This window comes from Arachis hypogaea, chromosome 15 (genome assembly GCF_003086295.3).
Source record: "Arachis hypogaea cultivar Tifrunner chromosome 15, arahy.Tifrunner.gnm2.J5K5, whole genome shotgun sequence".
In the NCBI taxonomy this organism is placed as follows: Eukaryota; Viridiplantae; Streptophyta; class Magnoliopsida; order Fabales; family Fabaceae; genus Arachis; species Arachis hypogaea.
Window position 1 is genome coordinate 156,446,772 of NC_092050.1, and position 133,394 is coordinate 156,580,165.

At 32.4% G+C, this 133,394-nt stretch overlaps 17 protein-coding genes across 17 annotated transcripts; 11 read left to right on the top strand and 6 right to left on the bottom strand.

Moving 5' to 3' along the window:
- The first annotated feature begins 3,225 nt into the window (after window positions 1–3,225).
- LOC112751666 (ATP-dependent Clp protease ATP-binding subunit CLPT1, chloroplastic) lies at window positions 3,226–5,741 on the top strand. Its single transcript, XM_025800879.2, has 6 exons — window positions 3,226–3,671; window positions 3,763–3,798; window positions 4,059–4,168; window positions 4,785–4,964; window positions 5,193–5,320; window positions 5,401–5,741. Exons 1-6 carry the CDS (start codon window positions 3,457–3,459, stop codon window positions 5,440–5,442), a joined length of 711 nt encoding a protein of 236 aa, XP_025656664.1. The 5' UTR covers window positions 3,226–3,456; the 3' UTR covers window positions 5,443–5,741.
- Window positions 5,742–7,790: 2,049 nt separating this feature from the next.
- Window positions 7,791–21,322, top strand: LOC112751667 (cleavage and polyadenylation specificity factor subunit 1). The gene is made up of 26 exons (XM_025800881.2): window positions 7,791–8,418; window positions 9,181–9,327; window positions 10,155–10,308; window positions 10,759–10,894; window positions 11,525–11,670; window positions 12,183–12,278; window positions 12,415–12,467; window positions 12,569–12,700; window positions 13,157–13,208; window positions 13,307–13,429; window positions 13,655–13,789; window positions 13,930–14,058; window positions 14,421–14,498; window positions 14,747–14,887; window positions 15,516–15,610; window positions 15,918–16,114; window positions 16,340–17,124; window positions 17,671–17,751; window positions 17,855–17,920; window positions 18,019–18,096; window positions 18,414–18,641; window positions 18,743–18,874; window positions 18,981–19,157; window positions 19,427–19,612; window positions 20,029–20,405; window positions 20,548–21,322. Exons 1-26 carry the CDS (start codon window positions 8,081–8,083, stop codon window positions 20,660–20,662), a joined length of 4,377 nt encoding a protein of 1,458 aa, XP_025656666.1. The 5' UTR covers window positions 7,791–8,080; the 3' UTR covers window positions 20,663–21,322.
- A 13,854-nt stretch (window positions 21,323–35,176) lies between these two features.
- Window positions 35,177–37,093, top strand: LOC112751668 (protein PSK SIMULATOR 1-like). The gene has a single exon (XM_025800882.3). The coding sequence runs from the start codon at window positions 35,561–35,563 to the stop codon at window positions 37,007–37,009; it is 1,449 nt and encodes a 482-aa protein (XP_025656667.1). The 5' UTR covers window positions 35,177–35,560; the 3' UTR covers window positions 37,010–37,093.
- A 2,045-nt stretch (window positions 37,094–39,138) lies between these two features.
- Window positions 39,139–42,386, bottom strand: LOC112751669 (1-aminocyclopropane-1-carboxylate synthase 6). Its single transcript, XM_025800883.3, has 3 exons — window positions 41,762–42,386; window positions 41,507–41,626; window positions 39,139–41,209 (listed from the first exon to the last, which is right to left on the bottom strand). The coding sequence occupies exons 1-3, from the start codon at window positions 42,197–42,199 to the stop codon at window positions 40,187–40,189; spliced, it is 1,581 nt and encodes a 526-aa protein (XP_025656668.1). The 5' UTR covers window positions 42,200–42,386; the 3' UTR covers window positions 39,139–40,186.
- A 637-nt stretch (window positions 42,387–43,023) lies between these two features.
- LOC112751670 (uncharacterized) lies at window positions 43,024–45,271 on the bottom strand. Its single transcript, XM_025800884.3, has 5 exons — window positions 44,794–45,271; window positions 44,512–44,713; window positions 44,322–44,390; window positions 44,109–44,235; window positions 43,024–43,956 (listed from the first exon to the last, which is right to left on the bottom strand). Exons 1-5 carry the CDS (start codon window positions 45,044–45,046, stop codon window positions 43,453–43,455), a joined length of 1,155 nt encoding a protein of 384 aa, XP_025656669.1. The 5' UTR covers window positions 45,047–45,271; the 3' UTR covers window positions 43,024–43,452.
- A 6,950-nt stretch (window positions 45,272–52,221) lies between these two features.
- On the top strand, window positions 52,222–56,481 carry LOC112751671 (uncharacterized). The gene is made up of 16 exons (XM_025800885.3): window positions 52,222–52,954; window positions 53,094–53,165; window positions 53,425–53,554; window positions 53,691–53,769; window positions 54,151–54,198; window positions 54,296–54,390; window positions 54,491–54,560; window positions 54,667–54,729; window positions 55,021–55,073; window positions 55,207–55,282; window positions 55,381–55,437; window positions 55,542–55,595; window positions 55,688–55,735; window positions 55,838–55,882; window positions 55,983–56,060; window positions 56,175–56,481. The coding sequence occupies exons 1-16, from the start codon at window positions 52,765–52,767 to the stop codon at window positions 56,187–56,189; spliced, it is 1,173 nt and encodes a 390-aa protein (XP_025656670.1). The 5' UTR covers window positions 52,222–52,764; the 3' UTR covers window positions 56,190–56,481.
- Window positions 56,482–57,560: 1,079 nt separating this feature from the next.
- LOC112751672 (K(+) efflux antiporter 5) lies at window positions 57,561–63,746 on the bottom strand. The gene is made up of 20 exons (XM_025800887.3): window positions 63,271–63,746; window positions 62,686–62,729; window positions 62,086–62,153; window positions 61,895–61,979; window positions 61,698–61,759; window positions 61,343–61,418; window positions 61,126–61,200; window positions 60,942–61,013; window positions 60,667–60,750; window positions 60,499–60,567; window positions 60,286–60,363; window positions 60,088–60,176; window positions 59,452–59,548; window positions 59,311–59,364; window positions 59,041–59,136; window positions 58,770–58,958; window positions 58,589–58,666; window positions 58,450–58,494; window positions 58,275–58,370; window positions 57,561–58,149 (listed from the first exon to the last, which is right to left on the bottom strand). The coding sequence occupies exons 1-20, from the start codon at window positions 63,500–63,502 to the stop codon at window positions 58,111–58,113; spliced, it is 1,728 nt and encodes a 575-aa protein (XP_025656672.1). The 5' UTR covers window positions 63,503–63,746; the 3' UTR covers window positions 57,561–58,110.
- A 2,584-nt stretch (window positions 63,747–66,330) lies between these two features.
- Window positions 66,331–67,968, bottom strand: LOC112751673 (uncharacterized). The gene is made up of 2 exons (XM_025800889.3): window positions 67,776–67,968; window positions 66,331–67,390 (listed from the first exon to the last, which is right to left on the bottom strand). The coding sequence occupies exons 1-2, from the start codon at window positions 67,888–67,890 to the stop codon at window positions 66,570–66,572; spliced, it is 936 nt and encodes a 311-aa protein (XP_025656674.1). The 5' UTR covers window positions 67,891–67,968; the 3' UTR covers window positions 66,331–66,569.
- Window positions 67,969–70,325: 2,357 nt separating this feature from the next.
- On the top strand, window positions 70,326–72,781 carry LOC112751674 (embryo-specific protein ATS3B). The gene is made up of 3 exons (XM_025800890.3): window positions 70,326–70,639; window positions 70,811–70,924; window positions 71,992–72,781. The coding sequence occupies exons 1-3, from the start codon at window positions 70,502–70,504 to the stop codon at window positions 72,586–72,588; spliced, it is 849 nt and encodes a 282-aa protein (XP_025656675.1). The 5' UTR covers window positions 70,326–70,501; the 3' UTR covers window positions 72,589–72,781.
- A 2,719-nt stretch (window positions 72,782–75,500) lies between these two features.
- LOC140179452 (uncharacterized) lies at window positions 75,501–78,091 on the top strand. Its single transcript, XM_072218349.1, has 4 exons — window positions 75,501–76,064; window positions 76,152–76,386; window positions 77,108–77,553; window positions 77,627–78,091. Exons 1-4 carry the CDS (start codon window positions 75,501–75,503, stop codon window positions 78,089–78,091), a joined length of 1,710 nt encoding a protein of 569 aa, XP_072074450.1.
- Window positions 78,092–81,591: 3,500 nt separating this feature from the next.
- On the top strand, window positions 81,592–84,123 carry LOC112751675 (embryo-specific protein ATS3B). The gene is made up of 3 exons (XM_025800891.3): window positions 81,592–81,942; window positions 82,102–82,215; window positions 83,478–84,123. Exons 1-3 carry the CDS (start codon window positions 81,802–81,804, stop codon window positions 83,850–83,852), a joined length of 630 nt encoding a protein of 209 aa, XP_025656676.1. The 5' UTR covers window positions 81,592–81,801; the 3' UTR covers window positions 83,853–84,123.
- Window positions 84,124–90,011: 5,888 nt separating this feature from the next.
- LOC112751676 (DEAD-box ATP-dependent RNA helicase 7) lies at window positions 90,012–94,871 on the top strand. The gene is made up of 14 exons (XM_025800892.3): window positions 90,012–90,793; window positions 91,204–91,338; window positions 91,439–91,579; window positions 91,709–91,820; window positions 91,975–92,045; window positions 92,127–92,281; window positions 92,371–92,482; window positions 92,673–92,774; window positions 92,868–92,928; window positions 93,016–93,184; window positions 93,255–93,351; window positions 93,479–93,573; window positions 93,787–93,920; window positions 94,217–94,871. Exons 1-14 carry the CDS (start codon window positions 90,287–90,289, stop codon window positions 94,441–94,443), a joined length of 2,118 nt encoding a protein of 705 aa, XP_025656677.1. The 5' UTR covers window positions 90,012–90,286; the 3' UTR covers window positions 94,444–94,871.
- A 1,214-nt stretch (window positions 94,872–96,085) lies between these two features.
- On the bottom strand, window positions 96,086–100,096 carry LOC112751677 (isoflavone-7-O-methyltransferase 9). Its single transcript, XM_025800893.3, has 2 exons — window positions 99,234–100,096; window positions 96,086–96,506 (listed from the first exon to the last, which is right to left on the bottom strand). The coding sequence occupies exons 1-2, from the start codon at window positions 100,047–100,049 to the stop codon at window positions 96,204–96,206; spliced, it is 1,119 nt and encodes a 372-aa protein (XP_025656678.1). The 5' UTR covers window positions 100,050–100,096; the 3' UTR covers window positions 96,086–96,203.
- An 8,927-nt stretch (window positions 100,097–109,023) lies between these two features.
- LOC112751678 (pentatricopeptide repeat-containing protein At5g66520-like) lies at window positions 109,024–110,827 on the top strand. Its single transcript, XM_029292690.2, has 2 exons — window positions 109,024–109,256; window positions 109,355–110,827. Exons 1-2 carry the CDS (start codon window positions 109,239–109,241, stop codon window positions 110,576–110,578), a joined length of 1,242 nt encoding a protein of 413 aa, XP_029148523.1. The 5' UTR covers window positions 109,024–109,238; the 3' UTR covers window positions 110,579–110,827.
- A 1,027-nt stretch (window positions 110,828–111,854) lies between these two features.
- LOC112751679 (cytochrome P450 704C1) lies at window positions 111,855–114,438 on the top strand. The gene is made up of 6 exons (XM_025800895.3): window positions 111,855–112,253; window positions 112,629–112,844; window positions 112,931–113,221; window positions 113,313–113,633; window positions 113,747–113,950; window positions 114,037–114,438. Exons 1-6 carry the CDS (start codon window positions 111,942–111,944, stop codon window positions 114,214–114,216), a joined length of 1,524 nt encoding a protein of 507 aa, XP_025656680.1. The 5' UTR covers window positions 111,855–111,941; the 3' UTR covers window positions 114,217–114,438.
- Window positions 114,439–118,995: 4,557 nt separating this feature from the next.
- Window positions 118,996–121,923, top strand: LOC112751680 (cytochrome P450 704C1). Its single transcript, XM_025800897.3, has 6 exons — window positions 118,996–119,473; window positions 119,911–120,126; window positions 120,234–120,521; window positions 120,618–120,935; window positions 121,291–121,494; window positions 121,602–121,923. The coding sequence occupies exons 1-6, from the start codon at window positions 119,183–119,185 to the stop codon at window positions 121,797–121,799; spliced, it is 1,515 nt and encodes a 504-aa protein (XP_025656682.1). The 5' UTR covers window positions 118,996–119,182; the 3' UTR covers window positions 121,800–121,923.
- Window positions 121,924–126,437: 4,514 nt separating this feature from the next.
- Window positions 126,438–129,009, bottom strand: LOC112749394 (cytochrome P450 704C1-like). Its single transcript, XM_025797648.3, has 6 exons — window positions 128,690–129,009; window positions 128,036–128,251; window positions 127,644–127,931; window positions 127,230–127,547; window positions 126,925–127,128; window positions 126,438–126,791 (listed from the first exon to the last, which is right to left on the bottom strand). Exons 1-6 carry the CDS (start codon window positions 128,978–128,980, stop codon window positions 126,594–126,596), a joined length of 1,515 nt encoding a protein of 504 aa, XP_025653433.2. The 5' UTR covers window positions 128,981–129,009; the 3' UTR covers window positions 126,438–126,593.
- Window positions 129,010–133,394: the final 4,385 nt, after the last annotated feature.

Sequence of the window (133,394 nt, forward strand, 5' to 3'; positions counted from 1 at the left end):
CAGATTTGTTTTCATCACTGCTAAGGTAAAGATTTTAATTATATGACAACTATTGTTGATATAAATTTTTATTTTTATTAATTTTTATGATATTTTTATTATTTTTTGTTTATATAAATTATTTTTTTATCCTTTATTGTACTATATTTATGTTGTGTATAAAATTTTTTATTTTTTATTTGATTTTATTTATATGAATTTTATTTACTTTTTATTATAATTTTTTTGTTCATATAATATATGTTGTTGGTTGTGATTATTATATACTATGTTTGTATGAATTTTTTTTGTTTTTGTTTTTTATTTTTATTGTACTTCTTACTATACTTAATTTTTGTTTTTATTATACACTAATTATAAATAACAAAAGAGTCATAAATAATAAAAATTTATAGTCCAAAATGATACTAAATTAAAGAGTACTAACGACACTAAAATAAATTATAAAATATTTTTTTTGTTTAATATTATAAAATGTATAGTACTCCCTTTTATATTTTTATTTCTTATTTTTTTTAGTTCATATGAATTTTTTTTATTATTTACCGTTCTTTATGTTTAATATGTAAGGTGTCTTTTTTATTTTTATTTGACTTTGTTCTTTTTTATTTTTTACTTATTTTTATCATTGACTTTTTTTTTATATTATTTTTTTAGTGTTCTAATATCTCAGGTATGTTATTAATTTTTTTTATGGTATTCTTATTATTTCTTGTTCATATAAATTCTATTTTTTTTTCTCTTTTATGCATTGTATTTATATCTTATACGAAATTTATTTTATTTTTTTTATTTGATATAGTTTATATAAATTTTTTTCTCTTTTAAAATATATTTTGTCAATTTTTATATGTTACTTTAATTTAATAAGTAAATATTAACTTTATTATAAAATGAATTAATAAGATTTATTTAAATATCTAAAGTAAAATAATAGAATAATATTTAAAATTATTTTAATTGATGTCTCTTTTAGTAATTTTTTATCTAAAAGTGATTTTAAGTAGTATAATCCAAACAACATTTATTTTACTATAATCCATTTTGACACAAAGATTGCCAAACATAAATCACAAACTTACTTTTCATCAAAATCAAGTTTCCAAAATCAATTCTATGCAAACTCCCGTTTGCAAACTATAATCCAAACACACACATTGTAGGCTTGCAACTTCTCTTGAGGCTTTTTTTTTTTTTATTTTAAATTTATCATTCTTAAGTCACAAAAAAAAATTATTAGCAAATATATGGAATTATATATTATTCAAATAATAAGGTTTAAAATTTTAAAAATTTAAATTATATTTATTTAAATTTTAAATATTTTGGAGTAAAATATGTTATTATTAATAAAAATTTGAGAATATTATTTAAATAAATATATATAAATATACATATTAAAAATTTAAGAATAAAGTATTGTTTTTGTCCCCAACGTTTGGGGTAAGTCCTATTTGTGTTCCTAACGTTTAAATCGTCATATTTCTATCCTTAACGTTTATAAAAGTGATTCAATGTTATCCTACTATCAAGAAGAGATTTTTAAAACTCAAACTAAAGCGCTCATGATGTGTAATTGATGGTAGGATAACATTAAATCACTTTTACAAACGTTAAGGATACAAATAGTACGATTTAAACGTTAGGGACACAAATAGGATTTATCCCAAACGTTGGGGACAAAAACGATACTTTACTCAAAATTTAAAATATTATTTGAATATATGTACTAAAATTTTGAATGAGTTACTTAAATTAAAAAAATAGAATTTAAAATAGAATATAATTCTATTTAATTCAAATTATATTACATTAAATTAAAATAGTTTGAAAAGTAAATTTAAATTAGCACTGTACAAATCAATCATTTGCATAAAATTAAATTAGATTGAAAAGTATAAATTAAATTAATATTATCTAAATCGTTTAAAATTATATCATTTTTACAATTTGAATAAATTTAAAATGTACTACAAAATATAGTCTTATTTCGTTGACAATACAAATGATAGATGTAAATATATTCCACTCACTCTAGGTTGATATATATAGTGAAACTAGTGTATAAACCATTGGACCCCTACCACGATTTTTTTTTCAAATGCTTCATCAACGTAAATCGGTTGCATTTTCGTATTCAAACTGCGGCTTGGTTTGGTAAAATTTTTTGAAGAGGTGCTTGTGCTTTTTAAAAGCTCAAGCTCTTCATTTTGTGTTTGGTAAATAAAAAAAAATCATGTGTTTGTGTTTGCAGCTTTTAAAAGATCGAGGTACTTTTGAAAGCACCTAAGATAAAACATTTTAAAGTTGGTTTGTGCTTTTCAAAATTTAAAAATCTAATATAACTTCATATATGTTAACTAATTTTTAAATTTAATGCTTGCATTTAAGTCTATTATAGTATTTTTAAATTTTAAAAGTTATTTCACCAAATGCAATTGTTGTTGCTTGTGATTATTAAAAGTAATTTTTAATTTGATTTACCAAACATAAATATTACAACTTTTAAAAAACTATCTTTTAAAAAGCTATCTTTTAAAAGTTAGCTTTTATAAGCTACTTTTAAAAAATAAAAGCTTTACCAAACTAAGCCTGCAAAAGTTGCATTTCTATAATTTTGAAAGCCAAATATTTTATTTTCATAAATTATCCACAGCTATTATACTGAAAAACTAATTTAAGAATTGAAAATTTCAAAGAATTACTTTCACCATATTGATTATTTTATTTTCAACTAAATTTTAACTTGTATATGAATAAATAATTTTTTAACAATTTTATTATTAGATTATTAAATTATAAACATATTATTATAAAATAAATTAATCTTCTTTTAAAACAACAAAAGAATCAATTGACCTCACAAAAATAATTATTAAAAACTTTTAAACAATAAAACTTTTTAAAAAATAGAGCATATCATATAAATTTTTTAAAAATTAATTTGAGTGTTTAATAGTAAAAGATTTATCCTAAAATGTAAAGTAAAAAAGTTAAAGCCAACAAACTATAATTTAAATACAAGTTAAATTAGGTTTACTTAATCTTTTAAATTTTTTAAATTTTGAATTTAAAAAATTGAAAATTAATTAATTATTAATATAAATTAATGTGATTTTGTTTAATTTTTGGTTGATAACCTTTTATTCCATATATTTTTTTTTAAATAATATAATAAATAATAATCTTTTTATTTGTATATAAAAATTTTGAATTCGAGTCTTTATTTAATTTAAAAAAAAAAAGGTCCAAGGATATTAAGAAGTGTTAGAAGTGAAGAGTGAAGAGGGAAGCCAACTTGGCGAACTTGCAATCTCAAAACTGTCTTCCCCAACCTGATTTCAGATTTCTAAACATGATATGAAATCCAAAGCCTCCTCCTTTTTCTTATTCTTAATTCATCTTCCAACCCCTTTTCGCTAATTCACATAATCTCTCTCTCTCTCTCTCTCTCCAATGGCTTCCATTCCCACCCTTTCCTCTTCTTGTATACCTTCAATCTCTCCTAATAATGTTTCAAACCCCACCACCAACAACAATAATCTACACTTCACATCTCTCTTCGGAACCAGAATCACCATTCATCGCCTCTCTCCAATCCCTCCATTCCCCTCGGTGAGTTGCAGCACCCGTGCCACCACTGCAACGGTGTCCTTTAGTCTTCCCACCACGTAATTCTTCTCAAACTCAATTTGGGTTTCTTTAATTTTCCTCAAATTCGCTTAAAGTTGATCACTTTTTCCCCCTTTTTTTTGTGTGCAGGAAACCCAAGGCGGATACAATTGACAAAATCCCACAGTGAGTTCATTGTTATTGTCTTTTATCACCAGTTTTAATTCAATGGATTTGAGTTTCCTTGCAATTTAGCTTAATCGTTTGGTTTTCTGTTATTTCTGTTATCATCATCAATTTGTTGTTGCCAGCTGCATAATTTAGCTAGTTTCTTCAGCTGAAGTAGTTTGTTAGTGTGTCACTACTTAGGAGCTTATACACATTATTGTATATACTTTCAGATTGTTTTTCTGAGGGCCTGTTTTGTTTGGTTTGGATTGATTTAGGTGGTCTGCGAGGTCTATAAAGTCTTTTGCTATGGCAGAATTGGAAGCCAGGAAGCTGAAGTATCCCAACACAGGAACCGAAGCGCTTCTCATGGGGATTTTGGTAGAAGGTTTGTTGTAATTGGATGCCTTTTGAAATTTCAGTAATATATAGCGATACCATGCTTGATTTGTGTTTTGCCATGAAGGCTGTGATTCATCCACTGGACTTGTGCAGTATCCATTGATTGAATGCATAATTGTGTCTTATAAATTTCAGTTGTAGCTTGCTTAATGCTACTGGCAGTGAACTTATCCGATTGCATTACCGTTTGCTTCATATGTTTCCTTTTTAGGAATTACTTGTATCGAAGTTATGTCTTAAGGTATTGGTTATTTTGTGCAAGAACCAAGTGCGAGGATGTTAGAATGATGTAGAGTTTTGTTGCAGTGTTTGAAACAAGAGCAATATGATATTCTTTGAATAAATAGAAATGCAATGGTAAAGTTTCATGGTTGTAGATCGTGGGAAGGTCAGGTCAGAAATTGGATTGGATACTAAATGAAATTTGATTTCCAACTTCAGTCTTAAACAGCAATCCTGAAGTGTGTGCTGTCTTAGCTCTGATCAGAAAGCAATGCCCTTCCATCTTGATTTCAAGTTGAATGAATCCATTTTCTAAATTTATAGCTGTGTGCCTTTCTTCTACTCATAAGCGCTACATAATTTTTTTTGTATTCTTTTAGGAACAAGTAAAGCTGCAAAATTCTTGAGAGCCAATGGAGTTTCTCTTTTCAAAGTACGGGAAGAAACAGTAGAGCTACTTGGGAAATCTGACCTGTATTTCTTTAGCCCTGAGCATCCTCCATTGACCGAACCAGCTCAGAAAGCCCTTGACTGGGCTGTGGATGAGAAATTGAAGTCAGGTATTATGGTTTCTGCCTATCAGTTCCATGCCAAAATTTGTTCAATAAATGAGTTAGACTTTGCACGAAATTTAAATGAAATATATTTTGGAAAGAAACTTTGAGTTGTCTTGTGCCCCATCTGAAAACGATTTTAAATGGTGATCTTGATCTTGCTTCCCTCATTATACCTTATTTACTTTTTGATGATCTCTTTTGTCACTGCTAAAGTTATGACATAAAATGTAGGTGATGGAGGCGAAATAACCGTGACTCATTTACTTCTTGGAGTTTGGGCCCAAGAAGGATCAGCAGGTCGCCAGATCTTGTCCACTTTAGGTTTCAATGATGAAAAAGCCAAAGAACTTGCCAAAGAAGTAAGCCTCAAGTTCTGTTGTTTTGGCTCCGCGGGATCCTCAGTATCGAATTAAACTAGATGGTTTTTCGTTTCTTGCAGATTAATGAAGATGTCGATTTGAGCTTTAAGAAGCAAGCTTGAGAAATTCCTTGAAAGTAGATTGATACCTTTTGATCCCTGGCATTGCAAGTTCCTTGAGAAAATTGACTGTACTCTCCCTTGTTACAAGTTCCTGCATTGATGTACTTGACATGTATGTCAAATACTGTTGTACACTAATTGGAGATGATGCTTTTTCTCATTCTTTTTTGTTTCAAGTTTTGAGGAGGTCAAAATTTTAAGTAGCTTTTTATGGCTTAATCTTAGTCTCACTGCTTTACGTTTCCTTGTAAGTTGTAACAACTTTTTGAATTTTAGTTCTATTTATACCTTTTTCCTTACATTGAAGCCATTCGTTCTCTCTTCTTATTATTATCATAAAATTATAATGTAATGGAACGTCAGACATTATTTTGATGGAGATAATAATAAATTAAAAAATTGTTGGCTGATGAGGTTTTTTAATTCAAGTTTACTTGACAAGGCAGAGAAATGGTAGAAGAATTGCTGAAAGTATGTTATGAAGTTAAAATCATGTTGGTTGTAATGTGGATGTGTTATTTTGGACTAAACCATCTGGATTATAATTTGCAACTTTTTCATCATTTTGTTTACAGTTCCAAGATTATATGATTTTGGCAAGAGTAATAGCCTAATAGGAGATAGTGGTTATGGAATTTCAACAGAAAACCAAAGTTGATGCTAAGACAAAATGACATGGGACTATGAGAGTATTCTATCCATTTCTCTCTTTCCACTCAAAGCTTTGAATGAGATTATCCTTAAAGATGCACGGATGAGTTCACATGACTGGTTAGTGGTAATGGTTTTAACTTAATTAAATGGTGAATGTTAGAGAATCAATATTTTTAATGGAAAAAAAATTGGAAGTTGGTTAATGTTAGCTCAAACACAGTAAAAACAAATGAAAATATGTTGGTCAGCTGATATTTTTGATGTTTTAATCTTTTTTATCCTAAGTAAGTAGTTCCTTTTTCAAATTGTATTGGCAATTCTCAAGTTGAATAATCCATTGCCTTAATCATCCACTTAAAGGCAAATAATTGGTTATAGGATGTTTTCCATTTCTAAGGTAGATTCAAACTTTCAACCTCCTTAAGATATCAAATAATAAAGAGTAAAATATCGTTTTTGTCCCAACGTTTGGAGTTATATCCTTAACGTTTATAAAAGTGATTCAATATTATCCTACTATCAATTATACTAACAAATCAGATTATATTTTTCAATTATTCTCACTTGGATGTGTTCAATTTTAATATTATACCCACTATTTGTGTTTAGATTCAATTATGTCCCTAGAAAAGTGAATTATGTAAGTGTTGTAAGAATTAGTTTCAACATTTGATGAGCTATTTTTCGGAGTAGATGATCAATTCTACACAGACATTTGTATTCTAACTTCAAGAAGAGATTTTTAAAACTCAAACTAAAGCGCTCATGATGTGTAATTGATGACAGGATAACATTGAATCACTTTTACAAACGTTAGGGATACAAATAGAACGATTTAAACGTTAGGGATACAAATAGGATTTACCCCAAACGTTGGAGACAAAAACGATACTTTACTCAACAATAAATTATCTATTGATAAGACAAATTTAATTCGATTAAACAATTTATCATTTTAAGTTGTGAGTTAAAACTTAACTTAAATAATTGAATTAAAGAGATTTCTATTAAAACCTCTTTAGAATTGGAGCCAAAGCTTTTATAGAAAAAAATGCAAAATTTAGTTTTCAATGTATTTATTAAGTATTTTCAAATTATTGTTTCACGTATATAAAAGAGTGGCTAAAATTTTTTATATATGAATATTTTTAGTGTGAAATACGAGAATATTTGATTATTTTAATATTTTACATTGCTATTTTGTAAAAAAAAAATTATTTTAATTATGAAAAGATAAAGGGCTTGTTTGGGTGTCATTTTCGTAAAAGATCTTTTATAAAACTAAAAATGATTTTATGTTTAGATATCTCATGTAAAAAGATTTTTTTATCTATCAATTATATGTTTGGATAAAATAAGATAAAAGTATTTTTTTATTCATTTATTATGTGAAAAACATCTTTTTTTTTTAAAAAAAATCTTTTAAAAAAAATATAAATTGTAACTTCTCAAAAAAATATTTTTTTTTTTATTTTTCTAGTACTTTTACTTTTACTATTAAAAATTTGTAAATACACTAAAAAATAAAAAATATTTTTTTTTATATTTAATGCCGCCCAAACAAGCACAAAACATTATTGACATTTTGTAAAATTATACAACAACATATACCACATAGTGTAGATCATCTTTAAAGAATTCACCACTCATAAGTCATAATCCAATATATAAAAAAAATTTCAAAAAAAGTATGTAAATAAAATAAAATAAAAAATGGCAAAGAAATGTGATGCCGGTGTGGTTTACACTTCACAACACAGGTTCTGAGTGACGATGGTTGTGTGTGTTGATGTGAGTCTTCATATTCATAACACTCCCGCCAAACAAAAAAACGCAGAAACCCTAATTTCTTCAGGGTTTAAGCTCATTTCTTCAATTCTTCTTCCCTGAGCTGAAAACCGAGAATTGAGAAGAACAAACTGTACTTACCAACTTACATTTGAAATTTTCACATTCCAAAGATTTAATCTTTGAGCTAAACAAAATGAGCTTCGCGGCCTACAAGATGATGCACTGCCCAACCGGCATCGATAACTGTGCCTCCGGTTTCCTCACTCACTCACGCGCCGACTACGTTCCACGCGTCCCTCCTCTTCCCGCCGACGACCTGGACCCTGACTCAGACTGGCCCAACCCCGCCACCCGCCGCGACCTCGGCCCCATTCCCAACCTTATCCTCACTTCTGCCAATGTCCTCGAAGTCTATGCCGTCAGGGTCCACGAGGAATCTGCTAAGGGTCCTCCGGCTGCAGCTGAGTCCAGCCGTGGCGGCGTTTTCGACGGCGTCACCGGGGCCTCACTCGAGCTTGTTTGCCATTACAGGTTTTTCTGCTTCTTTTAAATTTGGTTGTGCCGGGAATTTAGAATTGAAATTCAGCAAAATGTACTCTTTGTTTAGCTTGACTCGGTTGATTATATGGATTAGATGGAATTTAGAATGTGAAATTGGAAGTAAAGTTTTGATTTTTGAATCCCCCAAACACAAAGTTACTGGTACAATGTGGTTTCAGCTATGGAAGTTTAGTCACTAGTTGGTAATAGTTGTAGGTGTACACAAGTGATGCTAATATATGAGTTTGATTAGTTTCAGCTTATTTCAGCTGTTGGTTTTACTGGCCTAGCTGAGTCGAGCTGTCTTGTTGGTGCTGGGATTTAGAATTTGAAGTTCAGAACGAAGTTATGGTTTTATTTTTTCTTTTTTCTTTTACTTTTTGACTATTGAAACTAATGAGTATACTGCGGACTGAGGTATGTTAAGTAAGCAGTAGTGCTTGGATTTATAATGAGTTAATGGAAAAATTGATTTTCTCTTATTTAACATTATATGGCTACATTGTGGCTTTTTACTTAACTATATTCTTTTATTGACTTCATTATTTTTTAGCCTCTTATATGTTGAATTGATTGCTAAAATGACATGAGCCGTGAATTTAGAGTGTTATACTTGGCATTTTCCCCCCAAAGTAATCAGCATATTGTGGTTGGCTAGTCTCTATTTGATATTACCTTATTGACAAGGGGATATGCCTTTAATCTGTTGAATTTACTGATGATTTGGTGTTTGGGCTTGTACTTGTGATTCAGGTTACATGGTAATGTTGAAGCCATGGGTGTGTTGAGCATTGGAGCTGGTGATGGTTCTAGAAGGAGGGATTCAATCATCTTAACTTTTAAAGATGCAAAGATTTCAGTTCTAGAGTATGATGATTCTATTCATGGACTTCGTACAAGGTGAGTGGTTGCTTCTATCTTTTGGTCTGTTAATTATTTGTTAGTAATGTATTTTTTTTTTTGGGAAAACGGCTTTGCACTTATATAGACTGAAAACTAGAAGGATCTTTAATGGGAGGTTGGGAGATGAAAGAAATCCTTGTAACGTGCACATGTTCAGCTGAAAAGTGTAATCCTGGCAAGCTTTATTTTCTGTTGGAGAGTTAAATTGCCAGATATTGTGGAGAGCTGACTCCTAAACCCTAAAGCCCTAAGTTGTCCTTCTAAGACATTGTGGAGTCCAATTTTGAGTATTTTTATTTTTATCCAACTTTTTTTTAAAAAATTATTTCTCTATCCACTAAGCTAGTCAAAATGGAGACTTCGCACACATTTAGTTTTGCTAGGATTCCACCTTTTAGTTGCAAAAAATATTAATGTTCCTTGGTGGCAATGAGGAACAACTAAGATATCCATCCAATGTAGTTGCTTCCATTGAGAATGAAGTTGAGGCTGGTCATAATCTTTTGTACTACTCATTGGTTATATGTGTGCTTAAGTGTTTCTGATTACAGAGAACTATACTATTACTAATATCTATGATTCTTCAAGAAATTTCTGCAATTCTCTTTCTCCTTCTCTTTGTCCCCTCACTGATGTCCCTTCTTTTATTGGGGTCTATCTGTCTATGTGACAACTTAAAAATAATGTTATTTGATGGCAAAGTGTTCTTTTATAGAACTTGTATTCACTTATGATCTCAGGTACTCTTTACTATATTTTGTATGCATGTCTGTTTTACTAGCCTAAAGGATGAGGCTTAACTATAATCTTTTCTTTGTTTTTAGTTCCTTGCATTGTTTTGAGGGTCCAGAATGGCTTCATTTGAAAAGAGGAAGAGAACAGTTTGCAAATGGTCCCCTGGTAAAGGTTGATCCTCAAGGCAGGTGTGGTGGGGTTCTTGTCTATGATTTGCAAATGATAATACTAAAGGCTACTCAGGTCTATTATCCTTCATACTTTTCAATTTAAAAAATCGTTGTAGTATCAATGTATCTTGTGAATTTCCCTTACTATCTGCTCATCTTTAAAAAAAAAAAAATTTGTGTTTAGAAAAAGAAAAAAAAAAACGAGAATCCTCCAAAAGATAGCACAAAGAACATTAATTAGAAAAACAATTAAACATGTGGCCTAAGCTGGCCAATCTCTTTACATGGATGACATGGGAGTTCTCTTTACATATATATCTGTTGCTAAAGTAACACAGAATCCACCTACATTCATGTGTAATAATTTTATTGCATTATGTAATTCAACTAATATCCCAAGTCTGATAGAATGCACTTTGAATATATACCATTTATTAAGTGTATTTTCTCATGGGAAATTTTCGATGTTAAGTATAATTTGGTGGACTTTTAATTTTCTTAATTGGTGTTTTATTGCTGTCAGGCTGGTTCTGGTTTAGTTGGAGACGATGATACCTTGGGTTCTGGAGGTGCAGTTGCTGCTCGTATCGAGTCATCTTATATGATAAATCTACGGGACTTGGATATGAGGCATGTAAAAGATTTTACATTTGTTCATGGTTAGTGTAAGAGTATCATTTATTTGTGTTTTCTAGCATTTCAAAAAATCTTAGTGCTTCTTATACAGATAGATTACCATTCTCACCTAGGTTTTAGTTGTAATGTTGTTTTCAAGAAAAATATGAGTTGACTGATTAAAATTTATAGGCATAATCAGAATGTCATAGATTCTGTCCGTTGCACACTTGCATACCTAAATTGGTGTTCAATTTATACATGTATTAAATCCAAGAATGGAGAAGATAGAAGAAGAAAAAGTGTGTCGGGGATCAAATCCAAATTAATGGTGATAGATTTGGTGTACAAAAGTAAAACACATATCAAGGTGTACAAATATCATTCTCCTTTTTCTATTATTCTATATCTCTGTCTCTGTTTGGTGGGGCTTTAAGCATGTCAATGTACCTAGTAATTTTTGGTTTGCTTGAGGGGACCTTTGTACAAATAGTTTACTTAAGTGTTTATTTGATAAATTTTTTTTTGAAAAGTAGGTTATAAAGTCATTTTCTATTTGGATATGTAATTATATATGTACTTCTTTTAAGTGTTTTAAAAAGTGTTGCTAAAAAAACTGTGGAAGTGTTTCTCAAACCGTTACTCATCTGAAATTTATTTAACTTTGTGTATAGGATATATTGAACCTGTTATGGTCATCCTGCATGAATGCGAGCTTACTTGGGCTGGGCGTCTCTCGTGGAAGCACCATACATGCATGATATCTGCACTTAGTATTAGCACAACTTTGAAGCAGCATCCACTCATTTGGTCAGCTGTTGTAAGTGCAATATAGATGCCTTGATGGCGCTTCAACATTTTACCATTTTGCTAGATTGTGACTCTAGAAATATCGAAGAATTTAATAGAATTTCTGTCCCATCCTTGAATATCTTAAGTTGAAGTGTTTTGAGGTATGGCTGGTTTACTTAACCTGGCCATTTGTGACTACTACTCATTTATATATATTTAGTCTTATCTATTTTTATTCTGCTAGTCATTGGTTTTGCTTACTATTGAATGGTAGACAAATGGAATGACACAAGAGTAGTCTATAGTGTATACTGTATTCAGTATATTGAATTATGCCATCTTTTTTCTCCACAACTTACTCCTTGAGTGTGATATTTCTTTTGTAAGTTGTTAAGCACAGTGAAATCCTTCTGTTTTATATATTTTTGAATGATATTTTGCTTGGAGATTCCAGAGTCCAGCATCTGTTTGTTTCTGCTGAATTTTCCTCCTTTTTTAAAGATATAATTATTTTCTTCAAATTGTGTTTTCACATGTCAGAATCTCCCCCATGATGCCTACAAGCTTCTAGCAGTGCCCTCACCAATAGGTGGTGTTCTTGTAATTGGAGCTAACACTATTCATTATCATAGTCAGGTAAGTGTATTGCTTTAACATAATCATACAATTGCTTCTCAACTTCTGTCAATTAGAAAGATATGTTAACTGAATTTTCAATCCTCCATTTTAAACAATATTTGCAATAATATAATTATATAGGTCATTTTTGCAGTCAGCTTCATGTGCATTGGCCTTGAATAGCTATGCTGTTTCACTTGATAGCAGGTGGAGATTTTTTTCCTTTGTCTTTTAATTGCCGTTAAAAGTTTATGGCTATCTATCCATCATCATATCTTCAGCACTGAGAGGTTTTAATTCTATTTCAGTCAGGAGATGCCAAGATCAACTTTCAATGTGGAGCTTGATGCTGCCAATGCAACTTGGCTGTCAAATGATGTGGCCTTGCTGTCAACAAAAACTGGCGAACTGCTATTGCTTGTGCTTGTTTATGATGGAAGGTTTGTCATTCTTTTTCCATCTCATTCATTCATGTTCTTGATGTTGTGGGTGATATTTTCGTTTAGTTGTTTGGCAGCTGGAGAATTTATATTAGGATTATGCTCCATATAGGGAAACATAATTATTTGGGAAAGGTGAATTTTCTTGCTAGTAGTATTCCAAATAACTATTGTCAACATTTCAAACCTTTCACTTTTATCCCACCCCGAAAAAAAAATCAAATCTTTCAATGTTCTTTTTTCCCTCCTCCCCCTGATAGGCCCATGTCACAAGGTAGAGGATAATCAATTTTAAGATTTCTGGATTTGACATAATGGATAGAGAAAGAGAGAGTTAATGTTGTTATTTGCTGCAATTGCCTTAGCTTGCATTGTACTTAAAATGACTGTCTGACTGATCACAGAACACAATTATGATTGAACCATGTATACTTAAACCAACAAATTCAATTCCAGGGTCGTGCAGAGACTTGATCTTTCCAAGTCAAAAGCTTCAGTTTTGTCATCTGTAAGTTTGGAAAACCTTGCATTTCGTGCTATTGCTGTTGCAAATTTGATTCTATACTTATCGGTTAGATTGAGTTTAACTTTTTGAATATCTTTAAGGGTATAACGACAATTGGAAATTCTCTGTTTTTTCTCGCGAGTCGATTGGGAGACAGTATGCTGGTGCAATTTTCTTGTGGATCTGGTGTTTCAATGTCATCGTCTAATAATCTAAAAGAGGAGGTGCACATTTAATATCTGGAACTTCTCTGCTACTTTCTTTCGATGCTGATTGTCAATTTTTTCAAGAGATTTCTGTTTAAACTAGGAACCCCCCCCCCTCCGGCTCCGCGGGAACAAAAAAAAAAAAAATCTTCAATGCATTTTTCAAGCAAAACTCGCTGTTGTAGTTTCTGTTACTGGTGTTATTATTATCATTATCTGTAAAATTCTCCTCAACATTGGTAGGTTGGTGATATTGAAGTAGATGCTCCTTCATCAAAGAGATTGCGAAGGTCACCTTCTGATGCTTTGCAAGATTTGGTTAGTGGCGAGGAGCTTTCATTGTATGGATCTGCACCAAATAGAACAGAATCAGCACAGGTAGTGTCTCATTTTGCTTTTGTACATAGAGTAAGGTGACAACAGGATATGGAGTAGCCATTAATGTCTTTTTCATTTTTTTTCTCATTAGAATTCTTTGGTGTATTGCACTTACTGAACTAGTTATATTTTGGCTGCAGAAAACATTCTCATTTGCAGTTAGGGATTCATTGATTAACGTTGGTCCTCTAAAAGATTTCTCATATGGTTTGAGGATAAATGCTGATGCAAATGCTACAGGGATTGCCAAACAGAGTAACTATGAATTGGTCAGTCTTTTTCCATGACTGGTCACTTTGTATGATTTCATGGGTTATTACTTTACGCACTTAATCCAAGCACTAATTACTTGCTAAGATTGGGCAAAAAGGAAAGGTGTGGGAGAAGAGGGAGTGAAGGAGGCCATTGTAGCAATTGATAGTGATTATGTATATTTGGCATAGATACATGTTTAATCCCTGAAAAATAGGATACTCCCTCTTCGAAAACCTAGCATAAATGACCCATACTTTTTCATTTTTTTTATATTTTATTTGTCTCTCTACCAGAAGGGTCATTTACAGTCATCTTGTCTAATATTAGCACTGTTTACGATTCAATAATTTTGTTTTGCATATCTTTATTTACCCAGGTGTGCTGTTCTGGTCATGGAAAGAATGGTTCTATCTGTGTTCTTCGGCAATCAATTCGCCCAGAAGTGATAACTGAGGTTTGTCTATTTTTTATATTATATCAGCTGGTTGTGTTTTTATTTTTCATTTGTTTACATGAAGTACCTCAAATCTTGCTGCCTGTGCCTGTGACATAACTTCAAAATTTATCAGTAAACCCATGTGCAGCCCACCTAGTTTTTCAGTTTGCTGAATGACCGATATCTAAAGATTCTCTAATCAAAGTTTCAAAAGGAGTGAAGTGATATGAAATGAACCCGTATTTTCGCTTCTTGTATCATTTCAGGTTGAACTTCCTGGTTGCAAAGGAATTTGGACTGTTTATCATAAGAGCTCACGGTCTCATAGTGCTGATTCCTCTAAGATGGCTAATGATGACGATGAATATCATGCATACCTGATTATAAGTTTGGAGGCTCGTACTATGGTAATCTTCTTAATAAGTGTTTTATGTTTTGGTAGGATAACCTATGATTTGTAACATGATTCCTCTCTCTCTCTCGGCTATCAATTTCATAATCATGTGTACTCTGCAGGACAACTGAGGGGTTAGGGCTTAGTGTAAAAACGTGTTAGGATTGCTTTTAAAAGTTTAAGAATGGTGCATGGCTTCATGAACAAGACTCTTGAGGATGCAAACCTAGTTTGTCATTCTTTTCTTGGAAACACTATTTACTTGCTGTCATGGTTTAAACTTTAACAGCTTAAGTTTAATGGAGATATAGTTTTTGGGATGATAGTCTATGTTTTTTTTTTTTTTTATTTCAAGTTGTTTTGAACCTCTGTCAAAAAAAAAAAAAAAAAAAAAAAACCGTTGTTTTGAACCAAAATAAGCTTAATCAACACATGCATAGTAGCAAAATGGGTGTGTTCATAGCTTATTATTTTTTAAGCGACATCTTTTATTGTGGTTTATTCTCTCTCTTTCCAGTTAAACATTCTGCTTGATAGAAATCGGTGCTCTAGAACTTCATTGGATTTCTTGCAAACATGAACAAATAACAGCAATACATTTTTGGTTCCTTAAAGTGACATTTTTTTCCTGCTGTCATCAGGTACTAGAAACAGCTGATCTTCTTAGTGAGGTTACTGAAAGTGTCGAGTATTATATTCGTGGTAAAACACTTGCTGCAGGAAATTTATTTGGAAGGTGGGTCTTTTTCTGCAATTTGTTTTTGCTATAATCAATTTATTTGTTAATTATTCAAGTTTCTATAAGAAAGGAACTTATTTTGAAGATGACTAGTATCTATAATTGCTTATTACTTTCAGTTTATCAATGTTTACCATTTGTTTGAAATTTTATTAATTTTTTGTCATTGCATTCTTACATTAGCATGCCTATCAGCACTCACCAGTAGATGCAGAAACAGAATGTGTATTTCATCTTCATCTGTATATATGCTGAATGTAGACTAAAATTACAAGGATATCACTAATCCTGGATTTGTTTGTAGGCGTCGAGTTATCCAAGTTTTTGAGCATGGTGCTCGAATTCTTGACGGGTCTTTTATGACCCACGAAAAATTTTTTGGATCTTCTAACTCTGAATCTAATTCTGGATCTGAGAATGTGATGGCGGTTTCTGTTTCTATTGCTGATCCATACGCATTGATCAGAATGAGCGATGGAAGTATTCGACTTTTAATTGGAGGTAAGCCTTTGTTAGTTTTTTTTTCCTCCACCATTAGTAGTTTGGTTTCGCATATCTTCATGTTCAATTTGTTCTTAATCATATCTTTTTGTTGCTCACACACTTTTGTTACCCGTTTCATTGTTCTGTAGACTCATAGGTGTTGCTCAGAAACATTTCTTTTTTCCTTCCATTTCTTTCACCCTTAGTTTTGATGCCTTTCCTCCTATAAATTTCAATTAACAGATCCTAGTACCTGCACCATTTCTGTTACTACTCCGGCTTCACTTGAAAGCTCAAAAGGATCAGTTTCTTCTTGCACACTGTATCATGATAAAGGGCCTGAGCCATGGCTAAGGAAGACAAGTACTGATGCATGGCTTTCTACTGGTGTTGGTGAGGCTATTGATGGTGCAGATGGTGCAGCTCAGGACCATGGAGATATTTATTGTGTTGTGTGTTATGAAAATGGTAGCCTTGAAATATTTGATGTGCCCAATTTTAGTTGTGTTTTTTCTGTGGAAAACTTTATGTCTGGAAAGAGTCACCTTATTGATGCTCTGATGAAAGAGGTGCCAAAAGATTTTGAAATACTGGACAGAGGTTCCAATGGCATGAGTGGTCAAGGCAGGAAGGAAAATGTTCCGGATATGAAAGTTGTTGAGTTAGCCATGCACAGATGGTCAGGACAGCACAGCCGTCCATTTCTTTTTGGGATTTTGAGTGATGGAACAATTCTTTGTTATCATGCCTATCTTTATGAAAGTCTAGATGGTAATTCCAAACTTGAGGATTCAGTATCTGCAGGAGGACCAGCTGGTCTTAACAGTACTAATGTTTCCAGGCTTAGAAATTTGAGATTTGTTCGGGTTCCCATGGATGCATATGCCAGGGAGGAGACATTAAATGTATCCCCTTGTCAGCAAATTACCGTTTTCAAGAATATTGGTGGTTATCAAGGATTCTTTTTATCAGGGTCTAGACCGGCTTGGGTTATGATGTTGAGAGAGCGATTACGTGTTCATCCACAGGTAAGAAATTCAATTTGATTGTCGTATATGGCTGTTTTCCCATGTTCTTGCATGGCCCATGAACATTGGCATTTTAAAAGTATTACCACCTTCCTTCATTGTTGGTGGTGTGTTTAATGAACTTGCAATTAGTCCTTTGCAGAAAGCTATCTTATTCCTTTATTAAAAATTAAAATGTTATACATAAACCCAAATCTTGTGCCCAATGGACTGTGCATCCTGTATTGTCTTAGAAGTTATTTGTCACCTATACTGTAGGCGGTTCTTCTTGTTCACTGGTATTCCTGTCATATTTGAGCACCTATCCTGTTTGTGTAATAGGCTCAGGATTAGGCATTGTGTCAATTGTAAATGCCATTGTAATACAAATTGCAATATGCTGTTGATAGGGCTGCTTGCTGTGCTTGAGTCATCACCATGATGACACATGACTGTATTTTTCTGGCTTGGTTATAATGTAAAAAGAAAAAGATTAACTATTTTTGTTGTAGATATTTTTTACATAGAAGAAATTTGACAAATTACCTAACTATTCTTCTGTGTCAGCTATGTGATGGATCTATTGTTGCTTTTACGGTTCTTCACAATGTGAACTGCAACCATGGGCTCATATATGTTACATCACAGGTATAGCATAGCATTAATATTTTCATGGATAATATGACAAACTAGATTTACGATTATTGCTGATTTTTTATTCTGTTACCCTCTCTTCGTCTGTGTCTTGTAGGGTGTTTTGAAGATATGCCAGTTGCCTTCTGGATCAAACTATGACTGCTACTGGCCTGTGCAGAAAGTGAGTACCTCTCTCTCTCTCTCTCTCTCTCTCTCTCTCTCTCTCATATGTATACAATCCCTTATTTCTTGAACTTTCTAATCTGTTGTCATCCTTAGATTCCACTGAAGGCCACCCCACATCAAGTAACATACTTTGCGGAGAAGAATCTATATCCACTTATTGTCTCAGTTCCAGTAAGATAGATGTATTCTTTTCTTTATTTATTACACCTTAAATATGATTATGAGTATTCCTTGTGGTTGAAATTTTTTATGATTGATGCATTAAAAGAAAAAAAAACCACAGTATATTTATTGTTATTTCCAACATTTGTGTTAAGAATCAGACATTCAGACCATATTAACTAGTCCTGCTCAGGTTCATTTTCACTAGATTGTGTCCTGTTTAGTAAGTTGCGTTGTAGCTTGTTCAGTTCATATATTATAAAATATTAATCAATTTGCTAATTTTTTCAGAAAGTAATCAAAACTGTTTATTGATATAAAACCAGGTTCCTAAACCACTTAATCAAGTTGTTTCTCTAGTTGAACAAGATTCCAACCATCAGAGTGAGAGCCAGAATCTAAATCCTGATGAACAAAACCGTTTTTATTCTGTTGATGAATTTGAGGTTCGTATTATGGAGCCAGATAAGTCTGGTGGCCCTTGGCAAACAAAGGCAACAATTCCTATGCAAACTTCTGAAAATGCCCTTACTGTGAGAATGGTTACACTGCTGGTAATTGTATTTTCCGAGTGCTGAATATGATAATAGAATAGATCATGTTTTTAGCTGCTTGGCCTCACTAATTCCATTTTGTGATTTTTCTTTTTTCATAGAATACATCCTCCAAAGAAAATGAAACACTTTTGGCTGTTGGCACTGCTTATGTGCAAGGAGAAGACGTGGCTGCTAGAGGACGTATCCTGCTGTTCTCTTTAGGAAAAAATACCGATAATCCTCAAACTCTGGTATCTTCGGGGTTGCTTTCTCAAAATTTGGCTGAATTTTTTGTCACTTGGCTAAACCTTGAGTGATGCCTTTTTTTGGACAGTTATTAAATGTTCATGTTCACAGGTTTCAGAGGTGTACTCAAAGGAATTAAAAGGAGCTATATCTGCCTTGGCCTCTCTTCAGGGCCATCTGTTGATAGCATCTGGTCCAAAAATTATTTTGCACAAGTGGACTGGCACTGAGTTGAATGGGATTGCATTTTTTGATGCACCACCATTACATGTTGTGAGCTTAAATATAGTAAGGGAGATTTCCTTAAATCTTTTATGAAACAATAGCAACCAAGCTTGTCCCATTTTTTTGGGTTTTTGGGGGGTTAAAAGAATTTTGAAATTATCTGTTCCCTGTAATTTTCTGAGAGAAATACGCTTTGAATGCTTACCTTAAATATATTGAACAAGTGCCGGTCAAGTGAAAAGAAAAAATGAAAATGAGAATGAGATAAATGGATGTTCTTGAATTAATTTCTTCTTACCTCTTTTAGATAATATCTGTTAACATTTTCCCAGGTAAAAAACTTCATCCTCATTGGTGACATCCATAAAAGTATATACTTCCTTAGTTGGAAAGAGCAGGGTGCTCAACTTAGCTTATTAGCCAAAGATTTCGGTAATCTTGATTGCTTTGCGACGGAGTTTCTGATTGATGGGAGTACTCTGAGTCTCATGGTTTCAGATGATCAAAAGAACATCCAGGTTGGTCTCAAGGCTATATGCTTCTGTGTTTTGTTTTATTTGTTTTTATGTGCATTTATGTCTTTTTTTTTTTTTTTCATAATGTAACTTGGGAAAGGCATGAAGTTCTGGCAAGTTACATTCATGTCATAGATTTTTATTTTTTATTTCTCTGATGTTTCATCCATAAAGCCAACTCCATCTATTGGAAAAAGGCTTGATTGTTGTGTATAATTATGTCTAATGAATTTTCAGCACAATTTCTTATGCTCCATACATATTTTTCTTTCTTCTTTCTCTTAATACATTCCTTATTCCAAAAATAAGAACCATGCTGCTTCTTGCTCTGAAGGTTATGTGACATCTGTTTCATTTTTCTTGCAAATTTTGGTGGCCTTTTCATTAATGCATATAACCTTTGTGATGTTTGCGAGCAGGTCTTTTACTATGCACCGAAGATGTCCGAGAGTTGGAAAGGACAGAAGCTTCTTTCAAGAGCCGAATTTCATGTCGGTGCCCATGTGACTAAGTTCTTGAGGTTGCAGATGCTATCCACTTCTGATCGAAGTGGTTCTGGCTCCGATAAAACCAATCGATTTGCCTTATTGTTTGGTACCTTGGATGGCAGTATAGGTTGCATTGCGCCTCTCGATGAACTTACATTTCGAAGACTTCAATCATTACAGAGAAAGCTTGTTGATGCTGTACCCCATCTTGCTGGCCTGAATCCGAGAGCTTTCAGGCAGTTCCAATCAAATGGAAAGGCCCATCGGCCTGGCCCCGACAGTATAGTGGACTGTGAGCTTCTATGCCAGTAAGTTCCATCTTCATCCAAACATTATTGTATGCGTATGCTATTGAGAAATTGAGTCAATTAATTTCACCATTTCATCAATTAATATGCTGGTTCCTAGTTTTGAAATGTAAAATAATATACTTGGTTTTCTTCGTCGCAGTTATGAAATGCTTCCGTTGGAGGAACAACTTGAAATCGCACACCAGGTTGGAACAACTAGATCACAAATCCTCTCAAATCTAAGTGATCTGGCTCTTGGAACTAGCTTCTTGTGAACACAGCCGTCGTCTTGCGAAATTCTAGCCTGTTATCTCACTTCGGCTTTTGATCCAATCCGGTAACATTCTTGTGATCGCCTTGTCGAAATGCGTGCAAGTGTATTATCCTTCAACCTTGGATCATAAATGTATCGCGGTTCTATAGCGTGCCCAGATAGGAGCAAGTTAGGCTCTAGAAACATCTAGAAGCTCAGATCAGATCTTGGTCGTTGTTTGTCAGCATCATGAATTCATTCTAACATTCTGTAATTACAAAAATGCATTTTGAAGTGCTCAGATGAAAGAATCACAAAACTTGAAATTCCTCAACAATATGCATGCATGCATGCATGCATGGTTTCACACTGTAACTGTTACTTTAGCAACCATAAACTGGGACGCCGGTTATTGCCAATCACTGGAAAAGAAAAAAGTTGTTGAAGATAGAGTATGATAGCTGATAATTAAGGTAGCAAATGCAAATGATAAAATCTCACCTTGAACTTTCATACTTATGTTATTAATTAAATTAGTTAATGTGATTATAACATTGTATCTATTTTTGAAAGGAAAATGTTGGCATGTGATTATGTGTGTCTGGATTGTCGCTTGTCAAATTGGAGTTTGAATAAACTTGATTTTATAGAATTGATTTCAATATAAGTGAATTTGTGCCAACATGGTTGGTTGTAGGATTAAATCTTTATAGAATTGATTTCAATATAAGTGAATTTGTGCCAACATGGTTGGTTGTAGGATTAAATCAGTACCCTTAGTCCCCACTTTTGAGTAATTGATTGTATATGAACTATATTTTTATTCGCCTTTCCACTTTGATAGTTGAAAGCCCTTCCTACGATTATATTTCTTTAATAATTACTATGATAAGCTACCAACGCAAGTTGGCACAGATGAATGAGAGTCTGTGTCCCTTAACCATCATTTCCGGGTTCGATACTCACTGGAAGATGGGAATGAAGCTTACTTGTTTGGGAGGGTCGCCCACTTTGCTTTTGCAGTACCCGAGGGATTAGTCATTGGGCTTTCAGGCTGATGGATACCCTAGTGCAAAATAATAATAATAATAATAATAATTACTATGATAAGCTAAGGTTTTTTATGTGTGAACTCACTCACCAACTTATCTACCTCAAAAGTATAGATACAGTAATTAAATGTTCGTTCTGAAGTAAAAAATGCGTATATATTAGATTAGGTACTCAAATGATTCAAAAGTATATATACAAAAGCCTTTTTAATTTTCATCACATATATTGTAAGTCATCATGTAACTAATATTACCAAAGTTTTAAAATGATTTCTGAAATTAGTCTAGTGTTATTAATTAATACATCATCACTTTATTATATGTGGTCAAATTATATTTTGACATGTAGTTTTATGTTATTATGCCACGTAAGCATTTCATTAACAGAAAACGGATTAAGAATTATCTTGCATCACGTTGGCCAATTTCAAAAACTTTTTTAATGCAATTAGAATTTTAGATACGATTTTAGTGTACACCAGAAAACACTTTAGAACTTTGGTCGATGTAATACTAAGAATTTCTCCTACTTTCCAATATTCTCTCATTCGTGATCAATTATTAGGAACACAATCCATTACCAATTCAGTAAAAGTTTAATTTGGTCTTCTAAATTAGTAAATTCCAAAGGCATTTCATTTTAATCCACAAAATTTTAAAAATATCAATATTTTTGCTACACCATATAATAAATCATGAAGTACTAAAATGTTATATTTCTAATTTATATGAAAGAGAAATTATACGACATAAAAAGATGCATGAGTAGTTCATTGACTTCATTCCTCTTCTTGGTTTGTCCTGATTAATTAACAGACAATATGTCTCAGAATCATTTCTCTTTATTTAGATTCACCAAACATTTCTTTTATCGAATGTCTATGTCTCTATTCCAAAATTCATATGTTACCACCAATTACATTATTATTGTTAGATTGTCATTGTCCAAATTTGTCTATATATATATATGCTTGATTATAATGAACCTAAACCAAATAACATATGACATTACATCGATCAAGTTTTACACCTTAAGATTTTTTTTTCCGCTCAAATACATTATATCTTTTAAATACATGAATTTGTTCAAATAAATAGTTCTTTGAAATGAAGGAAAAAACAAATTTTAAGTTTCAAAAATAAAGAACATAGCTTTGCGTAGCCAAATAAAATAACCAATAATGTCGCGCGTGAGATGCGGTCCATGCACGTGGGTCTATTGAATAATTTGGTCTACACCATTTGGCCAATCATGATGAAACACGTGGATATCGAGTAAAAAAAAGTAAAAATTAGAAAAATAAAAGAGAAAATAAAATTAAAATAAAAAAAAAAGAAAAGAGAAAAAAAAAAAACATAGATTGAAAATGGGAAGAAAAGAGAATAATCAATCATGAATCTCATTTGACATGCTTCTATCTTCATCCACTCTTTTGCCAATTTATTTTCATTTTGGGACCAATTTTCTCAAAGGAATGTGTGTCTACCCAAAGTGGAACAGAACCCCTACATTTCTGATCAATGAGATGCCATATTTCATAACCATGTTTCCTTGGCTTTTCATAGTCACAATGCACTTCTTCCATTTTTAAAATCAACTTCACTTTCATTCTTTTCTTTTATTTTCATAAATTTAACTCTAGAAAGTAGAAAGATTAATAATGCATCATCAAACTTGTCTCTCAAACTTACCTTTTGTATGAAAATTTAGTAGAATTCAGTTAACTAATCAAATTTTTAATAATAAAATTCATGTATTAGTGTGTGACAAAAAAAAAAACTGTCTCATAAATTTCAAAATTAATATAAATCATATATTAGACTTTTAATATAAATTTACCCGGTTTATAGATTAAGAGTCCGTTTGGAATTTTTCTCAAAAAATTAATTAAGAGCTTTTAAAGAAGTAGAAAAATATGACTTCTCTCATTTTCAAAAGTTGTTTTATCACTTTTATAAAAAAAAAAATTTGACTTCAAAATAAAAGAGATCATGGTAATGCTTTCATTTAGAACTATTGGTCCTTCACCATTATTTCATCTTCTAGAAGTACTAGTCTTTCACCATCATTTTCACGCAATGTTTCATTTATTGGAAGTACTAACCTTTCACCACCATTTTCACACAATGTTCCATCTGAAACACATGCTGCATATGTCCCTTCTAGGTATTTTTTTTTTCATTCTACCACTCTATTTTTATTATTAAATTTGTATTTAACATTGCGTGTCGTATGAAATCTCAGTTTCAATTCTATTTTTGTTCACATGTGGTTTTATCTTTATATAGCTTGCTATTTTTTTTTAATAGTTGTTACAAGAAGTTCTTGACTCTAATAAAGGAGGAGGGAGTTCGAGTAGAAGTAAAAAAAATAAAAAACAACAAAACATACATGATACACATTTTATATTTATTTTCTATTTTTACCTACCATATAATACACAACAAAATATTAACTACGCAATAATTTATTTGGCATTGCCTAATCGATTGTAATCTGAGTGATTAGGTTATGTAAAATTAGCATTCAATATTCGAAGGTATTTATTATCATCATTATTTTAATATTCATTTTCTTGTGTAAAAAAAATTATTTTTTTGAGTTATTTATTCAAATACTACAATTTTAAAATAATTATTTCTATAACTAAAGATCCAAATATAAAATAATTTATTTATAAGCTATTATTAATAAAAATCTTTATATTTAAACTATTTTTTTAAAAGAACTCATTTAAATGGTTACCCAAACTGAACTTAACCAGGGTTCCAGTTTCTTGCATGATAAGTATAGCATGTATGTATTGCTTTGCTTGGTTATTTTGGGGCTAATCAAATTTCTAAATGGAATTAATTAATTAAGTATGAGTAGCAGTAGTGGGATCAATATGAATAATAATAAATTTAAAATTAGTCAGGATAATATAATAAATATATTACAATAAAATTAAAAGTCATAGATTCAATACTTTTTGAAATTAATAAAACAATTTTTCATAAATTATTTATAATAAAAAGTATTTTGAAAAAAATTATAGATAAACTTTTTCTGATATTCCTATTATATATTGTTTGGTTGCTCGGGGTACCGGACGGGCTGGAGGGATGCTCTAGAGAAAAAGATGGGGATCAACTTGGATTTGAGTCTGTAGGCGAGGCGCGTGATCCGACGATCTTCCGAGCTCTTTGTGAAGTATGGGGGATGCCACCTGTAAGAACATTCCAACGTCCAAGTCAGAAAGTATACAAGTAGCTATGAGAGTAAAAGTGGTATAGTGACGTACTTTGAGAGAGAGGTAGAGCCCTCCTCATATATACCCTATCAGAGGTGGGTCTCGCAAAAATAGACCCACCTTCTTTAAAATTTTCCCTCACCAGCTGTTGCATGATAAGCTGGCTCCAAAGAGGAGAGGTGTCCGAGTCGCCGCCCCGACAGGTTACGCTCGTGCGGGTCGGGTAACTCGTGAGCCGGATCGGCCACTAGTCCAGCTAGGCTGGGCCGTAACATATTTATATATATATATATACATAATTTAAAAAAAATCAAAGGAATTCATCATACTGAACATTTTTTATATCAGGTCAACTTCATCAATATATATTGTTTTATATCAATAGATAAAAGATGCAAGAGAGGCACATGGATCGGACACGATGTATACAAATAAGAGCTCACCTATAATTAGGGCTAGAAAATGATTATTATGAGATAAGTCAACTCCAACCTCTGAATTTAAAATTCTTTTTGTAACGTTGACCTAACTTCACTATAGCTAGTGTTCATATGGTCTATAACGAAATAATAATATTATGCTTAATTAAAAAGTTAAAATCTTAATTATTGATGCATACAATTAGGGCAAGTAATCACTCACTCAAAAAGATAGCATATAAATAAAATAATATTATTATTTCTAATCACTTGAAGCTCAGCTAAGTGTTTCATGATTATATCTAATTAAAATAAAATTTTATTATTTTTCCACATCTAAATTAAACATTATTCACACTAATATGATCATATTTATATGATTTTGTGTGGATGTCTCAAGCAATAGTGTCTCCATTATTATTATTACATCATCTAAATTATTATTGCTCTTTTAACTTCTGGAAGAGAGGTTGCTATGTAGATATTAGAGTAGGTCAAAGTGCCACATTTTCATCGTTATCATCATCACTTCCACTTAGAATAATAATAATTATTATATGTAGATATATATGCATGTAGCATGTAGTAGTGCTTATTCAATTCCCATTAGCAAAATAAATAAAGCTTGATGACCTCACATAGCATGCATAGCATGGTTTTGACTTTCATAAAGCTAACTTTAATTTAACTAGCCACGTCATCATGTAATAATATTTGGTGGTCCACGTGGCAAGCGTGCAAGCATGCCACACAAAAAATCTGATTAGAGAGGTCTCAGGTATGTAGTAATATTTAGTTATCTTTATTTATATTATTTTGATCATTTTCTTTTCGGTCTTAGTAGTTAGTGCTTTCCAAATTCTAAATTTATTATTATTTTGATAATTTTTATTAGGGGTGGCAATGGATAGTATAAAGTAGAGTAGGATAGGGTTTGGAGCTAACCTTAACCCTATTCGCGGGTTGAGATTTTTATATAAACTTAACCCTACTTTACCCCCTGACCCTATTCGCAGGTATTCGATCTTATCCGCGGGCTATAAAAAAAGATGTAACATTATTATATAACTTAATGATAATTTAAAATAGAACTGGTTTTTATGTAAAAAGAATATTAAATTATCAATTAATGATCTTCTTTTAATGACTAAAGATCTTTTGTATTTAGTGAGAGTTGGTCGAGTAGGATTGAGGCACAACCCGCACCCTACTCGACCCGCACGAGAACCCTACCCGTACCCTACTCTATCCGTTGCGGATCGAATTGGCAACCCTACCCAGTCAAGTAGAGTCGGATTAAATAGAGTAGAGTACATGTTGCTACCCCTAATTTTCATCAATTTATAGTAACGACTTCATCACAACCTGAGTATTTTTTCGTTACATTTTTTTATAATTCTAATAATCTTTTAACGTGTGATAATATTAAAGAGATAAAAAAATTATAAATTTATTTTATTTAATATTTATTAATTATTATTAAAATTAATAAATATTAAATAAAATAAATTTTAACTGTTTTTAATTATTTTTTATTACCAATTATTTTCGTATGATGTGCATATCAAAATCTTGGGGGATAATAATTATTTATGATGGAAAAAGAATACATATTGTTTTGTGATAATAGATTTGTACCCTCAAAAGACAAACATACTTTCCCATTTTCAAAGTTTGTATGTTTGGTGCCTCAAAATGTTAGGTTTGAGTCACCATTATGTATGTGCTTTAATTGCAAATCCAGAAAGCAAAGCATAGTGTAAACATGCACAGGCACCTCCAATATAAACATGATTAATTTCAACATCAAAGTGGATATGATATATAGCAATATAGCACTTAGTACTGTTCAACTTTTAATTACTTCTACTACTTTTAAATAATATATTTACATATTATTGTAATTAGGTAAAAATTCATGTAAAATCGACTTTACGTAAAGTTGATACCTGAGAGCCGTTAGATGAAAATTTAGTTAAATAAGTCAAATCATTTAACGGCTCTCAAATACCAACTTCACATGAAGTCGACTGTACCTGAGTTTCCACCCTAAACTTATAAGAATGAGAGTTTGAATTCACTACAAAAAATGTATTTTGACCAGACTTTATTTGTTATGTTTGAAAAATATGATTATAAATTACAATAAACATTTTAGATTTACCACTTTATTAGAAAAGATCATAATATTTATCACTTTAAATTTCGAAAACTTATAATAAATATTTTTAGAGAAATTACACATTGGAGTTTTAAAATAGTACAATTTTATAGAAGAATTAAAGTTTTGAAACTTTCATGCATTTCTTAGATTAAAAAATTATTATTTAAAAAGAAACTCCTTAACAAAATTATTTATGCAAGTGGTGTATATCTATGTATGTGTAAGTGATGTACTTATGTACGAATGAAGAATAAAACAGAAATGATTGTTAGCAGAATCGAATCTCACAAAGTTGAATATGGTTGGCCATTGAATAAAGAATTCATTGTTTTCCCCTTTAACTAAATACTCTATCTTTTTATTTTTTAACAAATTAAGTGTTATTTTTCAATTTTAAAATTTTATTAATTAAATTTTTTTACTTATTATATTATTTATTATAAAATAAAAAGAAAATTAGAAATGAAAAATTAATAGAAAAAAATCACATATAATATGAAACATATTTTTATCTTTTTTTTAGTTTTAAATTAATATTATTTTTTATAAAATTTAATAATGGTCTTAATTACTCTATATACAACTTAAAAAGGAAGACTGTTAATTTCGATAAGAGAGAGTATGTAACTGTGGTTAAGATTGTAATATAGTAACTTTGCAAGACGTGTTATATACTTATATTTATAATCTATGATGCATAGACACTGACACGGACACGGGACACGTCGACACGCGAATTTTAAAATCTTATATGACACGGGAACACGCATACATATAAAATATAAAATATTTTTTAGATAAATCGTAATGATATTTTGATATTTTATTGATATTAAAATATAAATTAAAATTTTTAATTATTTTTAATGTCTTATTTTAATTATATCAAGTATTTAAAATATTTTTTATTTTAATAAATAATAATATATACTATATCTAAATTTATTTTAAAAATATATGTTAAGAATAAGACAGAACACGCTGACACGTGATGGTATTTAGGTGTGTTTAGATGTGTCCGGAGATAAATTTTTTATTTTTTATCAAGACACAATTGGACACAACAGACACGCATGTCGGACGAATGTCGGTGAGTGTCGTATCCAAAATGTGTCTGACACGTAAATACGGCAACTCAAGGAAGTGTCCGTGCTTCATAGTTTATAATTGATTTATACTTTGGAGTAAGCAAGAAAATTTTTCTCCTATGATGTTATGTGTATATCTCAAATTAATTATTAATATAGAATATATATTAAAATATTAAATATATATTAAATATGAGTTAAATTATATAAGTATTATATATAAATAAATTATAATTAATTTGATAATTAATTTTTTTTGCATACATAATATTTTGGATAAAATTATTGTGATTTTTAACGTTTGGATTAAATTTTAATTTGGTCTTTAATGTTTTAAAGGTCTTATTTTAGTCTCAAAAAATTTTAACGAGGTTAATATTATTCCACTATTAAGTTTGACATAAACAATTAACATAATGAAGATGCAATAATGTTTAATTTTAGTATATAAGTAAAATTAGTCCTCTTATAACTACCATTATAAATAATTTTGCATAAATTTTAGAGTGTTGATAATTGATTGCTAAGATTTGAGGCTTATACAAAAAGGGGAATAAAAAAAAAATATTACAAGAAGATTTTAATTATATTTTTTAATATGTACAAAAATAAAAAGATATGACTTAATTAAAAATGTTGTTAACGTTCACGTGCGTTATTCATTCCATTAATTTATTATATATCAAATTTAAAGATGGACAATAATATTAAATTTGTTTAAAATTTTTTGGACTAAAATAAAATATTTTAAATATTAGGGACCAAATTAAAATTGATCTCAAATATTAGGAGATTAAAATAATATTTTATTAATCTAATATTTTTATATGATTTTTTTTTTCTCATTCTTAACGTGCCATGCATTAAATATAATGTAGTTATGAACTTATGATTTTGTCTTGTTGGGTTAATATGATAAAATGTATGTAATTGGTGGGTACTTGGGTAATTAAATCGGTTGAGTAGAATCTATATAATCTTCTTAGATTTGGCAAAATAAGTGATGGTACATTGTACAATTACAATAAGACAAATTTATGAAATCCATCTTCTTTGACCTTCAAAACACTGAATTACATTTCCTTATTATTTTTACTGATTGTGTAAATCAGTTTAGGAGTTTGAATTAATTAATTATCGATCCTTTTCAACCACGTGTGCTTGTTGTTGCAATAACAAGATTGAGAGAGGCTTCTTTTACCAAAATTCTCTTGAATTAGTTAACACTTCTATTGACCTAGGATTTAGCAAATTTTATTTTCTTTCATGTTCTTTCGTTGCATATCCCTATGCTTAAGGCCACGAGTCACCTACAAGAGAAGAACCCTAATATATTTACATATGCAATAATTGTGCATGCATTTCATGATGATAATAATAAGAGTTTAATTTTAATGTATTTACAGTATAAAATATACAGTTATATAATTATAGTTAATTTTTTAAATAATTATTTACGTGATTAATATATAAAAAAAATTATTTTTATTAATATAATGTTATGTGATTAAATGTATATATATAAAAATTAAATTTTAATAATAATGTACATATTTTTCGTAATTTCATGTAAAAGCCTCACATTATATGAATTTACTTTCGAAAGAAATTTATAAGTAAACATACACCATAAATAGACTTGCCACTTTGTTTATAAAAATGTTATATTATATAAAATAAATTAGTTATTAAATTAATGTTTAATTACTCTACTGGTCTCTATAGTTTCGCAAAATTTTCAATTAGATCCTTATACTTTTTTTTCTTTTAATTGAGTCCTTCTACCAAATTTTTTTCAATTGGGTCCCTACACTTTTTTTCCTTTTATTTAGGTCCCTATACTAGTTCTTTTTTTTTTAGTTGGGTCGCTATAAAATTAAGCCAATTACTACTAAGAGGGACTTAATTAAAAAAAATTGGTGTAGGGACCCAATTTAAAAAAAAGTATAGGGACCTAATTGAAATTTTCATAGAACTATAGGAACTAAGAGAGTAATTAAACTATTAAAAAAATAAAAAAAAGTGAATTTAGTTTTATATACTTTAATTATATATTATTATATTAATAAATATAATTAATTTTTAAATTTATTATTTAAAACATTATCTAAACTCATAAATCTAACTAAATAATCATATAAAATTTTTTATACTATTATCTAAAAGATTTTGTTTAAAGAAATAAAGGTTTCAATACTTTTATTTAAAAAATTTTATCCTAGGTAACCTTAACACAAGAAAATCTCAACAAAAGGTAATTTCCTTTTAAAGTTTTAAGAAGCATCCAATGGAAGGGGGGCAATGAAGGATTCATATGTTGAGTTGTCGGAAAATGAATAGCCATCCATGATCCCATCCTACATTGATATCTGTGTTTTTTTCTTTTTCTTTTTTTTTTCAAAAAAATAAAAAACAATTTTGATGACTTGATGCAATGCAAACTCCCTGATCCCTCCCTCTTTTGTTTTTTGTTTTTTGTTTTTTTTTTCAATTTTTATTTTGCATTGCTGAATATAATAAATTTAAAATCTTCTCTCTATCTTTTTTTTTTGTTTCCACTTTCTACGGTATCCCCCAACCCGACAGGTCAAAAACTAATCCGTCGCGGATCTGAACTCCATTAAAGGGTCTGCCGCTGGCCAATGGATTGTTGCATACATAAAGCGAAATTCAAACCCCCGACACTTATTTAAACGGACGAATGAGCTGACCACTCGACCAACCCAAGTTGGTTTTCTTTCTATCTTATTCTTATGGTTCAAGTAATAAGACAGCCTCTGCCTCTTCTACTATTATTGTGTCCATTTTCTCTCCCTTTTTCACACCACATGCCCCATTTTGTACACATCAGTACAAATTAAATTATAACATGCTATTCAGATATGTATTTAATTAATAATTATCAATTATCATCGACATCTCACCCCTTTTTTAAGAGAAAAAAAAATTGTGGACAGTGGAATGATTGTGCTTGCTCTACAGTCCCTCCGGTTTATCCTGAATTTACATAGAGGAAACAATTGCATTTAAAATTTAATTTCCTATATATAATCTTATTATCACGAACAAGATATCTTCTCTGTTCTCTCTTAATTAATTTTTTTTAAATTAAAAAATGATGGATACACAAAGTTAATGCATTATTTTTAGATTTAAAAATAATTAAATAATCAAATTACATGTACACTAAAATTAAGAATTTTTTATTTTAATAAATAAATTAATTATAATAATTATTAAAAAAATAATTTAAAAAATATTTACCAAAATAAATATTTCTCTCTTATCTCGTTTACATTATAAATGAGATAAGAGAGAATGTAAACGAGATAAGAGAAAAATATTTATTTTGGTAAATATTTTTTAAATTATTTATTTCAGTAATTATTATGATTAATTTATTTATTAAAATAAAAAATTCTCAAAATTAATTTCAATAAATTATTATATATTTATGTATAAATATATATTATTTCATTTCATATATTTTTATTATATTTTATATTCTAATATATATTTTATAAAAATTATGCGAGTAATTAATTTAAGGTTTAATTACTCTGTTAGTCCTTATAGTTTCGTGAAATTTTCAATTAGGTCCCTATACTTTTTTTCTTTTTAATTGGGTCCCTACACCAAATTTTTTTTTTCAATTAAGTCCCTCTTAGTAGTAATTGGCTTAATTTTATAGGGACCCAACTAAAACAAAAAGAATTGATATAGGGACCTAAATAAAAGGAAAAAAAGTGTAGGGACCCAATTAAAAAAAATTTTGGTAGAAGGACTCAATTAAAAGAAAAAAAAAAGTATAGGGATCTAATTGAAAATTTTGCGAAACTATAGGGATCAGGAGAGTAATTAACCTTTTTTATACTATAATAAACATTTTAACAAGTGTTTTAAAGACATATATTTCATGTTAATATTAGTTTGGTAAATATCTTAAGATAAATATATTGAGACAACATAATAGAAGCAAAGTTAATTATATCTATATTTGTTTTATTGGTTTTAGTTTTTTATTAGTAAGAATCAGACAAATTTTCTTTTAAGATAAATATATTTTGTCTATTTTTATATTCCCCAAATAAACTTAAGTTTTAATATATAATCTTTATATTTCTAGCCTATAAAGTTACTAGTACCACATAGATATGACCTAAATAACGTTTGTTAAAAATGTTTGGCAATCTTGTTAATTAAACTACTTTTTGAATTCTAAATATCTAATTTTGAGAATAACTCTTAATCTCTTATTAATCTTTGTTGAACAATTTTGACCTCTTAAACTAACTTATTTGAGTAATGTTACATGTGCCATCAACCGGTTTTGGCTTTAATTAATTAATTAATTAATTAAGGTGGAAACTCAGATGCAGTCGACTTTACGTGAAGTTGATAGTTGAGAGCCGTTAGATGATTTGACTGATTTGACTAATTTTTCATCTAACGACTCTCAACTATCAACTTCACGTGAAGTCGACTGCACCTGAGTTTCCAGCATTAATTAATTAATTACCCTCCGAACATAATTACCGAGATCTCCAAAACCACATTAAAAATGGAATTCAAGATATATAGAATAAAAAATTAATGTGTTTGGATCATTTTGCACCAACCTGGCCAACACATTCTTCATGCCACTAACACCATGTGACCAAGTGGATAGTGATGATTTTTCCTTTTCTTTATTTTTCCACCACCAAAATTCTGCACTGTGTCTATGTCTCTATGTAATGTGAAATGTGAAATGTGTAATATATATATATATATATATATATATATATATATATATATATATATATATATATATATATATATATACATCACTGTCCATGTTCTTAATCTTAGGGTAATTGTTTTTATGATGCCAACCCTCTCTGCATTTCACAACAACTACTACTAGTGTTTGTTTCAAGTCAAATTTGATCAAATATCCACACAAAGCACTATGAACACTTCTTTTCTGACAAATGATGTTACTTGTGTTTGCCACATAGATTTGTTTCTTTCATGTTTAAATCACATACACTGTTTTTAAACTCAGAACCGTTCCAAACCATCACAAACTCACTTTTGTAACATGTCATGTTATGTTTTACCTTCTACGCCAAATTAAGTGCTCAGGGATTAATTTAAATAATGGATTCAACAATAGGAATGTTTGAGCACTCATTTTGTTTATATAACTCACATGAGATCAATTTTTATATCTAATTTAGTAATATCAGAGTTTGTACTAACTAATTATACAAAATTAAAGAATACCAATAACACATTTTTTTAGTCTAGTAATACAAAAATTGCTGGTCAATGGAATAATTGATGAAGTCCTCTGAATTTTTTAGCCACAAAATTGAGTATTCCATGCTCAATTATAACTAGCTAAGAGAAAAAAATAATTAGGAGACCAAATTCATCGTCTTAATTTTTTTTTTGAATTTTTTATCTTTTTAATGTTTTTTAAAAAATAACATATATATATAAATTTGTATGTATTTAAATATTAAAAAAATAATTAAAAATAAATTAAGATTCTCAATTATTATTCTACTAAAAAATAGTCTCAAGTTTTCTTCTCCATTTTCTTTTTAATAATTTGGTATGCTTGCATGCATGTGAGTGAGTGAGAGGGAGATGACATTCTTAAATTAATTAAGGTAGTTAATCACATGACAAACAAATCCATGAGAATATAAAAAAAGTTTTGCTATCTTGTATTTTAAGCACACATTTTAAGATTATAAATTTAAAAATTATAAAAAATACAAAAAAAAATTAAATTTTTAATATATTTGTTTGTTTTTATTAAAAAAAATAAGATTTTTCACTACTAGTAATCTTATATATGATATGTGTAAAAGATACATGTTAACTAAATCAGCAAAAAAAAAAAAAAAAAAAAAAAAAGAGCCAACAATAAGTAGTCCTTTTTATAGTTAAAAAATATAATGACGATTCACATAAAAATAATTTTATGGGTAAAATATATTTTTTATACCCGAAGTTTCACAAAAGTTTTAAAAATATTCCTAAATTTTATTTTGTTTTAATTTTGTTTCAAAAAATTTCGATTTGCATCAAATATACCCTCAGAGGCTAAATTTTCAAAAGATTTAATACCAATATAACAATAATGCATGAAAATTATACTTAATTTGTTTGTGTTGAGGGATTGTTCTTATAAAATTGTTGTTGAATCGATCTTAAATATTTTGAAAAATTAGCTATATTTGATGCAAATCGAAAACTTCTGGGTCAAAATTAAAACAAAATAAAACTTAGGGATATTTTTAAAACTTTTATCAAACTTTAAGGACAAAAAATATACTTTACCCTAATTTTATATAAAGATAATAACTAAAAATTATTAAATAATTTAATATATTTAATTAAATTATTTAAAATAACATACATTAATATTTTAAACATCATAACTATCATTTTACTTGCAAATATCTTTCACATGATTAATTAGCTAACAAGAAAAATGTGTTCATATAAATACACATCCAAGACCAAAACACAATAGAAAAAGGTCCCTTTTTACCAACTAAGAAATCAATAATACAAAAAGGAGCAAAATACATGAACCAAGTGCATTGAAATCTAAATCCACCAGAGCTTAAAAGCAAAGAGAGGGGTTTTCAATCTTCATGATTAGTGAAGCTTCTTCTTCTTCTTAACTAAAAATGACACCATAACCAACACTATAATCAAAGTGCATGCATGTGGGATTGTGGGGCCCAATTAAGTCTAACCCTCCAAACTTTAAATACTCTCAATCTCACTCACCTCTTCACCCATCAAACCCTTTCTCTATCAGAATTAAAACACTTCAACTATTTTAACCTTTTTCTTAGTTCATGCATTTTCACAAACACATGGTGCTCGCACCTTAGCTTGCAACTAAACAACGATCTACTCTTCATCCTTCGAACCAAAACCGAAACTTTCTTTCACCATGGCCTTCGATTCGTGGCTCGGTAGGGTAAAAACCGCGCTTTCCAACGGGAAGAATCCCAAGTCAAAACGCGTTGCCGTTTTGTCATTCGAGGTCGCCGGCGTCATGTCGAGGCTCCTTCACCTCTATCAGTCGCTATCCGACGCCGCCGTCGTTCGCCTTCGAAACGATGCCGTTTCTCTTGAGGGTGCATTGAAGCTCGTTTCCAACGACGAGTCGTTCCTCCTCAGACTCGCCCGAGCCGAACTCGCTGAGTCAGTTCGAGTCGCGGCCGGCTCGGTGTCCCGACTCAGCTGCATGTGCAGCGATCCTTTTCTCCGATCGTTCCACCGAGTCTTCACCGAGTTTGCTAACTCGGGCTACGACCCGCACGCGTGGACACTCACCAATCCGAAGGAAATCGAAGCCAAACACAAGAAATTGGAGCGTTACGTGTCACTCACGTCAACGCTTCACAGAGAAATGGAAGAGCTTTCGGTTCTAGAAAGTGCGTTGAGAAAAGCACTTAGCCATAGTAGTAACAACAATAATGGTGAAGCTGAACCTTGTTCAGTTAACAATAAGGATCATCAGAAACTCTGTGATCTTCAGCAAAAGATTTTCTGGCAGAAGCAAGAGGTTAAGGAGTTAAAGGAGAAATCTTTGTGGAATAAAGGTTTCGATGGCGTTGTTTTGTTGCTTGTTAGGTTTGTTTTCACTGTGTTAGCAAGGATTAAGGTTGTGTTTGGAATTGGGCATTGTGTTCCTTATTTGTCTCGTAGTTTATCAGCTTCAGCCACTGTTTTTCCCTCCGATCAAAATCCCAATAGTGAAAATTATGCTATTCATGTTTCTAGGCCGTTCAAAAGTTTGAAGCTTGATGGGAATGGTGATTTGGGGTGTGGTGGTTTTTTTGAGTCTAATTGTAAGTTATTGAAGCCAATGAATGGTACTTTAGGTGCTTCAGCTTTGGCATTTCATTATGCCAATTTGATCATAGTTATGGAGAAGATGATAAAGTCACCACAATTGGTTGGTGTTGAAGCAAGGGATGATTTGTATGCAATGTTGCCAAGTAGCATAAGATCATCACTGAGGTCAAGATTGAAAGGTGTTGGATTCTCTGCTTGTGATCCTGTTCTTGCTGGAGAATGGAGAGAAGCATTGGGGAGGATTCTTGGTTGGATTTCACCATTGGCACATAACATGATTAGGTGGCAGAGTGAGAGGAGCTTTGAGCAGATGAACATGATGGTTCCAAAGACCAATAGTAATGTGTTGTTGTTGCAGACTTTGTTCTTTGCAGACAAAGAGAAGACAGAAGCTGCCATAACTGAGCTGCTTGTTGGTTTGAACTATATTTGGAGGTTTGAGAGAGAAATGACTGCTAAGGCTTTCTTTGAAGGATGCAACAACAGTTTCAATGGCTTGTTAAATGTTAACCATTCAGAAACCCAGTTAAGGACTTGACTAAGTAGATCATCATGGGTTTCTAAACTTTTGTATGACAGTCATGAGTAATGCAAGTTATAGACAAAAATTTTAAGCTGACTATATTTAACATAATTCTCCTCTTTTATCTGAGATTGGGGTTCGGATATGCGAAACTTTGTAACAAAGTTTAACAGCTGAGTTATCTGTTATTAATGCTAAGTAGCTAGAAAATAATTAAAATTCTCTTTCTGAAATACTGAATAATAATAGCACCGCTTGTCTACCTATCCAAAAGTAAGTTTTATGTTATATCATTATCAGAAGATATTAGGAGTCCATAGGATTTTTTTTTCCTTTGCTTTATCTCCTTCAGTTTTTCCCTTCTTAAGTTCTTATTTCTCCCGTTCTAATTTGTTTCTACCAATTTTGTGTTGGTCAGGAACATAGATGTTATGTCTGTGACATGAATTTTTTAGTAAAATTTCCTTAATCATGTGGAAATATTCCTACAAAAGTTCCCTTATAATTTTATCATCATCTACTGTTGATATGCATAGTTTAATCCTGTTGGTTTCTGTCGCTGCATCAATAGTTTCAGATTCAGTTTTCTACAGTTCATGTGATGAGTAATAAATTACTAATTATATTATGACCAACCCTACCATATTGATAGGCACTAATTTCACCATTCAGATTGGAGTGGACCCTACTAATTTCTACATCTCACATTCCCACTACCCTAATAAGTTCATATAGGAAACTTCTTTAGTTCTTTTATTTCAGCTAATCAGTAATTTGCAAATTGATAGATTAAAGTCAGATAATTGGGGTAAACATCCTCATTTGCATAAATGTTTAATTTGATTAAGTTATTCAAAACTCAAAAGCATTACTTTCAGCAAGGACAAAATTCAAAAACTCTTCTCTTCCAACTTGTTGGTTTCTTTCCTTTGTTATTTTTCTGTTATATTAGGTATTGATGGTCTTTTTTCTTCTTTTGATGGATCTTCCTTTTACTAACAGACACAACAGCTCACAGTTCTGCGAATAATAAGTGGTCCTATGTTCAATTTTCCAGTAAATGCCACCACCTTTTCCAATTTGTGTAACTGTAGCACCCTACACAACATCATTGGCCAAGCAACTTCTTTTTTTTATTAATTTCTACTATATAGCAGGTTGTGAAGGAATAGATAAAATTATATTATTACCTCTAACCCCTTTTATTCTATTTCTTTTCTTTCATTTATATTCTTACTCTATTTCTGTTTGTTCAGACTTGAGTAGTTCATCAAAATAAAGATGGGAAAAAAAGAGGAAAAGAATGCAAGATGTATTGAGATCTTTGATTTTATTTTAGTGCTACTCACATGAAGATAATAGTTAAGTTGACACGTATTATGTTAAACAATTTAATCAAATATATCAAATTATAATTTAATCAAATATATCAAATCATTCGACAATTTTCAGCTATTATTTTCACATGAAAACATCTTTTACATGAGTAGTCATATTTTGTTTTAGTTAGAAACACAGGATTTACTATCAGCAATAGGGATTAATCTCTTCATTGAGAGAGCATTTTAAAACGATAAACTACTAGTTATAAAGTATTGATAGGGATTGAATCTCCAATTACATTATTAAAGTAAGAAATTAGCTACCATGACACAGAACTCATGCATATATATATATATATCTTGAGATCTATGAGTAGTAGTTCTCAATGCACTTGACCGTTGTTGCCGCCATGTGGTGATGGAAACTTGATTCAAGTGGCCCAAAAGGGCAATTGGCACTCCCCATAGTTCTTCTACAGCATTATAGAGTCCAAGTTGAAAATGCCCTTTTTATCTCCATGGAACAAATGCCATTCTATAGTTTAGCAAAATCAACAATAATTTTAAATTTTTTTACTTTGACCTTAACTTTCTATCTGGTATCCAGCCATGTGCTGGTAACATGGATGGAGAGCATTCAAAATTTTGATATCACTTTATGAAGACATAAAGTTTATAGACCTAGACTATTTTAGGATTGGCTTTGAAATTTAATTTTTTTTGCATTGACTGTATAAAAACATTTATATTGATAAAGCAATAAGAATATTATCTTCAAACCCTTTGACCCAAATATATTTAAAAGATAAAAACAAAATAAAATCTCTTCAAATACAGGAATATCTCATTAAGCAAAATTATTCAATATCATTCCACACAGAAAACATGTGATAGTCTAAAATAAACCCTGCATTTATAACTTTATATAACAGTGGTCAAGAACAATTCGTGCTTCTTTCATAGAATGTCCCTTTCCTTTGTACATGTCCAAGTCTGGCTTCCATAACTAGAACAACTGAACAAGTGGTGCTTCTTGAATCGATTCTATTAGATATTTAGATTTGAACATCATGATAATATGTCAATGTCATTGTCAATTTGTCATTGTTAATTTGTCATTCAAGTAGCCCACCAAAACCTACAATAAATGAGAAAAACCGGTTCCCCAATGATAAATTAACTCCCCAATTTTTCTTTTTCTTTCAATTATTTCTATCATATAAAGTTTGATTAAGGATAAGTTAAAGAAAAGAAAGAGATGAATGAATGAATGAATAAATTAATTGATTAATCTTGTACTACCCCAAACCAAAAAGGCAGTGTCCTTTAGACCTCCCCCTTGGATGTACTAAACCAAAAAACTAATTTTATCCTAGGGAATATTGAAGAACCACAAGATTATAAAATCTGCAACTGAATTGTTTCAAATTGCATTTTTCTTGATTGCATAAAAGTGAATATCATACCAACTTTTATTATTTTTAGCCTCAATTTTGTGCAGAAAATCACAAGAAAGCAAACTTTGTTGGATCCTGCACCTTTGCATGAGTGGAACTGGCCTAGCAGGTTGGTTGAGGCAAAATCTATGGAGTACATTCCAAGGTCAAAACTGGACTGCATCTGCACTCCAACAAATTCTCATCTTCGATCTGCCTACAGAATTTAAATCCACCTCTTTCAATTTACTCAGTTAGATCTCTCTTGCAAACTTTTTTGGGGTTACTCCGTCGAGGTTGCGCATTCTAATCAAAATCCTGGATTCCAGAAGATAGCTGAACTTGACAACCAGGGGTGTATATGTACCTTTTACAAAATTCCCAAAAGCAGCAACCTCTGGCAAAACCAAATTTGTCAGGAAAATAAGTGAACTTCAACTAGAGGATTTACAAACTTCAACAACTCTCCTAATCCTTTCAATAACTAGAGGAATCTCTTCCAAAGACATAGTAGTAAAACAAATGCGAAACCATCCGGGTTCTATGCAATGGCAGGCTGATCCGGGGGTAATATTGATCTTAGCAATACTCATAAACTTCTCCCATAGTTCAAGTTCACCTTTCTCACTGTAAGGTTTGATTAATCCACTCATATCAGCCCAACAGAACATACCACCGCTGCTCTTGGCACACTTAATTCCTAGTTTACTTAAAGCATCCACAAATTCATGGTGTACTTGGCGCATTCTGTTCCGGTTGGTTTCAAAGTAATCCTGAATAAATTTTTTATCCGAAAGCATTGATGTAACTAGCCTCTGAGTTGGAGCAGATATAGAAGAAAATCTACATAACTTCCTAGCAGTAGCCAAGACATTCTTGTTGAATGAATATATAACCCCAACTCTAAAGCCAGCTAGTGCAAGGTCCTTGGACAGACCATATATTATATGAATTCGTCTCTTGTCTATATATTCTGAATCCGACTCAAGAATTTCAGCTATGCTGACAAATTTCTCACTTCCATACGTGGAGCCTGCAAATACTTCATCAACAATGAGATGAATATTTTTATCTTCGGCAAAGTCTATGAGATTGTAAAGCATGTCCTGTGTCAGCATATTGCCAACAGGATTCGAAGGGTTGGAAACAAGAATTCCGCGAACCTTGACTCCTCGTTTTCTTGCTTGACTATATGCCTGTTCAAGAGCTGTCATACTTAGATTAAAATTGTCAGCGCTGCGACAGTGAACAGGTATTAGATCTACCCCGGGACGCCATCTAACATCTCTGTCAAAACCTGGATAGTACGGTGTAGGGACAAGGAATGCATTCCCATGGTCTGCCAAGCAGAAGGATAGTATCTCAATTGCAGGAGTTGCACCAGCTGTTAACACCATATTAGATGTGTCAAAATGCACCGATCCTCCCATTACTTGATGCATAAAATCGGACAAGGCCTACAGAACCAAGGCAAACAATGTCTATAAGAACAATATGCCCTTAACTGAAATGACTGAACACCAAGCACAATACCATAACTGGAACCGAAAGTGACAAACACAGAACAGCATGCCCCAAAGGGTATTAATTTCCAAAACTGTCAATTACTCTGTGTTTTACAATGTTAATTACATGCAATGACTTACAGAATAGATACAATTTTCAGAAGACATGCAAATATCACCATCCTCATTCAAAATTCCCTAAAACATAAATTGCATAATCCAATCCTAAAAGAAGGAAAAAATTCTTACCAGTTTGAGTTCGTCAACTCCATCAAATGCCTGATACGTTGCAATCCCATTAATACTCAAACCATCGTCACCACCACTGCCCCACTTCCGCATCCAATCCCCAATCAAATCCAAACTCAACTGAAACCAAAAAAAAAAAAATCAGCAACAAAACGACAATTATTAATTTTTCTTTTACTATTTAAAAAAAAAGAAAGAAAGAAAAACGAACATCGTAGAATCCGAAAAATAATAATTAGAGAGAGAGTGACGAACCGTGTTATCGGACAAACCAAGCTGGATGATTCCATCGGGGTTGGTGAGCTTGTGATAGGGATCACGTGAGGCTCTGTTGAGGCCAACGTAGTAAGCTGAATCGTCGTCGGAGATGGTAGTGGCGAGCCTGGAGAGGCGCACGCCGGTGAGGGATCCCCTGGACGAGAGGTTGGAGCGCGACGGCGTCCGCGGCAGCTCCGGAAACGAGGAAGAAGGCGAAGGAGGGTTGGAGGAGGGGTGTTTGTCGTTGGAACGACGTCGTTTCTTGAGGTACAGCTGGAAGAAGTAGAACAGCGCACACGGGATTAACGACCCTAGCAAGATTCCACCGCGACCTTGAACCACGCCTTGCAGCGGAACGATTAGCTTCATCCCTGTCGAAGATGAAGAAGGCGAAGAGGTTTTGGATTTGGATTCGGGTTCTCGGGTTCGGGTCATGGGAAGACCCGAGTGAATTGAATGAATGTATGAAATGAAAGGAAGGAAGATTAGATGAGAGCTCAGAAGAAGAGAAGAGAAGAGAATATCCACTCAACTGTGCCCAACCTTGCTACTCTTTTTTGTCTTTTGCTTTGTTTTCATAAAAAACAACACAGTTTACTTAATTAATTCACTTAAATATGTAAATTAGGCAAAATTTGAAGGAAAAAAATTATATATATAGATTAAAATTAATTATTATATATTTGTATATATATATTTTTATTTAATTTATTTTAATATATATTTTATATTAATAATTAATTTTCACGATTAATTTTCTGAATTTGTCATTATATATATATGGAATCTAAGCAATGACCATGTACCAAATTAGATGACGTCATATATGAGAGAATTTGATTAATATAAGTCAGTTTTTATACTGTAGATTTTTCCAGCATTTTCTATTTTGGGGGCTTATTAGTATATTGTTATCTCGTTGGCTTCAACCGGATCCAGTCCTCGGAAACATGAACACACGTGATGATTTAATGTTTTCGTTTCTTTTATTTTGGATTGTTGACTTCTTTAGATTCGGTTTTAAGGGAAAAACTAGAGAGTAAAGACATAAAGAGCGTCTGTTTAAGTCTCGAGTGGTTGGTGATATTTCATAGCTTTTTAGTTTTCTTGTTATATAATTATATTAGAGTTGTTCCACAAATACTAATATCACTTTATAGTAGTAAGAATATCATTTTTCCTTTTGTTCTTAACATTACAGAGCATAGCTGCATAGTAGTTCAAATTATAATTATTTTTTGTTAAAAGTGAAAGTAATAAAGTATATTAACAATGATTTTTCATAAACAATCTCAGCCATCTCAATCTAAGTGACAGTTCAGTATGATCATAAATGAATGAGAACATAACATATTGGCGATTTTCACATGTGCTTTCATCCAAGCCAGCACAACCCCACCAGTGTTGAAAAACCAGACCATGCCCCACAGAGCTTTTCATCAGCCAAATGGAAATTCAGATTTGTTTCAAGGTATTTGTTATGATTGTAAGTGATAATTTTTTATAAAGAAAAAATAAAAAAACAAAATTTAAAAAAAAAAAATCTAAATGCATACATTGAAAACTTTTCTTTTCACAGAAAATATTTACCTTTAGCTCACTTGCAAAATTTCATGTGATTGATGTTGACAATGGTATCTTATTTTCTCACCAATTCTCCAATGGAAGTGAACTAAGACTGCTAATTATTATGCAAGTTCACCTTCCTCTAATTCAGGAAATAGTCCACAGCTACCAATTAAATCTATATAGTTTGCTGTATTCTTGGCAAATTTATCCAAACCAAGCAGGTCATCAGGATTCATTTGAGCCATAAGAGCATCATAGAAATCCATCAAGTCTTGATCACTGTCAAATGCTATGTCTTTAGAGAGTTTTGCTTCCTTGTTTTCCGGAAGTGAATGTTTAGTCAAAGTTTCTTCTTCAAGTATAGGCTTATCTGATGATTCATTTGATGCTTTTTCATATGCAGTGTTGTTGTTCTGATATTCTACCACCTCCTCCCTAAAAGGCACATCTTCTTGACTTTGATTACTTTCATTGTTGTGATTGACATTCTTATTAACTTCAAAATTGGATACTTGATATGGTGAGAAAACATAAACAATAGGATATTCCAAAATAATTATATCTGCTAACTGTTGTCCTATTGGTGCTTTCATATCCAACTCCTTCAAGGGTGACTTAGGACCCTGTAATAAATGAACTAGTTGTAAGGTTGAATCAAATTCATTGGATTCTAATATAATACTTTAAATATAACTTAGAGATAAGGTCTCGGTAGCATGCTTTAAGTATAAGGCAAAATCAAAGTGACACTAACAATCTTAGTAAAGAAATCAACCTTTGGCCGGATAAAAAGCTTGAGAGAATCCAGCTGTTGCTCACAAAATTGCCTTAGCTGATGGTTCCATGGACCAGGTTTGAGGTGTTTCTCTAAAATGGAGCAGAAGCTTGCATTTTCATTGACTCTAGAAAACATAACATAAAAATGCTATCAAGAAACAAAGTTGTGTATTTTCAGAGCATTCATTATTACAATGAAAAAATGTCTTACTCGTGGTCATGTAGAATAATATTGGTTGAGTGAAAACGCCATTCAATTGTCCAAGATATATACTTCTTCCTGATAGCATTGTACATATTTATTAGTAACTTGCTTAGAAACAAAATAATGTATATGTATCAGACACTAGGTATGTAGAAATAAACCCTTGCATGATTTGATGAGTATAAAATGAATATACCTTTTGTCATATTGAGATTGGTTATTCTGTCTTCTTGACATTCCATTGGGGAGAAAAAGAAGTTTTGTTCTTCTGCTCCAAGCAGCACTTTGTAGGCTTCTAAGGTGATGAGGCAACCTAAACTTTTTATGCAAACCCAATTGAGCTCTCATTCTATGAGCAGATTCAACCACCCTCTTCACCTCCTCCAGCATATTATAATCTATATAACAAATATAAATATAATTCATTAAACTAAAGAACTATGGTATAGGATTCAATAAATGGTGAAGGAAGCAGTACCAGATAATAGGATATTGTCATCAAAGTGAGAAAGAGGAACAAAGTGAGTGATGTTCCTCTTGCCATTACAACCAGTGCGAGCTTTGTGAAGTTTAACACAAGGAAGACTGCATGAGTGAAAGGAGCATCCAGGGCACTTGTATTTTGATGGCTTAGATTTGCATTCTTCACATGACAATGCACTTAGTTTTTTTGGTAAATCATTTTCAACTTCTTCTTGTTCTTCTTCCTTCGTTGGCAAAGAATCAAACATGTCGTGTGCATGCAACAATTAAATGCGTTGTGGGTGCAGCTGCCACAGGGAAAAGAAAAAATTGGTTCTAGAAATTATAGCAAATTTTTGGTGTATGAGACTAACGAGATAAAGTATTTAAGTTTTCTTGTGCATGCAATAATAAATTGCGTTTAGGGTTCCGCAGTCACAATAGAAAAGATTGAAAAATTGCTTGTAGAACAGTAGAAGTTATAGGAATTTTGGTGTATGAGAGGACAATAACGAAATTTGTTTTTGTCAGAGCACAATAACGATTGGAATTGTAGTAGAAACTAGAAAGCATAGCCCAGGCCCAACTATAGTTTGGATCGGTTTAATTGGACGTTTTACTCTTATCCAAACAAATTGGAATATTATGACCACACACAAATTGGAATATTAATTTTTATTTTTTATTAAAAAATAATAAATTTAATTTTAATGCGCTATTAGTATAAAACAATTTCACAGGCATATCCAATTACGTAATGTCATATTAGCAAAAATAATTATTTTTTACAATGACTACATGAATAACCATTTAAAATAGTACATGTGATTAAATAATTGTGTAAAATATTTTATATTATTAGTATATATACCAAAATTAAACTAAAAAATAATTTCTCATTCCATTTCGATAATAGGTATCTCTTTCATGTTTTAGGTTTATTGAAAAATGACAAATTCTTTGAGCAAAGGGGGAGGGAGGATTGGAGATTGGGTTTCGGTTTTAGCAAAGAGCATACCTTTACGCGGGCAAATAGCCAAATAGGCAAATACATATAAAAATATACTTAGTATTTTTTTTTTTTGTGACTAAAAATATATTTAGTATAGTTGTTAGTCATGTTTGATCCAAATTAATATAAAATTATTGGCTCTCTAGCTCTATTGTAATAATAATACAATTTAAAAAAAAAATATTATTATTTATATTCATAAAAAATGTAAATACTGATAAATATACCCATTAAAAAAAACTCATCTTGTAATTATGGAAAGTAATTTCCGTATGCCAAAAGTGTTCTGATGTTGATTATGTACTTAGTTCATTAATATCCGAACCTACATAGTAATAAAATTCCTCAAAACCTATTTATGTGTATTCTATTTTTTTTTTTTATTAAGGAATGGAACAAAGAACTTTTTTTCCCCCGTGCCCTAACAGAGCTTAGTTATCGTCGTTACTACCATCCCAAATCAGAGAAGACGATCGAAGCACCTCCTTTCTGTGACAAATAGTTCTCCCATTTAATCAAATAGATTATACATAGTAGGGCATCGTTGAAAGCATCTCACCATCACTACCCGTAACCTACAATCGTTGCTCCACGAAGAACAGAAGTATGCCACTTCCAATTTTTTCAAGTTAGACTAATTCTGCTCCTTTCTCGGATGTTCTGATTAGTTTTTATGGGCTTGAGAAATGTTAGAAAATTGGGTTAGGATTAGAATTTTCGTTGCTATGTTGTTATCTGTAATGACATGGAATGATAGCTTAGATTATATTGTCTTGCTTGTAGGGATGGCCACCATTCGTATAATTCTGTCTATTAATTATAGAAGAAGGTTTGAGAGAGACCCATGTGGGAAGCTTGTGTATATTGGTGGAAAAGTAATAGAGATTGAGAGGGTTAATATGGATATCTTCAATAGATTTTTCATAAGTGATTTGCTAAAGGACAATGGATATATGTCCATCACTGATTTTTATTAGTTAGAACCTACTAAGGAGCTTGATAATGGGATAAAATTATCAAGGGATGATATGGATACAGTTAAAATATATCAGGCAGCTGTGAAGAATGATAACAAAATTGAGTTATATACAGAGCATCCTATAAATGATCCTGTTATGGTTGAAGAGAATATTACTCCAACAAAGATGAAATTGAAGAATTATGCCAAAAAGATTCCAACTCCAAAGAAGACTCCAAGAAAAAAACTTATAGTTGTTGAGGATGATGATGCTAAATAGTGGATTATGTACAAGCTTATTGTTTACAGCCTGGTCACCATAAGAAAAGTTGTAAGAAGAGAACAGAAGCAATGGCTGAAGGGAGTGGTGTGCCGTGCGCCTCAAGAGCATGCTGCTGTGGGGGATGAAGATGCCGACCAATTGGTCAAAATATATTGGGAGAAAATCTTAGAAATTGCAGATGTTGAAGCAGCAACTACTATTGGTAAGGGAAGTGGTTCAACAACCCCATAGGATGTAGTTGTAACTGTCATTTCATTTGCTGCATATTTTATTTGTCATTTACCATTGAATTTGGTCTCATACCTAATTTTTTGCTTCTTGTTTCAACTCTAATAACCTCAAGCAAATTTTCAATCAAACCCTCCACCAAATTCTCAACCACAACCTTTATCGAACCCTGCACTAAACAAAAAGCCTGTTAAAAAAAATGTTAAGAGACTTCCTCTAAATATTTCGTCATCTACCAGACCTCTATCTATAAACCCTTTCACAAATAACTCAGAAACTGCATCTATGGTTATACCCCAAATAATGCAAGGTGCTAGTGTTGGGATCAACACACGTTTTATGCCGTTTATGTCTATACCTGGTGTAACATCAACTGTTAGAGGTAGAGGGCCAATTGTCAAAGATAGAGGCAGTTGGTAATTTCTAAAAAAATATCTGCAGCTAAGTTATCCTCCTCCAGTAGATCAGTAATACTGTATCAAACGAGAGCAGTAACTCAACTCCAATACCATAGATGTTTAGTTGATGGAAACTATGTTGTCAACACATTAGTTCAATCTTGTTTTGGAATGCATTAAACTTTTGTTTTTGTTTTGTTGGTATTTTTATGTAATCAAAAGAGATAGTAAATTCTTTTTATTTTATTTTGGTGTTATGGTGTATTTGCTATGAAGCACGGACACTTTGCTGAGTTGTCGTGTTTGCGTGTTGGACACATTTCGGACACGACACTCACTGATACTCGTTCGACACGCGTGTCTAATGTGTCCAACCGTGTCTTAATAAAAAATAAATAATTCTTTTCCGGACACGCCTGAACACACCTAAATACCATTATGTATCAGCGTGTCCAGTCTTATTCTTAACATATATTCTTAAAATAAATTTAAATATAGTATATATTATCATTTATTAAAACAAAAAAATATTTTAAATACTTGATTCAAACTTCTTGTCATATTAAGAATAGGAAATAATAATAAACAACAAGGATCTCCAAACACACCAATACTATATTGGTGAATTATATGTTAAATATGTAAGTTTACAGATTTTTTCTTTAATAGAATGAAAGAGAGATTAATAAAGGTAGAACCCACATTTTGAATAATAATAAAATAATAAAAAATAACTATAAAAAGAATTATATTCTCTCTCTATACCACTCCAATCTGTACAGTAGAGTGTCTCTACTATATTTTGATCCCTAAATACAAGTTACAAGCTAAACAAAATACATTTTCCAAGTCATGGTTGCTGCTTGTCCTCATTTCACCCTTAAGTTTTTCCATCTTCCTTTGCCATCATAGAGAAGGCTTCATGATTCTTCCCTCCAACTACAATGATTGTCAACCCATCTTCATGTCTCGCAAAAGAATGCTCTATATTCCTTTTAACTAACGATTTTGCTAGACCCTCCGAACTTTATTCGATCTCATCTACCCACACAAAGTATTTAAAGTCTCTTATTTAAAAAATTAAAATACTCACTCAACTGTCAATTAAAATTAAAAAAAATATATAACTTTCACAAAAAAAAAATTGCATAGCCATTACCTTTCAGAGAGTAGGACATCAGATGAACTATCTATTTGGATTTGTTATGTGTCAGATTCTATCAACGCAACCTTTGAACCATAGAAGCATCTTCCGTCAAGTTTCTTTTCCTTTTTATTCTTCGAATTCGAAGCATTATTGCAACTTGCATTACTTGTAGTAGAGTTAAATATGTGCAAAGACATCTCTAGGAATTAAAGTATTTTTCTTTGTCAGTGTTCGTATTCGAGGAACAAAGAAACATGAAATGGTTTTAATCTCTGAAATGGTCACTTGTCTTCGTTACCATACACGTAGATAGGTTTGGAGGAGTTTTGTTACCATATAGATTTGGATACTAACAGACTCAGTGCGTAACTAATGTCAGGATATTTCTGACATACGGAGGTCATCTTCTATGATTATAAGATGAGTTTTTTTTTTCTATAGATATATTTGTTAATGTTTATATCTTTCAAGAATACAAATAATAATTTATTCAAATAATAAAATAAAATTTAAAAAATAATTTTCCTTAAAAATAATAAAAAATTGCTGGTTTAAGTTAAATCTAACAAGAAATATTCCAATTCAAAAAAAATATTAATCTATTGAATTGGAGAGTTTTATACTTCTATATATCTTTCTTAAATATCGCATTAAGATTTGTTTTTGACATACTTGTTTTACTATTATATTACAACTTAAATTCAAATTGTAGGTAGTTTTTTTTTTTACAACTATCATGAATTATCATTTATCAATGAATTATACTCTAATTATTATATAATATAATTCAAAAACCTATAAAAGAAAAACCACACACTCATACACAAGAATGGCTTAATTATTGGATATAGAAAATTTTAGAAATTGATTTTATATATGCATCACATTGAATTTATACCCCAAGGTGAAACTTGTAACATCAACTTCTTTAAACGAATAAGATATATATAGTTGGATCTAGGTTGTTTTCAATAAGATTTGAGATGGAGTCAAATGACCCATCATTTTTGAAATCTCAGGAGCGTATGTGCTTTGATTTTTATATAGGTTTGGAGCAAAAGACAAAGTTGTCCTTATTTTCATGTGCATGAAGCTGTGACAGGCGAGGACAAATCCGGAAAAGCGAGCACATAAACCTAGGAAGCCATAGACATGGTTCCGCAGTGTATGGAACAAAACCTAATTTTCCACGTAGAGACGAAAATGTTTGGTTACAAGTTTTGCATGCAAACCCCTTAGGAAATGACCTTATTTGTCTTCTACCCTTGTTTTTTTCCTTCCTTTCTTTGTTTTTTGCTTTATGAGTATAACTATGAATTTAAATTTCAAACATATGCAAAAAGAAGGAATAATGTGGGGATACTCATAAATGAACGTGACAAATGCTACTTCCATTTTTTTCTATATGGGTCCCGCGACGGAGACAATGACTTATTTGTACAATGTGTACAATGAGTTATATAATTTTCGGATTCACCAAGAATCGAATTCTTGACCTTTTCAATCTAGCTCTAATATCATGTCATGATATCACTCATCTCAAAAGTTTTAACTGATAAAAAAAGATAACACTAATGGCTATATCTCTAATACTCCCTAAATCTCTATTGTACACATTGTACAAATATTCCATTAACTCCTCATACTTTTTATTTTTATATAGACCAAAACCAAAGCCACGAGTACTAAGGACCAATAAATTTTATAATTTGTAGTTATTAATTAATTATTATTAATATTTTTAATAATATAAAATTATTTTTTTATTAGTGCTGGTCAAATTTTAATAAAAGTGTTGAACCTAGATTTTTTCAAACCAAAATGGTAGATGGAGAAAATGATGGGACATATATCCATGCAAATAAAAACTTTGCAACATCTATACACATTATTTATCACGCCCACATATTTCCTTTGTTGATGGTGCTTTAATTTTCTCTTTAACTACTTATCCAAACAAATTATATATTAAAGGTATGATACATTTTCAGATCTTTACTATTTTCAATTTTCTTACTATGCAACGAGATATAAAATCTATTAACCTAAATATGCTATAATAATAATAATTAGTAAATAAATGAAAAACAAGGACATGTATATCAAGCACACATGATCATCGATCATATTCCATACGCATCCAATTAATAAATAATATAAAAAAAATTTAAATATTCTAATAATTTTATCTATTAATTTTAATACTATATATATTTTATAATTAAAATTATTAAAACGTCGATGTTTAAGAAATATTTGAAATTATTTGAATAATATATATGAACAACATGTTATATATACATGCATGTAGGCAGTGAATAGTAGCAATCCTTTCAGAATAAAGTCAATGAGATTGAGCATATCTATGTAGAAGAGTTTCAACTTCTAAAGGTATTAATCAATCACAAATCTGCAGGTTAGGTAGATGACAACTGAATATATTACAGTTAAATATTACATTATTAATCAGGTTCAGTAACTTTTGTCTACAGAAATAAGCCAGCAAGAAATTAAAATAAAAAAATGCAACATATGTTAAATAAAACACAATCTATCAATTTTCCTCTTGTAAAATTATTCTTACTCCACTTAAATTATGATATTTAACGATTCTTAATATGGTACATTTAGCTTTTAAAATAATTGCAAAATAAAAATAAATAAAATGTATAAACTCGTTTATCAAATTTAATACTACATTAAATAATATGATATATTTAATAAACTAATAAGAGTAAATAATTAAATATAATAAGTTCAATTTATCTAAAACTATAACGTGTCTAATTATTATTTTATTTTTAAAATTTATGCTTTATTAATTACAACTTGGTTCTGATAATTATCAACTAATATTGTCTAATCCAATTAAAGTCATAGTAGTGAATTATTAGGTGTTAATATAACAAAAATTAATTTTGATACGCTCACACATTACATTCGTTTTTAGATAATTATTTATATAATACTTTTAAAAATTATTTTTTTATATAATAATACATAATTATATATATATATATATATATTAGTCAAGATGATAGTTATTTAGTATTTTCATCTGTAATAGTATTTAATAAGATTTTAATATATAAAAAAATACTTAATTAAGATGAAAATTAAACATCATTTTTCTTAAATAAAAAATTAATTAATTTTATATAAAATTAATAATTAATAATTATTAAATAATAATATAATTAAATACATTAAATTATTTAATAATTCTCAACTATCAACTTTACATAGTTTTTAATTTTTTTAAGTCTAGTAGATGAAGGGATTAGTGGTAAAATAATGATTGAGTAACGGAACATATTAATATACGATGCAATGAAAAATTCAAAAAATGGTAAGCATGTGTTTCTAAATTGGGCGCCAAACAAACTCTTTTTAACTGATTCTCTGTCTCTCTCGCAACGAAATCTTCGCCATTCTCTCCGACATTAACACTTCATTCATCCATTTCCTCTTTCATTTCCACTCATTCCAAATAAAAGAACACACAGAACCAAATATATATACTAATTAATTAATTTTTAATTAATTAATTTAATTCACTAAGATCAAGCTTATTATAAATTAACGTCCCACCCTCATCCTCTTCGTTTTTCGGGGAAAACGGATTAACGAACAGAGTTATTTTCCCTCAAACGAGAAAAAGAGAGAGAAGCGGGGACGGGATTCGACTCTGTAACTTCAACGCGGATTCTTTCTGGTTCGTGTCGAATCCCCAATTCAACCGCATTCTCTCTCTCTCTCCCTCCCATTCAATTCAATTCAATTCAATTTTATTCATTCATTCATTCGTTATTGTTATTATTATTTTATTTTTGTTTGCTTCATTGCTTTTTACCCCTTATTCGTTGAGGTTCTTCGTCTTCTTCAATTACGGTGAGAAAACGGAGATTCCATTGCGGAAAACACGGAAATTGTAGCTACTAGCCTCTGAAACAGAGAGAGAATGATGGAAGAAGAGTTTGAGGAGTTCGAGGAGATCGAGGTCGAATACGCGTGCCTAGAAGAGGATGAAATCGATCCCGTTTACGAGTTTGATGCTCCTCAATTCTGCGATTTCTTACGTCGCGAGACGCTTTTTGATGATGCTGAAGCAGAGCAGTGGTTCGAAACCGCTCAGAGCCATGAACCTTCACGTAAGGATTTCATCGAATATGATCCTTTTTTTGTGAATCGTGATGTTTTTGTTTCGTAGATTTTTTCTATTTTCATTGCAAATTGTATGTTGCAGAAAGAAAATTTTGAATATAATAGAAAATTTTCCTTGTTTTGTAGCATTTTTGCTGAAGTTTAAATGGAGAAACCCCTGTGCAGAAGTTTCAAAAGCTCCGGCCAAAAATGGCAAAGGTACAGTTCTTTTCCCCTCTTTTGTTTTTTTGCAATTTCACAATTTACCGGATTTTCATGCAATCCATAAACGTGGTTGAAATTGGCACACTGAATCTGGAAAATTATTATCTTTTATTGCATATAGATTGGTAATTGATAATTTCTGATTCTTGATCAACATCAAGAATATCTTAATTGTTCTCTTTTTCTTTTCCCATAAGTGTTTAGCATTTGATTTTGCGATTGCAATTGTAACTGAATACATGCTTGTTTTCAGCAACAAGGCCTACCAGCAGCAATTCAAGTGGATCATCGAAATCGAAAGTTTCATCTTTCATGAAGCCAACAGCAAGTAATTTGGCCAAACAGAAGAATGTTACTGAAGTTACATGCAATCAATCTTGCAGGTCCATCAGTTATATCTTACTATATGATTATTACTATGTCTATTTTTGTTTCCTTTCCTGCTTTGTAAGATTGTGGTTAACTTGTTTTCCTTTTTTCACCTTTAATTCTTAGTCTTTTTTCCCTTAAACTAAGCAGGATTAAGAGTCAGGATTCTTCTCCTAATGATAGCCTATTATCCAAGAGACAGAAGCTTGAAGCCGGTTACATAAAAAAGGTATGCTAAGTTTATCTGAATATTTGGTGCCTAATTATTTATATATCCTTCCAATTTCAAATAACTTGATGTTTAAAAATTATATGTACCATGTCTCCTAACAAAATCAGAACATTAATGTTGCCTTTAGTTTCTGATTTGCATTTCTCTCAAATATGGTTTTCAATGATCATCAATTTAAAAAAAATAAATCAAAAAATCAAAAAATTAGATTTCCTTGTTTCTTAAAATGCTAGAACAATAGCATGCAAATAATTTCAGTGGACTATTTTCGGCTGAACTGCTAGATTGAGCAAGTTTCTGTCATAAAAAAATATAGAAAATAAAAAAGTCCACATTATTGTTGTTGATGTTAGACTTAATTATTTATTATTGCAACAGGCTGCTCATCTGAAACATCAAGCACTTTTTGCCCATAAGAAAACCGAGGTAACCAGTTTTTCATCATGTATAATATTCGGTTGTGCAATACTTAACAGTTCAGTATACAAGATCAATTTATGTGTGATTTTGAACTGTGGTGCAGAAAGATCCTTCTGGAGTGAGTGCAGCTTCTAGACCGAAAGCAACTATTCCTAAAGAACCAGTTCTGGAAACAGCCGTGAGGGCACAAAGACACAAGTATACCAACTACTACTACTACTACTACTACACTCAGATTATAGTATCCAATGGTTTCGAAATACATACTGAATTGTTGGGTGATGTGGCTTTTTAATAGGCCTATAACTGATGCTGAATCCCGTGAAAATACAAAATCGTCACTTAAAGCACGTCCCTTGAATAAAAAGGTAGGTACCTTCAGTTTATACTTCTAGAATAAATCACAAGTGCTTAATCATAGTCAATTTGAGTATATAGCTGTTTTGTCAATTATAATTTTTTTGGACATGCCAGATTTTGCAGGCTCCAGCACAATCCGTACAAAATAAGAAAACACAGAGAGCAAAAGAAGCTAATGTAATATTTTCTTTTGAAAAATGCTGTTGTATGCTTTCCAATTCATTATTTTTAATTAAATGCAATGAAGGAACTCATCATTGTTCCAAATTTTACTTTCTTCCCGAAACATCACAGAAGGTAATACAACAAACTGCCAGCAATGCTAGTCCCCTAGAAATATGCTTTAGTAATTGTAGCCTTTGAACTATCTGCTTCTGCTTCTACTTCACTAAAGTAGGATGAATTACTTAGTATGTTCAAGCAACTCTTTTTGCCCAACAAATAAGGTTAATTGCTTCTCTATTGTAGGGTGAGGGAGTTTTGAATAGCAGTTCTAACACCAATACAAGGGAACACCGAAGGTATAAACATTTAGAATTGCATGGTAGAATATTAGTATTACAATTACAGAAACGATATGCGGTTAATTCATGCATTATCTTTGCATATAAGTGAGCAATTATAATCTGTTATCTGGTTATATTACTCTTCTAGGACAAACTCTAGCGATGGCTCAAGGCAGGAGAAATATGGAATGACTAACAAACCCCGAGGAAAGCCTGATGATGCGGTTTGTAAAACTGATTTTAGAATAGGTTCAATTTTTCATGTTTTATTTGTTAGTAAAGTAAAGTGATTGATTATAACTGGGTGTGGTGCTTTTATTAGCAACGATCGAACAAAGGTGAAAGAGGTGTCTTCCGAAGTATCAAAGTATATCCACTGGTAATGTACTAATCTTATGCTTATATTTGAGATGTGAATGAATCATTCTGTCTATGTTTCTTATTTGAATTCCTACCCCCTCTTTCTTTCTTTTGTCTTTATAGGAACCAAATGACAAGAGACTTAATTATGAACCACCCACAGATTTACTTAGCAAGGTACTTACAAACTGTATTCCATTTCTCCAATGTTAATATGATCCATACTTTCATTGATATATATTTAGCTAATATTTGAGCCTGATTTGCAGCTGTCCCTGGTTTCTGAAGTGAAAAAACCTGCAAAACTGCCATCTAAGGTGCAGCCAATTTCCTAGGTTCAGCTATCTCAGCACTCATATAACAACTTAAGATTCTTTTGAGTGGGTAAAGGCATGGTGATTCCTATTGTTATATTGCAGGGCTTGAAGGAGAATACACCTGGATCCTTGCACCAAGAATACGAGGTATGCAATTAGTTACCTGGTCAATTCTATACCTAGTCTTGATTTTAATAACAGTTTTGTTTATATGCAAGTCTCTTATTGTATCTTGACATTTAACTAGTACAAGAAACCGGCCAAAGAAGCAACCTGTGGAAAGCAGTATCGATGCGTCCTCATAACGCAGCAGGCCTATATGGTGGTAAGTAGAACCAGATTAAATCTAAACTTACTATGCATTAGTTTGTTTTGTAGTTGCATCCTTTGGTAAACTAGATACTATGTGAATTTCACAATAATCTTGTCTTTGACACAGGAACTCGGACATTAGATGAAAATGTGCTGTTGGTTCTCCTGATTGATGCTTAAATTCTCTTGAAACATTTGCTAAAGTTACAAAAATATATATCCCCTCTATGATGGAAACTTCAATTGTAAGTAATATTGGAAGAACAATTCCAATGGGGCCCTTATTTGCTAACCAGTAGTAATTAACAAAGGATAGTATTACTACTGGATGAGATTGTTTAGAGAGGGATAGACTTCCATGATGTATTGCAGCCTAATACATGCAATGCATTGTAATACAATGAGATCATATTGAAATTTTTGTAACTTGTCCATTTCTATTTTAACAGTTAAATTTATGTATAAAGAAACCTGAAAAGCCAAAACAAAAAACAAGACACATAAAAGGGTAATGTGGTACATTTTGGCACATACAATACTCAAGTCTCTAACCATCTAAATTAAAATGTCAAGTGTAATAGTGGAAAAGTCTAAAATAATGTGAAATAGATGGTGGATATTACTTGTTAATAGTCAACAGGGTTGGGCATATAACAATATAGACACAAAAATGGTGGTGTATGTGGCATGTGAGAGTATGGAGACAATTAAAATGACAACATTTTGTCTACAATTTTGTAATACATGGCCTACAAATTGGATGCCGTATGGTTGAAGATAACACCCCCAAAAAAAAACAAACTAGGGCGATTGATACGTTCACATCAATGATACTTTTTACAGTTATAACAGTTGATAATATGTGTCAATTTGATAAGCAGTTGATACTTTTGCTCCTTCTAATACCAAACAAACAGTCGATAATATGTGTCAATTTGTATTTCTCACCGAATAAAAAAGATTAGTTAACGTTTGGGTGCGGAGTGTAAAGCGAACATAGACAGAATGTCTTGATTTTATGTTTACTTTGCACTATTATAAGCAGTGTGTTTGTAATACTAATATCTAATATGAGCACAAATGAACAATATAACAGAAAATGGTTAGCATCACAACTTACATGAGTTATGTAAAACTGTAATTGTCAAAGTATAGGAACCACAAATTCAGAATGGAAGTTAATTATGTTGCAGTTAGTTAAACGGCATGCAAGGAATTGGTACACAAGTACAAATTAAGTACAATAATTTTCATATTATTTGTTGTTTATTAGAGCCTTAATTGAGTGACATTTCATAGAAATTCTTGACTTCTTTTTCCAACGTGCTGCAGCATTCCATTTTTACACTTAAAAAAAAAGCACTGGAAAAGTAAAAATCTTATGTCATCAAAGGTATTAGAACACCAATTTCGACACCTGTATAAAAATAGGATTGTTATTAATCAATTGTATATTTAGATTGTTTTTCAATTAACAAAAAAAGAAAAATACATGTTGATTGTTAATAAAATATTAGTATCAAAATAATGTCTATAATAAAGGGTGTATGCATAGTTGGATTGTTTTACAAGACCCTAATGACCAAAACTCTAGCTGAACTACAGCACCAATAATTTGAAATAATGGTCAGTAACTATTAACCAAGATCTTCATTCGGGTCCTTACATGTTACAGAACAACCTTCAAACAGAAAAAAGTTACAGGCTGAATTCTTTTCTAAACAATTTGTTGAATCATTTCAGCTGCAGCAATTCATGGCAGCAAATATAGGCTAACCAGGGTATGATGTAAGCAGATCAGTGTAAGCAACAAACAAGACTGGCCTGTGATTACCTATATACATCTTCCTCAAAGAATACAAAATTCATATTCCTATGTACATCAAATCTTCTTCCACTGTGTTTTAGTGGAAGTGAATATAATGGTTTGTCTGTGAAGCTTATCATATTATGGAGCTCTTGAGGGGTAACACATTGAAATCCTGATTTCATTAGTCACCAAAGAATAGATGCTTGCCTCCAATACATTATTTAAGGTCAATGAAAAACAGATGAGCCACTAGTCACAACATTCTGTCTGTTTCGCTCATTGAAGCTTTTGCCTGTTAAGGGTTGAAAACAGATTATATTCGTTAGCAACACCAAGGTGTAAATATGTGTGTGTGTGTGTGTGTGTGTGTGTGTGTGTGTGTGTGTGTGTGTGAAGAGAGAGAGAGAGAGAGAGAACCTCAATCGGTGTGGTATTTTCGGAGGGGAACCAGCGCATGAGAACACCGAGATTCATGACAAGAGGTATCAACTTAAAAAGTAGTGGGGTGGTAACCTGAAAGGCATTTTAACAATAAGTATAAACTTGTAAAAGGAAGATTAGTATGGAGCTTCTAGGTGCAAATGAAATTTACCAGACTGAAAGCCGTCGTTCCCAGAAGAAGAAGATACATTTTCCCCTGAAATATTGTAGTCAGTGGTCAGAGAGAGAGAGAGAGAGAGGGACGACATTAATGAGAGGGGAAAAAAGCATAGGAGAGAGAGCGCAGACACCTCAACAAGATTGAGATTTGAAGCACGACTGAGGAGAACAAAAGCAAATTCTCCAATCTGAGCAAGCGAAATACCAACCTGCGTTGTCATTAAGACGGCTATTCAGCGTTCAGCACATCATGGTATTTAAGTAATTATAGTTAACCAATAGAGCATATGGAAGTTGACAATGTTAACTTACAAGAAATGACGTTCTAATGCTATATCCAAATGCCTTTGTAACTATTGCAACAACGGCTGTCTTAACGACTATAACCAGAATAACAGATGCCAGCAAGATATCAACATGGTTCCAAAGAAATTGAACATGTATAAGCATTCCGATACTCGAGAGAAAAAGAGCTGCAAATAGGTTTCGAATTGGTTCCACCTATATATAATATGAAAGCATAATCAGACAACTACAATGAACTTCACAATTCAGAAAAAGTAAATAAACACGAGAATGATACCTGATCCAAAGTATGTTGAGCAAAATCTGTTGTAGAAACCATAACACCAGCCATAAATGAACCCAGCTCAAGACTAAGGCCAAGCTTATCACTGCACTGGAAAGATATTAAATAAAGTTAACAAAATGCACAGCATCATAACTAATTGTTTAATCCACCAAACTGCATATAACACAGATTTAGACAAGGCCATTAGGCTTTGAATTGTTTTGGAAAAGCAATATGGAATGGCACATAAATAAAGGAAAACTTAGTATACGGTTTTCTTACCCATGCAGAGAGTAAGCAGAAAGCGACAGCAGCTAGCTGATAAAGTTCATTTGTCTGGAAAGGAAAGGAAGCTCATGAAAATTGCTAACAGAGGCAAGAAAGTGGAAGTAAAACTGTGAAACAAATATGAATTACCCTTACCTGAGATGAGAGCTGCATCATCAGTTTAAGAAAGCGAGGAACAAATGACCAAGACACGACAAAAGTAGCAGTAAGATACAAGGACAGCATTAGCATCCTGAAGTTATAAACAACAAACAATTAGATATATTCAATAATATAAATGATCATATCCAGTTATCCACCCCCCAAAAAAACAAACAAAAAACCCCTAAAAAGAGGGCCTGAAAACCATTATGAACCCTATATCTCACTAAAACTTGTGACGTAGAATTTTGCAAGATACATCAACATTTCAGTGTTTCCTCAAAAGTTCACAAGTAAAATTTTCTGCTCTATACAGTCTTCCCACAAATTACAGTTGTTACACTGGTGTCATTTATCCACTTTAGAAGATAGTGTTAAATATATCTTAGAGTTGGCATATTAAAGTTTATTTGGACGAGAACTTGTATGGCAAAAATTGTGCCCTTAAGTTTAGGCCTTCAAGAACTCTCGAAAGTGGAAACTAGTATAGAAATATAGCAGCATTATTAGAGTCAGTTAGCTTGCATTAACTGATTAACAGAACAAATAGTTCTTGATCATTAATCAGAAAGGCATTTTATGAAATGATACAAAGGAACCAGAGAAAGGATTGCATACGGAGAGACTTACAGTTTTCCCATTGAAATAAATCCTTGTAGAAGACCACTGCTGCCACCCAAAACTGGAAGCAGGGCAAATAGTAAACCCACAGTGCAATCCTGGATATACACGTGTTGAATAAGGACCAATAAACGGACAAGTCAATCCTTAGACATTACTTTATGAAAATCTAACAAGTTACCATTTAACAGTCAACAAGAAAGATACCTGAAAAATAAGAGTCCCAATGGTAACTTGAACATGAAGAGCATTATTAGTATTCCGATCCACCAAAAACTTTATGACCTGGTTAAAAGTGAAAGTAAATGCGTCATGTCAGAATTCACAAAGCACCAGGTTTTTTTTTTGTAAAAAGAAAGGTGGGGTGGGGGGGGGGGTATATACAGTGTTTTTTTGTTTGGAGAAACAGGGAAAACATACCACTGCTGTTGATGACATGGAGAGAAATGAGCCAACGAAAACACCTTCAGACAATTTGGCTCCAAATATCTGCAAATCAAGTGGAAAATGATGTTCAGAACCCATCTCTACTCAACCATAAATCCTTAATTCTATTGAAGACCATAACATATACCCTCAGCACCATACCTTGGAAAGAATGCCACAAAGAACCATGAAAATAGCAATTTGAAGAAGACCTCCTAAAACAGCAACAGGTCCAACAGCTTTTAACTGCATGGATACAAATTTCAGAACAGCTGCTCTTTAGAAAATGAAAATTTATCAATATTTTGCAACCCCTAATTGATAGCCTTTGGCAAGGATAACAATATTTCCATTTTAATCTTAAAATCACGAGTTGAGTTGAGATAACCTAGGGTCAAAATATGTGAAATACTATCAATAAGACATGAATAGCAAACCTTTGCCAAGGAAAACTCCAGACCCAATGCAAAGAGAAGAAATACAACCCCAAATTGTGCAACAGTTTCAACCTATATAAAATGTGAGGAGAAAAGGTTTATCCAGTGCAAAACGATTGACAAAAAATTACAGGACACAACTTGCTTAAGCAAAAATGATAGTGAGTTGTTGAGAACAACATACCTGTACCATTTCACTAATGAATTTCAAACCTCCTGGTCCAATAAGGGAGCCAGCAAGAAGGTAGCCCACAATAACCTAAATACATAAAGAAAAGCAGATGAAATCCAATAATCAACATAACTTATTGCAGAAGACCACTAAAAAAAACCACTTATTGTCAATGAAATTGCATAGAAGTCACAAAATGCCACAATGAGTAATAGTAACAGTTACAAACCGGTTGTCCCAAACAGGAAAAGATAATTCCACCAATGGCTGCAGAAACTATGAGAACCACTAAATCCGATATTAGCCTGCATGAATGAACAACGATCACACATCATGATAGAAAATAAATAGGAAAACCAGATAAAAGGATTTCAAAAATTATAAAAAAAGATAGGTATGAGCACATAATATGTTCAACTTATCATCAATAAGGGTATCACAAATAAGGGAAGAAAAAGGAAATATAATTTCCTGAAATCTGCTAGCCTCTGAAATCCAATGCATATCCATTGATAATATAAATTACTAGGATTTACTGAAAGGTAACCACAGTTTAAAATAATAAAGTCATAGTAGATATCAACCTCAAATCCACTTGAAGCACAGGATATTTGGATTTCTTGTTTGACATCACAAAGACATTGTCCTGCCATGAAGTGGCATAAACATGTAAGCAGGAAACACAAAACAAAATAGTTATCAGCACAATAAAGAGCAATCATTGAGGCTTCACATGATACTATAGTGCACCTTTTATGCATCCGAAAAAAAAATTGTGCACCTTTTTGTCAATCAAGGTTGTCACGTCTTCAGAATCTTCATTCTCGAGGGAGAATACATCTTGAAGCTGAAATGGTCTTGTGGAACTGCAACAAATAATCATTAAAAGATGATAAGAGAATTACTGGGTAAATGAAGGATATAACATGTAGCTATCTATTGTAAGTTGTAACAGGGGAAAAAAGACCATACTTTCCCTCATGTGTATCATTTTTCTTTGTTTTATCATGAGTAATTTTAGCTACAGTCTCCAACACAGCCTACAAAACAAGACCAGATTGTAAAAAATGATACTTATATAAAGAAAATAACTTTGGAATAATCCTAATAGAAAGAGCAGCTCAAGCAGAAATTAAACTATGAAAATAATCCAAGAGCAAGAAGTAGTAGTTATCGGCAATAGACTAAAATATTTGAGGGCTTCATCAAGACAAAAAATAGGAGAAATCAGAAACATCAACAGTGGAGTTATGCATGCATATAATATAATAGAGGAATAGAAAATACCCTAAATAGAATGAAAGACATTATCTTAACATTTATAAATAGCATGAGCAGTCCATCACTCCTTAATCAAAGTGATGAATTTTCATACAACCGATTGAACGTTTGAGAATTTAAAAGAGAAAATAGAGATCCCCAATGCAGGTTCATTTCTGTTCTATAATATTATTTGATGTTGACAAGTATATATTTTGGCATCTTTTTATACATAAAGAAACAACATTTTTGTTTGCAGCTAAACAAAATCCACTTTAACATAACTATTAAAGACCACAGTATCAGATCTACCTGTTGATCAGCTACACTGCTATTGAAGCTGCTCTTATCATTTCCTGTCAAAGATGGAAAAGAAGTATGAGAATACCATCACTGGTGATTTCACAAACTTGGGGCAATACTATTCTGGTTCAAACTTTGCAATTTATCATGATCCATCAGATGTACACACTATTACAACGTTAATGCAACCTAAAGAGCTCAAAGATTTAGCACCCCACCAGGAATCCACTAAAACTGAGCAAAGAACAGCTAAATTCATCAACACACTCCTATCTCCACTGCACATGCTTAGCTCTTTTTCCAACTCCAATGCACTAAAAACTACCAAGGAGCTTCTCAAGCTTACCACATTTTCTTCTATGCAAAATTCCAAAGACACCCTCTTCCAACAATACACCATTTATTATTTGCAAATTCAGCTGATTCCACAAGCAACTGTTTTCAATATTTCAGAACTCCAAAACCCAACGACCAACACCAAAACACTAGCAAAGTTGCAAACTTTAACTACCCCATAAAGCTAATTTCTCGGAAGACAAACCGAAAGAAAAACTTTAAATGCAAAATCAGAGAAACAAGAAATAAGATAAAAACCTTCAGGTTGTTCATTCTCAGAGAACTCCTTCTCGAGAACGCGATCAAACATCTTGGCTATGGTTCCATCGTTGGATTCAGGGGCAGAAGAGTTGGGCATGTTCCCGTAGAACCTCTCCCTTGTTTCCTTGTCGGATCTGACTGGCGAACAAACCCTAGCACAGATCGCGAGAAGGAGAACGCAACACCACAACCCAAAAATCCCCCATTTCTTGGGGCCAAAAATCACCATCTCCTTCGTCGTTACTGCGAGCTGCGAAAGCTTCGAGCTTTGCGGTTTTCCCGGGAATTTCGATTACAAAGAAAAAAGAGTGAGAAGTGAAATAGAGAAGGAAAATGGGGAAATCAGGAAATTGAAATGAGAATGCCGAGAGAAAATGATATTGAAAGTTTCTTTCTTTGTTGTTCTTCTTCGGAGTTGAGAGAGATGGTGGTTTCTTCAAGTTAGTTGCATTCCCATTATTATTTTCTTTTTTCTTTTTTGGAATTTTGATGTATTTTAATTTGTTAGAGTTGAGAGGGACTTTTCTGTAATTTGCGACGCATTTTCGTGTGTAACTAATTAATGTTCACTAATTCTACATTGGACTATCTAATTATCATCACTGTAATAATAATAATTCCACACATAATAATGCATCAATAATTAAACTTTTCCACCCCAAATTAAAGAAAAATATATTAAATGGATAGTTAAAAATTACAAAATAAAAATAATTGGAAATGAAATTAGTTTGACAGAATAATTCAATTCCTTTGATCGGTATTCTCTTCACTCTGTCATAATTTTGATTTGATGTTTGTGTTCATGAACCTAAAATTTTGGCCTAAATTTAAATATTTAACAAAATTAACTAGAATTTTTAGTTTGTTTAATTATATAAACATCAATTGTTTAGCATTTATTGAAACACCAGTGTATTAGTATATTTGAAAATTTTTTTATATATAAAAAGTTATGGGCTAATTAACTAAAACTTTAATTAGTTTACTATTACTTTTTTTCGGAATAACTTTTCATCAATTGGTTGCTTCATAATTTTTATTAATAATATTAATAGATATAATTTTTCTATTAATGAAATAAGCAAAATCTCAAAATTTATGCCAATGAGTTATAGTTTAAATGGCATAGTCTCTCCATACTCAATTAAGATATTGTGGGTTTGACTCTCTTATCTTTGGTAAAAAAAAATAAAAAAATAAAAAATAAATCTCAAAATTTATTCATGACTCTCCAAAGATCAAAATGATGCCATGTCCAAAACGTCACTTTTTTTAATGTAGTATGTATGACCATTACGAAATATTTAATTCAACAAAGTAGTTCACGGACTTGTTCAACGTATAATAATATATGAATCCTATATGTTTTTATTTTTATTTTTTTCCACAAAAATATGTTTCAAAATTTTGAACTCGGGTCTTTATTTATCCCGAAAAGAAGGATATTTGTCAATAATAATCCTCTCCTTAGCTGTTTGGAAATTGGAATTATATACTTCTTTTTGTGTTTTTAATAGGTAAGGTATTATTTTCTCCCTTCATTAATTTAGTTTGGTAGTTTTCCTTTCTCAATTGCCAACTAACGTAGGTTTAGTAGGAAGTTGGAAAAGTATGCTTTTTGTTTGCATATATTCATATTCTACTCTATTGTGATTGTGGTGGTTGCGTCTCTTTTCTCTTTCTTTTTTCCCTCACTTTTGGACTAATTTTCAATTTTGATATCCTTTTGCTTTCAAAAGAAAGGAAGGTATAGATCTACTAGTATTTGACACCCTTTATCTTTGTAATATTCTAAGAAAATCATGTTACAACTTAATGTCACAGAACTTAGCATCACACACTAAAATTAACTAGTGTAAACTGTGCTTCCCATTATCAAGTCAACTATACTTAATTTTTCATTTATTTCATTGTTTCTAATCTTACGAAATTTGCATGTTTTGTGCATCAATAAATTAGAAGAAACTAGTACAATTGCCATTAAATAAAAGTAAAGGGAATATAAAATAGAATTTAATTTTGATGTATTTTTACACATGCATCCAATTTTGTAATGCTACATCAATAAAAATAACTACCGTTCACATTTACGTGAAACAGATATGATTACACGACTATGTAAAACATTTTACATTGTCAGTGCATCAAAATTAAAGTCTCTAAAATATATAGTCCAAAGTTTTGACAAGGCATCTCTTTCTGAGCGTTTGTTTTGAGGTACTGAGACAGAGACTGAGAGACTGAGACTTAGTATTGTGTTTGTTAGTTTAGAGATTGGTACTAAAATTTCTGTCTCTGTCTCTAAAATTTCAGTATTTCAGTACCTCCAAAAAGTAGGGACACAGGAGACTGAAATTTTTAGAGATAGAGACTGAAACTTTAATAACATTTTATACCTAAAATACTTTCATTTCAATTAATTAATTCCAATTTTACCCTTTGTGCAAATTAAATTAGAGTTTCATTCTTGTTTCAATTCCTGTCTCCCATTTTGCACCAAACAGAATACTGAGATTTATTTCAATCCTTATCTCTTATTAGTCTCTGTCTCTCAGTCTCAGTCTTTCCGTCTTTGTCTTTCTACCAAACGCTACCTTTCAGTTTCCTTTGAGGTTATCATGATTGTCAAACTTTTCACGTTGTTGCTTTCTTTCGAGCGAGGACTAAGATGTTCAAAACTAGAAATACTTCCACCCCGTATAAGATTTGTCACATCGTTTTTGTTGATAACTACATACTGCATTGAATATATTACTTGACAGACAATGATAAATATATATAACTTGATATGATCATGCTTTTTTGCATACCCATCAACATTAAAGTCCTTTTCCTTCTAACTGCAAGGCTTGATAAATAGATAATCATTGTTAAGCTTCAAATTTTCTTTGAAAAATGCCAACATCTAGTTGAGTAGTCACCTAACCATTCATAATTATTGCTTGCACCCCAAGGTTCAAAAGTAAAAATTTTGGTGGAACTTTCATGAATCAAACTTGGCATTTCAATGTTAGAAATAACATGGCTTCAACAGTATCATCAAAGAAAGTCTGGTTACCAAAAAGAGTCATGTTAACTTTTCATCAATCTGAATTATGCAAAATATGGTGTCATGTAATCACACATGTAAAAACTAAGGAATGGTAGAAACTAGAAAGACAGATCAACAAGTAACAGATCCATAACCTTCAATTGAGAATGATATAGCCCATCAACAACATAAAGAGAACAACAACAAAACATTTCCCATACTGCTACAAAAACTCTTTATTGAGCCATCAAACTAACCGAATCTAAATTCGTCGTTTCTTTGGGAGTCGACAACCATTATGAGGCTTTCTAGTGGTATCTTCAATGTGAACAACCGGATTTCTACTCTTGTCCGCTCGAGAATCCAAAAAACCCTCCAACCAGCTCATTATTGCTTGCCTTTTTCTCCTGAAATGAGTAAATCCGTTCACTTTCATAACAACAGCTTTCAACCCCAAACCCCTTGCCCTTCGCCCGACAACCTCTGAAGTTGCCTCAGCAGCATACCTAGCAAGCTTCTGCCCTGATTTCATCTCTTTCACGGAACCAACAGAGCCGCTAAGCTTTATGTTCCCTTTAGAATCTGTTACGGTAACAAACGTGTTGTTCCGCAGCATCTTTATATGAACAAAATCGGCGTCTTTCTCAAATTGATTACTGTAAACCTGAAGATGATCCTGGCCATCTTCATCTATAACCCCTCTCACAAAATCCATAGGCCTGGAACTCTTCTCAGTCTCAGTCCCACCATCATTCTCATTGCTTACATTTAGATTCTCCCTATCCCGCATAAAAAAAGGACGAGTACCCGAATCCCGGCCAAAACCCCTCCTATTCTGAGCATAACTGGCACCTCTTGAGTTTGAGTTCTCTCCATTCTGCATGAAAAAAGGAAGATTATCCGGTTGACGGTTGAAACTCCTCTCATTCCCAGCACCACTTCCACTCGTGTTCCACATCACCCTATCCCGGATGGCCTCCGGTAAAGTTTCATTCCCACCTCTCGAGTTTTCATTTAATCTATCCCGCATCGAAAAGGGACGATTAGGATCCGATTCACCAGTTGAAAATCCTCTAACATGCTCTGCAGCATTAAAATTTCGAATAAGACCCCATTACACTCATGACTAGTGACTACCCTAAAAACTAAACCTTCACTTGCAAATTTTGAAACGGTGAAACTGATCCAAGACATCCATTTTCAATTTGCAACCATTTGAGCATTCCAATTCGACAATAACAAATAACAATTGAAACTTCACCTAAAAACACAATAACCATAACGTTTTCCACAAATCCATATCAAACAACTCAGGTTATAAACTTCCAAACACACAATTCACCAACCAACCAGAACACTCACCCTAAACCACTAATCAATAAGCAAAATTTCTAACCAATAAGATCGAAATGCCCTAATCCATGGATGGGTTAAAAATTGAAAGCAAAACAGAGAACCAGGAAATTACCGATGTGGTTTTGCAACGGTCTTGAGAAGAAGGCAGAGATAACAGACCGTGAAGGTTTGGGTGCGAAGAGAGAAGATCCACGGACATGGCAAATTGAAGAGAGATAACGATACATGATCAAAGATTAGGGTTTTCAGAATTTTTTCTTAGTTTTTCTTTCTAGCTCACTCACACTCAACCACAGCTCCATCTCACTGTGTTTTGGGTCGGGTCGGGTCCCATACCCGTTTTACGTGATTCTTAGGCCCAACCATCTCATTTTGGGCTTTTTGAATAAGTATCGTGTCCAAAAAAATAAAAATAAGTATAGTGTCCAATTTAAATAGAAGTAACCTTTCGGGTGTGGGCCGGATTTGCCCGATTCACATCATGTCCAAAAAATAAATAAATAAATAATAGTAGTATATAGATTAAGAAATAATTAAAATTAATTTTTAATTTAGAACATTTTAAATGATTGAAAAAATTATTCTTATTAATTTATATAAAAAAATATTCATTAATTTTATTTTTATACTCTACTTAATTTTTTTCACAAGAAAAAAAAGTAAAGTATAAGATACAAAAAATTAAAATTTTCTAATTATTTTAGGTAAATACTTATTTGTACACCCAGAAATAAATTACGACTGCTAAGACACTTCATTTAAATATTTAACAATATTTAATGTCTAATGATTCAAGCCCATGTCAACTCTTTTTATGTTCTTGAAGTTAGTGTTCTTCATCGAATTATGTAAATGATTCCCCTTCAAAGTTCAAACAAGATGACATTTTGTAGCACCCAAAAAATTCTTCTACTCCATTCATGAGTCTTGAGGCTTTTACCAATGCCAACTGCCTCTGCCTCTTTTAAGAAATGAACCCTCAGTCCAACTTGACAACCAAGTAAATAATCTTATATTTGAGTGATGAGTTTAATTTATGTTAGAACTATATATATAGTGATGAGTTTATTTTATGAACCAAAATAATAACTTAAGTAAAATTTTAGTTGTGATGTAGTTTTTTCATAGTTCTTGTCAATTAATGGCATGTCCTTTTGTCATTTTTAGGCGTAATTATGTTAAATATATACTAAAATTAGTAATAAAAATTAATTATTAGTGTAGAATATATATAAAATATATATTTAAAATAAATTAAATTATATATTTATATAAAATATATAATAACTAATTTTAATAGTTAATTTTAGTGTATAAATACTATTTTTGTTCTTAATAAAATAAAATGCTAAAATAGTAATATAATGTCGATAATGTCGATAGTATGGTTTTCAATGAGCATTAATAGGTATTAATAAGGGGCTATAATAGTGTACATGATGGAATGAGATTTTTTCTGCTTCTTTCATATAATTAAAGTCTTAAAGTATGGCTACGTGTATGGCTTCTACCATTTATGTGTGTCCCTTCTTTTCAACAAGCGATGTATATGAAATTCGGTTCAAATGATGAAATCACGAGTTAGACATATAGTATGGCTAAAGGGTAATTATATTTCAAATATCTGATGAATAGAAAATGACCTTACATATAATATTAGTTATTTTCACGGTTGGTGTAGTTTATTTCTAGGTCCAACAATAAAAAGACATTTTTCATGCTGTAAAGATTATCATATCTAGAAACCTACTTCATTTTTTATTGCTCTACTATTTAATTAACAAATAATAACAAAACTTTCAAAAAGCAAATAAATTCATAACTTTTGTTAACCAGAGTTTGAATTTCTTTTATGACATAAAAAAACATTAATTTATTGCAAAACTATTTAAATAAAAAAAAGATATTTAACAACAGATATGGCTCGTGCAACACGCAGAAGGGAAATTAGTACTATTTATAGGCTTTAATTTTCATGTAAAGTTAAAGTGTATGTAGAAAGGGGTGAGCACAGGTAGCGGGTATTCGATTATCTGTCCAAATTCAAACTAAATAAATTAAATTGGTTTTAAAATTAACGAATAATCGGGTTTAATCCGAACTAAACCAATGACTTTTGTTAGTGATTGGTTTGGGTATCGATTTTAGGGGTGTAGAATCCGAACCAACTCGCAAACTCGATCATTTATTAATTAAATATAAAAAATAAAAAAATATATATGATTTTTCATTAGACAATAATTATTCATTATTAATATGTTTGGATTTTAATGAGTTTAGTTTTTAATATATTTGGTATTTAATATGTTTAGATTATTTCTATTGATGTTACATGTTTATTACTGGTTGAATTTTTAAGATAAAAATTTGTTTTTTTTTATGAATTTTAAAGTCATCAGGTACCCAATTACCCGAACCGAACTAATCTATTCTTAATTGGTTTGGTTTAATTTAAATATATGTACAAAAAAATGCAAATCCAAATCAAACCTAACCAATTATATTTTGATCGATTCGATTCTAATTTTATCATAAATCCGAACCGTGCTCACCCTAGTATGTAGTATCAAATAAGTAAAAAGTAAAAAACTTTAGCTTAGATGCTAAATGTACGGCTAACACAAGACTTATTCATAAATCATAATGAATAATAAGAGTAAGTAATTGACAAGCTATAGAATGATAATGTCACATTTGCCCTTTGTTCATTGGACAATGTTTCAGCTTTTGTATTTGCATTATTAAAGGAGATGCATTGAGTTTTGTGCATGCAAACCCATACCATATCCCATTTTCTTTTATAATTCCTCTCAACAACAACCCTATTCATCGGAAAAGATGAATATGAAAGAAGTTGTTGTTGTTCCTCGTCTTGTTCTGTTTCTCTTCTTTGCCTTTGGATTGGCACTTTCAGTCTCTGAGTCCAAAACTATTCCTCATGCTGCTGATGATTCTTTCAGTGTTGGCTATATTCAGGTAACTGGGTTTTCATGGAACCCAATAAAATTAAAATAAAAAGATAAAAAAATTTGGAAAAACTGAAGCTTTATTAACAGAAAAAAGGACTTCTTTTTTGTTATTTCCTATGTATTAATTATATGTTGTTTATTTGTGTGTGTGTGTGTGTTTTTTTTTTTTTTTGGATAGATGAGGAGTGCAAAGAATTGTTCTTACTTGGTAACAATAAATACAAGTTGTTCTTCACCAAAGTTTACTACAGATCAGATTAGTATTGTCTTTGGAGATGCTCATGGCAACCAGGTTTTCCCTTTTTTCCCTTCATTTTATTTTAATCTGCTAAAAGATTGGATTTTTATTAAAATATTCAGTTATATATTGCTTTAGGAGGTATAATAAGGTATGAACAATAGAAATTGAACTCAGAATCATGGGTATTCAGTGTTATATATGTTGCTCATTACATGCTAACTTTACTAATTTATTTTATTTTGGAAAAGAAAAATGTCATGTGGTTATAGCAATGTTTCCGAAGAACCCAAACTCAATTACTAAAGGAAAATATGTTTTTACCGTATTAAAAATATAATTATTTATATGAATATTTTTTATTTATTTAAACTTTTGAATTTAGATATGGTATTAAAACTTACCACAAAAATATCCAAAAATCTGTTTTTTTTTTATCGTTTATGCGATCAATATGAGAAGGTAATTATTTTTATTGATGTGGTGTTATATTATTAAATGTACATGTAAAACTACTTACACCGATAGAATATCAAAATTAAATTTTTTAATAAATAGGAACTTTGGCTAGAAGCTTGCTACACTAATAGCTAATGGAACTGTTGGAAACTTAGAGTATCTAACTTAGAGCACTATTGCTCACTTTTGGCAGAAAAGTGGTCTATTTCCTCTGTTTTGGTAGGGTAGACCAAAAGCAAGGAAAGAGATTTTATTTTATTTTTTTAAATTTCAAATATTAAACTCTTTATCAACTTCATTCACACTCATTCTTTGGCCTTTGAATTTTGGTATTTAACTCCACTTTAACTTTGAATTTTCGTTTTCCATCTTTAGATTGAGTTTGATATCAATAAACTACCTCCTAGTGGAATGTACAAATAATACAATTCAACACTAAATAGTAAATGCTTGTTGGTTTTTGAAGCCATTTCTAGTACTAGTATGAACATTGATTATTAATGAGTTAATTAAGCTTCATGAGTGATTAGGTGTAATGAACATATTCAAAGTGATAAAAAACCTCAAAACATGAAAATTTGTACATGTATGTATACATTTAATTAGTTAACAAAGCTGGAGTGATTTCAAAGTATTCCATTTTGTATGTTTCTTTGGATCAGGTATTTGCACCAAGATTGGATGGTTATCCAATATCAGAGACATTTGGACAATGTGCCTCAGACACATTCCATAGAGAGGGTCCATGCACACAAAACATATGTTTTGCATACCTAAGAAGATGTGGTTCCAATTTTAAGGGTTGGATGCCTCAAACTGTCCAAATCTATTCCCAACACTTAGAACACCATGTTACTTTCAATTTCAACACTTTCATTCCCAATGACACTTGGTATGGTTATAATTTCTGCCAAACCCCGCCTCCGCCGCCGTCTCCTCCGCCACATCCTGTTCCTCCTCATGATGATTCTCCTCCACCACCACCGTCGCCGCCACCACATCCTCCTCATCATGATGAGCCTCCTCCTCCACCTCCACCTCCACATTATCATTCTCCCCCACCACCATCACCATCACCTCCACCTCCTTCTCATCCTCCTCCACCACCACCATCACCATCACCTCCTCCCCCATCTCCTCCCCCTCCACCACCATCACTGCCTCCTCCTCCTCCACCGTCTTCTTCAAACCATTTGTCCAATCAAAATTGGATTATATACTTGGTTGTAGGACTTGTTCTTAGTATAATTTGGATGTAGCTAGTTTAAATTTAATGTGATGCACTTGGAATATGTTCTATATATGACTTTATGTCTCTTAAATTTGTAGCAACGGAACTCAATTTATAATCTAGGATGTAGGGACACTATATCTATATCTATGTGTTGTACGGATATGAAATCTTTGAGAAAAAATAAAAGAAGTAGGTACCGGTGGTAGGTCATATACAAATGCATGTGCGGCGGTTTGCATGTGTTGCAAGCAACCCTTGAAATCAATTCCTGAACCTTTTGATTTGGATTTACCCACCATTATTCAAACACATCATTCTATCAAGATACAAGAAATTTGACCATTAACTCACTAAGACTGGGTTTGGTAAAGCTTTTTTAAGAGGTGCTTGTGCACAAGCACCTCATTTTGCGTTTGGTAAATTAAAAAGCCCAAATGCTTATGCTTACGGCTTTTAAAAGTTAGGGGTGCTTTTGAAAGCACCTAGGAGGGAGCTTTTCAAAGCTAGCTTATGCTTACCAAATTTTTTTCATTTTCCCGCACATATTTTTCGCTATTATATTGCCATTAAAATCCTCGTATATTTCTAACTTCTCATCCTAACTTTCACAAATTCTAACACAATCTTCATATATTTTTTATTTTTCAACCTAATCTTCACAAATTTCAATACAAATACATCTCTATCACATATTAGGTATGAACTTCTATCTATTTATGTTATTTTTTTTGCGTTAATTTTGTATTTTTTCAGTAGATCTATTATGTTTGTTTTTCTCTGTTCTTTGAAACGGGAAAAGGTTGATCTGGTTTATGAAAACCAATCATAAAATTTTCTTTGCATGAACATTAGTCAAAGTTATAATAACAATATGTATATACATATGTAAATATAGATATATAATTATAAGAGTAGTTTATTTGAGATAAGTGTCCTATTTTTTGTGATCTGTAAAGGTGAGCCAATATATATAGGTGGACAATGAACGTACCCAATACTAACATTGGATTTAGGTAACTTAGTATTTTTAGTAATGATGTTTAGGATAAAATAAAATTTTATGATACTTATATAAAATTTTAAAGTTAAAAAATAAAAGAATTTATTTATTATATTTATGTTTATTATGAATTTTTTATTTTAACATTATTTTATTTTAAAATATTATATAAATTTTAAAAAAATTTAAAAAAAGAAATTATTTTTTGTTATAAACATGTTTATTATAATTTTTTTAACTTTTAAAAGCCTGTTTTACCAAACACAATTGTGGTGCTTGTACTTATTAAAAGTAATTTTTAATTTGATTTTACCAAACGCAAGTACTGCATCTTTTAAAAAGCTATCTTTTAAAAGACAGCTTTCATAAGCTACTTTTAAAAAAGCAAAAGCTTTACCAAACCCAGCCTACATATACGCCACATCTCTGTTTGGCGGTTATTTTAAGGTGACACTTGGTGACAATTTTCATAATTTTAAATATAGTATCACTTATTTAAAAAGAAATAAAATATTTATCAATTTATTAGTACAGTGCTGTTGGTGGTGGGTGAGAACATTGATGAGAGGAACAGTCAGAGATACCCAAAGAGGGGGGGGAGCTTAAACTAAATAAAGATAAATAAAAGGGAAATTAGTTTTAGGATTTTTAAAAAACGACTTCAAATAAAGAAATTCTATGGGAATTTATTATATTTTATTATTATTTAGTTATTAATTCAAATTTTTAGTCTAATAATTTAATAATATATTTTATTTTATACTTTTAAATATTAATAATTAATTAATAAATATAAATAATAAATTTTAATAACTTTTTAATCTTTTTCGTCAAGATAATATGAAATTCATTATATGAAAAAGCAAGGGCAAATAGGTGATGAATATTACAACTTTCTAAACACACCATGAGCTAATAATAATGGTGATTATTAAATAGAATAATATATAATATTAGTGCATCTGACAATGACCAATAATAATAATAATACAAAAACTTCTAGAGAATCTGAAAAATTGTAGCCATCCCATTCCAGTCAATGGGTCAGGCACACATGCAATATCATGAAAGCATTCATGTGTCATTTTGTAAAGCAATTTCATTCTCCTAAGTCCTAAAACATTGGCTACACGTGTATATATAGTTTAAGTTTATGCTTCCCTGATACTCTTTTCATTTACTATATATTTAAGAAGAGTACAGTATTAAGGACTAATAAATTTTGTAATTTTTAGTTATTAATTAATTATTATTATTATTTTTTAAAATATAAAATTATATTTAATGAGGTAAAATTATTTATTTATTTTTATTAATTAAATACTGGTTAAATTTTTAATAAAAATACTATATTTAATTTGTCTTCATTCTTTTCAAAAAGCGATATACATGAAATTCAATTTATAACATAGAAGAAACCAGAGTCGTAATTAGCTACAGTTATTTCATTTTCATACATGGCTACGATCTCATAAAAAAAAGATAAATAAATAAAATATATAACTCAATAATGGAGAATTATGTTACATATTTATGCAATTACTTCATGTTATTATAATTTATATTATTAAAAGTGATATTAAATAAGTTTAATTTAATTTATATTGTTTAATAATAAAAAATAACATTAGATATTTATGTATGTAATTACTTAGTTCATGTTATTATGACAATGTCGGCAGAAGAGATAAGGGGGAATGCTTGCATCAGGAGAAAAAGAGGATCATATTTTGGGAGGAGTTTTTAATCCTTTGAAAGTTTCTTTCAGGGACAAAGTTATGGGTTCCAAAATTATTAAAACTTTTTCACTTGTTGAAACTTTGTCAGGAGATAACATTGCGGTAGTTTATGAGAAGTAAGGAGATCTCTTGCCACCGAGTGTCACGTTTACTCAAAAAACTAAGAATTGTTTGGTAGAACCTTAAAAGGATGCTATAATGATTAAGGTGCTAGGTAAACATTATAGCTACACTGCATTGTCTCATAAACTCCGAACGGTATGGCGGATTAAGAGAGGTTTTGATTTATTGGACGTGGGGTTCAACTACTATCTTGTGAAGTTTGATGTGGCTGAGGAGCGAGAAAAGGTTCTCTTAGGAGGTCCATGGATGATCGAGGAAAAATATGTGGCTGTAAAGCCTTGGGATCAAGAGTTTAGATCAAGTGAAAACTGTTTTGGAGCAACTTTAGTGTGGATTAGAATTTCCGGATTACCAATTTGGTGCTACCAAGAAGATGCAATGCTCCGTGTTGTAGCTGCAGTTGGCATTCCCATCAAGGTTGATTTGGCAACAAAATTAGCTGAAAGAGGACGATATGCTCGAGCATGTGTTCAGATAGATTTAGGATTGTCAGTGACTAAGAAGATTCTTGTTGAAGGTGTTGAATATGAGGTTGAATATGAAAGTCTTCACCTTATTTGTGGCTCCTGTCTCAAGTTTGGTCATGATATGAAGGTGTGCAAGACTGACAACAATGCGGGAGGAGGAACTAATACCAAGGTGGTCGGCGATGTAGCAAAGCAGCCAGAAAGTTTAAATTAAAAAAATACAGTGCATGTGAAAAAGGCAAGTTTCAATTTTGACAAGAATCTTGGAGATGAGACTGTAAATGTTGCTATCCCGGATTTGGTGGAGAGTGATTTGCATACTGTTTATGTAGACTATGCACAACATGAGGATTTGGAAGGCTGGACTCAAGTGATCAGGAAAGAAAAGTGTAAAATGGGTCAAAAGCCTTCTCCTAGCACCCATCAGGTCCAACCAAAAGCAAAGAAGACTCCTAACAAGACTACCAATACTTGGACAAGGTCTAATCACCAACGTACAACACATGCTACTGGATCCAAAGTAAAACTAAGTAGGGGGCATCAATATTAGAAAACCGGTTAGTGTGGCTTCTTCGGGGACCCGACACAATGTTCATCATCAGCAGCAAGGTGAGACAACAAATGGCACTGTGCGAAAGCTTCCTCGCCCAAACTCTTTGTAGAATTCACTAGTAGATAAGGATGGAGCATCGACGGTGGGTGTGGCACAAGTTTCGACGGAGAAAATTGTGCTGCAACTTGAGAGTCCATTAAAGGCAGGAACGTCGAAGACAGGGACATCATGTTGAGTCTCGGGTTTGTTATTGGAGCTCCCTTTTTGCTGTTTTTTAATGGATAGTATATCATAGCCTGGAATGTGAGGGGTGCGTCTAACAAGATGGCTCGTGTGAATTGCAAATATTTGGTGAGAATATATAAACCATCTTTCTTCTTTCTCTTTGAGACTCATACAATGTTTAATAATTTGAAGAGTTTTTGGGATAAGTTGGGTTTTCATTGTGTTGGTATTGAGGAAGTAGTAGGACACAGGGAGTGGCATTTGGTTTCTATCTTCTATTACTAATGCTTCTTGTGTGGTTATTGACCAAATTGACCAATGTATCACAGTGAAAGTGAGTGTGGGTAATTTAGTTTGGCTTTATAGTGCAGTGTATGAGAGTTCTCAATTCGAAAAAAGAAGTATGCTTTGTGATCATTTGCGTTCTATTAATTCAGGCCATAATGGACCGTGGATGGCCGTTGGTGATTTTAACGAGATTGTGGCACCAGACGAAAGTACAGGTGCTTATTTTTCTTCTCACATAGCTAGTCTATTAGCTACTACTCTAGATTACTGTGAGCTCTTTGATCTTAAATTGACTGGTAAGAGATATACTTGGTATAGAGCAGTTCAGGCTGGCAGGGACTTGGCTAAAAAGTTGGATAGAGCTCTAGTTAATGAGGCGTGGATGACAATATTTTCTGAGGGTTATTCTGAAATTCTTAGCAGGCTTCATTCTGATCATTGTCCTATTTTAGTTCATTGTCATGGTGGCTCCAAAGTGAAAGGTTCTCGTCCTTTTAGGTTCCAAGCTGCGTGGGCAACACATCCTTCTTATAAACATGTTATTAGTAAGGCTTGGAATCAAGAGTTTGGAGGCGTTACTGAAAGGCTTAAGATGGTTCAACATGCTTCTTTGGACTTTAACTCAAAAATTTGTGCGAAAAAGTAAGCTGAAATATCATATTGATCAGATTCAACAGCGTTTGGAGGTTACCGATGTGTTATCTCTGAGAATTAAAGAAGCTGAACTGAGGGAAGATTATAATAGGCTTTTATTGCAAGAGAAACTTTTTTGGTACCAGAAATCTAGAGAGCAGTGGGTCAAGTATGGGGATAGAAACACTAAATTCTTTCATCTTCAGACTTTGGTGCGTAGAAACCATAATAGAATACATGGATTATATGTTAGAGATGGGTCTTGGTCTACTGATCCAGATATTCTCCAGGAAGAAGCCCTCTCTTTTTACAAGAATCTCTTTGGTACAACGGAAGAGGTTGAGGTTGATTGTTTAGGGGATGTTCCGATACCCACTCTAAGCACCGAGGCTTGTGCTAGGTTAATTGACCATGTCTCTTTTGTGAAAGTCAAGTCAGCAGTATTCAGTATGACCCTTTTAAGGCTCCTGGTCCAGATGGCTTTCAAGCTTTTTTTTTAAAGAATATTAGGAGATAGTAGGCACTGAGATTTGGAATATTATCCGGAGCGCTTTTTTGGGAGAGTACTTAAATCCTAGCATCATGAAAACCTGATTGTGCTTATTCCTAAAATTGATAACCTACCTTTATGAAGGATTTCAGGCCTATTAGCTTGTGTAATGTTGTTTATAAAATTATCACCAAAGTATTGACTAATCGACTTCGCCATTTTCTTTCAGATATTGTTAGTACTTTACAAGGAGGTTTTATTCCGGGTCGTGGTGCTCCTGATAATATTATTGTGGCCCAAGAAATTCTGAATTTTATGAAGCACACAAAATTCAAGAAAGGTACTTTCGCTTTTAAAATTGATCTTGAAAAAGCTTATGATAGGGTGGATTGGAGGTTTTTGGAGAGTACTCTCATTGCTTTTGGTTTTCCTATCATCATTGTTAATTTGATTATGAATTGTGTTCGTGCATCATCTCTTTCTATTATGTGGAATGGGAATAAATTGGATAGTTTTGCTCCTAGAAGGGGGCTTAGACAGGGTGATCCAATGTCTCCTTACTTATTTGTCCTTTGTATGGAAAGACTTGCTTGCTATATATCTCATAAGGTGGTCGAGGGTGTGTGGAAACTAGTTTCTGTCACTAGGGGTGGCCCAAAATTTTCTCATTTGATGTTTGCAGATGATCTCTTACTTTTCTATCAAGCTACAAAGAGTCAAGTCCAAATGGTCATGCATTCTCTTAACATTTTTTGCAAGGCATCTGGCATGAAAGTGAATTTTGAAAAGTCTAGAACTTTTTGTTCTAAAAATGTGACTGCTTGTAGAAGAGATATTTTTACTAGTGTTTCTTAAATACGTTTTGCTTTGGACTTAGGAAGATATCTTGGAGTTAACCTTAATCATTCTTGTACCAGTAGGGCTTCTTTTCATTCGGTGATTGAAAAGGTGAGGGGAAGATTAGCTAATTGGAAAGGAAGGCTTCTAAATAAAGCAGGAAGACTTTGCCTGATCATCAATTCTGTTGTAGCATCCATTCCTATCTATCATATGCAAGTATCTTTTTTTCCAAATTGGGTTTGCGATAAATTGTCTTCTATGATGAGACAGTTCCTTTGGAAGTGTCAAGTTGATGGTAGAGGTCTTTCTCTTGTTAATTGGAAGACTGTGATCACTCCAAAGAAATTTGGTGGCCTGGGTGTTAGAGATCCTGCGTGTACTAATATATTTTTACTTGGTAAATTGGTTTGGTAACTTTTCACTGTCAGGACAAGCCTTAAGTTGCTCTATTGAGGGCGAAGTATCTGAGGAATGAGAAAGTTTTAGATGGCCCTGTCCCTTGCAATGCTTCTCATGTTTGGAAGAGTATCTCAAAGGCTTTTGGTGCTCTTAAGGATGCCTTCTCTTGGTGCGTTGGGTCACTTGATCAATCTTTTTGGTTTGACAATTGGAGTATTGAGGGCCCAATTGCTCAAGATGTCCCTTTTGTACATATATCTGACTCTAATTTAACTATTTGAGACGTTTAGAAAGATGGTCAATGGAATCTCCATGATATTTTCTCTATCATTCCAGAAGATGTCAAACAGCGTTTGAATGCTTATAATCCGGATTTGAATGCTGGAGAGAGTTCGGGTTGGTCGTGGGGTGTGGCATCTTCTAGACTTTACTCAGTTAGGAGTGGGTACAGTTGGCTAGCCAAAAGAAAGTTTGACTGGAATGAGCATGATAATTGGTTGTGGCTATGGCGACTGCATATTCCTGAGAAGTACAAGTTCTTTATTTGGCTCAGTCTTCATAATGCTATTCCTACGGCAGAGTTTCGTTTGGGTCGTGGCTTAGCTTTATCTAGCACTTGACATCGGTGTCAGAATAGTTATGAATCCATTCTTCATTGTCTTCGGGAGTGCCCTAGTGCCAAGGAGGTCTGGAACCTTTTAGGCCTGTATTCAGATAACTTGGATTTACGTGATTGGCTATATAGAGGTGCAAGGAGTGGATATGTTTTTCTTTTCTTTTCGACCATCTGGTGGATTTGGAGAAGCAGGAATCACGACTTATTTAGTATAGATCATTCTTGGAGTACTAGTAAAGTGGTGAGTTTGATTCGTAGTTCAGTAAGGGAGTTTCACACTATTTTTGCTATGCATCAATCTTTGTCTCCTCCTTCGCTTTGTTTGCATTGGGTTCCACCTCGAGTTAATTCTGTTAAATTGAATTGTGATGCTAGTTGTTTTGCTCCTTTTGGCTATGCTGATTTTGGTTGTATCATTTGCAATCCTGATGAATGTTGGTTGAAAGGTTGCATTGGGAAAGTCGAAGTGTGCAGTGTTCTTTTTGCTGAATTGTATGCAATTTGGAGAGGTTTACTTCTTGCTTGGGAGAATGTATTTCATGAGGTTATTTGTGAAACAGATTGTTTAGAAGCTATTTTCTTGGTAAACCAAAGAATGATTGGTAAAGATATTCCGGAATGGGATTTGGCAAAGCATATACAGGAGGTTATGAATTGGAATTAGAGAGTCTCTATTCTTTTAATTCAGAAGAATGCAAATAGTGTTGCAGATTATATGGCTAAAGCAACTGCTTCTGGCGCGGATATTCACTCGAATTAGAGCCAATCATAGAATAAGCTTCAACATCTAATAGATTTAGATATGAACCTAGCCAATTAATTTAATTTTGTCTTTTTTTTCTTTCTTTTCTATTTAATCACAAAAAAAAAAAAAAACACACACACACACACAAATTAGGAGGAACGCTATTTGTGGTTAATTTTTTTGGATATTGGATAAAAATTGGTGTAATCCTTTAATATTGGAAGTTATGGTGTTTTATAAAATTCTGAGGCTATAGAATACGCAGAGTGCGAATTGCCAAATTAATTTATTTTTAATTTATAAAGACAATACACAGACTGCGTATTGTATTATTTTAATATTAAATTACAATACACAGTCTGCGTATTGTAAATACGCAGTTTGCGTATTATCAGTACAATACGTATTTTGCGTATTGTGTTTGCCCAGAACAACGCCCCCATAACACTGTAAAACTCTATTTTTTGTAACATTAACGTAAAACTCACTTCCCTCTCCCATATTAAAATAAAAAATCCGCTATTTGTATCTCCATGCGTATACACCTACCATCTCTCTATAAATTAAACATCATAGATAAGATAGGAGGCAATATAGTAACTTCATCTCTAACCGGACTAACCCTAGTTTTTAAGGCTCTCTCGTCCTACCTAACCCCTGAGACAGGAATATAGATATTAGTGCAATTTTATTTTACTCTATGATTTCGCATCATTACCGTTAATTGATGAAGATATAGTAGTACAAAATATGTCATAAATTTCGATGTCCCCCAACAGTATCATATTATTAATAATTTTTTCGTTTTTATGTTATTTACAGTCCCCCATATAAATTAATTTAAAAACAAATAATAAGACTCGTGAAACACACGGAAGTAAAGTCCAGTTAAAAATAAACATTGGAGCATAAGAGAGAGTGACAATCTATAGAAGTATATTGTCACATTTGCCCTTGGTTCATTGGACAATGTTTAATGTTACCAAGTGCTATATCCCTTTATTTGTCTTGTGGCGTGAAGCTTTATATATACCATGCTTTGGTACCAAGCTTATTCAAAACCATAGCTTCATATTTTTCTCTCTTTCTTTTTCTTTAGCTAAGGTTTAGTTTCTGAAAGATGAATATCAAAGAGGTTGTTTTTCCTCTTCTTGTGTTTTTCTTTGCCTATTCTGGATTGGCCCTTTCAGTCTCAGAGCCCAAAAATGTTCCTCTGCTTCCTCATGCTGCTGATGATTCCTTCAGTGTTGGCTATATCCAAGTAATTAACTGCTTGCTCTTATTATATATATTTTTCTTTTTTTTTTTTAAATAATTTTCTTTCTTTAGTTTGTTGAAGCTGTTTTCTTTTATTGTGCATGATATGGATTTATTTTATTTTAATATATTTATTTATTTATTTATTGTGTTTGAATAATAGATGAAGAGTGCAGAGAACTGTTCTTACTTGGTGGCCATAAGTACAAGCTGTTCTTCACCTAAGATTACAACTGATGAAATCAGTATTGTTTTTGGTGATGCACAAGGCAACCAGGTTTTTTTTTTCTTCTTTTTTTCTCCCTATGATTTATGTTAATTGGGTCAAGATTGGATTTTTATTGAAATATAATAATATTAAGTATAGGCCAAGTAATTAATATATTTTTTGTTGTTCATCACTACTTGGTACAAGCTGATCAATGAACTTTTTTTTTTCTTGTGAAATTATATTAGTTCTATATCACTTTTACAGTATCATGGACCTGAGATTCTGAAGTGCTACAAGTTCTATTTGTGTGTTTAAATAAGGGTTAACATGCTAGAAAATTTTCTACTAAACAGAGCTCTAGAAAGGTCTCTGATAAGTGATAACCATATACAGAAAGCACTAGCTATAATTCTCTCTTTTTGGTTGAAAGTAGTGGAACTTCTTTTTGGTGCATTCTAGTAAGTTGGAGTAGGTGGCTATAATATTTTAAAAAGTTTTATTAAAATCAAAATAATATTTTTTTATTATTTAGTAATTTTTAAAAAAATATTCTTAAAAAAAATATTTTAATTTTAACGACATTTTCATAGGCCCTATGTCATGTATGCTAAGCTGTTTAGTGAAAAAGGTCAAATTATTTAACGATTGTAATGTTTCATATCCACTAGTCTTTTGCTCTTTTAGGTAGCGTTTGTTTTGAGGTACTGAGACAGAAATTGAGAAACTGAGATTCAGTATCGTGTTTGTTAGTTCAGAGACTGGTACTAAAATTTCTGTCTCTGTCTCTAAAATTTTAGTATTTCAGTACCTCCAAAAAGTAGGGATACAGCTGACTAAAATTTTTAAAGATGGAGACTGAAACTTTAATAATATTTTATACCTAAAATATTTTTATTTCAATTAATTAATTCCAATTTTACCCTTTGTGCAAATTAAATTAGAGTTTCATTTTTGTTTCAAGTCCTGTCTCCCATTTTGCACCAAACAGAATACTGAGATTTATTTCAATCCGTGTCTCTTAGTCTCTGTCTCTCAATCTCAATCTTTCCGTTTCTATCTCTCCACCAGACGCTACCTTATAACTTGAGTTTGATAACTCTTCCATTTATCGAAGTCGAAATTCATGTTATATCCTCCTATTTATGTCTTCTTATTAAACACCTATCCTCTCTAGAGTTTAACTAGCAACACTGAATAAAGAAAATGTTGAGAGAGCAATCTATATGACCATGTTAGATATGATTAATTACATATATAAAATAACAAAAATACTATTCGTACACCAATATCAGTTATTAAAATCAGTCACCAATTATGATTATTATCAGGTATATGCAGAAAGACTGGGTGATAGAATTTCAAAGACATTTGAGCAGTGCTCCTCAGACACATTCCAGATAGATGGTGAATGCACTTCTGAGATATGCTTTGCATACCTTCGTAGATCTGGTTCCAAAACCAATGGTTGGAAGCCTGAGAGTGTTAAAATCTACACCTACAACACTGACCCTGTTACTTTCAATTTCAACACCTCCATCCCCAATGACAAATGGTACGGCTACAATTTCTGCCAGGTTCCGCCGCCGCCATCGCCACCTCATCCTCCTTCTCCTCCTACTCCTTCCTCTTCACACCCTCTATACACCCTCAACCGCCTCATCTATGCTGTTCTAGGACTTGTTCTTAGTCAAATTTGGATGTAACAACTTTATCATATAATGTATTAATATTCCATGGCTATTAATTATTTCCATGTGGCCATGGAGAACTTGATTAGTTAGGTAACTAAATTTGTGATCCTTTGTGGTGGGCAAAGTCGGTTATTATTATTGTGCGTGGCTTTGCATTCTTATTAGTTAGATCTTTTGCTGTTTGAAGGACTAATTATGTTTTGAGTTTAATGTTTGAATAAGTAGGGTCACTTTCTGTTTTTAAAGACACTTGATATTATATTATATATATTTCATTATTGTTTCTGTGGGTGTAATTTTCTTTACTTGAAATTTCTGATATTGTTATTTATATAATAATTTAGTTAAATATATTAAATTTTTTTATTTTTAATTATTTATTTCACATAAAAATAATTATACAAAATTTTGTGTTTAAATTTAAAATATTGAGTATTCGATTTTTTTATATTTATAGTATATGATATTTTTTAATATTTATGCTAAGTCATATGCCAGTTTATTTTATCTAGATTTGAGGACAAAATAATTAAAAATAAAATATTGTCTCCTGGGATGATGATATCCGCTTATAGTAACCACAGGATCGTCTTACGTTAACGGATGATTTATTTTAAGGGGAGTTTTCAAGTTTGAAAATATGCTAAATTGACTGGTGATGTTGATTTTTGATATTTCGTGGATTCAGAAAAAGTGCAGGCAGATGAAGTGTATGTCTTACTTGTTGACACGTTCAAAGAGTACTTTATAGATTGCGATTACGATTATCATCAATGCCCATAAACTCGGCCTTAACTTCTGGCTCTTTTTCCGTGACTAAAGAAAAAAAAAAAAAAGAATTCTAATTGGTGGTGTGCCTTCGGATTCAGAAGCATAGCTCATAAATCCGTCCGTTATAAGCATAATAAGTTAATAATTAGAATTTCGATTTAATTCCTAAATTTGACTATGTTTGGTTGGAAAGAAAGAAATAAAAAAAAAAAAATTGAAAAGAAAGAAAAAAAGAAGAAAAAAAATATTATAAAAAGATAATTTTATCTTTATATTATAAAATATATTGAAAAAAGTGAAGGGATAATATTGGAAGTTGTGAGAGAAAAAAAATTTTTTCCTCCTTTTTCTTTCTAACATTTTGGAGAGAAAAAAAATTGGTGGGTCCCACCAGTTTTTTTCCATCCCTTTTCTTTTCTCTCCAATTTCTCTTCATAACTAAACAATGAAAAATGATCATTTTCCTTCCTCTTTTCTTTCCTCCATTTTCTTTCCTTCTATTTTCTCTTCAAACAAACATAGTGAAAATCTTTTGATATTGCAATTTTAAAAGAGTTTATTGATTTTATAAAATTTGTACTAAGTTTAACGATTTTACAATTTAAATCTTGTTAAGATTTTACGTTTTATATTCTTAATTTACTTTCTTGATTTTACGTAAAATTTTGATTTTCTCTACCTTGATTACAAGGGCCATATTCTTATTTTTTAGGACAATTTATCATAATAAATAAACTGCTTTCCAATATTATCAGATTACATAATATGTAAAACGGATACCAAAATGCATTTTTTCCATAAACTATGTAAACTGTGACAGGGGTCCCGCGGTTTACAAATATACGTAATCCACTACAGGGGTGTCGCGGTTTACATTCTAGGAAAAATAAGCATAATCCGCGATAGGGGTGTCGCAGTTTATGTGTGAATGACGAGTGTGCATAAACTACGACAGGAGTCCAGCGGTTTATGCGTTAGTATAAATACGCTTTAGGGGTCTTGCGGATTACATTTGTAGTTGTTATAAGGTTTTTTAGAGAGAAAATGAGAGGTTTTCTAGAGAGAGAAAGAGAGAAAAGTGTGGGTTGGTTGAGTTGAGTTCGGGCAGGGACTATGGTGGAGGCACGCAGTCTTTACAGGTTCAACGGCATTGTGCACGTTGCTGGCAGTATAAACGAAGAGGTTAGTTTAGTTATTTTTAGTTAATGTATTTCGTATAATATTTTTCCAATAATTGTGATTTACGTATTTAAATTTAGATTTAAATTATTATTTAAAATCATAAAATTTAGTATTTAATTAATTTAAATTAAGGTCTTTAATCATTTATGCCTTTCATTGAATTTTGTGATTAAAAATAGGAACTGTATGTTATCTGTTTAAACTTTAATATTGTATTTTTTGTGTTAGATTACTTTAAATTCGTGTTGGATTTTTTATTTGTTTGGTTTCTTCTGTCACATGCTCCAGCCGACTAGGTATATTTATAGTGTTCGGAGGCAGCAGAACATGCTTATGCATGACAGGATCGTACCCTATCTAGAGAGGGCTGGTTTGTACCACCTGGCGAGGCTCAACGCGAGGTGGTTATGGTTGGACGATCCCTTAGTCAACGCTTTCATTGAGAGGTGGCGTCCTGAGACGCATGCCTTTCATATGCCTTTTGGAGAGTGCACTATCACGCTGTAGGATGTAGCATACCAGCTGGGGCTGCCCATGGATGGTTTACCTGTATCCGGGTGCCTTACAGATTTTGAGAAGCTTATGGAAGAAGACAAACCGGCGTGAGAGTGGTTTCAGGAACTGTTTGGCGAGCTTCCACCACAGAATAAGGTAAAGCAGTATACAGTCCACTTCACCTGGTTTCATGAGAGATTCAGGGTGCTACTGGATAATGCTACGTACGGAGGAGACTGTACGCATATATGCACGGGCTTAGATTATGATGCTGCTTTCTACTCAGTTTTTCGGTGACAAGAGTGTAAATCGGGTTCATATACAGTGGTTGTTCTTTGTGGCGAGACTTGATGATATAGGCAGTTATAGTTGGGGGTCGGCAGCGTTGGCTTGGCTATATCGTTGCATGTGTCTGGTGGCCAACAGAAACGTGACAAACTTGGTAGGCCCCCTGCAACTACTGCAGTCATGGATTTTCTGGCGGTTTCCTAGCCTCAGGCCGCGGGGATTCGACACCTATTCCTTCCCATTGGCTTCCAGGCATATCTGCACAGTTAGACTTGAACTGTAACTCTTTTTATTAACTAGGTCATTAGCAATTTATACATGTGTATAACATTGTATTCGTTCAGGTGGGCCACTTACTTGTTGACATCCGACTGCAAGGAGGAGAGAGTTATCCAGTGTCGCCTAGCATTGGACCGCTTAGGTGATCGAGATGTAAGTTTATTCATTTTGTTTCCATTTTTATCTAGTAATTAACTATATATTTATTAGTTAATGGACTAATAAATGTTATCTGTCAACATTTGTAGATTGTTTGGGAGCATTATGCTTCGCTCGACGTGATGGCTGTTGTTCATCCAGAGATTCTCACAGAGGAGCACAGTCGGTTATGGCGCGCATGTACTTGCTTGATATACTTCGCCGTCATTGAGTGGCACTAGGTGGATAGGGGGCTGCCACAGCTGGGTGGCATTCGGCACGAACCTGAGCCGGCCTCGAATATAGACTGGCTCCATGCCAAAGATGAGAGGGGTGGGGGACAGATGGTTCCCGAGCTACTATCAGGTATGGCATCTTAGTTGGCAGAACAGGGTTGATGTTGTTCTGAGTATCCCCGAGTGCCTGATCCCGGGCCGTCGGCAGACTTTCAGCGATGGTGGTACAGAGTGGCCCTGGCCCATAGGTTTTTGTTGCCGGATTCCTTGATTGCTGATCCTAGGGCCGAGGAGATCAGTCAGGATGTTGTTCAAAGAGGTTCTTCACAGGTGCCTTCTAGGGTTCCGATGCCGGACGTGCCTGATAACAGGCGCGTGGAGATGCGACGACGCATTGGTACCCGGGCTACAGATCGGGAGTAGCGATGGCTGGATGACATGATTCAGGATGGCACATCTGGTGGCGACAGAGTAGGACATGCCGATCACCGTGTCCGGCGTGACCGTCCTCAGCGTCGGGGTGTACATCAGGGGTCGCATTTGGTGGTCCTGGTAATAGACCCACTGAGCAGGCAGGGGCGGGGTCCCAGGAGGTTCCTCTTACACATGTTTCGAGCTCCCAGATATACCATGAGATCCATAGACAGATGTATCATGACCTGGCGGGCCCGACTTTCACGATGGATATGGACCACCAAGTTGGCAGTTCACAGTTCTATTCTGACTTTGCATATCTCATCCGGGATGACGACCCTCCGCATTCTCAGCACCAGACCCTACAGGATCAGGTGCCGGAGACCCAGCCCCAGATAGACGTTGCGCAGGGGTATCGCCCAGATATGGAGGAGATTCAGCGGTACCAGCCGCAGATGTATGACCCTCAGGGGTACCAGCCCCAGTTTCATGTAGACCTGAATGAGCCTGCTAGCAGCTCGTATCACAGTTGGTTGGGCATGGGAGGGACGCCTCCATCTGCATATGTCGTAGGCATGCCCGTCGATCCTCTAGCACAGCAGCGCCAGAGGCCAGCCAGAGTGCGACGGGCTGCTCGATGTGGTACAGGTCGCATCTCCTAGGTGCATTTGGGGATGACTCTCACGAGGAGAATGAGGACAGATAGGAGCCATAGCTGTTTATTTTATGTTTTCATTGATGATACCTATGTATGTCAAATTTGTCGTGTATTTTTGTATTATATGATGGTACTTAGTTTATTCCATGGATTTATGTGTGTTACATATGTTTTTGTTTACCATGGACTTACTTTATTTTATGTTTCTGCAAACTGCTCATTAATACATAAACTGCTAGACTCATGTCGCGGTTTATGCACACTCGCCATTCACACATAAACCGCGACACCCCTATTGCGAATTATGTTTATTTTTCTTAGAACGTAAACCGCGACACTCCTGTAGCGAATTACGTGTATTCGTAAACTGCGGGACTCCTGTCGCAGTTTACATAGTTTATGAAAAAAATACATTTTAGTATCTGTTTTACATATTGTGTATTCTGATAATATTGAAAGGCAATTTATTTATTATGGTAAATGGTCATATTTCTTACCATCACGGTTTAAAAAATGAAATGAGTCAAATCGGTGCAGTAAAAATTGACAATAATCTTTGATTCCTTCAAACTAGTGGATTCACCAAAAGATGGTTGTAACCATCTGCTAACGAAGTCAATTTTCTGGACTTTTGTCGAGATTTTTGGAATAAAGATTATCAAGACATCCCAACCCACGTTTTAAGCTTTTCTAGGAAAATAGTCACCAAAAAAAAGCTTTTCTAGGAAAATATTAGCGTCATGCAGAAAATTCAAGCCATTCACATGATTTCACGTGACTGATTGCCCTCACTCTTGAAAGTTGAAACCAAGTTAAGTTACCAAGGTGTGGTTTGTTACGGTTGTGCTTATATTTGAAAAAAATTTATACATTTTATGTTGTGTTTAGTAAATAAAAAGTATTATATAACTACATTTTTAACTTGAAAATTTTGGAATTTTTTTAAAAGAACATATGAAGATATTTTTTAAAGTTAATTTATAATTTTAAAGTTAAAAAATTTAATATAATATTATATATTAATAAATATTTATATTCATTTTTCAATTATATTTATGTCTATTAAAATTATTTTAAATGTAAAAAATAATTTCTCGAAATTAATTTTTATAACTCGTACTTATTGAATGTTATTTTTATTCTAATTTATTAAATATGACTGTTATAAATTTTGAAAAGTGAAAAAATTATGTTTTAATTTCATCCATTAAAAAATTATTTAAATATTTGAATTTGATTATTGACCAAGATAATAAAATTCGTATAATAGAAATTATGCTAGCAAAATATTTTTTTTTTATTTTTTATAGTATCTCTTAATCTCACAGACAAAGAATAATCTGCTCAATAAATTATTGCATATACAATGTGAAATTTGAATCTATGACACTTGTATGAGTCTGATTACTCGACCAACTCTTGGTTATTATACTAGCCAATATATTAGAAATTATACTAAGAAGGATGCCATAATTTTTTTTTTTTTTAATTTTTTGTCCACATGCAATAAGCTTCAAATCTTCAACCAGAATCAGAAGTGTTGGTTTTTTCCGTCTACTGGAGACTGGCTTTTTTTTTTCCTTATCTGGACTGATGTTGACCCATTTATGGGCCAAACTGAAGTTGGGTTAATGTGAGGAAACCGGGTCATGATGAAGGAAGGCAAGGCCCAAAAAAGTGAATAAAGAAATACAAAAGCGTGAGAAGAATAACTACCCAACCGTCATTAGGTCGCAGATCTAACGGGTGTGATGCGTTGAGAATAGGGTTTGAGGATCGAAGGGCAGAGAACGCGTCCACCATGAAACCCTGAATTTCCCTTAAATCCCCGCGAAGCTCGACGCAGCCTCTTCCTCTTTCTTCTCCTGCTTCTGACTGCACTCTCACTCTTCCATCCTTCCTTCGAAGCAGGAGAAAATATCTCCCTCTCTCTCTCTCCACAAATAACACACCTAACCTAACCCTCAAAACGCCACCGTTCCGCCATGCCTTCCCTTGCTCTCTCAAACGGCGCCGTTCCCTCCCCTAAGGACAACAAAAAACACAAATCCAAAAAGGAAAAGAAGGAAAACAACGTCGACGACGCTCAGGCTCAGCAGCTAAACGGCGCCGTTTCTGAAACCAAGAAGAAAAGCTCCAAGAAGAGGAAGAAGCTCTCCTCTGATGAGGATGAGGACGATCAGAAGAGTGAGACTAGCTCTGAGCTCGTTGAGCCTCAGAATGATGAAGGCTTGAAATCCAAGGAGAAGAAGAAGAGCAAGAAGGAGAAGAATAAGAAGGCCAAGTTGGACATGGATGAGGAAGAGGAGGAGGAAGAAGAGGTTCTCAAAAAGGAGGAGGATCCTAACGCCATTACCAACTTCAGAATCTCCGAGCCTCTTAGGGCAAAGCTTAAGGAGAAGGGAATTGAGTCTCTCTTCCCGATTCAGGCCATGACCTTCGACATCATCCTCGATGGCTCTGATTTGGTTGGTCGTGCTCGCACCGGTCAGGTATATTTATGCCCTTATTTCTCAGCTCACGCTCTGATCTGTTATCAATATTCTATTTTTGTTTTTAAGAGAACAAAGAGAAAAAAAATCAATTTTTTGTCCTGATTGGTAATGCTTCTTCTTAATTGCATTTGCACGTGTTTATGTTTGTTACCGAATATGTTGATTTGCCATGTTTCTGGAGTTTGAGCTTCAAGTTAGTTCTGGTATGATAGGATACATATATTAATTAACATATTAGGAATTAGTGTGGCCTAAGAAATACCATGTCTGAGTTAATTGAAGTATTTAGTTCTTTGGTGAATGGGGTTTCAATTTTGGCCTTGTAAATGATTATTATGAGAGGTGAAATAGTTCTGATGCTACGCAATTTTTTTGTGTTTTAAATCATCCTGCTCGTGCATTTTCAGGGTAAAACTCTGGCTTTTGTGTTGCCCCTACTAGAGTCTTTAATCAATGGTCCTGCCAAAGCGTTCAGAAAGACCGGTTTTGGGAGGGCTCCAAGTGTCCTTGTTCTTTTACCCACCAGGGAATTGGCAAATCAGGTATACTTAACTAGTTAACTTACAATAGCTGACTGCGGAAGTGGTTTAAGTGCTTTTATTTGCAGTTATATTTATGTTTGTTTCTTCTGTTGTGGATTAGGTGTATGCTGATTTTGAAGTTTATGGTGGGGCAATGGGATTGAGTTCTTGCTGTCTATATGGTGGGGCTCCATACCAGACTCAAGAGAGTAAGCTTAGGAGAGGTGTTGATATTGTTGTTGGCACTCCAGGTCGTGTGAAGGTATTGCCTGTATAATATTTGTTGGTTTCATATAATGGTTTTTCATTTTGCAATATGATTCATACCTATTGCCAATGGTTAATAGTAGAAGCTTCAGTCTATTTAATGGCTATTGTTGATTTTATTTAGGATCATATAGAGAGGGAAAATATTGACCTGAGCCAGCTAAAGTTCCGTGTCCTTGATGAGGCTGATGAGATGCTCAGAATGGGTTTTGTTGAAGATGTGGAACTAATTCTAGGTATTTTGTTTGATTTTTGCCTCTTTGGCCAATTTTTTTTTAATCTGTAATTTATAAATTATTTGAGGCCACTGATGTTCCATGCCAGTGTTTGATTTTTTACTCTGCAGCTTCCTTCTTTTTTCAGTATAACAATGGTCCTTGATTTTTACAGGCAAGGTACAAGATGTTAGCAAAGTTCAGACACTTCTTTTCAGTGCTACTTTGCCAGACTGGGTTAAGCATGTATGTTTGTGATCATCCTATGTTCTAATTCATTTTTTTACAATATATTTTTTTCCTTATGAAATGTTATTTTGTTGTCAGATTTCTGGAAAATTTCTGAAACCAGATAAAAAAACTGCAGATCTGGTGGGAAATGCAAAAATGAAGGCTAGCACCAATGTTAGACATATTGTTCTTCCATGTAACGGTTCTGCCAGGGCCCAGCTTATCCCAGACATTATTCGCTGTTATAGCAGGTTGTTTTTTATTTTGTCATTCATTTCTTATTTCTACATCATTTTATGAATACTTAGAAGCATTTATTTGACATATGGTTTTGTTTCAGTGGAGGCCGAACAATTATATTTACTGAGAAAAAGGAGTCTGCTTCTGAGCTTGCCGGCTTGTTGCCCGGAGCAAGAGCTCTACATGGTGATATACAGCAATCACAACGTGAGGTGAGCTGCTACATGTATTTCGATGATTTTTTGGAGATTTTCATCTTACATGTTCACCATGTTGCAAGTTGTTTTGAAATTGATTTCCTTGTGTAATGACCCCCTGCTGTTGTACATATATTTTTCAAATAACAATGCTTGGGTTCTGCTTTTGCTATTTTTCCTCCTCTTAACTCTACCATTATTGCAGGTTACACTGTCTGGTTTTAGGTCTGGGAAATTCATGACTTTGGTTGCCACAAATGTGGCAGCAAGGGGTTTAGATATTAATGATGTTCAGTTAATTATCCAGGTACTCTTGATGTCTATACATGCCAAATATATAATGCATCATCTTTTTATTGATGTTGATCTGATCTGATATGCTCGATTGTTTTGGATTTAGTGTGAGCCCCCACGTGATGTAGAAGCCTACATTCATCGATCTGGGCGCACAGGAAGAGCAGGTATTTTCAGAATTTTGTTAGGTTTTTTTATTGCTATGTTTGTGCTATTGAGCTTGTGGGTTACATTCTAGGCTCTGGGTTTTTCAGGAAATACGGGAGTTGCTGTAATGCTTTATGATCCCAGGCGATCAAATGTATCTAAAATAGAAAGGGAATCGGGTGTGAAATTTGAGCACATATCTGCCCCCCAGCCTGATGATATTGCCAAAGCTGTTGGTGGAGAAGCTGCTGAAATGATTACCCAAGTGTCTGATAGGTATGGTTTTTGTTATTCACTTCTGTTAACATTTGTTTTCTTCTAATGCTAACATATGTCATGTGCACAGTGTGATTCCTGCGTTCAAGTCTGCGGCTGAGGAGCTTTTGAACAACTCTGGTTTATCAGCTGCTGATCTACTTGCAAAAGCACTTGCCAAGGCTGTGGTCAGTCAATTAATCCTCTATATGTTTAACATGTATTTTCCTTGAAATATAGTTTTTATAAATGTATCAGATCCTTCATCTTCCATATAATTCTCTAATTCAGGTAAATATTGTGTTTTTTTTCCAGGGCTTTACAGAGATAAAGAAAAGATCAGTTTTGACTTCCATGGAGAATTACGTTACACTGCTTCTTGAGATTGGAAAACCTATGTTCACGCCGTCGTGAGTATTCTACTACAATGTTTAATTACTGTCGTCTTTCTTCAAATTAGAATCTAGAAATTTTGTATTCTAGTGGTTTGGTTACTTCAATTGATGGTATAGACTTGATTCTTCAGTTGTCAACTACTTTCAAGTATTAGTATTAACTGGATTTTGTTTTTGGCATTGGTTGTTTCCTCCTATTTGACATATGATGTTGTGGGTTGGTATCAGCTTTGTTTTCGGAATCCTAAGGAGATTCTTGCCCGAGGAGCAGGTTGAGGCTGTGCAGGGTTTGACTCTCACTGCAGATGGAAATGGTGCAGTGTTTGATGTACCAGCCAAGGATTTAGACATTTATCTTACTGGTAAATTTTATTTCTAAATGATTTATTTCAGATTTTGAGCAATTTAAAACAAAGCTCTTTCTCTCACCTATGTGCACGCGCACACACACATTGCTTCGTTTAACTTCCACTGTCATCATAGTAGTAAACTAGTAATTGCGAGTGTTTTTCTAATTGCTGTCTTTTAAGCCTGTCAACGTATAAAATTTTGTCGTAACATACTAACATTCCATAAAGTCCAAATTATGTTCCAAGTCTGACAAAAGAAGCTATAATGTTCTGTTCATATTTTAAATTCAGTTATTTTTGCTCTACAGGTCAGCAGAAAGCTGGTAATGTAAGCCTAGAGGTGTTGAAAACATTACCACGTTTGCAAGAAAGAGAGCAACCAAGAGGGGGCAGATTTGGTGGCGGTCGAGGGTTTAATGATAGAAATGGTGGGAACAGGTTTGGAAGAGGTGGTGGCAGGAATGGTAGATTCGGCCAGAACGATAGGTTTTCGAATGGGAGAGGTAATTTCAACAAAGGTGGAAAGAGATGGTAAAGGAGTCGGGGACTGAGTGTTTCCTCTGCTCTGGGTGTTACGTGGGCATAACTAATGCAAAAAGTTTTGGGGGAAAGACCAAACAGGATTCAAGTTTATGGATTCACTCTGCCCCCATAGCCCTTTATCCATATAATCTTTTTTCTTTTCTTTTTTTTTTTTTTAACTTATTGATTTGTAATTCACACATTCCTAAACCTTGCCTCCTTCCCAATTTAGTTGGCCGTCTGAACCCCAGGCTGATTTTTCCTTATTTTGTTTTTAATTTATCTCAATTTTGATAGCAAGTATAAGAAATTACTTTTGGTAGTGTACGAAAGACATTGAACCATGATATGTTGCTATTTTTGTTTTTTTTTTTACTTTTTGAGAAAAGGATTGGCCATGATATGGCAAAAAAAGAAATATATAATATTTATTTCTGTCTATATTTTCTTCCTGAAGTATTTTAATCTTTTACACCTTTTATATATGACTTCATTTTATTTGAACTCATGTCTGGTTTGTAAAGCTTAATAAGAGACCTAAACCCAAACGAGGGAAATATTCTGTAGTCTTTGAAGTCTGCATCCAATAAAAGCTTCTTCCATTCTTTCTCATCCCTCAACTTTCCATACAGAAAAGTCATCACACCCTTGTCTTGCAAGAGCTTTAACTTTGTCATTTAATGCCCATCTTCTTCTTCATTTATCACTATATCACTTGTCCTCCATCATTGCTTTTCCTCGAAATAGCTTTAGCATTTTCCGGATTTGTTTGCTGTGATCATCATCCGAATCATGCATTACAGACTACAGAAATAACAAACATGTGGAATGTCCAACACTCTGCATTTTATCTTAGGAAATTCCCCACTAATAATCTTAGCAGTGTTCCCTGTTGCAGTGTTGCTCACAGGTTTGCAATCTCATTGCGAAGCTATACAAATTCGAATCACTCTCCATAGCATCGTTGAAAATCTATGTTACACAAATAGATATACTAGTATTATTATTGGACATAATACAGTTAAGGTCGGTTGGAGTGATATTTTCTTTTAACAAAATCATATTTAATAGGAATGTAATTGCCGATGCATTCTTTCACAATTTAGAAAGGTATTGACAATTTAAGTGTCCTTAATTTTACAAAAATGATCATCTTAGTTCTTCACTTTTAAATATGTGGCTCATTTTAATTTTTGGGCACGAAGGCCTTAACCCTTAGTTTGTTATTTTTTACCAATGTTTCTCTAAGATTTGACCAAGTTCGAAGTCATCTTCTATAAATAAAATACGTAGTTTAAGATAAAATTAGTAATAAAATATTATGAATTTACATTTGAATTAATAATTTTTGTAGAATGATATTAAACTAGCGTATCAATCCATCTTTTTATAATTAAATATGTAGGATAATAAAAAATATAAAGTTAGTTAAAATGGTAAATATCTAATAGTTTAAACTAATAAAATAGACTTGTGAAAATTTATATCGTTCATAAAAATAATTTTAAAGATACAAATAATAAATGAGTTTTTGAAAATTTTAAAATATAACAAAAATAATCAAATATTACACATAGCATGGCCGTATATTTTATCTAATGATAGTCAACTATATACTTTTTTTTAAAAGGAGGAGTGCTAGGTAAACAAAAAAAAAAAAAAAAAAAAGGAGAGAATAACATTATTTGTGTTGCCATGAATAATGACTTATTATTTGCAAGCATAGTTTTTTTGACATTAGAGATTGCTTCATAAATTACATGATCTCCTTAATTAAGGATAAACCTCAATAAGCGACCTAAAGCCAAATATGGAAAACACTTTGTAGTTCTTGAAGCCTGCTTTGAAGAAGAGTTTTTTCCAATCTTTCTCGTCTCTCTCTTTTCCATCAAGAAGAGTCATTGCAGCTATATCAGAAAATAGTTTTAGTTCCATCACATCATGCTCATCTTCATTTTCATTTATTACTATGTCAATAATAATCACTTTTCCTCCGCCACTTTTTCCTGAAATTGCTTCCTTACATTTTTCTAGGACTTGTATGCAATGATCATCGCTCCAATTGCCCAGAACCCACTGCATACATTAAAACAAATTTAATATTTAAAACAATATTAGAATTAAATTTCTTGCCACTAGTTGATTAAATAAAAAAAGATGAACCAATGAAATCATACTTCACTAACTAGAAGACTTTTCATTTTTGATTTTTCAACCACAGCTCAACTACTACCGAGATTCGAATCTGGTGTGACTATCTAGAAGAAGACAACTATTTTTGTCACTAGGGCTAGTCAGTTTTGAGAACAGGATATATACACAATAACACACTGATGATAATAAGACACAAAAGATAAAAACATAAAAATTGATATTTTTGTATTTTTTTATTCATTTTTTTTTTAAAAAATATATAATTATAAAAATGAATAAAAAATAAAAATAAATTGTATCTATACTAATTCTTTTGTATTTTCTCATGTCCTATGCCTATAAATAAGTTTTGGTTGATTTTTTTTAATATAAAATTATTGTTGTATTATTTTCAGTTATAAAAAAATGATGTGTTTTAATTTAATATAAAGATAATCATAAATTAGAGAATTCGATTTATGTTTTAAAAATTTTAAAAAAATTAAAGTCCATAAATCTAAGGGTTAAATTTGTCTAAGTCCACAAATTGAAGAATCGATTTTGTGTTTTAAAATTTTAAAAAAGTTAAACTTCACAAATTGTAAGATTATAATTGTATCTCTATATAAAAAAATATACTAAATTTTATATATTATTATAAATTATAAATCTAATATCAAAAATTAAAAAATCACAAGTCTCAAGTACAATATATATACTGTTACACATGTTAGGAGAGATTAGAATCCAAAAGCTCTCAGCTCCCTCCGTACCAGACAAGGTGATAAATGGCATCTGGCTTACAGCTCATCAGCAAAAGTTATTTGTCATTTTGTCTATGTAGCAAAAGATTGTGCTGGGCCTATTGATGAGTGTTTAGCTTTTTTATTAAGTTGATTAGTTTATTTTGGCCCAGAGATGAAGTTGAAATTCTCTCTTCATATTCTCAGCCCAATATCAAACATCAATGTAAGAGCTAAGCTTTACCACGAAATTTAAACTTTTTAAACTATGATGCACGAACACTTATATTATATGAGATATATTGACACATAAATTTTAAAATTTTATAAAATATGAGTATATATATATATTATAAAATATTTTTTAAATAAATTGTATAATATTTATTATTTTATTAATTTTTTAATTATTTTTAATATTTTATTTTAATTATATAAAATATGTAAAATATTTTTTAATAAATAATAATATATATTATTTTAAAATTTATTTTAAGAATATACGTTAAAAATAAGGTTAGACACACTGATACGTAATAGTATTTAGATGTGTCTCAATGTGTTTGGAGTAAATTTTTTTTATTAAGACAGTTTAATACAATTAGCCCGTGTGTTAGAGGAATATCAATGAGGGTCGTGTCTAAAATATGGTAATTCAGCGAAATATCCGTATTTTATAGATTTTAAGAAGGCTCGTTTGATTAGATTAGATTGCGGTAGTCTCACAAAAATGTTTACCGTTCAATTGTATAAAAAACTTTTTACGATAATATTATGAAAACAAAAAAAAAATTTATTTTATTTAGCATTAATTAATTATTGTAAAAAATTATATTTTTGGTTAATTTTTTTTTGTTATTAAATATTTTCAACTTTTTAAAGTACGTGTAACGTTGATTTGAAAATAATTAAGCACATATTACTTAATTATAAAATAATAATTAACCTTGATTTTCAATATGTGACTAACTTAAGACAAAATAAATGAATTATATAACAAAATATGCAGCACGCAACAATGAAAATTAAATTATTAATTACATGTTGACTAAAAATAAACTGCTAACATATATGTAGGAATAAAATACATATAGCAATAAAAAATGCTACCTTTAAGGTAGAATAAAATAGAGAAATGATACATTTTAAAATATTTTTATAAATTAAATTTAACTAAATTAAATAATAAAACTTAAAATAATATTAGTCATAATTAATTTTTATTATGTTAGACTAACTTAATTGAATGAAAAAGTATAGGGTATCAATATACGGGAGTGAATCCTCTTTAGTGGAAAAAAAATTGAATAGTGTCTTGTGGTTAATCTTATCCTTTATTACTCTCTCTTTTTTTTTTTATTTTTGGTCCCACTTATAGAATTAAAGGTGAGAGATCACACTTTATTCTCTCAAATGTTAAAAAAACTAGAGAGGATCAATTTTCCCAATCGGAAATGTTTGGTAACAAAAGAAAATTAGTCAAAAATAGCCATAACTTGCCTTATTTAGCATTCATTAATTGTCGCAACAATTAATGAATGCTAAATAAGGCAAGTTCTGGCTGTTTTTTTTGTCTCCCTAGTATTACCTCCATCCAATATACTACCTGACAACTTATTGCCAACAATAATTAATTATTATATTTTAAACACATGTACAAGAAAATACATCTAGAAAATATGTATATAAAGACACTTCTATTAGACATAGTCATAAACAAGATATTTTTGTTAGACACATCTACAAAGACACTTCTATTAAATACAATTATAAACAAGAGTTATCAGAAGTTGGCAGAAATGTTATTGGTAACGTAGCGGGATTGTAATTGAATTTTGTTAATAAAAAGATTTGGATGTGTATTATTATTTAATAAAATAATAATTAAAGTGGCATCCATGTAATGTAAGAATTGTTTCGTACTTACCTTGAATAAAATAGCATCAGCATGAGGGATAAAATCAAACATGCTCCCTCCAAAAAATTTCAAGTTTTCAGTTTCAGGCAAACCAGCAACAACATGTGGAAGATCCAACACTGTGCATTTCAGCTTCGGAAACGCCTCACAAATGATCTTAGCAGTGTTACCAGTGGCCCCACCAACATCAACCAACGAATCCAACCCTTCAAACACCGATTTACAATCCCTCAAAGCAAACCTCACAACGTTTGAATCACTCTCCATACCATCGTTGAAAATCTTCAACTCCTTAGGATTTTCATGAATGAAATCCCAGTAGCCAACGGAAGACCCTAAAGCAGTTTCAACAGTTGTTTGTCCCTTCTCGTCGCAAGTCCATTTAGCCAAATAATTATAAAACCCAACCGTAGTTGGGTTAATAATGTACTCGGCCATGGCCGAGACGCAATGATCAGTGCCCTTTACAAGGAGCTCAGAAGTGGGAGTAAGAACATATTCTTCTTCTTTAGTTTCTTGGTTGACCACGACGGCAAATATACCGTCGTGTGTCAACAAGCGCATGATGCGCTGGACATATTGAGTTTTTGGTGGTGGAGCGTTAAGAGCCGACACGAGATCGGAGAGGGAAATGGAATGGGAATGGCGGTTATGGATGATGTTTGGTATGGAAAGGTCGATGGCCCACTTCACACACATTGGTAAGGTGTAACTTGCCATTACTCTATACAAGTGAGCTTGAGCTTTGAACAACTCATCAATACTAACACTATTGCCATTGCTGTTTCCATGGAAAACGTTCTCCTTCGTCGCCTTGGAAACCATGGGAACTGTTATGTGTGTGTTTGGGAGTTCTTTTGTTTCTTGTGCTTTTGTGTGGGAATTTTGTATACACTACTAATTATTTATAAGGGAAAGTAGGAGAAGCAATGTGTACAATAGAGATTTAGTGAGTATTAGAGATATAATTATTAGTGTTATTTTTTTCTATTAGGTGAAGCTTTTGGACGAGTGGTATTATGACATGATATTAGAGCTCTAGATCCGAAAAGTCAAGAGTTCGATTTTTAGTAAACCCCAAAAAATCATGGTTATTCTAGATAGTATAGGATGTTCATTTTGTAACTCAATAGCCCATTATACACATTGTATAAATAGTCTATTGTCTCCCTAAATGGACTCGATAATATACCTCATGGGCAACAAAAAATTTAATAACGAGTATTTTTATTAAAATTTGATTAATATTTAATTAAAAAAATAATTTTATATTATTAAAAATATTAATAATTATAAATTACAAAATCTGACTTCTAATACTCCTCTTACTAATTATTTATATCCTCGTGGATAATATTTTTTTGTCGGTGTGAATGGTATATACACTACTAATAATTGTTTACTCCCTCGTGGCTAATATATTTTCTTTGTTGCCTATGTATTTTTTTTCCACCACAGATCAAAGATTAGTATGCAATAAATTTAAATTTCATTTAAAAATTTATTATTAATTAATAAATTATTAATTATTATATATATATATATATATATATAAAATAAAATTTAAATTTATAATATTTATTTAAACAAATAAAAAAATTAATTATTTAATCAATTTAAATTAATTTTTTCATGGATAATATAATAATGTATCAATGCTTAATTAAAGTTTTTATTTATTTTGTTTACCTATTTCTTTTTATCAAATTATTGCACTAGTGACGTGAATCCTATTGTTAGCTAGGAATTCCACTAATACAATCCTAATTATTTATATCTATTATTATTGCGCATATTTGATAAAAAGAATAATGGATTAATAGATACATGGATACACTATCTGTATTATATATAAATATAATTACTCATTAGTTCACGTTATTAAGAAAGTATATTAAAAACATAAAATAAAGTAGCAGTAGACTAGTAGTTATGCATGCTTAGTTGGTACGCAGAGCGCACATGATATATGTTGTAAATAAACTTTGCAGGTATATCTCGTTTTAGAAAAAAATTAAATTTGTCTTTTTATTTTTAAAAGATATATACATCGTTAAGAAGAATATAGAAAATAGCTACTTATAAAAGTTATTCCGACGTTCAAGTCAATAAATATTTAAGAAGTATAATAATTTTATGAATATAGAATATTAAATATAAAATAGAACTTATTATGTTTGTGTTCTTGAGATATAAAATTGATATTTTTATAGGTATATAGTTGATGAATAAAGTTGATATTATTATGACTGTTGATCATTAAGTCAAAATAATAGTTATTAAGATCCTCTGTTACAAACTTAGAATAATAAAGATAAATAAAGTCGAGTTATAACTCATAATGCATAATAAATACCAAACTATAAGGTGATGGATCATAGTATGATTCAGACTAAATTTAAAAAATAAAATAAGTTATAATTCGGTTAAAATATAAGTGAATAATGATATGGTGAATCCAAGCTTAGTCGGGTTATTATTTCGACACTTATTTAAAAAATAATTAAGTAGTAAGAGTCATTCAATCAAGATAATTGTATAAAAGATATTTTTCCGCTTGAGAACAATTTTTCATGACATGCGTATAGCATTTGATTATATGTGAACTGAAAAGTTCAGAAATAAATATCCATTGATGGAATCAATTGTATGATCCGAGAATATAATGATTAATTGTCTTAAAAAATTTTCCAACCCACAACAACTTATTGATGAATTTTTCGCTCAAAGCAATTAGTTATTGAATATTTACAATTTATATTAAAACATGAATAAGATAAATTAGAAAAATAAATATGTATAAAATCGCAACATATATTAAATAATATATATTGTAAAAGTACTGGAGTTCAAAGTAAAAAAATATACCTTGAAAGTTGATAATTGTAGAAAAGAAAACGACGTATAAATGTCATACATACTAAATGTGAATTATTTAATTTTATTTGTTAATATTATAACTTTGTTTCGTAAAATCTACATTAAATTGTTAATAGAGTAATAAAATAATTAGTCATTAAATAATATAATAAATTTTGTTTAGCTATGAAGTATATTTTTTGTGCAAAAATAACAAATTTGTATGTTTGTAATTATTTTTTGCTTAACTTTTTGCATTAAACAAATAGTAACATAAAATTTAATAGCATAAAGTGAATAGTATAATAATTATATACAATTGATTTTTTGATGGAATCCAATTTTAATATTTAAATTCATCGTTACTGTCATTTAATTGTATAAAAGAAAATCATCAAATAATAAGAATATAATACATGATTAAATAAAAAGTTAAATTGAAATGGTTGTTATATGTCATTATTATAAATGAATGGCTTTAATTTGTATTCTAATATAGGATGTCTCTTTCTCATTTTTTTTTTAAATAAAAGCACAAGAATCAATGATCTTTAGTAATAGAAATAGAAAACGATGAGTATTGTCTTGCAAAAATATAGATAAAGAATAGAGAGAGAGAAAAAAAAAAAGGTATACTAATTGTAAGAATTATTCAAAGTATAGAACATATATTGAGGTTTGAATATAACTAATAAATTAATAAATATTAGCTGCACAAAATATAAATGCAAAAGTATGTGTGAATAAAATATATAATTTTACTCGTGTAAGTAGAGACCTTTTAAAAAGTTAACAAAATTGACAGGCGAGTTTGTACTCGAGTTAGTTGGAAGTCAAATTTCTTCTCGGATCGATTGAAAGTCGAGTTTGTTTTCGGATTGGTTGAAAGTCGAGTTTGTTTTCGGATCGGTCATAACTTGAGCTACAGAGGTCCAAATGAGGCAGTTTCAGTTGCGTTGGAAAGCTAACATCCGGGGCTTCAAAATGATATAAAATTTGCCATAGTTGCCTTGCGTTTGGTGACGCGTACGCGTCGCTCTACGCGCACGCGTCGCAGAATCAACATGACTCACTTAAGGCAACTCGTGGCCAGCGATTTCTGAAGCATTTTGGGCTCAATCCAACTCATTTCTGATGCTATTGAACCCAAGGATGGAGGGGGGATGAACCAAGTAGGCATAGTTTAGTTTTTATCATATTTTAGGTTAGAATTCTAGAGAAAGAAGCTCTCTATTCTCTCTAGAATTAGGTTAGATTAGGTTCAAATCTCTTCTTAGATCTAGATTTTAATTCTTGTTTTCATCTATTCTTCCTTTCAATTTCTTGTTGCTACATCTTTACTCTTCTAGTTTCTTTTGTTAATTTCTTATTCTAGTCATTTTTATGTTCATGCACTTTTGTTTCCTTTGATTTCAATTAATGCAATTTATGTTTTATGTTCCTTTATTGTTTAATTACTTTGTTCGTGTTATTTCCTTGCATTTGGTAGTGTTAGATTTTATATTTCTTGTCATTTTACTATGCTTTTCTTTTATGCCTTTCAAGTGTTTGATAAAATACTTGGTTGGATTTTAGTGTAAAATTTTTTCCTCTTGACTTTGGTTGAGTAATTGGAGACTCTTGAGTTATCAAACTATTTTGTTGATTGATAATTGAAAGTTGCTAATTGACTTGAATTTCACTAAAGCTAGTCTTTCACTATGATTTAACTAGGACTTGTGGACTCAAGTTGATTATATCCACTTGACTTTCCTTCATAGTTAGAGGTTAACTAAGTGGAGCAATGGACAATTCTTGTCACAATTGATGATGATAATGAGAATATGACTTCTAATTCTCATTCCTTGCCAAGAACTTTCTTAGTTATTAGCTTATTTCTCTTATTATTTACATTCCTTGTCTCTTATTACAAAAACCTCAAAACATTCCTTCATAGCCAATAACAAAACACTTCATTGTAATTCCTAGGGAGATGACCCGAAGTTTAAATATTTCGGTTATTTTTATTGGGGTTTGTACTTGTGACAAATAAATTTTTGATGTGAGGATTGTTTGTTGGTGTAGAAACTATACTTGCAACGAGATTTCAATTGTGAAATTTTATACCACGAAAAATCCGCTCATCAGGCTCACATCAAGAATAGATTCTCCATACAACCATTGTTGAAGATTCATTAGATTACCTCTTACGTTCCACGGACCGTTGTTGAGAAATCTTTTTTCGAGTCTGCTATTCTTCAAGCTTATAAGAACTTTATTTCTCCCCACTTCGGAGATTAAGACATCTCTGTGGTTACCCCACATGCCCAGAATGGAGTTTTTGATGACTCTAAACTTGAGGTCTCTATCTGTGATAATTCTGCCAATCAGATTAAAACAATTTGGCTTAAAACCGGGACTTAGTTGTGTGTTCAGGGTGATGGTGGGCCTTCTATGGGTTAAGTGTCCATGTTTGGTCTGGCCATGATGAAAGGTTATGTAGATTAGAAGAGAATTTCACTATGAGTGACGATTATTCTTGATGTTTGGGGATGATATATTATGTGTTTAATGCTGTTAGATTGACATCTGTTTCAGATAATAATATAATGCTGTACCATTGTTTATATACGATAGGTGAAGCCAACATGAGGAATGTCTTGTGGCGTTTGAAGGTCAGGTAGCCATGATAGGTAAGATGGTTATTGAGAAAGATAAATTTTGGGTTGGAGGTGAATATTTGAGAAGGTAATTTGAATTGGTTATATAGATGGTAATCGTTGAAACAGTATAGTTTAGATAAATTTAAAGAGAACAACAATTCAGAAAGTAGAACCTAGTGTTCTGAGATACTCTTCTATCGAGAGAAAACACTCTCCTAACGAGAAAAAATTGGGCCAACTAACTCTCTGATTTTGTATTTCACTCCTTATTGTTTTTTTTCCAAGGAGGAGGAATTGGGCTTTGGAAGGGAAAAAAGCCCGCGTTTCACAAATTTTTTTTATGGAACATTATGAGCGACAAAAAACAGTAAATAAAAAGGACATTGCTTGACCAAATAATAAATCAAAATAAAACATGTTGGATTTCCAAATAATTCCCAGTTTTATGAGATTGGATGCAGAGACGAAATGAAAGCCCCATCTCTCGTCACCGAAAATGAGACGCATCTTCGTTAATGGCGAGAAAGTGGAAGCCATTGAAGAGGGTGGAAGTTCAGCAGCCGAGCATCCAGATCGGAGGTGGCAGGTCCGACGTCTACTTCCTTCCCATTCAGATCCAACTATCTCAAGGTGTGCAGCTCTCTCGGCACCGATAGAAGACATTCTAAACTTTTTTTTTGGAAGTCAAAATAAGCTCAACACACTAGGTGGAGCAAGAAACAGAAAAAATACATAGCAACTCCTATGTCATCTCCGGCAAAGCCATCAACAACATGAGTTTGTTTCACACCATTCCTTAGAGCTACAAATCGTTCTAGCAATGCATTCCACCACGACCGTTGCCTTATTCTAAAAAATAAGTTCATTTCTACACAACCAGATATTCCATATCACGGAGAAAAATCCCACTAACCATGTTTTGCGCTCCTCTTTTCTCAACGGAACCGTCCTCCAACTCTCAAAGAGTTCTCTGATGGATCCTGGAATGCACCAAGCCCGACCCACATGAGTAATCCATGCGCACCATACCTACCAAGCATACTCACACATAACAAATTAAACAAATGTTGCACAGATTCAAGGTCCTTGTTACACATCACACAAGCATTATCATTCTGATCAATAATGCCGAATCTACTCAAACGATCCTTCGTGTTAACTCGACCTACTAGCACAAACCAAGTGAACAACTCCACTCGAGGGGGTACTAGTCCTTTCCAGATTCCACTTGTGTACTTGTATCTAAGGATATCATCCTTCAAAGTATGCTCCTGCAAGACCTGCACAAATGAGTTAGTAGTATAAATGTTTTCCTTGTCAAATTTTCACACCACTCTATCTTGTACACTTGCTATCAATCTCACAGCGTGCAAGATATCTAGCATTTGATTCAAACTTTCAGTCTCCTATTGGCGGAGTTCCCTCCTCTATTGGAAGTTTTACACCCACTCTAACTCATCCCAAAACCCACAGTCCCCAATTACGGATCCTTTGTTATTTGAAATCAAGAAAAGCCTTGGAAAGGAGTCTTTCAACTTCCCCAACTGTAACCATGTATCCTCCCAAAATCTGGTTGCTCTACCATCTCCTACTTCTATAGCAAGTCTATCAATCATCTTCTGTCTGACAATTTGCTCTTTTATTTGCAGGTTGCATATATCTTTCCACGGGCTCCTTTTTGCTGGTAAAGCTTGGGTCGATAACAACTGGTTCGGGTTCAGATTATTGCACGAGCACACAACCTTCTTCCATAATGGGCATTCTTCCTTAGAAAATCTCCACCACCACTTGAACAATAAGGCAGTGTTGTGAACCATGGCATCTCTCACCCCTAGCCCTCCTAGTTTCTTCAGTGCCTGTATCAACTCCCAGTTTACAAGAGGCAACCCAGCTCTTCCATCATCCTTCCCCCAAAAGAATCTCTGTTGCAATGAAATTAATTTTTTCGCCACCGCAACTGGCATTTTATACAAACTCAGATAGTAAACAGGTAGGCTATTGATGACCGACTTAATGAGAACCAACTTCCCTGCTTTATTGAGGACCTTTGCTTTCTACAGACTAAGTTTCTCCTCTACCTTGTCTATTACCGGCTTCCATGTTTTTACCAGTCGTGGATTAGCCCCTAGATTAATACCCAAATACTTCACTAGAAGAGTTGCCGCCTGGCCCCACTCCTGACTGAAATTTACCGATATCAAGCTAGACTTTTCAAAGTTGATGCTCAGTCTGCAAGCCATTCTAAACTTAAAACAGAGCACCACTTGCTCGTAATTATTGAATCTGTGATACTCTAAAAACGTGAAATTAACAACCTGCTCATTGGTATCTTCCCAACTTGAGTAAACACTAGGACGAAATCCCTTCGTCACAGCAAAGAATAGATATCTCTGCATTACTTCTTCCATCTTTTTTTTGAATAAGAGAGCTCAACACAATAAAGTGGAGCGACAAACAAGCCAACAATTCAACAAGAATAAGAAAATAAAGACAAAAATTTTCTTCATGTCATCTCCGGCATTGCCATCAACAACAGAAAGGATCTAAACTACTCCATTCTCTATAACTGTTTAAGGATTTCTGAAATACCACCTCTGCAGTTGCTTCCTTGTTATTAAAAATTTGTCCGTTTCTCTCGAGCCAAACGTTCCAAATAACCGAGAAAAAGCAAATGAGCCACTTGTTGCGCTCTACCTTCCTGTTAGCAGCACATGTCCAACTCTCAAAGTGTTATTTCAGTGAGCCCGGGACAGTCCACAATCTCCCAAATTCAGTTAGCCATTGATACCACACCTGCCAAGTAAACTCACACCCCAAGAATAAATGGTGAATATGTTCAACTTCTTTGTTACACAGGACGCACATGTTATCACATTGACTAATAATTCCCAATCTATGGAGTCTTTCTTTAGTATTTACTCTTCCTATCAGAGTAAACCAAATAAATAACTCCTCTCGTGCGCGGCACCAAACATTTCCATAGTGTTCTTGTGAAACTGTAGCTGGTTATATCTCCCGGAAGAGTTTCTGACTGTACTACCTGCACAAACGAGTTAGTTGAAAATATACTTTCTTTGTCGAACTTCCAAAAAATTCTGTCCGGCTTATCATGTGATAGTTTTATAGGCCTTAAGGTCTCATGCAACAGATCCACTAATTCTAGCTCCCATTGGTATAAAGCTCGCCTCTATTGAAAATTCCAAATCCACTCTAACCCATCCCAGAACCCACAATCTCCTATGACAGATCCTTTTTTGTTTGAAATGGAGAAAAGCCTCGGAAAACTCAATTCTAACGGATCACTTTGTAGCCAAACATCTTCCCAGAAACACGTCATCAATCCTTCACCACTTCTTTCATCTTAAACAACCTCGAGGGATATCACAATGAACTCCTATTTCCTGTATAACTCGTATATCTATATATTGGATATTTTTTGCAATGAATTTTCAAGTTGTTGTTACTTAAATGAGGTTTTTAATTTTTTATTGCTAAAAAACAATATAGACTTCGAACACCACTCAAAATTGTCAAACAACAAAAAGATAAATAAAATCACATTCGGCCCAAATAAAAATTAAATGAATAAAAAATAATTAAAAAAAAATTCCCACGTTGACCCTAATTTCTTAAATATTTATATATTCTACTACATACATTGGTCTCTAATAGAATATGCTGAGAAATCAATTTCCTGTTCTGCTGGTGAAATTAGAATAAACACTTTGTTTGCCAGCACATCATTCAGTAATCCACGCGACAAATTTCTTTTATATACAATACGACATATCGTACCAGATTCATAGGAAATCTAATTTTGCCAGGCCAGGCTAGAACTTACCAGGTAAGATCATGGCAAAGCACCTACACTGTTTATCATGGCCAAATAGACACCAAATATAATATTTAAATTAATTTATAAAATTATTAAAAATATTATTTAGATACTAAAATTAATTACTAAATTAACTATTAATATATTTATATATAAATATATAAATAATTTAATTTTTTTAATATATATTTTATATTAATATTTTATTTTAATGATTAATTTTAATATACACAGAAAATATAGTGATAAAATTATACTCGCGTTTTAAACTTTTAATTTGGTCATCAAAGTCAAATTGGTCTTCATAAGTTCATTTTATTATGTCGTTCTATGACAAAACCACGGTTACGACTAACATAAGTTAAGAATGTTAAGTTGGGAGATAAAATTGAGGAAATTATTCTCAAAATTCAAAAATGAACAATCATATGTACTTAATAATGAAGAACACACTTTCCAGAATGATCGAAGAATGCAAGAACTTAAGAGAGCTCAAAAGAATCCACACCCACATTCTAAAGTCACCAACTTTATCCAATGCTGACCAGTATCACCTCATTACCCGTGTTCTTTTCTTTTGCTCCTTTTCAAATTGGGGTTCTTTCAGCTACGCCAGCAATGTTTTTCACATGATCAAGAACCCTGATATTCGTGTCTATAACATCATGATCAGAGCATATGCTGACATGGAAGGAGGTAATGGATGCCATTTTTGCAGGGCTTTGATGCTGTATAAGAAAATGCTTTGCAGGAACATTCACCCTAATTCACTCACTTTCCCTTTCCTTGTGAAGGCTTGCACTAGGAGGCTGGATGGTTCCACTGGCCATGTTCTTCATTCCCAAGTGATCAAGTTTGGGTTTTTGAATGATGTTTTTGTTGGGAATTCTTTGATAGGATTGTACATGGCATGTGGCCTGTTGAAAAATGCCAGCAAGTTGTTTGATGAAATGCCTGTTACAGATCTTGTCACTTGGAACTCAATGGTTATAGGGTGTTTGAGAAATGGAGAACTTGATATGGCATTGGATTTGTTTAGGAAGATGAAGAGGAAGAATATAATAACATGGAATTCGATTATTACTGGGTTGGCTCAAGGTGGCAGGGCAATGGAGTCACTGGAACTTTTCCATGAGATGCTGCTGTTTTCGAATGATGATTCCGTTAAACCTGACAAGATTACAGTGGCTAGTGTCCTTTCAGCTTGTGCTCAACTTGGAGCTATTGACCATGGGAAATGGGTGCATGGTTACCTGAGAAGAAGTATCATAGAGTGTGATATGGTAATTGGAACAGCTCTTATCACTATGTATGGAAAGTGTGGGCACGTGCAGGAAGCTTTTGAGATCTTCAAGGAAATGCCTGAAAAGGATGGGTCGGCATGGACAGCTATGATTTCAGTATTTGCTCTTCATGGATTAGGTTGGAAGGCTCTTGATTGCTTTTCAGAGATGGAGAGAGCTGGAGTGAGGCCTAACCATGTGACATTTGTTGGATTATTGTCAGCTTGTGCTCATTCTGGTTTGGTTGATAAAGGTCGGCGATGCTTCGATATAATGAAACATGTTTACTCGATTGAACCACAAGTGTATCACTATGCTTGCATGGTCGATATTCTTAGTCGAGCCAGGCTCTTCGAGGAGGCGGAGATGCTCATAAGAAGCTTGCCAATGAAGCCGGATGTTTATGTCTGGGGTGCATTACTTGGAGGATGTCAAATGCATGGGAATATAGAATTAGGAGAAAGAGTTGCTCTGCATTTGATAGAGTTGCAACCTGAAAATCATGCTTTCTATATGAACTTGTGTGACATATATGCAAAAGCTGGCAGGTTTGATGCTGCCAAAAGAATTAGAAACTTAATGAAAGAAAGAGGAATTAAAAAGGAAATCCCGGGGTGTAGCATGATTGAAATCAACGGTGTGGTTCATGAATTTTCAGTTGGAAGATCATCTGAACTTCTAACGAAAGAATTAGTATTTGTCTTAAATAAATTAAGTAATGAGATGAAGACATGATATCTGAAGATGCACACTTTCATTGGTTATACGAAGAAATCTGCAGAGTGTAATTATCAGTCACAGCAGAATGTGTGATTGTTTTAATGATTATGGCCACCTTAAGTTTTGTTATTTTGAATAGCATTGCTGCTGTGTTATGAACTCTTTCTTGATGAAATCCTCATCCATTGGACTTGAAAAAAGGGGTTGTGTTTGCTTGCATATTCACTCACCATGTATTGGTAATGGAAGTTGTTATATGCATAACCATCTGGTGGCAGAAAATGACTATAATCTGAGGCAATAACTACAATAGATCAAGTATGCTAAAAGAGGAGACAGTTAAGTACTTAAGTTTTGTTGTTAGTTGTGATGGCAAATATCAAACAACATTGAATTTTAGACAGCTTGTCATTATCACCTATTAGGCCAACAATTAGTAGGCCTGGCGGCTAATGCTCATTGCCCAAAATGTGCATCTAACTTTGTAGGTTGTAAGAGTCAAGTTTATCAAGATAAGACAAAGATATTTATACCATGATAACAATTCATTAACATATCTTTTGATTTTGCATTTTGATAAGGACTCAAGATAAATAGAAGACAAAATAGATTAATTAAAACTGAACAAAAAAAATTAACTCTACTTTCTATTTAGTTTTTTGATACAACAAAACAGGAATTTATTTAACATCATTTGCCTATATCATAGTTTCATCATTTATCAAAATTCTGATAGCCAGAATAGTTTAAAAAATATTTATATTTTTCATATTAGGTTAAATAAAATTTTAGGTCCATTTTACTTACTAAATAAAATTAATAGTTTAATAACTTAAAATATAAACTATTCTAAAATACTTGCTTTATCTTATTTTCACACAGAATTACAGACATTCTCTTCATGTCACAAAATTCATACCTTCAATGACAATCAACATCAACCATATTGACTTGTCTTACAAATTATTAGAAGAATTATTTTATCCTCTCAAGCAAGCACATTTGATGAGGTAACACAATAAGGGGAATACAAGTTGGATGAATGGTTTGTATCTTTCCACATATGAGTTTTTCAGGCTTATGAAAACCTTATTTGTGTGCCTAAAATATCTGCTTATCTGTCAGAGTAAAAGCTAAAGTACATACAATTTTGAAAAGAAAAAAGGCATTAAAAACAAAGTAGCATGTTGTAATTATCATAATATCTACTGAAAATAAGTAAATAAAAATAAAAAATGCTTAATTACTCATTTATTTAGTATGTGTGAAGCAAAATACAGATAAATAATTTATCCCTCTATATATAGAGATACCCTGCTAGGTACCTCCCACTTGCAAAGTATCTTGATTCTATTAAGTTCTGTGTAGTTATTACATTATGAGATTCTTAAATTTTCATTTTGAACCTGTGTCTGCAGCTGTAGCACTTGTTGCAACTATAGCTTTAATATTCTTTGCACTGCAAACTAGTTTCCGAAGGTTCCATAGCAGGAAAGGAAAGCAGCATGTGATTGGAGGCACTGTGTTAGACCAGTTTTTCAACTTCCATAGGCTGCATGATTTCACGACTGACCATGCAAAAAAACACAAGACTTATCGGTTGCTTAGCTTATTCAGGAATGAGGTTTACACTGCAGACCCTGTGAATGTTGAGTATATCCTCAAAACAAACTTTGCAAACTATGGGAAGGTATTGCATATTTTGGTATAATTCAATTTTATTTTTGGTACAACACTTTATTATATGAAATTGCATCATTTCAAGCTTGCAACAACAGTTGTTTTGCCTCAGACATGGATGATATTGTTATAGAATATAGATAGCCAGTCCTAAACCTGGATCAAAGAAGAAAGTTATGATAGGCCTTCGACAACTGATGTAAAACTCTGTCGAATTCCTATGATATAGGCCTTATCAAATTCTTTCCTTTTTACATTCTATAATTTTTTATTTTTGAATTTCTCTACTGATTAAAATAAAATATGTCTAATATGTCTATTCTGCCTTATGCAGTTATTCAACCAAAACCGGATTTCTTAATGTTTGGTTTCTATTCTGTTGCAGGGGTGGTACCACCATGGTATTTTGACAGATCTTTTAGGTGATGGAATATTCACGGTAGATGGAGAAAAGTGGCAACATCAGAGGAAAGTGGCAACCCAAGAAATCTCCACCAAAGCTGTGAAAGATTTTAGCCTTCAAGTGTTTCAATCTAATGCAGTAACACTTGCAAGAGTTGTTTCAGAAGCTGCTATATCAAATAAAGCAATTGACTTCCAAGTAAGATTTTGGGACATGGTTTTTAATTTAATCCATTTTAAAGGAACTTACTTATTAATCTCATGTTGCATGATTTTTATTGGCAGGATTTGTTTATGAAAGCCACCTTAGACCAAGTGTTTAAGATCATTATTGGTGTAGACTTGGACACAATGTGTGGAACATATGAAGAAGGCACCAAATTCTCCAATGCCTTTGATGAAGCGAGTGGCCTAACCCTATACCGGTATGTTGATATCTTATGGAAGATCAAGCGGTTCCTCAATATTGGATCGGAAGCAGTACTGAGGAACCGAATTAAAGTTGTTGATGAATTTGTGTATGAACTTATCAGAAAAAAGACTGAGCAAATCCAAAAGCCTCAACATGATTCACATGTGAGTAGGACTTAAAAACTTCTCTCTTGCATCACTTAACTTTCAAAGTTTTTATAACAATTCTACATTGAAAAATGACATCTCATGACAGGTGATAAAAGCAGACTTGGTGTCAAGGTTTCTGGCATTGGAAGAGACAGATCCAAAGTACTTAAGAGACATTATCCTCAGCTTCATAATTGCAGGAAGAGACACAACAGCTGTTACTCTTTCCTGGTTCCTTTACTTGCTCTGCAAGAATCCTCATGTCCAAGAAAAAATTGCACAAGAAGTCAGAGATACTACAAAGTTGAAGAACACTTGTAATATTGATGAAATTACAACTGCCTTAACTGAAGGGACTCTTCAAAAGATGAACTATTTGCATGCTGCTTTGACCGAGACACTTAGACTCTACCCGGCTGTTCCTCTGGTGATGAACCTATGCAATATATATAGAAATACCTTTCATTTCCAAACTAACATAGTTAAAAGACATGTTTGCTATCACAATTGTTGAAAATTTCTTCTTTGTTGCTGTTACAGGATGGTAAACTTTGTTTATCAGATGAAACTCTGCCAGATGGATTCAGTGTGAAGAGAGGTGACATGGTATCTTATTTACCATATGCCATGGGCAGGATGGAATTCCTGTGGGGAAATGATGCCGAGGAATTCCGTCCGGAGAGATGGCTTGATGAGAATGGAGCTTTCCAACAACAGAGTTCTTTCAAGTTCACAGCCTTTCAGGTTAGCTAGTGCAAAGTATGATATATTTTACAGAACAATCTTTTCTTGAATTCTCAAAGTTTGATTTTCTTGTTGTCATTATGCAGGCAGGACCAAGAATATGTCTAGGAAAAGATTTTGCCTACAGACAGATGAAGGTTTTTGCTGCTGTTCTTTGTCATAGCTACAAATTCAAGCTTGCTTTTGAAAACGAAGAAGTTAATTATATGGTTATGCTGACTTTGCACATTGATGGTGGTCTTCATGTGCATGCCTCCCACAGATAGGGTCCATTATGTGTTACTACTACATTATGATCATTTATGTTTGGAATATTCTTAATATTTAAGAAAAAATAAGGATAAGTAAGAACAAAATCTTGCATTGCAGAAGATGTATTAGCTTTCATATATTAGTTATATAAAACTACGTTCACAAAGACAACTTTGTATGTCCTTATTCAATAAATTAAAATATTTAATATATTATATATATGGAACGTTTCTTTCTATGGCTGCAATTTATATTGTACTCTGAAGTTATGAAGTTACCATTGGCATTATTAATACTGAATCATGCACGTGTGAATCATATGCATGTTTCTATGTTGATCTAGTCCAAGTAATACAAATATTTTTCAGGTAGCTCTCAAGACAGTGACGGACCCAGAAAATTTTAGGAGTGGGGGCAAAAATATATATATTAAATAAATTTTGTTAAATATTATTAATTATATGGAGATATAAAAATTAAAAAGAGTTAGTAAACACTTTTATTTTTAAAATACTATTCATTATATATAATTTATAAAAAAAATATTTTTTATTTCTAAAATTTAAAATTAAAATATTTTAATTAAATTATAAATAACTTGTTATCCTAACTAATCTTTTTATACACATTTAATAATAAAAGACTGAATTAACTGGCATATTAGCGCCTAATGATACATTAGTATTTATAATTTGAAATTAGAATTATATATAAATACTAGAAAAATTAAATTTTTATATGAAAAGTATGTTTATACCATTCACTTGGTCGAATAGACGGAGGGGTGATGAGTTGATATAGGAAAGACTGGACCGATTCCTGGTAGGAGTTGATTGGCAGCAACTCTATCCCAATGCAACGGTTCTTAGATTGTTAGAATCAGGCTCGGATCACTCCCCTCTTCTCTTAGACTCTAATCCGAGAACTGAGAGATTTAAACGCCGATTCAAATTCCAAGAAAGATGGTGTTCCAATGATGAAATAAGGCAGATTGTTAGAGAGGTTTGGCACGAACAGATTGATGGTTCAGCCATGTATATCCTAACTCAAAAAATAAAGCGTTGTCGGCATAAGATTGTTAGATGGTAGCAAGAACACAGATCTAATTCGAAGGTAGAGATTGATTTACTACAGTCTGAATTAGAGAAACTTCGTTTAGCAGGAATTCATGGAGGCGGCATCATTTCAGAAATAGAGGACAAACTTAAAAAAGCATTGCAAAATGAGAAATCTTATTGAAAAGATAAGTCTAGATTCAAATGGCTCAAATCCGGTTATCAGAACACAACTTTCTTCCATCAGAAATTTAGAAATCGAACCCGAAGGAATATAATTTGGCAACAAACTGGCAGTGATGGTGAAGTGGCTACTTCAAATGCTGGTATTGCTTCTGTGGCTGAATCTTATTTCAAGGACATCTTTTCCTCCACTTGTCATGAGAACCCTGAACCTCTGTTTACTGATTTTGAACCTAAGGTTACAGCTCACATGAACCGTAGGCTTCAAAGACAAGTGACTATGGAGGAAGTGAAACGTGCAACATTTAGTATTCATCCTCAAAGTGCTCCAGGAGACGATGGTATGACAGCAAAATTTTTTCAAAGCTTTTGGAACATACTTAGTGGTGATGTGTTTCGAGCAGTTAAGAGCTTCTTTTCAGGGGGCAGAATTTTGAAGGGTTTTAACCACACTCAGATCTGTCTTATTCTCAAGATTTCTGATGCTAAAGATATAACTCAGGTAAGACTAATAAGCCTATCTTTAGTCTTTTACAAGATTATCTCCAAAGTATTTGTACATAGACTTCAGGGTATGATGAATAGATTAATTAGCCCTACGCAGAGTGCTTTTATTAAAGGCAGATTAATCTCTGATAATATCATAATTGCTCACGAGTGTATGCATTACTTGAAGAACAAAAAAAAGGGGACTCAAAAATGAAATGGCGCTAAAATTAGATATGAGTAAGGCATATGATAGGGTGGAATGGCACTTTCTTTGGTTTATATTGGAGAAGTTTAGTTTTGACTCGCGGTGGATCATGTGGATTCGAGAATTAGTGACAACTGTTTCTTATTCTGTTATTGTGGAAGGACAACCTTATGGTTTCTTCAAACCAAATAGAGGTATTCGACAAGGAGATCCTCTATCTCCCTATCTTTTTTTTTCTGTGCAGAAGGTCTCTCCTTCTTGCTACACAAGGCAGAACAAAACAGACTAATTCAGGGTCTTCAGATACATAGGCGATGTCCCAAGGTCAACCACCTCCTCTTTGTTGATGATTCCATCTTATTCTGTAAGGCTAATCTTGAAGCATGTTTAAATATCCTGCATTTATTGAATTCTTATGAAAGCATCAGTGGCCAGAGGGTAAATCTTAATAAATCTGCTATATTCTTTAGCCACAACACTTCCTCCACTACTCGTACACTACTGGCTGACTCTATGAATATTAATCATATTGGGGTTCATGATAAATACCTTGGTTTGCCTTCTACAGTCTCTAAATCGAAAAAGGCTTCTTTTAGTATGATCAAAGAAAATGTTCGGAAAAGAATCCAAGGGTGGAAGCGCAATCTTCTATCGTCAGGTGGTAGACACATATTGCTTAAAGCAGTGGGAGAAGCTATTCCTATTTATACATTGTCTTGCTTCAAGTTGTCTGATGGTTTAATTTCGGAAATTCACTCTCTACTTTCTCAGTTCTGGTGGGCACAAAAAGGTTCTGAAAGGCGGATGGCGTGGATTAGCTGGGACATTATGACTCGCTCAGAAAAATAAGGAGGCCTTGGATTTAAAGATCTCAAAATTCAAAATCTAGCGCTTTTAGGCAAACAGTTTTGGCGACTCGTAACACAGCCTACTTCCTTATTATCCAAAATCCTAAGAGGTAAATACTTTAGCAATAGTAATGCTATAACGGTAGAAATTGGAGTCTTACCTTCTTGGGGATGGAGGAGCATACTGGAAGGCCGAAAGATTGTTGAAAAAGGTTTTAATTGGGCTGTGGGTACTGGAGAGAATATTCGAACCTTTGAGGATCCTTGGCTGCCTCCTCCGTATCCTTTAATGATTTCTGACATGCCAAATAGACAGGCTATTTCTGAGTTGGTTCCAAGAGTTAAAGATCTAATTACTGAAGTTAGGAATTGGAATCAGAATCTCATTCAAGAATTATTTCCCCAAGACGTTGCAAAAAGGATTTTGTCAGTTAAAATTGCAATGGAATTTGAATAAATCCAAGCAATATGATATAGTTTCAGGTTACAGAACTGACTATTTATTTTACCATCCGCTTCTGGAGTTTTGCCCTAATTATATGCAACAGAAAAAGTCGTGGACTGATCTATGGAAGTTGAACTTGCCTCACAAAATTAAGCTATTTATCTGGAAAGCTCTCCATGGCCGGCTTCTGGTGCTTGCTCAGATTCATCACCGCATCCCATCTATATCACCAATATGCCCTTGCTGTCATGAAGCAACCGAAACAGTCACTTATTGTTTGATCGATTGCTCTAGAATTAAAGATGTATAGTCTCAGAGTTATCTTCATGACTGTCTTCCCCCTCAGAGTCCTAACGACTTTTGGACATGGTGGACTGCATCAACAGAGATGCTTAACTCGGTGAAGAATGCTGACCGTAATCCTCAATTGCTTGCCATCATTTGCTGGAACTGCTGGAAAGCTCGCAACCAGTTGATTTTTGAAGTTTCTACTTCAATGCCGTCTGCCATTCTAGCAAGCTCTGTCAAGTTACTCCGTAAAATCAAAAGAACTCCCAGTTTAGGTCGTCATCTCCATGAGGCAAGCTCTTAGTTTCATTCAATTTGATTTATCATTCTTTCTTCTTTAAGATTTTTCTTCGTTTTTCGACCACGTACCGTTGGATGAATACCTTCAGTGTAGTATTTTTGGGAAATCCCCACCTTTTATTATGCTATCCTGCTTTTGGACATCTTTGTATTTTTTTTTCAATAATTAATGAAATATAACTTACTATCTTTGGAAAAAAAAATTAATCAGTTCATTTAAAATTTTATATGCAACATAGGTACATATAATAGAACAAAAGATAAAAAATAAGTAATAAGGATGAATAAATCGAGAATAAAATAAAATATATAAAGTCACAAAAAAAATAAATATTAGATTAATACCTAAACTATAATTGTTTGAATTAAAAATTGTAATTAAAAATATCAAAAAGAGAAATAATGAAATTGAAAGATACATAGAGTTATGGAGAGCTATATAAAAAAATTAGAGAATTTAAAATTTACTTTTTGATGAAGAGAAGATGACCATTAGATAAGGAATAGAAAAAGAAGGTTGAAAATATAAAAATAAGAAGATAGTTTAAGAGAATAAAGAAGTGATGGTACAATAATTAAATTTGATTAGGTTAAATAATAGTCAAAATAATAAAAAAATAAAAAAATAAATTTAAAACTTTAGCTAATTAAATTTATTTTATTTGTAGTAAAATCATTTAAAATTTAAAATAGAAACATATTATATATAACTATATTTTTTAAAACAAAAATTAAAAACAGCGTGGGGCCAAATGCCGCCTCATTATTGCACCATCATCCAATGTTGTCTTCACACACTTAAAAAATTTGACGATGTGAGTGCCTTACTAATAAAATATTTGACTAATCTAGCCAAAGAGCAAAAAGTACTATCATGAGTGCAAATTAATGCATATTAAAGGCTAATGTGGTTTCACACTGCGTTATCCCTTATGAATTTTTCGTTGTTTTCTTCTTGTCTGTAATTGCAGCTAGCACGATACCAGTATGTAAATTATGACCTTGAAACAAAATATTATAAAATGATAGGGTGGTAGAACAGTAGGTGACAAACATAGTGTTTAAATACCTTTCTATGAAAAATATTATGAATAATTCTGTTGTTATAAGTATTCTAGTTTCTTCCTGATCAAAATTTTGTAGTAAGTAGTCTTCTGCTGAGCCAAAATGTTAGATTATTTTAGCCTTGATTTCAAATATCTAGCTGCAGCAGTTCTAGCCTTAGTTATAGCAGTGTTAGTTGCCAAAAAACATGGCCGGAGAAGAAAACGCCACCCCATTGCAGGAACTGTTTTCCACCAACTTGTCAACTTCAACAGGCTACATGATTACATGACAGACCTTGCAAGAAAGCACAGCAGTTATAGGCTGCTTAGCTTATCAAGCAGTGAAGTGTACACTTCAGACCCCATAAATGTGGAATATATCCTCAAGACAAAATTTTCAAACTATGGCAAGGTACTAAATCAACTCTACAAAGTGTCAAAGTTAAATCCTCAATATTTGGTTATTTTTGAGCATGTTTGCTAATTTGCAAAATCAGTTCTAGCCTCTAGAATTGATTCTTTTGCAAAAGTGATATTTTTTACTTTCAGAATAGTTACAACCAAACATAAATACTTTACATCAAAATCAGTTATAAAAGAATTAGTTATTCAAAAACAGAACTAGACAAGTTCAGATATATGATAATTTTGTGGCTAGAAAGAAAAGTTGGTTATTTCAGTTTGCATAGTGATAGCATAGTTGATTCCTACATTTTAAATATTTCATATCTTCTTGATGAACATATGAAATATCTATTCCCCAACCTATACTGGAAAATACAATATATTGTTGAATCCGTAACATAGTCTCGATGCTTGAGTCTAGAAAGTTCCTATAACTTGTTTCAGGGACGACATCAGTATGAAATCCTGAGGGACCTATTGGGAGATGGGATATTCACAGTGGATGGAGAAAAGTGGAGACATCAGAGAAAGGCAGCAAGCTATCAATTTTCCTCCAAGCTTTTGAGAGATTACAGCAGTTCAGTTTTCAAAGGGAATGCTATAAAACTTGCTGCAATAGTGTCTGAAGCAGCAATCTCAAATCAAGCAATTGAAATCCAAGTAGGACTCTTCAAATGGATAGATATACTTCTATAACATTTATTTAAACAACTTTGGTTATTATTTGAGTTTGTTACACATTGATGTAGAAAAGTTCTTATTGGCAGGACTTACTTTTCAAATCAACCATGGACTCAGTATTTAATATAGTACTTGGTGTAGAACTGGACACTATAGGTGGAACATATGAAGAAGGCTCCAAATTCTCTAGTTCTTTTGATGATGCAAGTGCAATTACTATACTTAGGTATATCGACGTTTTCTGGAAGGCGAAGCGGTTTTTGAACATAGGACAAGAAGCTTTACTAAAGAAACATGTCAGAGTTGTAGATGAATTTGTGTATAATGTGATTAAAAGCAAGACTGAAAAAGTCCATAACCAAGATGATAAGCCTGTAAGTAAACAAATTCACAAGACAAAAACTTATTTTTTGATAGTTATAGAAAATCATTGAAGAAATTCATTGGCAGTACATGTTTTCTTTTGACAGGTGAGGAAAGACCTTTTGTCAAGGTTTTTAGAATTGGATGAGACTGATCCGAAGTACCTGAAAGACATCATCCTGAGTTTCATCATAGCTGGAAAAGATACAACAGCCACTACTCTTTCATGGTTCCTTTACAAGCTATCCAAGCTTCCTCATGTGCAGGAAAAGATTGCACAAGAAGTCAAAGATGCAACAGGGTTATCAGATTTTTCAAAGCCTGAGGAGTTTGCAGCTAACATAACTGAAGAAGCTCTTGAAAAAATGCAGTATCTACATGCAGCTTTGACAGAGACACTAAGACTCTACCCTGCTGTTCCATGGGTGAATAATACAACATAACCACATGAAAAGAAGAAAAGATTCTTTTTTTAACACAATTAGACTAAGGCACCCTTTTTATCCTTGAAAGATTAATTTCTAGCAAAATTGTTCTGCAAAGATTGATAATTATGCCGTGGTACTCAAAAGATTAAAATGTTTGATTTTAGTAACAAGTATAGCACCATTTTAGCTGTTGAAATCAACCCTTTAGGTACGACCGGATAATTATCAATCTTTCTGGGGTAATTTTGCTAGTGATCTGAATCTTTAGAGAGTGAAAAATGGTTGCCTAATCTTCTATAGTATGTTTGGGATTCGATTTTTTTAACGACTTGGTTTGATGCTTGTACGGCAGGATGCAAAGATTTGTTTCTCAGATGATGTGTGGCCGGATGGATTCTATGTGAAGAAAGGTGATCTTGTGGCATACCAACCTTATGCCATGGGAAGGATGAAATCATTGTGGGGTGATGATGCTGAAGAGTTCAGACCAGAAAGGTGGCTTGACATAGATGGAAAGTTTCAGCAAGAAAGCCCCTTCAAATTCACAGCTTTCCAGGTCAGAGCTTGATATGATATCACTTCAAAATAGTTTTCTTAGCGAACAAGAAACATTGAAAAAATAGAAATTTATATATATATATATATTGGTTGTTGATTCCACAGGCGGGTCCAAGAGTTTGTCTTGGGAAGGATTTCTCATACAGACAGATGAAAATCTTCTCTGCTATCCTCTTAGGCAGCTACAAATTCAAGTTGGTTGATGAACACAAATCAATACATTATAGAACTTCACTTACTCTGCATCTGGATGGAGGTCTGCATCTCTATGCTTATAGAAGATTTGGATATTCAAATTCATAGATATCAGAATGCTTTATTCTCATTGTATTGTAAACTAAGAAAACAGAATTGTTGTGCCAAATTGTTGTGTATTTGCATAACAAGAATGGGAAAACAAATATATGAAAGCAATGACTTACAAGCATCAATCAGTATTCAGTAACTTATTTGGGAATTTAAGAAAGAAAGGGGAAAAAAATACATAGCAAGATTCACTCAACAATTTGAAAGAGAAAACGCATGACAAGTTAGAACAACAAATAGTTCATCAATAGAAGAAAAAGCATCGAGTGACAGGAAGAAAAAAGGAGGTCTTTATTGTGGATGTGGCTTTGAAGTCCCTATTAAATTTATAATCATTGATTTAATTTAATGATAATAAATGATCCCGATTTAACACTTGATGCTCTCAATTTTTACTCCAACTGCTTGATCATCTTGATTCATAACTCACCAAAACCCACTCACACAATATACGCTAAAAATTACGTCGTTCTTCTTCTTCTTCGTGCGCCTCTGACTCCTTCTTCTATTAGTGCTGCTATTACTGTGTTTTATTTTTGTTTCTTCTTCTTCTTCTCTTCTTCCTAATGTTACAGTTATTTATTTTTTTTGTTTGATTTTTTTTTTGGTTTTATTCCTCTTAAGATGATAAAATAAAAAAAAATATGAAAAAATAAAATAAGAATAAAAAGATGAAAAGAAGAAGAAGAAACAACAAAAGATAAAGAGAAAAAAGAGAAAGAGTTTTGATTATATAAAATAAATAATAACACATGAATATCTTAGTTTTGACACCGAAAGAAACAGACAGATATTTCATAACAAGAAAATAGATGTAGAAGAATTTTTTTACATATCAGTTACCAGTTATAAAGCGTCAAGCAGTGTAGATCCCTTTTATTGTTGATGACAATGGAAAAATGACATTGGTGATAGCTTTTATTTTATTTTACATTGGGAGTTGGTTTTTGTGACTTTGTTCTTCTTTTGCTCCACTTTATTACGTTGAGCTCGTTTGCTAAAAAAAAATCTGCTACAAAAGTATAAAATGCATTTTTTTTATTTTTTGTTTTTTTTTGTTGCTCTTATTTCTTTTTTTAAGAGCATTACTTCTTATATTAGACTTGAATGAACATATTTATACTATATTGCAATCTTATTTAATTGAATGAATATATGTTCTTCTTCTTGTTGATTTTGGAACATTGTCTGTTTCTTGTTTTTTGTTTGATTTTTTTTATTTTTATTTTGGTTAAGAGAGTAAAATAAAAAGAATTATGATAAGGTAAAATAAGAAGGAGAAGATGAAAAAGAAAAGAAGAAGATAATGAGGATGAAGAAGAAAAAGAAGGATGAAAAAAAATTTTGAATTATCATTAAGTAATTTTGGTGTATTCTAAATTTAATTTTGGTACATTTTAAATTTAAATAAAGTGCACTTGACTGAATTTATTTTAAACTGAATTTATTTGTATGTCCTCATCGTTAAAAAATTTCGGTATATTTTATATTTGAACTCTATCCGTAGAAACGCGCTCCTGAATTTAAAATTCTTAAACTTAGTTAGATTTGTTAGGTATTTTAATTGTTTGTGGAATTTTTCTCGTAAAGTTAACCCAAATTAAATAACTAACTTCCAAGTTCCAACTAATCATCAACTACTTGAACCAGCTGGCAGCAACATAGATACACATACACAGTAAACTACTTTACTTCTGTATATAAATAGTTCCTCTCCTTCTATATGTTGCACTTAATTCAATCAAGTTTAATTTATTCAGTTTACTGCTGTATATAAACTAACGATGCAGTAACTAAATTTTGTTTACGAAGAGAGAGATGATTAAGAATTATTCGAACAATAATCCACAAATTAAGCATCGTTTCAGCCATGACATATGTCATGCCCTTATTGGTTTGTAAATACATAGCCACCCTTAGCCACTAGCGACTCACCCATTTAATAATATCAACATTTCAGTATGTTCATCAAATACCAATATTTGGATTCTTACTTTAATTCCCAAAAAAGCACATAATAATGGTTCTCCAGAAATCATCATCGTCAATGGTGTTTAAAGTGAGGAGGAACCCAGCGGAGCTAGTGGCACCTGCTGGACCCACCCCCCATGAGCTCAAGCTTCTCTCCGATATTGATGACCAACAGGGTCTCCGTTACCAAATTCCATTGGTGCAATTCTTTGCTTACAACCCTTCAATGGCAGGGAAAGACCCTGTCCATGTCATCAGAGAAGCGTTGTCCAAAGAACTTGTGTTCTATTATCCACTTGCCGGAAGACTTAGGGAAGGTCCTAGTGGCAAACTTATGGTGGATTGCACTGGCGAAGGTGTATTGTTCATCCAAGCTGATGCAGATGTTACACTCGACCATTTTCGTGTGGGAAAGTATCAATCAATGGAATTTTTGTACAATGCATATAACGAAGATTTAGGGAGTATTAGAGATATAACTAGTGTTACTTTTTTTCGCGTAAACTTCTGGAATGAGTGGTTTCATGATATGGTATTAGAGTTCTAGATTCAAAAACTCAAAAGTTTGATCCTTGCCTCCTTCGTGAATTTCAAAATCAACTTAACCTTTTGGAATGAGTGGTTATGACATAAAATGTTTATTATTTCTAATACTCGAATGATTATTTTAAATATTATGAATGATGTTTATTTTGTAACCTATATAACCATTGTACACATTGTACAAATAAATCATTGACTCCGTCGGAGGATTTTTTTTTTTAAATCGTTGTTCACATTGTTTACCGTATACTATGTGTATTGTTTAGGTATATTTTTTCTTTAACGAAATAGATTGATATCAAGTAGTTTAACTCATTAAGACAGGTAACACGAGCCGTGGGGTGGCAACGGGGTAGGTAGGGGCGGGTTTTTGCTCTACCCGACCCCGCTCCGCCGTACAACAATCCGCATGGAATCCACCCCTGCGAGTATCCAATCCGCCCCTATAATTATTAAAATCCAATAAATAAAATTAAATTTCAAAATTTATATAACCATCATCACATACATAATATAAATTAAAGTAAAAATTTAAATATAATACAATATTATTAATCATTTACTAATTATTTTACATATATTATACATATTATATATTAAAATTATTATATTATATATAGCGGGGCGGGTAGAGACGGGTATTACTTAAACCCGACCCCGACCCCGTCCCGCCCCGCTAAAAACCTGTCGGTAGGGACGGAGTGAGTACCCGCGGGTTCGGGTGGTATTGCCATCCCTAAACACGGCTCATATGCGGTGGCTTCATCTTTGCTACGCGTGTAAACCATACAATGTATGATGGAAGTGGATTTGTGCAATTCATAAAGGGTATAGCAGAAATAGCCCAAGGTGCAACAAAGCCTTCAATCCTCCCACTCTGCTGTAGGGAGCTTCTTTGTGCCAGAGACCCTCCAAGAGTTACATGCATCCACCATGAATACAAACAACTACCCCTTCAAGACGACAACAAAAATGTGTTCTTCAAACCCTCCCATGCTTCCTTCTTCTTTGGCTCCAAAGAGATTGATGCATTGCGCTGCCTCTTCCCTCTTCACGTTGCTCAATCTTCTAGCACCTTCGATGTCCTCAGTGCATGCCTCTGGCGTTGTTATACAGCTGCACTGCATCGGCAAAACCCTAATCAAGAAGTTCGCTTCATGTGTGCAGTCAATGCACGTTTTCAACCTTGCAGGTCACACTCTTCTTTAATTTGAACAAGGATAATTTCCAATTGATTCTCTTCTCTTTTGTGACAGCGGTGAGAGCTACTTTGTTCCATATACTAACTCTAAAGGAGAGCATGGTACGGTGGTTTTAATTTGCCTGCCAGAAGAAGGCATGGAAAGATTTGAGAAAGAGCTTAATGGGATGGTCAAGATCAAGGATGAAGAGAAAACTATCAAGTTGATGTCCAATCTTTAGAGGATGCTTGATTTGAATACACATGCATCTATCAACTTAGTTTTTATAACTTGTCTTATGTGTCTTTATTTGAGAATGAAAAAGTATTTTCTTGTTTTCTAATATTCATTGTCTCTAAGCCTAAAACACCTCTGTTTCTTCCTTCATTTATTTAACATTTGCTTATATATATGATGGGAGTGAAGAAATTTTTTTTTCAGTCAGCTTCAGTTCTCTAACTGAATAGAAGTGGTACTTGCAATTGTAAATTATTTCAATAATTAAGTGAGTTTAGGGCTCCAAAGTAGATATTAACTTTTGGATTTTATTGGAGATATATTTTTACCAGATCCCAGATGAGTATAATTCCTCATCAAAATTCACTTTTCATTTTCTGATATTTCACCAGCTCTTGTTTCTCTCTCAAATCTTCTCATTCACTACAACCACTCTGCACTCAGAGTAGGGAATTTCACATGGTAACTTGATTTTTATATTTTGTAAAAAATGATGACTTAATTTTATCAGCGCTTTGATTATTGTCAAACGTTGCTGCTGTGAATTAAAGTTTTGTGTGATACAAGTATATTTATCATGAAACCAAAAGCTTAAATTGGATAGAGATAATAATTATATATTAAAAAGCATAAAACATAAATATACTTTTTTTATCTTATATTTAAATTCTTTTCCTTTTCGCACAAAGCTAGCTCTTTCACTTGCTGATATAAGCACCACGATTGGAACAGATAGAATTTATGAGCAGTTTAATTTGTTGCATAAATCTACGTTATTTTTGGTGAGACATGATCAACTAGTTCCATCCAAGCCAGGAGCAATAGTTTACAATAAAATGAGAATAAAGCATTCTGATATTTATGAATTTGAATATCCAAATCTTCTATAAGCATACAGATGCAGACCTCCATCCAGATGCAGAGTAAGTGAAGTTCTATAATGTATTGATTTTTGTTCATCAACCAACTTGAATTTGTAGCTGCCTAAGAGGATAGCAGAGAAGATTTTCATCTGTCTGTATGAGAAATCCTTCCCAAGACAAACTCTTGGACCCGCCTGTGGAATCAACAACCAATATATATATATATATATATATATATATATATATATATATATATATTTCTATTTTTTCAATGTTTCTTGTTCGCTAAGAAAACTATTTTGAAGTGATATCATATCAAGCTCTGACCTGGAAAGCTGTGAATTTGAAGGGTCTTTCTTGCTGAAACTTTCCATCTATGTCAAGCCACCTTTCTGGTCTGAACTCTTCAGCATCATCACCCCACAATGATTTCATCCTTCCCATGGCATAAGGTTGGTATGCCACAAGATCACCTTTCTTCACATAGAATCCATCCGGCCACACATCATCTGAGAAACAAATCTTTGTATCCTGCCATACAAGCATCAAACCAAGTTGTTAAACAAATCGAATACCAAACATACTATAGAAGAATATATATTTTTTCCGTGTGGTTTTGTTGTATCATTCACCCATGGAATAGCAGGGTGGAGTCTTAGTGTCTCTGTCAAAGCTGCATGTAGATACTGCATTTTTTCAAGAGCTTCTTCAGTTATATTAGCTGCAAACTCCTCAGGCTTTGAAAAATCTGATAACCCTGTTGCATCTTTGACTTCTTGTGCAATCTTTTCCTGCACATGAGGAAGCTTGCATAGCCTGTAAAGGAACCATGAGAGAGTAGTGGCTGTTGTATCTTTTCCAGCTATGATGAAACTCAGGATGATGTCTTTCAGGTACTTCGGATCGGTCTCATCCAATTCTAAAAACCTTGACAAAAGGTCTTTCCTCACCTGTCAAAAGAAAACATGTAATGCCAATGAATTTCTTCAATAATTTTCTGTAACTATCAACAAATAAGGTTTCGTCTTATGAATTCTTTTACTTACAGGCTTATCATCTTGATTATGGACTTGTTCAGTCTTGCTTTTAATCACATTATACACAAATTCATCTACAACTCTGACATGTTTCTTCAGTAAAGCTTCTTGTCCTATGTTCAAAAATCGCTTCGCCTTCCAGAAAATGTCGACATACCTAAGTATAGTAATTGCACTTGCAACATCAAAAGAACTAGAGAATTTGGTGCCTTCTTCATATGTTCCACCCGTAGTGTCCAGTTCTACACCTAGTACTATATTAAATACTGAGTCCATGGTTGATTTGGAAAGTAAGTCCTGCCAATAAGAACTTTTCTTACATCAATGTGTAACAAACTCAAATAATAACCAAAGTTGTTTAACTAAATGTTATAGAAGTGTATGCATTTGAAGAGTCCTACTTGGATTTCAATTGCCTTATTTGATGTTGCTGCTTCAGATACTATTGCAGCAAGTTTTACAGCATTCGATTTGAAAACCGAACTGCTGTAATCTCTCGAAAGCTTTGAGGAAAATTGATAGCTTGCCGTCTTTCTCTGATGTCTCCACTTCTCTCCATCCACAGTGAATATCCCATCTCCCAATAGGTCCCTCAGGATTTCATACTGATGCCGTCCCTGAAACAAGTTATAGGAACTTTCTAGACCCAAGCATCGAGACTATGTTACGGATTTAACAATATATTATATTTTCCACTATAGGTTGGGGAATAGATATTTCATATGTTCATCAAGAAGATATGAAATATTTAAAATGTAGGAATCAACTATGCTATCACTATGCAAACTGAAATAACCAACTTTTCTTTCTAGCCACAAAATTATCATATATCTGAACTTGTCTAGTTCTGTTTTTCAACAACTAATTCAGGTATAACTGATTTTCATGTAACGTATTTATGTTTGGTTGTAACTATTCTGAAAGTAAAAAATATTCACTTTTGCAAAAGAATCAATTCTAGAGGCTAGAACTGATTTTGCAAATTAGCAAACATGCACAAAAATAACCAAATATTGAGGATTTAACTTTGACACTTCGCAGAGTTGAATTAGTACCTTGCCATAGTTTGAAAAATTTGTCTTGAGGATATATTCCACATTTGTGGGGTCTGAAGTGCACACCTCACTGCTTGATAAGCTAAGCAGCCTATAACTGCTGTGCTTTCTTGCAAGATCTGTCATGTAATCATGTAGCCTGTTGAAGTTGACAAGTTGGTGGAAAACAGTTCCTGCAATGGGGTGGCGTTTTCTTCTCCGGCCATGTCTTTCGGCAACTAACACTGCTATAACTAAGGCTACAACTGCTGCAGCTAGATATTTGCAATCAATGCTAAAATAATCTAACATTTTGGCTCAGCAGAAGACTATTTACTACAAAATTTTGATCATGGAGAAACTGAAATACTTATAACAACAACAGAATTATTTATAATATTTTTCATAGAAAGGTATTTAAACACGATGTTTGTCACCCACTGGTCTACCACCCTGTCATTTTATAATATGAGAAAAACTAATATTATAAATTTTTAGATAATTAAAAATAACAGATGAGTTTTCATTTTATAATTAGTTATAAAATAATTTGTATCTTACTGAGTTCTATAATTTTGTGTGGGTCCTAAGCTACTATCCTTACTGTTTTATTTTACTATATTATTGATAGTACTAGAAAAATCACTTTTAACTATCAGTTATTTTATTTTTAACCGCTATTAGATATAATCGTCTTATGTTTTATTACTAAAAAATTTTAGCGACAATTATATATTTGATGATAAAATTTTTTTAATGATTGTAAAAAGTATATAATTATTATTGCTACCAAATTAAAAATAGAAGTTAAATAAGACATATAATGAATATTATATTATTGCCACCAAAATTAAATTTTGTTATTGGATGATATGATTACTACCATATATTTTAGGTATCTATATATTAAAGTATTATTTTAACCATTAATATAAGTCAAAAAAACAAAACTCATTAATATTTACATTAAACTTATATACTTAAAGATTATTAAATAATTTATTACGTATTAATATATAATTAAAAATTGCAGGAATTTTGTTATTAATATGACTGTTAATATTAGAGCTGCACATGAATCGGATAATATCTGCATATCTGTGGTAATTATCCGCACCCGATTCGAATTTTGCGGATATTATCCGATCCGCAAAGCCATCGGATCGGGTCAGATCCGATCCACACTATAATAGGATTGGATTACTGATTTAGCAGTGATATCCACGGATTCGATCTGCAAATCCGTATATCCGCACGTCTCATATAAATAGCATAGTTTAAGAAAGTAAACCTTAATGTGATATGAATTTTAGTGTGTTGTTTTATGAATTTTATGATATCTTGTTTTTAATTTTTTATGTTGTACTTCAACTTAGAATAATTAAACTTAAATCTTGTGTTATTATTATTTTTTTGTTATTTAAGAGAACTTTTATTGATAATATTTTAGGAGTAAATAGGCTCAAATAGGTGAAAAATGAATTTTATGGATTTTTTTTGTAAAAATAGCCAAATAAAATATTAAAATAGTTTTTTTTTTTAATTATGCGGATATACCCGATATCCGATCCACAAGTATACGGATCGGATCGGATCGGATCTGGCCTGAAAAAATGCGGATACCGTATCCGATCCGATGAATACAGTGCGGATCGGATAGAATTTTAGGCTATATCTGATCCGATCCGATCTGTGTGCAGCCCTAACTGTTATAACTCGATCAAATGTTATAATTCGACTCCATACGTTATAATTCGGTCAAACATTATAACTCAACTCTATACACGAAAACGAATATCATAACGTTTTTATATGATATCATTCTTCTTTAATACAAATTATTCCTGAAACGTAACTGTTAATATCTCACCTCACTATGTGAGGTAAGACATTTTATAAAGCAAAAGAAGATACATAATTTTTGACACACTTATTGACTTGAGCGTTGAAGTGCCTTTTACATATACTTCTCTCCTTTGTTCTTTCTGTACTAAAGTATAACTCTTTCCAAACAAAAAGTTCGAAACTAACGTGCTATATCCCGACCATCGCACGAAAACAGTTATATAATTCTTTTTTTTCTATTCTAAAACGTTTTTTTTCTTAATTAAACTCATGTATTATTTGTATACATATTCGATAAATAAAATAATGGATTAATATTGTGTTTATTAATATCAAATGTTGAGTTCCACCGTTTCAAAATCGTTACGTGAAGTTTTGACCCCGGTTAACGTTGTTGCTAAACCGTAAATTAAACGGTCGCTCTTTTGCTTTTCATTTAGTGAATACACTAATAATAATTATTTGGTAAAAATTTATGTGCAGTTAATTTTATGTAAAGTTGATAGTTAAAAATTGTTAAATGATAATTTAGTCAAATCTATCAAATCATTTAATGGCTCTTATGTATTAATTTCATAAGAAATTAACTGCACCTAAGTTTCTATTTAATTATTATTATTTGAATAAAAAATAAAATTTAATTTTGATATACTGTCTGTATAAAATAAATAATTTTATATGTACATCTAATTACGTAACATTACATTAGTAAAAATAACTATTTTTTATATTAACTGCATAAATAATTATCTAAAAAAATAGATATAATTAAATAATTATAAAAATATTTTACACTGTTAATATATCAAATTTAAATTTTAAAAAATAAATTAACAACTTAATTAGCATGAGGCTAAGACAATAAAGAATGAGTTAATGAGTGGCCATAGGATAAAAAAGTATGACAATATATAGTCCGCCGTAATTCTTAATTACTTAATTCAAAAATTTCCTTCTTTTAATTTAGTCTGTTTGGTACTCTTTAGACTTTAATTTATCGACGGATACCCGGAGAATGAATTTTTTTTTTATAAAATATGATTTTTTATTATTTAATATTTTTTATATATTTTTTTTATTTTATTTAAAAAATATATGATAAAAGATTATACTTTATAAAAAAATAAAAAAAATAAAAAAATTCATTTATAATAGTCAAATACGGTTGTAATTAATTTTAGCTTCTTTGTTGTTTCTCATCCATCATAACACGTATATATCTTTGACGTCGGCTAATTAATCCGCTGTATTTGGCTTTTAATGAAGAACGAGAACTTGAATTGCTGGTGAAACCTAAAAAGCAGGACCTACGTAATTACGTACGTGGCTATGTCAGTACGTCACTTATCTTCCTTGAAATATGAATGAATTGGAAGTATTTTTATTGCCCAATGACCTGGAATATTACAAGTTTTATTTGGACAGTAAGGATCTAATTTAGTTTTCCAAAGTTTACATATTAGTCAATTTGATTTTTTCAAAATTTAATTGATGTAAAATATTTTTTTAGATTTAACATTGTAATTTTATTTTATTTTTTTTTTAATTTTCAATTATGTATTTCTCAAATTTGACATAGCTACTCATCAATTGGTCTCCAACTTCCCAATTACTATTTATAATTAAAAGATATATTTATTTTTACCAAAAGATAGAAGATTCGAACCCACAATCTCTTAATTGAGTATAAAAAAATTGTCATTTAAACTATAACTTATTGGCAATTAAATTAAAAGATATTGTTATTACTAAATAAATATAAAATATAATATTAATTTATACAAAAATAATTATTTATTAATTAAGTTTAACCAAATTATTATAACTATTTTTCACATAATGCGTTATTTATTATGGGCATACTTTTTTTTCATCTTCTTCAAATATGCCTATTTATCTTTTCTCTCATTTTTGTATTTTTTTTATCATTGTCATCGTCATCACTACCGCCTCCTCCTCTTAGATCTTTTCATTTGATTTATTATTTTTTTTTCTCCTATTCTTTCATTGTTACCACCACCACCATCATTATCATTTTCTTTTTTTCTTAGTTAAATATTACACAATTAGTTTAACAATAAAAAAAATACATTATATTTCTATGATACGGTTAAAAAATTTCAATATCAAAATAAAAAAAAGTTTTATGTGTCACAGCTAAAAAATTATGATGCTATTTTTTTGATAAATTCAATAATTCAAAACTCTCTTTCTTCTTCCTCCTCATCCTCCTCTCTTTTTTTCTTGTTTTACATTCTCATAATTATTGGTTCACTCTCTTAACAAGAACTTGTGTCATAGTTACGAAATTTTTAATGTTAAAATTAAAAAATTTTGTATCATAATTAAAAAATTTTGGTATTATTTTTTGATAAATTCTATATAATTCAAAACTATTCATCATTCTCCTCTTTTTCTTTAATTTAATACCACACAATCAATTCAATGATAACAAAATACATTATTTTATTCATTTAATTAGAAATAACACATAAATTTTTAGTAAATGACACAAGAAATTTTTAAAAAATTATAAGTCCAAAATCTTAGCTCACTCAACGGATAAAATAAATTTAAATATGTATACAAATAGAAAAAGTCTAGAAAATCAACTACAAAATAAATTAATTAAGTCAATTTTTTTTATTTCTGATTTTAAAATTTGAAACAATTAGAATAGCAGAAAATTATTATCCTTTTTTTTAATAATAAACCTATTTTTCAACTAATTAATTAAAGTTGGTTTCACTCCTAATTGATTTCCTAGCAGAACCGATACAAATAATACATGAGTTTAATTAACCAAAAAAAATTATATAACAAAACCCTGTCATTTTTCATTATATATTAATACGTAATAAATTATTTAATAAAATTTATT

Coding starts and splice junctions, on each gene's coding strand:
- LOC112751677 (XM_025800893.3), bottom strand. CDS start 100,049: ATGGTTTCCAAGGCGACGAAGGAGAACGTTTTCCATGGAAACAGCAAT. Junction 96,507..99,233: donor CTGATGCTATTTTATTCAAG/GTAAGTACGAAA, acceptor TAATGTATGCAG/TGGGTTCTGGGCAATTGGAG.
- LOC112751671 (XM_025800885.3), top strand. CDS start 52,765: ATGATGGAAGAAGAGTTTGAGGAGTTCGAGGAGATCGAGGTCGAATAC. Junction 54,561..54,666: donor CACGTCCCTTGAATAAAAAG/GTAGGTACCTTC, acceptor TGGACATGCCAG/ATTTTGCAGGCTCCAGCACA. Junction 55,074..55,206: donor AATACAAGGGAACACCGAAG/GTATAAACATTT, acceptor TTACTCTTCTAG/GACAAACTCTAGCGATGGCT.
- LOC112751680 (XM_025800897.3), top strand. CDS start 119,183: ATGTTAGATTATTTTAGCCTTGATTTCAAATATCTAGCTGCAGCAGTT. Junction 120,936..121,290: donor TCTACCCTGCTGTTCCATGG/GTGAATAATACA, acceptor CTTGTACGGCAG/GATGCAAAGATTTGTTTCTC. Junction 121,495..121,601: donor TCAAATTCACAGCTTTCCAG/GTCAGAGCTTGA, acceptor TTGATTCCACAG/GCGGGTCCAAGAGTTTGTCT.
- LOC112751666 (XM_025800879.2), top strand. CDS start 3,457: ATGGCTTCCATTCCCACCCTTTCCTCTTCTTGTATACCTTCAATCTCT. Junction 4,169..4,784: donor CATGGGGATTTTGGTAGAAG/GTTTGTTGTAAT, acceptor GTATTCTTTTAG/GAACAAGTAAAGCTGCAAAA. Junction 5,321..5,400: donor CCAAAGAACTTGCCAAAGAA/GTAAGCCTCAAG, acceptor CGTTTCTTGCAG/ATTAATGAAGATGTCGATTT.
- LOC112751673 (XM_025800889.3), bottom strand. CDS start 67,890: ATGTATCGTTATCTCTCTTCAATTTGCCATGTCCGTGGATCTTCTCTC. Junction 67,391..67,775: donor ACCGTTGCAAAACCACATCG/GTAATTTCCTGG, acceptor TTAATGCTGCAG/AGCATGTTAGAGGATTTTCA.
- LOC112751676 (XM_025800892.3), top strand. CDS start 90,287: ATGCCTTCCCTTGCTCTCTCAAACGGCGCCGTTCCCTCCCCTAAGGAC. Junction 92,483..92,672: donor TACAGCAATCACAACGTGAG/GTGAGCTGCTAC, acceptor CCATTATTGCAG/GTTACACTGTCTGGTTTTAG. Junction 92,775..92,867: donor ATGTTCAGTTAATTATCCAG/GTACTCTTGATG, acceptor TTTTGGATTTAG/TGTGAGCCCCCACGTGATGT.
- LOC112751668 (XM_025800882.3), top strand. CDS start 35,561: ATGGCCTTCGATTCGTGGCTCGGTAGGGTAAAAACCGCGCTTTCCAAC.
- LOC112751669 (XM_025800883.3), bottom strand. CDS start 42,199: ATGACCCGAACCCGAGAACCCGAATCCAAATCCAAAACCTCTTCGCCT. Junction 41,627..41,761: donor TTGGTTTGTCCGATAACACG/GTTCGTCACTCT, acceptor TTTTGGTTTCAG/TTGAGTTTGGATTTGATTGG. Junction 41,210..41,506: donor GAGTTGACGAACTCAAACTG/GTAAGAATTTTT, acceptor TTGGTTCTGTAG/GCCTTGTCCGATTTTATGCA.
- LOC112751670 (XM_025800884.3), bottom strand. CDS start 45,046: ATGTTTGATTCTTTGCCAACGAAGGAAGAAGAACAAGAAGAAGTTGAA. Junction 44,714..44,793: donor TGACAATATCCTATTATCTG/GTACTGCTTCCT, acceptor TTTGTTATATAG/ATTATAATATGCTGGAGGAG. Junction 43,957..44,108: donor AGCTTTTTATCCGGCCAAAG/GTTGATTTCTTT, acceptor CATTTATTACAG/GGTCCTAAGTCACCCTTGAA.
- LOC112751674 (XM_025800890.3), top strand. CDS start 70,502: ATGAATATGAAAGAAGTTGTTGTTGTTCCTCGTCTTGTTCTGTTTCTC. Junction 70,640..70,810: donor TCAGTGTTGGCTATATTCAG/GTAACTGGGTTT, acceptor TTTTTTGGATAG/ATGAGGAGTGCAAAGAATTG. Junction 70,925..71,991: donor GAGATGCTCATGGCAACCAG/GTTTTCCCTTTT, acceptor TCTTTGGATCAG/GTATTTGCACCAAGATTGGA.
- LOC112751672 (XM_025800887.3), bottom strand. CDS start 63,502: ATGGTGATTTTTGGCCCCAAGAAATGGGGGATTTTTGGGTTGTGGTGT. Junction 61,201..61,342: donor TTTCCTGTTTGGGACAACCG/GTTTGTAACTGT, acceptor TTATGTATTTAG/GTTATTGTGGGCTACCTTCT. Junction 59,549..60,087: donor TTTATTTCAATGGGAAAACT/GTAAGTCTCTCC, acceptor TTATAACTTCAG/GATGCTAATGCTGTCCTTGT.
- LOC112751679 (XM_025800895.3), top strand. CDS start 111,942: ATGAGATTCTTAAATTTTCATTTTGAACCTGTGTCTGCAGCTGTAGCA. Junction 112,845..112,930: donor ATAAAGCAATTGACTTCCAA/GTAAGATTTTGG, acceptor TTTTATTGGCAG/GATTTGTTTATGAAAGCCAC. Junction 113,222..113,312: donor AGCCTCAACATGATTCACAT/GTGAGTAGGACT, acceptor ATCTCATGACAG/GTGATAAAAGCAGACTTGGT.
- LOC112751675 (XM_025800891.3), top strand. CDS start 81,802: ATGAATATCAAAGAGGTTGTTTTTCCTCTTCTTGTGTTTTTCTTTGCC. Junction 81,943..82,101: donor TCAGTGTTGGCTATATCCAA/GTAATTAACTGC, acceptor TTTGAATAATAG/ATGAAGAGTGCAGAGAACTG. Junction 82,216..83,477: donor GTGATGCACAAGGCAACCAG/GTTTTTTTTTTC, acceptor GATTATTATCAG/GTATATGCAGAAAGACTGGG.
- LOC112749394 (XM_025797648.3), bottom strand. CDS start 128,980: ATGTTAGATTATTTTAGCATTGATTGCAAATATCTAGCTGCAGCAGTT. Junction 127,548..127,643: donor ATAATCAAGATGATAAGCCT/GTAAGTAAAAGA, acceptor TTCTTTTGACAG/GTGAGGAAAGACCTTTTGTC. Junction 126,792..126,924: donor TCAAATTCACAGCTTTCCAG/GTCAGAGCTTGA, acceptor TTGATTCCACAG/GCGGGTCCAAGAGTTTGTCT.
- LOC112751667 (XM_025800881.2), top strand. CDS start 8,081: ATGAGCTTCGCGGCCTACAAGATGATGCACTGCCCAACCGGCATCGAT. Junction 10,309..10,758: donor TAATACTAAAGGCTACTCAG/GTCTATTATCCT, acceptor TATTGCTGTCAG/GCTGGTTCTGGTTTAGTTGG. Junction 11,671..12,182: donor CACTCATTTGGTCAGCTGTT/GTAAGTGCAATA, acceptor TTCACATGTCAG/AATCTCCCCCATGATGCCTA.
- LOC140179452 (XM_072218349.1), top strand. CDS start 75,501: ATGATTAAGGTGCTAGGTAAACATTATAGCTACACTGCATTGTCTCAT. Junction 76,065..76,151: donor GAGGAGGAACTAATACCAAG/GTGGTCGGCGAT, acceptor AATTTTGACAAG/AATCTTGGAGATGAGACTGT. Junction 77,554..77,626: donor TTACTGAAAGGCTTAAGATG/GTTCAACATGCT, acceptor CATATTGATCAG/ATTCAACAGCGTTTGGAGGT.